General features: G+C 37.7%; 1 pseudogene; it reads right to left on the minus strand.

Moving 5' to 3' along the window:
* Positions 1 to 11,918: 11,918 nt before the first annotated feature.
* On the minus strand, positions 11,919 to 87,890 carry Ofd1-ps1 (Ofd1 centriole and centriolar satellite protein, pseudogene 1; annotated as a pseudogene).
* Between the last annotated feature and the right edge of the window lie 56,289 nt (positions 87,891 to 144,179).

The raw sequence follows: 144,179 nt of genomic DNA on the forward strand, positions 1-144,179 counted from the left end.
TTTTAGTTCATCTTTGTATTTCTAAAAGAATTCTACAAGGAAATTATCTGGTTTCAAGATTTTTATAGTTGAGAAATGTCCTATTATTGTGTCAATCACAATGTTAATAGGTGTGTTTAAATATTTATTAAATTGTGGCTTAATTTGGATATGTCACATTCATCTCTAAATTCAATCATCACTTTCTCTTAGGTTTTTCAATTTAGTGGAGATTTTTTTTAAGTGTTCACAAGATTTTCTGATATTCAAGGTATCTGTTCTAAGACTTTTTATTGGATATTTTATGCATTTAAACTTCAAATGTTATCCCCCTTCCCCGTCTCTCACACCCCCTCTCACCTCCCCCTGCTTCTATGAGGATGCTCCCATTCCTACCTGCCCACTCCCTCCTCAACGCCCTGGCATTCCCCTACATTAGGGAAAAAAGCATTCACAGGACCAAAGACTTCTCCTTCTATTGATGCTGGACAATGCCATCCCCTGCTACATATGGGGCTGGAGTCATGACTCCCTCCATGTGTACTCATTGGTTGGTGGTTTAGCCCCTGGGAGCTATGATGGGGTCTGGTTGGTTGATATTGTTGCTATTCCTATGGGGTTGCAAAACCCTTCAGCTCCTTCAGTCTTTTCTCTAAGTCCTCCATTGGTGTCCCCTTATTCAGTCCAATGGTTAGCTGCAACCATCCTCATCTGTATCAGTAGGGCTCTGGCACAGCCTCTCAGCAGACACTCATATTTAACTCATGTCAGCAAGCACTTCTTGGCATCAGCAATAGTGATTGAGTTTAGTGGCTGCATATTGGATGGATCACCAGGTGGGGCAGTCTCTAGATGGCATTTTCTTCTGTCCCTACTCCACTCTTTCTCCCTGTATTTCCTCTCATGAGTATTTTGTTCTCCCTTCTAAGAAGAAATGAAGCTTTCACATTTTGGTCTTCCTTCTTCTTGAGCTTCATATGATCTGTGAATTTTTTCTTAGGTATCCCAAGATTATGGGCTAATATCCATTTATCAGTGAGTCCACATGGTATGCACTCACATTTCTTTTTATATCATGGTGGTTTCAATAGGTTTGACTCCTATGGATTTATGTGTTTGAATATTTTCTCATAGGAAGCGGCACTATCAGGAAGTATGCCCTTGTTAAAGGAAGTGTGTCACTTGTAGACAGTCTTTGAGGTTTCCTTTGCTTAACCTCTGCCCAGTGTAGAATTCATATCTCCTCTTGACTGCCTTCAGATAAAGATGTAGAACTCTCATCTCCTTTTTCAGTAACATGTGTGCATGTACATGCTTTCTACCTTAATAATAATGAACTGACATCTGAAACAATAAGCCAGACCCAATTAAACCTTTTACTTTTTTTAAGCTTTGACTTGGACATGGTGTCTCTTCACATGAGTGAGACCATAATTAAGACATATATTCAATCTTGTTAATTAAAAAAATTGTTCCTTTTGTTTAATTGGTTATTTTTGTCAACATTGTTAATGGCTTTTTTTTTATCTCTCAGATTACTAACTCTTTTTTTTGTTAACTCTTTATAAATTTTAGTTTTATTTCATTAGTTTCTGTCCCAAATTTTATTATCTCTTCCCATCAACTGTTTGGGATTTGGTTTTGCTGTTCATTTTCCAGTTCATTTATGTAAGTAACTAATTCATTCATTTGAGTTTTCTGCTTGCTTATTTGTTTTTTCTCTTTTTGAGATAAGATAAAACACTTAGTTCTTTAAGGTTTTCACATAAGAGCTGCCATCTTTGTGTTCTAGAATTGGATATATTAGGCTTTTGCCTTCATTAATTTCTATTAATATTTATTTCCTTCTTGAATATTTTAATGAAGAAACCTATAATTAAATACTTGATTTTTTGTATTGCTTTGTGTTTTTGTCGTTATTGCTTGGTAAAAATAACACTTTTCATATTTCTATATTTAATTTTTAAGAATTTCATAATGTCTATTTTATTTACAACATTCTCACCTACAATATTACTTTACAAGGTGACCTGGTTTTCTCCCTCATAGCCTCTTAAATTCATTTCCTCTTCCTTATTTGTTATTGCTATATAAAATAATATGTGTGTCTTATTTTATATAGCAATAAGAGGTAAGGAAGAAGCAAGATTACACACACACACACACACACACACAGATAGAGTGAGAGAGAGAGAGAGAGGAGATAGAGGTGGAGGGAGAATAGAAAAAACTGATTTGTTTTCATTTGGGTAAGATGAAATCTCAAAGAATTTTAATGTGTGTTTATCTAAGTGTTAACAATGATATATACCTTTAAAGCTATTTCTTAGCTACTTGAATTTTCTCTGTTAATGATTTTGTACAAATTTGGATCATTAGGGTTTTTATTTATTTTTTAAAATTTCTTTATATATATTGGGTATTGATCCTTTATTAAGTGTTTATCTGCCAAGGAATATTCCATCATATGGACATACTTTTTACTCTGTTGATTTCTACCTTTGCTGTATAGACCATTTTATATTTGTAAGATCCCATGTTAAAGTAATTTAATGCAGCAACATGGCGGCTCTGGCAAAAGATCATATTCAAAGAATTCATAGGTCTATGTGATCTGACTGGAAAAACACACCTTTAATCCCTCTGGGGAGAATGCACGTATAACTTTAATCCATAACAAAGAATGTAAGGTTAGTTTGTAGAAAGAAGCAGCCATGTTTGAAAGAGATGTCCAAAGACAAAGTGAGCAATAAGAGAAAGATTTGACAGAATGAGTCAGAGATAGGATATGCCAACTCTCATGAGAACATATAGGATAGAGAGGCTACTTAAGAGAGCAGCGTCCCACCACCACGCGCGCGCGCACGCACACACACACACACACACACACACACACACACACACACACACACACTCACTCACACACTAGAACAGCTGAGTAGAACCAGCAGGCCAAAGCTCAGAAAGAACTACAAATGGTGAGCTTATTCAGCAATAGCTCTCCAAGATGATAATTACATCTGGCAAATGAATGTAACATTCACAATCTCATTTGTCAATTGTCGGCTTTAATTCCTGAGAAAATTAAGGCCTGTTCACAAAGTGTGCTCCCATATCTGCATCTTGTCGGATGCTGCCTATGCTTTCTTCTAGCAATTTCAGTGAACCCTGGATTACACATTGGTGCTTTTCAGCAATTTGTCAGGCTGATGGATGTGGCTATAATTTCATTCTTGTACATAAAGATAACCAGTATTCAAAAACTATTTGTTGAAGTTTTATTTTTAATGTATTTTGTCATATTTCTTTGTCATATGATATCCTTTGTCAATATGATATGGCTATTGTTACATACACTTGTGGGTTGGGTTTGTACCTTGTTCCATTGATCTAAATGGATGGTTTTGTGCCAACACCATAATCTTAACATTGCTAAACTCTATTATATATCTTTAGATATGGTACTTGGTTCAATTTTCAATTTCTACCTCTAGGTTCCTGCCTCAAATTGCTGGTCTGAATTCCTACAAAGACGGACCGTGATCTGGAATTGTAGATGAATAAACCCTTTCTTCCTCCCGGTGCTTTTGATAGAAATTTTATCCTAAAAATGGAAGAGTGAAGTAGAAAACAGTTCCTTTATAAAGTTCCATTTCTTTGCTTAGTTTAGTTTCTGTGTGGTTGTCTTATTTATGTATGTATGTATGCATGTATGTATCTATGTATGTATGTGTGTATGTACTTATTTTTCAGCCTGATTCAGTATCTGTAAGCTGATAATGAGATCTCCACTCACCAAAGACTGGCTAGGAAATTCCTGTCTTCTTGCTGCAATCTTCTTAGAATTGAAATTATAGAAATAAGTCATCAGATCCAACCTTATTTGCCATTTTCTTAGGTTTCCTTGCATTTTAGAAGTGAGTGAACTCAAGGCACACATCAACCTTGAAGAATACTTGCTTTCCACTTTTTCTTTTTTTCTGCTTTTTCCATTTTTTTTACATTTTTCTTCACTTAAAATATTTTTTATATTGGTTATTTTGTTTATTTACATTTCAAATGTAGTCATTCTTCTTGGGGAACACCACATACCCACTATTCCATAACACTTCACCTTTCTCTGTAAGAGGCTAGTTCTCCACCCACTCACACACTCACACACTCACACACTCACACATTCACACACTCCTGTCTCACTACTGTGGCACTTACAATCTCTGGGGCATCTAGCTTCCACAAGACCAAGGGCTTCCTCTCCCACTGATGCCAGATAAGACCATCCTCTGCTACATATGTAGCTGGAGGCATGGACCCAACCATGTATACTCTCTGGTTGGTGGCTTAGTCCTTAGGAGGTCTACAGGGTCCGGTTAGTTGATATGTTGTTCTTCCTATGGCATTGCAATCTCTTTCAGCTCCTTCAGTCCTCCTCCTAGTTCTTCCGTTGGGGTCTCTAGGCTCAGTCCAATGGTTGGCTGTGAGCAGGGACAAAAATTGGAGCAGGGACAGAAGGAAGAGCCGTCCAGAGACCACCCCCACTTAGGTATCCATCTCATCTTAAGACATCAAACCCAGACACTATTGTTGATGTTTAGAAGTGCTTGCTGACAGGAGCATTACGGTATGGCTGTCCACTGAGACACTCTAACAGCACCTGATCAATATAGACCCATTCTTTTGATTTGCTTGCTTGCTTTTGGACTTCTGCTAAACATATCCAGTAAGGTGCATGTCAAATTTATTGAATTTGGTAATTATAGAAATAATTCCATTAGTTTTTGCAGATCTTAGTAAGCAAGCACTGATACCAGAAAGACTGATATGAGTAATCCTTATAATTTGCAAATCAAAACTCTTCATATGTCAATATCTGCAGCCTGGATATTGTCTGCTTTCAGACTATCCTCCCATCTTTGCATATAAGCCACAGAATATGAACATTCTACTCCTAAATATTTGCCTGATAGAAAAAATAATTCCCATTTCTAGGAATTTACATTTCCTACCTCTGTTATATCAGCATTTTTCTCCCTTCCTCCTTTCATGTTCACCACTGTGCAACTAGAGCAATATTTCTAATCGTTCATTTAAAATCTGTTCATTTCCTATATAAAATTCTAACTGGGGGCTGGGGATTTAGCTCAATGGTAGAGCGCTTACCTAGGAAGCACAAGGCCTTGGGTTCGGTCCCCAGCTCCGAAAAAAAAAGAACCAAAAAAAAAAATCTAACTGATATGAACATCTTGCTATATTGCCTCTAATCATTATTTTTTAATTTTTTATTTGTTTATTCAAGTATTATTTGACTCTTTCTGTGTAATTATACAAGTGCTTGAGTGTAGGGGTGAGGGGGGCTATTTGTGTTCAAATAAGCCAGAAGACTATACCATGTGTTTTATCAATGTCCACTTTTTTAAATTGTTTTACATATTTACATTGAAAATGGTGTCCCATTCCTGCTTCCCCCTCCAAGAGTTCTTTATGTCGTATCCTCACACCTGTGCCTCTGAGAGAGTGTTTCCCTACTCATCCCACTGTCCCCCATCCCCATTCCTATCCTCAACCCCACCTCACTTACCCACTATCCCCCTCCACTTATGTTTTATAAGTAAGGTTTATAAATAAACATAGAGCTTGCATTTTCTTGCCTAGCCTAGAATCTAGAAAGCATCAGTGATTGTTTCTCCACCTTCATTGTAATTTGGATTAAAGGCATATGTGGATGCTTGCCTTGTCACAAGGATGCTGAGACCCACATTCAATGTTAAAAGTTGCAGAGCAAATGTTCTTAACCCCACTGTAATTTCCCCATGTCCTCACCTAATGTACTCCCATCTCTGCTCTCTATATTGACTCTTAGTAGCCAAGAGGTTTTATGATACATTGTGAAGCATCATTTTCTTTGCTAATTGTTTCTTTTTTATTTTTGATTTGAGAAATGTCCTTACTTATAAAGTAGCAGACCAAGTATAATGTCAGAAATATTTTTAAAATCCTTTATATATTTTAATGTATTTATCTTATATTTCCTCTACATTTACATACTACTTCTACTTAATGAAATCTTATATCATATTACATCATATTATTCTGTGTCATTTTAAAGTCAGAACTCCATAAAATTCCGGGAGACAATGACAATTTCAGTGAAGGTCCGCTACTACTGAATTATTGAATCCTACAGAATATAAAATAGGTAATTAGTGAACAGTTTGTCTTGGTATAAAACATTCAGTGTGGTTGTCACAATATGCCATGTTTCAGATATGTCTATATATATATGTATATATATGTGTGTGTGTGTGTGTGTGTGTGTGTGTGTGTGTGTGTGTGTGTGATACCTTCAAAATAATTCTAATAAATGGGATTTTGCTTCATGAGTCCTAATGGTGTCCTACTAGATAAGGAGTTACTCTCCTTCCTACACCTAATAAGTGTTTATTATGCAATTACTGTGTCCCTCCACAGAAATGGTCAGAAATGATGCTGCAGGGTGGGAAAACAAAACATGAAAAAATATTGGTGCACTTAGAACAGTCACTTATTTTATACTGTGTTGTTTGAGGATTATGTATTTAGAGGGTTCATTATTCCTCATCACACTAGTCTTCCCTATCTCCTGCTTTTCTTCCTAGAGCTTCAATTGTCCATTTTATTCTATTCAGGGAATAGCTTGCTATTTTATTATAAAGAATCTACATTATCCAGTATGTATTTGCAGAGAAGATATAACCTATATAGAGTTCAGAACTATCTATGGTTCTAGCCAATCACTGTTACATGATTTCCTAGAGTATTTCATCCCCTAAACTAACGAAGTCAACTATAGATATTTCATTTTATCCCATAGTGTCTTATGTTGAGCTTTAGGCTACAGTAAGATCTGTTTCATTTTATTTTAATATTTATTGTATTTTCCTTTTTTTCTCTTTATGGAATTTTTTGCCATGTAGTTTGTGACAAAGTTCAGATTCATCCATTTGAAAAAGAAAAGCTGTTTTTAACCTTATTTTCTACAACCATACACATTGCAGGAGATTCTTACACATACCTTAGGAGAAATAAGTGTTGTAATTAGATTAAATCATGTAAAAAATATTCCCATCTTAAATTTTAGGTTCACAATTCTGTACTAATAATATAGTTTAGTATTCAGGGCAAACTGAAAGACTAACTTTTGGCTACTACTATAGATCTCTGGTCTCTAGAGACCTTTGCAGAAAACTTTGCAGTAAGTACAGTCTATAGCCCTGGAAGACTACCATCCAGATGAAAGTCTTTTTGCAATGGATTGCATTTACATGAGGAGCATATTCTGTACTTTTCTCTAATGAGCTGCTGGAGTGATTCCTGACTGCTCAGTATGAGGACTGCTGAGCACATTTTAACATTATTAATCTAGATCTCAAATAAAATAGAGTATATTCCCTAATATAATTTTCTTACATACTCAAATATGTAAAACAAAATTTTAATTGACAAGTTCAACTAATTATAAGAAAGAAAAATAAATTTTGTGAGTGGCTTGTAGGTAACAAATGGTTCACGTGCCTACAATGTGTAAAACCTAACTTCAATCCCACCAAAACGAAAAGCAAGTCTAGCAACAGAAATAATATTTCTACAGAGATTTAAATTAATTCCTGACTTGTTTTCTTACCACTTGATTTATAATTGATTATTCTAAAATCATATTTATTTTTTTCTGCATGTGCTGTGTGTGTGTGTGTGTGTGTGTGTGTGTGTGTGTGTGTGTGTGTGTGTGTGCATATGCCTGGAGGCCAAGAAGGGACCAGTATTTCTCAAGTCTCTGCCCCAGGAACACTGATGTTACAGGCACATCTTACATGCTGAAAGTTTTACATGGGAAGTTAGAACTAAATTCAGGTTGTCATGCGTGAGCAAAAAGCACTTTCACCCATTGAGTCATCTCCCGAGTCTCTCATCAGTGTTTTAAAAGAAAAGAAAAGGAAGAGGAAGAGAAAAAGATGGAGAAGGAGAAGGAGGAGGAGAAAAAGAAGGAAGAGGAAGAAAAGGAGGATTTGTAGTCTATAATCTCATCACTAGGAAAATAGAGAAAGAGAATCACTTCAAGAATGAAGCCTTCTTAGACTACACAGCAAGTTTTCAGCGAGCCAGGACTGCATAACAAAATGCTGTCTAAACAGGTAATGAAACATACAAAACAAATAATATGCAAGAAAGATTAGAAATTAAATAATAGATGTACTATGACAAACAAGGCTTGAATTTTTATTCATTAAAGACTATGAAACACGTAATTCAATTAATAAGAGTTTTAATCTTATCACTAATTTAAAAGAAAAATGGAAATTATGAGATAAAGCAATGCCTTGCATGAAATCAGTTTCTTTTATATTCTGTGAGAATAGGTAGACGTTAACTTGGAATTTCCCAAAACAAAAATAAGAAAAACTGGGTGAGATAACAAAGTAAATATCTCTGATTTGATCATATTCATACATCAAATAATTATAATATTTAACATATCATAACCTAATAAACTGTATAACTGTCACATGTGGTAACTGTAAAATGAAAACAAAGCAAAATTTCTTTATTTTCACACACACTTTCTGAAATATCAGACATGTCAAGAACAAGTTTGTTACCATATGGTCAATACAAAAAACTTTATGCTACAGTGGTTTGCTTCTCCGTCCTACTTTAATTCAAGTGTCTATTTTCTAATGTTTTCTTTTTGGGGACATCATATCTCATCTCTAACTCACCTGCTCCCATCTTCACAAACTCGTATTTTAGTGAAAGGGGTTTCTACTCTTAATGGACTTGACCTATAAGACAACTACAGTAACTCCTGTTACATCTTAATTCCTCTAAAATACTTCCAGAAGTTAAAATCTCAATAATATATATGCAGATCATTTGGTATAGGTCATGAAGTTGAGGGCAGGCTGCTTCATGTGATCTTTGCTCACGATGATTTAGAGAGCATTTTTCTCCCGGTCTCCTTCATCACTTCTGGCTCCCAAACCATCCTGCCTTTTCTTCCACCAGATTCACTGAAATCTGAGGGCAGGGATTTGATGGAAACATCCTTCTTATGACTGACTGTTTCAAGTTCTCTCGAACTCTGTTTAATGTCTAGTTGTAGGAATCATGGCTCCAGCCACACATGTAGTAGAGGATGACATTGTCTGGCATCAATAGGAGGAGAAGCCCTTGGTTCTATGAAGGCTCATTTCCCCAGTGTGGGGGAGGGCCAGAGTGAGTGGGAGCATTCTCATAGAAGTAGGGGGAGGAGGAAGCAGATGGTAGAGGGAGCAAAGGGGATAACATTTCAAATGTAAATACATAAAATAACACCCTAGCTCAGTGGTAGAGCGCTTGCCTAGGAAGCGCAAGGCCCTGGGTTCTGTCCCAGCTCCGAAAAAAAGAATAAAATAACCCCCCTCAAAAAAAAAAAAAAAGAAATGGGAGTTTCATTGGAGACTCAATTTTGTCATGTGATGCTTTGCTAGAAACTATCTTATGAGAGGCTGTTTTGCTAAAGCAGACACATAAAAGGATGCTGAAACAGACACGTGAAGTTTTTCTGGAAGCTGCCTGGTGAAAGGGCATGTGATGTTTTGGAAAGAGTATAGGTATTACCCAACAGACAGTGGACAGTGTTCTTGCATTGGTTCCCCTTGTTTCTTTACTGATCTTTGCTTGTCATAACTTCACAGAGAGGAAAGCACCGAAGACCTTCTGATGCCATTCTGGCTGCTTCTTGCTGCTTCTGAAGACTCATGCCAATTCTCAAGTCACTGCCACTCACTTGTTTACTGTTTGGCAATGCACTGGACTTACGTGGCTGATTCATGTTTGGCTGCTGATTTATGTTTGGTATTTTGCTGATGGACTAGACTCCTGACAATGAAGCTTGGAATTGCCTCAGAAAATATTTCTAAACAGGTTCACCACCCCCATTTCCTGTAAGCCTTTCTTTTTTCTTACCTTGGTTGGGTGGATGGCTAGAAGGGAGGTTAAAGCATTAAAGAATCATCATTAAAATAGGTTTTATTATTATTAATTATTTATTTGTTTATTTACAGGCCAAATGTTGTCTGCCCCCCAGTGCCTCTCTCAAATTCTTCTTCACATCCCTTCTTCCCTTCAGAGGACGCCCCCCCCCCAGGCATATGGGACATCAAGTCTCTATAGGATTAGACTCATCCTTTCACATTGAAACCAGACAAGGTCAACCTCTGCTACATATCTGTTGAGGGCCTCAGATCAGCCAGTATATGTTCTTGGGTTGGTGATTTAGTCTCTGGGAGCCCCCAGGTGTCCAAGTTAGTTTTTGCTGTGGGGTTATGTATGAGGTTTCTATCCCATTTGTTTCTTTCCATCCTTCCCCCAACTCTACCATAGGGGTAAAAGAGTTCAGTCTAAGGCTTGGCTAAGGGTATCTGGCATCTGTCTCAGTCAACTGCTGGTGGAGCCTCTCAAAGAACAGCCATGCTAGACTACTTTCCACAAGCCAAACATAGCATCAGGGGAAGGGGAGAGGAAAAGAGAGGCAGAATTAGGTACAGTAGGGACAAGAGAGAGACCCAGACGGCCAGGAGAATAAATGGAAGTATGCAGTTGTCAGGGGCTAGAAACCTCTAGAAAGTTTCAGAGATCTGAGATAGAAGAGGCTCTCCGGATTCATTGTAGGTGACCTTAGCAGAAATGTACGACAGTGGGGAGAAAAGACCACCTCCAGTAGTTAGACAGGGTACCTATGAAGAAATGGGAATACCTGCCCATTTTCAAATTTTTGACCCACAATTGTCCCTGTCTAAAAGAAATGCAAAGGCAAAAATAAAGCAGAGCCTGAAGGAGTAGCCAAACAGTGTCAGGCCCAACTGAGGATCCATTCCATGAGCAGGCAACAAATCCTGATATTAACAAAGTTGATTTAAAAGAAATCTAACCCTACAGTAACCTTATCTGCTGTAGTAACCTGTCTGCTATACCTGGAAGCGTCTTTGCTGATAGCTGATCATGGCATTGATACAGGAGCACAGCAGAATATCATTAGAAGAAATTATATCACTACATATTTTTCTTTTTTTAATTTTATTTTTCTTGAATATTTTATGTATTTACATTTCAAATGTTATTTCCTTTCTCCTCCTCTCCCATACCCCTTCTCCCCTTCCCCTGTTTCTATGAAGATGCTCCCATAGCCACCTACCGACACCCACCTCAGTTCCCTCAATGTGCACTGTTTTAGATAAAGGGTTTATGGCCAGCTTGCTATTTGTGATTTTTATTTGAGAGCCTGCAGAGTATGTTCCTATACAAATGATGCTGCCATATAACGCTTCATGTAAGCACCTATTTCATGACTTAACTTTTACGAAATTGTGCAATGAATTGTCTTCAACAATGAGTCCTTGCTGTCAGTTTGTGGAAAGTAACATATAGTTCTGGCAAAGACTGGGTTGTTTGGGGAATTCTATGGGCCCTTCAGTCAACAACTCAATTAAATGTAAGATGATCCTCGTACAGGAAGCTTCATTGGGTGGAAGAGAGGTCAAGTTAGGCCTCCCAATTGTCCCACTATTTGGCATCTCTATTTAGATTGCTGTCACTCTGCACACGTGTTATGGCTTTCAGTTGAGTGTTTTTGTGGGTTTCCTAACTGTGCAAAGTCATGAGTTTCTGATTCTTGTGACTTCTTTTAGATTCATTTCCTTTTGATGTTTTGTCTTGCCCAAACTTAATAATTTTGTTCTATCTTATTTACTGGTTTATATGCATGTATATTTTTAATGCATGAATGAATAAATGAATGAAAACATAGCCAGTATGGTAAATTTTCACAATTGAACTGTTTACTTATAGCTTCTGGGAGATGAAAATCACTTGTCTCCAATAGAGTCACACTGAGCATATCAACAACTCCTGGGCAGGGTCTATATTCAGGAAGAGTTGACCAACATATAATGCCCTACAGGGTTGAGTCCTTCTGTTTCAAACTATTCTGACTTGTCCCATCTGAAAGATGGTTGTAACTTCTCCTTATTTCAATGATTGCTTGTCCACATTTGAAAACTCACTTTTGTCTTGTGTTTCTCTCTAATAAAAAGATCATTTTGCTCTGAAGTGCTGGAGAAAGAAGAACCAGAGAAGCTAAGCCTACATGAAAAAGGGGATAGCTGAGCTCTTGTTCTGTCAGAAAAGGGACTAGAGTAACTGGCATGTGACCCAGATGCAAAGCAAGAAAAGGGCCGGAAGAAATAATGTGGAATCTTCCCAGACCTTCCAGATACATTTCATTATCAAGACTTATGGATTTTGGATGGGGTGTTGTGAAGAAGCATGTAGAACAAGAGGTCCTGCATGGCTGTGAAACAACACTGCCAATGAATGTTTTTCTTCCTTCAGAATGTCCACAAGAGGCTGTTGACAGGCAGCTCTGTCCTCTGCAGAAAGATATCTATCTTTGGAACTAGAAGTATGCTTCTGAGAGTTTCTATTGAGTATACAGATGACTGACTCTTTGACAGCTGAGGGCTCATAGAAGGATTATGAGTAACTCTTTGATAGTAAGTTCTGAACACCTTTTCCAAGTGTTCTGCCTCTTGCTCTAGCTCTCTTACTTTGGCTTTGGTACAAGTGGATACAAACTCGAGGTCAGAGACTGGAAAACTAGCCTCTGTTGTTGTCTTTATATAAGGTGGGACCCTTGACATGAGTGTACCTGCCATAACCTTGTTCTGTTCAAGAGGCACATGGTGGCACCATCTTCCAAATCACTAAATCATTCAGAAAATTAAGGGTCAGAGACTGTTTTGGATTTCAGAACACTCCGTTCTCTAGGGCTGTTCGAGTTTGTTTTAGTTGTGAGTTTAAATAAGCAACATATATAGTTATCATTTTAGCAGAAACATCATATTCTAATATCTGGGCCTTTACCTGTGTAGAATTTTCTTTCTTTTTTAAAAATGTTTTATTGGTTATTTTATTTATTTACATTTCAAATGCTATCACCCTTCCCCTCAGAAAAGCCCCTATCATATCCCTCTCCCCTGCTTCTATGAGAGTGCCCTGTTACCCACCCACCAGTTCCTGCCTTACTGCCCTAGCATTCCCCAATGCTGGGGAACAGTCCTTCGCATTTCAATTTCACTCTACAGCTTTTTCTGCAGAGCTTGCCTGTGCAGAATTCCTTGTGTTCCAGTGCTATAGCCTATTCAATTTTTTGGAATTCTTTCTGAAAAACAAAAAGCTTGTGCGGGGGGTGGGGGTGATGACTGAGTTATGTGGTCTAAGAGATGTATGATTTCATTCCTACTCTCTTCTAGTTGGTGTTTAATTTATTTTTGTGCCTGAACCTCCACAAATTCTTCTTTCAGTACTGACTCATCCCTCATCGCTTTCACCTTTTCATTCAGAGAGTGGTTTTGTTCTGACATTTCCACAAACAGGGCTTTGACAGACTCTGGCTCCAGCTCAAATTCCTTCATAAGCTTCACGGATTTACTGAGTTTTTCCCCTTTTGAATTAATAATTGTGAGCTCTTCTTGCAAATGAATAGTTTTTTTTTCTTTCCTCTTCATTCTCTCTTCTAGAAGTGTATATGTTCTAGCTGTGTAGTCATCCTTTAGTCCAGTTGGGACTTTAGAAGTTCAGTTTTGAGTTTCTGATCATAGGTCTGTTCAATCTACCTTAGATTCTGTTCCTGTCTTTGAAGTACCTCACCCTCACTTTTATTTTTTTTCTTCTTGTACCTTCTGGGTCAATTCAAAAACTTCCAATCATTCCTTCAGCTCTGCTTCTCTACTTCTAAAAACCTATATCATTTAGTAGAAGCAATCTTTGAGCATAAATTTCTTTTATTTCAATGTCTTGGTGCTTTTTAATTTTTCCAGAGTGTTCCTTTCCTAAGAAATAAGAGTTTCATTTTTTTTTTTTTTGCTTACAAGTTCTTTCAAATTTACTCCATAACTTAGCCAGTTCCTTTTATCTAACCTTTTGTTTTTTCAGGTTTTCTAACATACTTCAGCTGTTGACACATTTCTACTTGAAGCTAATGCTGTACTTCTCTTACATTCATTTAACTTTGTCTCTAAAGATTCTAACTTGGGATGGTAAGGAAAAGGATCTGCAGTTTGATCGTCAATAAACAAAAACTTCTTGTCTGGGGATATTTTGCTAGGAAATGTTGTGCTTGTCTGAGTTTCCATATCACAGCTCTCTTTAGCTTGATGACATTCTACCAATTACTTTAAGAAACTCATAAGAAAACCAGTGATTTATAGAGATTAAATGAGGGGTTATACAAATGAATGGTAGTAGATCCTGCATAGTGAATATCTTTACTTTTGACAAACCACTTCCTGGAAAGAAAACAGAAATGCATAGCCAGATCTTTGTAAGTGATTTACCACCACTGAGTTATAAGCACCAACTAGCAGGGCATTTCCTTCTCCTGAAATGAATGAAGGTTTCACTTTCCCACTCAATACAGGATGCATCAATTCATGAATTAGTTGGTTTTGGAGTTGTGTCTTAAGGGTGTCCACTATTATTCCCTGAACTTTAAACACTTGGTAAAGTTTTTATATAGTTCATCTTGACTCAACACATCATACTTGAGGAACACGGTGGATGGTCAAACACACTTGTCACAGGTTAGCTGCCCACAATTTGTGAACATAAAAATAATTTATTGAACTGCTATAATAAAACAAAACCACATTTGATAAAATAATACAATGAATTTAAAGCTCCAAAGTAAAACTATAATTTATAAGGATAAAATACTAATACAGAACTTACATAAAGAAGTACCAAATGAAATTTTGAGTTATTTCTTAGAAGACATTGGCCACCTGTTTTCTACTTATGTTAATGTTGAACATAACCATCTACATACTAGATACTAGAAATGTTAGAGTAAACAAAGCCTACCTTGGTTTGGATTTTGTGACATGAGAGAGGCATTACTGAGAAATGTAAAAGACACAAAATGTCCTGTAGTTGCTGGTTCAAGGGTGCTGAAATGGATAAAAAGCATCCCACTGTACAAAATTATTTTCTTCATTTTTGTATTTATGACTGGCAGGAAAAGAATCATATCTATGTCTGAATCATAATCAGTATCTGAATTCAAGGCAACTTGGTTTTATTTGGAAGTAAAAATAATCCATAACACTAAGGACTATGTTGTTGTTCTTCAACTGAGGGAATTACATTCCTACATGATTACATGTCCTAATACTTTAAAAATAATCAGGCCAGCTAACTAGTATTTGTGAATAACTGGGTTAAGAGAATGTAAGCATTTATGAATGGGTACCAAAAATAAAATAAAACTGAAACATTTCAGAAATTTAAATAAAGTTGAGTAAAGTTACCATTGACTTAGGTTTCTCTACAGCTTTGTTTCCTCATTTATAGTTCTTACATAATTTTTGAGGGAAGTGGTAAATGAAGTGCCATGTAAAAAAAGTATACTTTTTCCCTAAATTATACATTTCCAGGTGAAATGTGAAGAAGAAAAATGTGGCATGGTATCTTCTAATCAAATCTAAAGGGTCTTGCCTGACTTTCACACATTGCCTTGAATTTGAGTTACATCCTATAATTAAATCCAAAGGGAATAAATTGTAATTCTCCCTGATAACCCATCTTTCGGTATTTCTGCATATATTTTGGGAATGTCTTCGTTTAATAAAGCTAATTGGTCTCTGTGGGAAATACAAAAGTGTGTTTTGAGGATGTTTTCTCAGTGTGTGAGGAGGTTTTCTGTATACTATTATTATGGGAAATAAATTCATATTATGCATATGTAAAATCATTCCTGAAATTTATGTAGTAAAATGTGTTACATGAGGCCTATTTAAAGTCTATTTTGTGGAACATATATTTTATTTTTTCAGAAAACTGACAGTCTCTCTAAGGATTTTAATTTTATACAATAATTTAAAAATAACTATCTTAATTTTAACATAATTTAAATACTCATTAGAGTAACACAAAGTGTATTTGGTAAACTAACAATATATCTAAGGATCATAATTTCATACAATGATTAAAAAATAACTATCTTAATTTTTAACTAATTTAAATATTTATTAGAATTATACAGAGTGTATTTGGTAAGTGGAAAAGCTAATTCTACATAAACAACTTTTAGAATTTATAATCATTTAGAATGTATATTCATTTCCGAAGAGTTGGTTATCAGTTCTCTGTTCTTTAATAACCTTACAGAGATAAGAAACCTCCTTTAAAAATGTAAACAGTATCATAGCATAAACATTCTATTGGATTTCTAAAAGTTAAATAATTCTAGAGGTAGTAGAGAATATACAGTGCATGTACGGTCATGTTGGAGAAATGAGAAGTATGACTTGAATGACTCTGTTATGTAGAATTTGTAATGATATTGATAGCAATAATAACATAATATTAAAAATATATTGTTTAGGACTCTGATCCACAACTGTTGTGTTTTAATTAATTGATTTTTTTTCTGTAATAGTATATAGCTATTGCAAAAAGAACTTTCTTTAAAGAAGTGTGAGTACTACACTTATTTACAGGTATAAGGGTAAATATTTAAAATGTAATTAGGGATTATGGTGGTTTAGTAAATTGGTGATTGTAGGACCTCCTCCAGGATCCATAACTTCACTAGCCCAGGGTAATTGCCTAAGTTTTCAGTACCAGATATGGTGTCTCTTTTGTTCAAAACATCTTAAATCCAATTAGAGAGAGTTTGGTTACTACCACATTACATGCGCTGTGTATTTATACAACAACTGCATCCTTAGATTTACCCTGTGGTGCACTTCAATCTCACGGTTTATAGACAACATAGTTGAATAGAACTGTTCTGCACTTCCTTTCCTTTGCATCTTTGCATGGAGCCTTCTTGTGTAAATGCTAGTCGTCAGAAGGGAGGATCAAATCAGGAGCTGGAGAAATAATTTTAGTACACTAATTGTTTATCAAATACTAAATGATACATACATACATACAATGTTATAAATGAACATTGTTGTGGCTATGTATTTAAGAACATATAAGCACATATACTACACACACATTCACACATGCATATATAACAACAATTAAACAAAATAGGCTATTAATTTGAAAACAATCAAGAGAGATGCATTCAGGCAAGGGATTGGCGAGAGAAAAGAGAAGAATGAAATGAGATGGTCATATTACAATATTGAAAACAAAATATATTTTAATAGTAAGTATATTAAATATAAGTAAGTATATTAAGTATAATAGTAAGTAATATTAAACCTTTTATTAATAATATTTTCTAAGTTTTATTGAAGGAAGAAGCCCAGACATAGATTAATGATGTAAATGTTTTATTTCAAAAGTATATTATGATATCAGGGTAAGATTCCAGCAACAAAACTCGTCAGTGGTTTCAAAATGAGTCTCAAAAGTAATTTTACACAAAATAGAAAACTATTGAGAGCCATGGAATTAAGATTGTTTTAAGAGAACAAATGAGTCAGAGAAAATAAAATAATAATAGTAATAATAATAATAATAATAACTTCAGAAAAAAGAGTCAGACAAATAACAAATACAGTAATGAGCGAATCAATGAGCCAGAAAGAACATTGGCTAAATGTGTACCATCTAAGTACCTACAGAGAACAAGGGAATTAGTCTTGCTTTTACACATCTGAGCAAGTAGATCATTTCCTGTTGTCAAAATGTGTTGTTTTATATAAAATTGCTACAATAAATTATACCATAATAATTTATTTCAAACTTAACTCCTGATGCTTGGTGTAGTGTTCAAATGCAAGAGACAGAGAGATAGAGTTACAGATATAGAGATAGAGAACATAGACATAGATATATAGCATTCAAATGATTATTAAAAGAAAATCACATTTTGGGATAAAAATATATTGATGTTCAACTAATGGAAGAATCAACAAATACTGAGTGGTTTTTAGGTCAAAGTAGTCTTAAATGATGACTATATCGATTAAACTACTTCTGTGAGCCATTCAGTCCCTCTAATTGAAACATATATCAAGGTTAATCTGAATGTTGCTCAGAAAGCATTTTTAACTTATCAAGTGCAGATGAGAGAAGCTAAACTACGTTTTAGTTAGATAGCATCTTAGTCACCAAAATTTTAACCCAGAATTGCTCTTGTCTAAAAGAAATATAAGAACACAGAGTGGAGCAGAGACTGAAGGAAAGACCATCCCGAGACCGCCCCACCTGGGGATCCATCCCATATGCAGACACCAAACCCAGACACTATTGCTCATGCCGAAGTGCTTGTTGACAGGGGCCTGATATGGATGTCTCTTCAGAGGCTCTGCCAGAGTCTTACTGATACAGCTGCAGATGCTTGCAGCCAAGAAGGACAAGGACCCCTATTGGTGAGTCAGGGGAAGGACTAAAGGAGCTGAAGGGCTTTGCAATCCATAGGAAGAACAGCAATGTCAACCAACCAGACCCCCCAGAGCTCCCAGGGACTAAACTAAAGAGTGCATATGACTCCACCTGCATATGTAGCAGAGGATGGTCTTATCAGGCATCAAAAAGAAGGTTGGTCCTTGGTCCTGTGAAGGCTTGATGCCCCAGGATAGGGGAAGGGTGTTGCGGCAGGAGTAGGTGGGTGGGTGGGGAAGCACCCTCAAAGAAACAGAAGGGGTGAGATATGGAGTTTGCAGAGGGAAAATAGGAAAAGGGGCATAACATTTGAACTGTAAATAAATAAAATAACCAATATAAAGTTCAAAAAACAAACTTTCAGGATCTCAATGAAGTTATCCGCCTAACAGTATGATAAGAGTGTTTGTCTTTGTTCATTTTTACCAGACAGACTGTAACATGAAATAAAAAAAAAAAAAAAAACCCATGCTACCACATGCTTTCACCTGCAAACGGCCTCTATCTGTCTGAATCCAGGTGGACAGTCCGAGACTGCATTCTTTTTTTTTTAACCAGGGCTCTTTCCTCCTGTCTCACTAAATTCCCATCGCTGACTGTTACCACACATGCCCCGCGCTTCCAAATTGCCAAGGTGGATGCCACACTCTGATGTACCTTTCTCTGGGACTCAGTTGAGTCACCCCATGAGGAAAAACACCACAGAATGTTAGTTTAGAATCGACAGGTAACACAATCACTGGGTGCAGAATCTAGCACCTTAATTTTACAAACTATTCTGTTTGAAATCCTCTGGTGGCAGATCCGAGGATCTACCACTCGAAACAACATCCCCTAACTTCCTACATTCTGTCTGCCCTCTTATTCTCCCTTGTCCAAAGCTGGCACTGTTCCTTTCTCCTCCCTTCTCTTTCTGATCCAGAAGTCCCGCCAGTGATTGGTCCCTTGTAATGTTTATTAATTAGGGGAAGATCCCACCACAACAGGCCAGAATAGGCTCCTCAACATTCCCCAATATATGAGTAACTAGAAAGAAGGATATTGTAACAGATTTGAGAAAATAAACACAGGATAAAGTCAGGCGACACAGATGTGTGTGCTTTTGAAGTGTAACTGAGAGCTGCCTGTCCCTGTCTTAGCTGGAGATGGGCTCTGTGGCTTTGCTAAGGGGCAATATGGACAAAGCTCTGGGTTTGTGAGCAACAGTCCCTCAGTACAGCCACAGTACTGGTGTGTTATTATAAGGATGAACAAATAGAACCGAGTCTCACTTTTCCCAGCTATTAGTGAAACAATCCTAATTTTCTGTGGATCTAAAGGCAGATTTTTATCATGCTAGGAAAATAGGATTACTCATGAAACTTTTAATTATTCTGCACTATTATTTCATTAGTTTTAACTTCTTGGAGGAGTCATAATTTAATATTTCAGACACTGTTTTACTACACTTCATTTAACATGATTATAAAATGAGATATTCAGTATCAATTTTAAGGACCTGTGTAAATTCTATACTTTATTAATTTTAAATGCCAAAAGATCATGCCCAACTAATTCAAATTGATTTTAAATATAGTTATTATTTCAAGATTGGAGAAACAGCTTAGAAATGTTATAAGTAAGCTTACTAGGTCTGGCAGAGGAAAATATTACAAGTGGTGTGCACTAGTGAGCAAAGGATTCCTTTGACGGTTGTGCAAGACAGGAGACTCATTATAACATATAAGGAGAGTCTGACTCCTCTTCTCCATAGGCTAAAACAACCTTCCCATTGGCTACTGGCAATTCCAACACTCCCTGAGGTGTTTGCTGCTGTATGACTCACCTCTTCCATCATCTTTATATCTTACAGCTGCTAGAAAATTTTGGTACACAGTTGTTGTTTTGCAAGAATGAAACTCAGACATATTAGCTTAGAGAGCTAATTATTTGCATCTGTAAAGAACATATGCCAAATAACATTATATTCAACTGTGATGGGAAATAGGCACTAGGAATTTGATAGCTAGCAAAGGCAGTTGGTGGGATACTTCAGGAATAGGAGGGAGAACAAAGGTGAGAAATTATGAAATTATATTATTATATTTTAGAGTAATTTTTGAAAGGCAAATTATACCATATATGTGACATGTATGTCATACGCGTGTACATATATATTTCTAAATGTATGAACATAACCTTCCTATTCTGTATATTACTTGAAGTTATGTATTGGAGGTCACTACTTTGTATTGGATAACCAATTGGAGGAGTTTTCCCAAAGAAAGGTTACTTAGCTTGATCTAATCATTCCATAACTGCATGTAGTTTTGTGTCTATGGTTGGACTTTATGAGCTTTCCCTCTTAAATATTTTCTTGTCAATTTCTGATTTTAGTTCTGATTTTAGTGATTGTGGTAAGACCTCCTGGGTATATCTCTTCTAACATTTTTAGGAGATGGAATCTTACAGCAAACTTCCTCTTCAACTCAGTTGTGTCATGTGATATTTTTCTGAAGCTGTCTTGGGAGAGGATGTTTTGCTGACATAAACACATGAAGGCCTATGATGATATGCCGGAATGGAAGCTTGAGAAGATGCATGATGTTTAGAAAGAATCAAATATAACCCTATAGACAGTGAGAAGAGATTTTTCATTTCTACACCTTGCAATACTTTGCTGGTCTTCACTTCATAGAGAGAAATCAACTGAAGAACTTCTCATTATATTCCAGCTGATTCTTGGTGCTTCTACTAACTCATGATTAATCAGCAGAGCATTTCAGTTTTTGCCAGATGGATCCACTGCTACTAAAATATTTGGTATTTTTTATTGGAGTAAATTGTTGATCTCCTAACAAGGAAGTTTGGAATCATCCCAAATTACTACTTCTGAACAGGTCCACAGCCTCCTTGTTCTATTAAACATCTATCTCCCCCACCTTTGATCAATGGGCTAGAAGGGATATTGAAGTATTCAAGAACACTAATTGTGGTGGTTTGAATAGGCTTGGCTTAGATAGTGGCACTATTTGAAGGTGTGTCTTTGTTGGACTTTGTGTGACTTTGTTGGAGGAAGTATATCACTGTGACTTTAAGACCTTCATCCTAGCAGCCTGGAAGTCAGTCTTCTTCAAGCAGACTTCAGGTGAAGATGAAGAACTCTTAGCTCCTCTCGTACCATGCCTGCCTGAATGCGTCCATGCTCCCAGCTTACTGGTAATGGACAGAACCTCTGAACCTGTAAGGCAGTCCCAATTAAATGTTGACCTTATAAGAGGTGCTTTGGTCATGGTGTCTGTTCAATGTAGTAAAACCCTAAGACACAAATTAAAGTAGGTTTTGAAAAAAATCTAAGCCTTCCAAACTGTCTCTCTTTATATACATTTTTATCAGTTATTGTTTTCTTAATGATATTGGGCTATTGCAAAGAGGAATTACCTTAATGAGTTGTAAGAAATATACTTATCAGTAAATATGAAGACAAATATTTAGAATGCAGTTAGGAATTATGTGGGGTTAGTAAAGTGCCAATGTAGACTCTCCTCTAACATTCATGATTTCTCTAGTCTCAGGTATTTGTGTAAGTTTCCAGTACCAGTAGTTATAAGGAAGTCAATTCAGGACAAAGATAAGAAAGTCTCCAAAGTGAATAAAATGATTAGTATCTTCCTTAGGGTCTGTGGTGGTTTGAGTATGAATGTTCCCCACAGGCTCATATATTTGCATGTTTAGTTCTCAGTTGATGGCCATTTTGGAATGACTAGAAGTGGCAGCCATGTTGAAGTATGGATAGCCTTGTTGAAGAATGTATGTCACTGAAACATTGAAGTTTCAGAAGCCCAGGCTAGTTTCAGTGTTTTCTCTCTCACTGTCAGCTCTCTGTGGATCAGCATGTAAAAGCTCTTGGCTACTCCTCTACCACCATCTCAGTATGTATGCCACCATGGTCCTTATGATGATGATAATGAATTAACCCTTTGAAACTAGAAGCAAGCCCCAATAAAATGTTTCCTCTTACAAGAGATGCCTTGCTCTTGGTGTCTCTTCAAAGCAAAATACTATTTCTGTGATGAAACGCCATAACCAAAAGTAATATGGGGAGGAAAGTTTGTCTTATGCTTAGACATCACTCTTCATCACTGAAGGAATCTAAGACAGGAATTCAAGCAGGGAAGAATATTAGAGACAAGAGATGAGGCATAGGCCATGGTCGAGTGTGATTTACTGGTTTGCTCTACAGTGTCCTGTTCAGCCAGATTTCTTATAAAACTCAGAACTACTGTGCCAGAAGTGGCCCCAACCCCAATGGACTAAGCCTCTACACTAATCATTAATTAAGAAATACTCTACGGGGTTATGTGCAATGAATCCTATGGAGACATTTTTCTCAATTGGGGTTTCTTCTTCTTAAAATACTCTAGCTCATGTCAAGTGGACAAAAGAATACCCAGAACAATTAGTAATTGGAGAATTTCTTTCCTTTTCTTTCTTTCTTTTTTATTATCTTTAATATTTTTTATAGTCCAATCATAATCCCCTTCCTGTTCTTTCCTCTGACAGTTCCTAATCCCATTCCTCATCCCTCCTCATTTCAAAAAACATCCCCACACCCCAATAAGCCTCCTCCTTCACTGGGACCTCAAGTCTCTCAAGGGTTAGGTGTATCTTCTCTCACTGAGGCCAGACCAGGAAGTCCTCTGCTGTACATGTGTCTGGACCCTTGGGCCAGCTAGTACATACTGCCTGGTTTGTAGCTCAGGGTCTGAGAGATCTCAGGGGTCTAGTTTAGATGAGCATGTTGATCTTCCTATGGGGTCACCCTCCTTCTCAACTTCTTCTAGACTTTCCTTTATTCAACCACAGAAGCCCCCAACTTCAGACCATTGAGGTATAAGTATCTGCTTCTGTCTCAGTCAGATGCTGCTTGGGCCTCTTAGAAGGCAGACATGCTAGGCATCTGTCTGCAAGCATCAGTTAATTATGTCAGACCTTAGAGCCTGCCCTTAATAATAAGTTTGATTTGGGCTGCTAACTGGACTTCCTTTCCCTCAATCTCTTCTCCATTTTTGTCCCTGAAAGAACAATTCTGGGTCAGAGTTTTTGACTGTGGGATGGTAACCCCATCCCTCCACTTGATGCCTTATCATTCTATCGAAGGTGGATTCTACACGTTCCCTCTTTTCACTGTTGGGCATACAATCTAAGGTGCCTCCCTTTGAGTCTTGAAATTCTCTTATGTTCCAGGTCTCTGTTACATTCTAGAGGATCACCTCACCTTTTAACTCCTGAGGTTATATATGTTCATTCATTCTGCAGGCCTTCACCCAATACCTGATCATGTTCTCCTCTTACCCTTTCTGTCCCTTTTCCCACCCAGGTCCCTCCTTCTCCCCTCTTGGAGTTGCTTTCTTCTCCATCCCAAGTGGGACCAAGGCATCATCATTTTGGTCCTTAAGCTTGTTAACCTTTTTGAGTTCTGTGGACTGTATTTTGAGTATTCTGGGGTTTTGTTGTTTGTTTGTTTGTTTTGTTTTGTTTGTTTGTTTTGTTTTTTTGTTTTGTTTTGTTTTTGGCTAATATCCATTAATTACTGAGTACATACCTTGCATGTCCTTTTGAGTCTGCATTACCTCACTCAGGATGATATTTTCTGGTTCTGTTCATTTGCCTGCAAAACTCATGATGACCTTGTTTTTAATAGCTTAATAGTGTTCCGTTGTGTAAATGAAGCACATTTTCTGTATCCATTTTTTTTATTGAAGGATATTTAGGGTGTTTCCAGATTGTGTTTATTATAAGTAAGTCCTCAATATCTTTCTCTATTTCTTCCCTGACAAGTAATCATTGAGTAGAGCGTTGTTCAGTTTCATTGGGTATGTGGGGTTTCGATTGCTTTCTTGTTATTAAAGTCTAGCCCTAGGGCCTGGTGATCTGATAAGGTGCATGGGATTATGTCAATCTTCTTGTACATGTTGAGGCTTGTTTTGTGACTAATTGTATGGTTAATTTTGGGAAAAGTACCATGAGGTGCTGAGAAGAAGGTATATTCTTTTGTTTTAGAGTGAAATGTTCTGTATATATCTGTTAAGTCCATTTGTTTCATATAGTTTCACTGTTTCTCTGTTTAGTTTCTGTTTCAATGACCTATTCATTGGTAAGAGTGGGGTGTTAAACTCTCCCACTATTATTGTGTGGGTTTAAATGTGTGTTTTGGACTTTAGTAAAGTTTTTTTTGTTTGTTTGTTTTTTATGAATGTGGGTGCCCTTGCATTTGAGGCATAGATACTTAGAATTTAGCCTTTCTCTTGGTGGATTTTTCCTTTGGTGAATATGAAGTGTTCTTGCCCATCTTGCTTGATAAATTTGGTTGAAAGACTATTTTATTGGATATGAGGATGACAACTCCTGCTTGTTTCTTGGGACTGTTCGCTTGGAAAACTTTTTTCCAGGTTTTATTCTGAGGTAGTGTCTGCCTTTGTTACTTTGATGTGTTTCTTGTATGCAGCAAAATGTTGGATCCTGTTTGCATATCCAGTCTGTTAGCTTATGTATTTTTATTCAGGAATTAAGTCTGCTATTATTGAGAGATACTAGCAGCAGACAATAGTTAGTTTCAGTTATTTTTTTGTTGTAGGTGACATTATGTGCATGTTATTATCTCCTTTTTGTGAGATGATTGATATCTTGTTTTATCTTCAGGTAGGTACCCTCCTTGTGTTGGATTTTTTCCTTCTAGAATCCTCTGTAGGGCTGGATTGGTAAATAGATACTATCTAAAATTGCTATTGTAATGGCGAATTTAGTTTTCTCCATCTATAGTGATTTAGAGTTCTGCAGGGTTTAGTAGTCTGGATTGGCTTTTATGATCTCTTTTGGTCTGCATGACCTCTTTCTAGAGTCTTCTGGTTCTTAGTGTCTCTGTTGAAAAGTCAGGTGCAATTCTGATAGGTCTGCCTTTATATATTAATGGGCATTTTCCCTTGCAATTTTTAATACTCTTCTTTCGTTCTACGCATTTAGTGTTTTTATTATTATGTAAAGAGAGGTTTTTCTTTTTTTGTCCAATTCTTTGATGGTCTATAGGGTTCTTGTACATTTATCGCCATCTCTTTCTTTAGGTCATAGAAGTTTTCTTCTATGATTTTATTGAAGACATCTTTGGGTCATTTGATCCAGGAAACTTTGTTCTCTTCTATTTCTATTATTCTTAGGTTTTGTCTTTTCATTGTGCCCTAACTTTCATGGATGTTTGGGTTAGGAATTTTTATGTTTTGAAAATTCTTTGACTGTTCTGTTGACATCTTCTAAGGTATATTCTACCCTAAGATTCTCTGTTCTACCTCTTGCACTCTGTTGTTGATGCTTGTATCAATAGTTCCTGACCTCTTTACTAGCTTTTCCATTTCCAGGGTTGCCTACATTTTCTTTATTGTTTCTACTTCCACTTTTAGGTCTTGTACAGCTTTGTTCAATATTTTCACCTGTTTAATTTTGTTTTCCTTAATTTCTTTGAGTGATTTATTTGTTTCCTCTTTAAGGGCTTCTGTCTGTGTATCCCTGTTTTCCTGTATTTCTTTCAGCGAGTTACTTATATCCTGCTTAAAAGGATTATATATTATCCTTATGAGATAGGATTTTAGGTCAGCATGCTGGTTTTCAGTTGTGTTGGGGTTTCCAAGGCTGACTGTGGTGGGAGAACTGGTTTCTGATGGTGTCAGAGTATAATAACTTCTATTGTTTATGGTCTTTCATATGCCTTTCTCCATCTGGTTATCTCTGGTGTTAACTGGCCTGGGTGTCTCTGTCTCAACCCTGACTCCTTGTGTCCCTGGGTTGCTGCAAGTCTCATGTGCAGTCTTTGGCCCTGGATGTAGCAGACCTCCTGGAAGGTCTTCAGGCTGTGGGTTCTGAAAAGGAGCAGATAAGCTGATGATCTGCCCAGGTAGAAGGCACAGGCCAGAAAGTTGGTGAAGTTCACTTAGGGGGTGGATATGGAGATGGGTCTACTGGGCTCTTTGGAGTTACCAGCTGCTGTTCTTTCTTTCTTTCCTTCTTTCTTTCTTTCTTTCTTTCTTTCTTTCTTTCTTTCTCCCTTCCTTCCTTCCTTTCTTTCTTTCTTTCATTTGTTCTTCCTGAAACCAAAAAAAAAAAAAAAAAAAAAAAAAAGCAAAAAAGCAGAAGAGCAAGGGGAGGGGTCGAAAAAACAACTATGCACATATACATGAAATGAATCAATAAATCATTAAAAACAAAAGGATAGAGTACAGACCTAAGAAAACAATGTATTGAGACATGTGGAAGGAAAAATAATTAGCATATTCATACTATCCAATTCAATTTGGGATATATTCAAGAAACAACAACGCAGAAATTATGTAGCCTAAGAAAGAGCTGAGGTAAAAGTTGAAGGGAATAAACAACATATTCAATTATAACACAAAGTTTTTAACTCTAGAAAAGTAATGGACATACAAATACTGAAAGAAATGGCCATAAATGAAAATCGCCATTACATATATCAGTGAAAATGTCAAAGATACAAACAAAGAAATAAAAAATAAGATTAAAAGCTGTAAAAGAAAAAAAAAAAGAAAAGGTTGGGGATTTAGCTCAGTGGTAGAGCGTTTGCCTAGCAAGCTCAAGGCCCTGGGTTCAGTCCCCAGCTCCAAAAAAGAAAAAGAAAAAAAAGAAAGATTAAAAGCTGTAAATGGTAAACATCAACATTCACACAAATGTAGAATTCTAAGAATAGCTTCAGATCTTTCAACAGCAGTCAAAAATGTCAGGAAAACATAAAACAATGTATTTCAGAAAACATGTTGCTATCAACCAAGAATGTCATTCCCAGAAAAAAATAGATAGATAAACAACAATAAATAAATTAATTGAGAAAAAAACAACACTTCAAGGAAAGCAAAAAAATATGGCAGTTCATGATAACCAATCTAGCATTGCAAAGATTTTTGAAAGAAATATTATATATAGAAAAATGAAAAATACTTGAGAACATGGCAAGGAATATGTTCCATGAGTAATGAACAAAGAAGCACAAGAAGAATGTTAATGAAAAAGAAGGGGTTGCAAGATATTTGACCACACTGTGAACCCTGATATTATGTTATTAACTGGGAAATAAAAACATGTTTTTTGTTGCGGTGATGCTCATCTCTCCAGCATACATGTTAATCCAAGAGCTTTTTGTTTATTGAAGCAGGATGAAGTAAAGTCATCATATATAAAGAGACAGGGCAAGCAGTGAATTGATAGGTAGCAAAAATAGAAAAATAAAACCATTGAGAGTAATACCAAGTCAGCAAGACTGATAGGAAGACACACAGAAAGTAAAACAAACAAACAAAAAAAATGGGGACATTGAGTTTGAGGGATTTTTAAGATAGCAAGGAGTAGAGCCTCCTTTTGGGAAGTCATCTGTGGATGACTGCTTTCTCTGGGTGCTTTCTCTGCCTCTCTGAGTTAGCAGGGTTTCACCATAGAACCTGTCTCCTGAGTTTTTATTTGTACAATTGAATAATTAAGGTTTTATTTAAAACAACAGTCGTTGCTCCACTTCATGGCTTGGCTACCCAGACAGAGAAATCATGCTAGCTGTGGACAAACTGAGAAGTCACCAGATTTGATAAACCATCTGAAAAGTCTTCAAGGAGAGAGTTAAGAATGAACCATAGTACACAAGGTGCTAGAACACTATATTGTGCTACTTTAGATGGCTTAGAAATAAAAGCAGAAAATTAAAATACAAATGATTTAACTGAGATTGAAATAATACCAATTATAATTACTATCACTCTGGTAATTCATAATTTATCCTTAATAACCATTGTGGGATTTTTGTGCCAAATACAAAAAATAGACTTTTCTAGAAAGTCTTCATTAGAAAGACTTCAAAATCTGACAGATTAATTTAGACAAGAACCTACTGCTTTATCATATGATGAAACTGAAAAGGAGCAGGCCAAGATAGTTAAAAATAAAAAATAAAAAATAAAACCTTAGTACATCCAGTTACTACACAAGACCTACCAAGAGACAATAGGTACCCCAAACTTGTTAGGAAGACTTTACAGGAACTCCTATAAGCATATTATAAGATTTGAGGCAATTAAAAGAAGCAATTATTTCAATTGGTATTCATTCACTCTATGTAAAACAGATATTAAATTCATGGGTAATTCAGAACAGAATTATTTCCCCAGACTGGGAAAAAATGGCAACAGCAATGTTGGAAGCTAGTCTTCAGTTGCAGTGACTAAAATGATGGAAAGAGAAAGATAAAGCCATAAAACAGTAAAGCAGGGATAAAGATAATAATATTTCCCATGATCATTTCCTGACTGAAAGTCAATATTCTGAGCTATGAATGTGGTGTCAGTTTGACAGTTGTACATTGTTGCTATGTTATTTAGCAGCTCCAAATGCTTGGGATGTAGTGGAAGAATCAGGAAAGAGGTCTAAATCATTTACAATCAAACAAGGCCCAAATGAAACATTCACTGATTCTTTTTCAAAGATTGACTTCCGTTGTAAAGAGAATAGTATCAGATTCGGAAGTCCACCAAATATTAATTGAATCTTTGGCTTTTGAAAATGCTAGCTCAGAATTCAAAGGGGTGATCAGACCTCTAGAGGCAAGATCAGCACCAATAAATAGATGAATGGATTAGAAATACAGCTGATATCAGATTTTACATTAATGATGCTACTCTGATACAATAAATAATTTTTATGTTTAAGAAAAATCAAAATGGCAGATGTTGTAATTGTTTTAAACAAAATCATTTGAAATGGGATTATAGGCAAGGTATCTGTAAAAACAATGTATTTTCTAGAGATAATACAAAAAAAAAAGGCCCTAGCCTTCTGGAGTATGCAGAAAGTACGGCAAAGGTTGGCATTGGACTAACGAATCCAGAGCAACAAGTGTCGACAAAATAACCCTTGTCCATATAAATACCCTAAGGGCCCTACCCACAGGCCTGGATATCAAATTTGATTAGATTTCTATCAGCATCAGAGAATCTCGTCCACAGTCTAATTAAAAGATTTAATGTCTCTTGCTAAAAACAGCAGTGCTCTGACAGTTTCAGTAAATAAGACAAAAAATTCAAGAGAAAGTGAAAGAAAAATAATAGCATGAATAACAAAAATAGTATTTTAACAAACTACTACAAAAAATCTAATAAACACTAATAAAATGTGTTTTATAATAATAAACCAAAATAAATGACATTGAAAAAGCAAGTTTACTAGACACCGGAGCAGATGTAACAATAATTTCATGAGAATGTTGGCATCCATATTGGCCTCTTCAGAAGGTAAGTAAGTATTCAGCTTCAAGGGATTGGTACTTTTAGTCATGTAAAGCAAAGTGTAAAAGGAGTCAAGTGTATAGGTCCAGAAATACAGGTAGGAATATTAAAGTCATATGTGGTTAATATTACCATGAATTTATGGTGACATAATTTGTTGCAGTAATGGAAAACATAGATTAACATCTATCAAGTCTCAGAAACAAACCATAATATAAATAATGCTTATGAGAACACTATTATCAGACTGACCAGCTTGTCCATAAGTAGATTACAACAGGTATTGGTCTTTCAACATTACCAACCACCATACCTTTCAAATGTCTAACTGACAAACCTGTGTGGGTGGAACTTTTGCCTATGACAAAAGGAGAAATTACAAGTACTAGAAAAGGTGGTACAGGAGCAGCTAAATGCTAAACACTTTGAAGAATATGCCAACCCACGGATAGCCTCTGTGTTTGTTATTTAAAAAATAAATCAAGAAAATGGTGGATGTTAACAAACTTTAGAGCAAAAAATAAGATGATTCAGCCAATGGGTTCTTTACAGAATGGAATCTCACTGCTTTCTTTATTATTTAAGTCAAGCCCCTTGATAGTAATTGATTTAAAAGATTGCCTTTTCACAATCCCTTTGCATGAGCATTATAGGGAAAGATTTCATTTTTCAGCACCTACTTATAATAATAGTTGTCCAATAAAGAGATATCTTTAGGAAGTTTTATGATGAGGAATATTAAATAATCCTAAATTCTGACAATATTTTGTCCAACAGCCATTTGTTATAATTTGTACTTTCCTCAATCTAAAATTTATCAAAATATAGTTGATATTTTACTGACTGATTCAAATGGAGATCTATAGAAAAAAATGTTTGATGAAGAGAAATTTGCCTTCTTGAAGATAACAAATTGTTCCAAAAAAATATTATCTAGGATGTAAAGTGGAACTACAGAAAGTTTGGCCACAGAGAGTCCAAATTAGAAGAGAACAATTATGAACTCTTAATGATTTTCAAAAAGTATCTGGATATATTAATTGGCTAATTCCTATAACTGGATTAACTACACAAGAGCTATGTAATTCATTTCAAAACTTATAAGGTGATTTGGCCTTAACAGTCCAAGAAAATTTTTAGCTAAAGCTGAAAAAAAATTGGCTCTGATAGAAAGAAATTATGTGGTTAAAAAGGAAATCAAAGGATACACAGATGGATGTGGGACAATAGAACAGGTAGAGTGGATCTGAGACCCCGGAAACTCAGGTACACAGCTGATACAGCAGGCATCTCCCTGCTCCCTACTAGATTCCTGATCTGGAACCCCACAATGAGGCAAGGACCAGGCGTTCCCAAACTTCTGAACTTTTAGGCATCCCAACTTTAGTCATGTAGCCCAAAGCAAACTTCTCCATGCTAATGAGTTACCTAGAGGCCCAGATGGTTTAGCCAATAAGCTCCCTTTCCTGGACATTCCTCCCAGCAAAAGGTATTTAATCTCTGGTCCGTGTGGAAAGGTGGGTACATATCCATTTTTTCCATGGTGGAAAACCAACAAACTGTTTGAAACTAATGACTATCTCTTTTATCAAAACTACCATAGAGAAACATAGAACTACCATAGAGAAACATAGAACTACCATAGAGAAACATAGAACTACCATAGAGAAACATAGAACTACCATAGAGAAACATAGAACTACCATAGAGAAACATAGAACTACCATAGAGAAACATAGAACTACCATAGAGAAACATAGAACTACCATAGAGAAACATAGAACTACCATAGAGAAACATAGAACTACCATAGAGAAACATAGAACTACCATAGAGAAACATAGAACTACCATAGAGAAACATAGAACTACCATAGAGAAACATAGAACTACCATAGAGAAACATAGAACTACCATAGAGAAACATAGAACTACCATAGAGAAACATAGAACTACCATAGAGAAACATAGAACTACCATAGAGAAACATAGAACTACCATAGAGAAACATAGAACTACCATAGAGAAACATAGAACTACCATAGAGAAACATAGAACTACCATAGAGAAACATAGAACTACCATAGAGAAACATAGAACTACCATAGAGAAACATAGAACTACCATAGAGAAACATAGAACTACCATAGAGAAACAAACATAGAACTACCATAGAGAAACATAGAACTACCATAGAGAAACATAGAACTACCATAGAGAAACATAGAACTACCATAGAGAAACATAGAACTACCATAGAGAAACATAGAACTACCATAGAGAAACATAGAACTACCATAGAGAAACATAGAACTACCATAGAGAAACATAGAAAAGGCTGTTGCATACAGAGCTGCTGCCTACGTCTCCCATAAAAAGTCTCTCTATGCTTCCAGACAATAGCCATTACCTTTGCGGATGAGCTAATCCAGAATTTCACTACCACGCCCCATCCTCAGCCCTTGGGCCCCAAACTCTGCTCCCAATTCCTTGAGACTCAGCAATGCCTAAATATCCATGAGTTTGGGAGCACACACCCAGTCGAGGACTCATTGCAGACCCATGGACCCCTGACACTTTGTTCCCAACTTCTCCAGCATCTAGAGGTCAAAAAGTTACACACACACACACACACACACACACACCACCAACAACCCAACAACAACAACAATTTAGGCCCCCCACATCTCAGACTACATCTTTTAATGCCTCAGTGCTTCTGTAAAGCTCAACACCTGATGGCAGCGGCTTGGGATCTCCATAGTCAACTCCCCATAGTCTTTGCAGCAGCCATACCCGGTGGCTATACCCAGAGGTGAGACAGAAAGCAATTCCACGGGTGGGTTGTATTTTAGTTATTTGACTTTTACTCCTTCTCCCAGAGGAATTCTTTTGCAAAGAGATGACTCTTTGGCATACAAACAGAGTAAAAATATTGAAACCAATGTAGAAAAGGTCTCTAAAGGTATTCTGAAAAGAAAAATAAGACTTCATCAACTGTCAGGAATAGAACCAGCAGAAATTGTGGTACTTTTCACTACTGCAGCTATAGTCTCATTATGGGTAGAAAATGAACATTGACAAAGAGTTTATAGTAATTTGGGGGGGGGTGAGAAATTAACAACAAATACTATAAAAGCAAGAGTCTTCCATTTATAAGAAGTACTAATTGGATTCTGTCTCATATAGGAAAGGGGACACCAATTTCTGGAGCCCCTACATTCTATATTGAAGCAAATAAATCCAGAAATGTGGGTTGTAAGTCAGGAAAAATAAGTAAAGTGGCTCAGAGTATATATGATTCAGTAAAAAACAAAAACAAAAACAAAAAATAAGAGAAGCCATTTTATTGTATTATTGGATTTTTCTGATTCTCTTAATGTGTAGAAAGAGTTGTTTTCTTTTGAAACTTCAGAACGTATTCTTGATGAATCAAAATTAATTTTGCTATTTACTCAACTTCAACAAGTAATTAGAAATAAAAATCAACCACTGTATACAACATGTATCAGATCCTATATGATTGACCAGGCCCTCTAGCACAAGGTAATGATGAAATCAATGAGCTATGAATAGAAAATGAGGATATTTTTGCTATTTTATTTTTTGTATTATATAAAATTTATATAAAGTTTTTATTGGGTATTTTTCTATTTGCATTTCAAATGTTATCTTCTTTTCCAGTTTCCTGTCCATAAACCTCCTATCCCAATTTCCCCCTTTCTTCTATGAGGGGGTTTCACCACCCAAAACCCCACCCCTTCCCTTCTCCCAACCTAATATTCCCCTACAGTGGGGGGGGGGGGTCCAGCCTTGGCAGGACCAAGGGCTTCTCCTCCCATTGGCGCCCAACAAGGCCATCTTCTGCTGCATATGCAGCTGGAGCCAGGGGTCTGTCCATATGTACTCTTTGGATGGTGGCTTAGGCCCTGGGAGATCTGGTTGGTTGGTATTATTGTTCTTATGTGGTTACAAACCCTTTCAGCTACTTCAATCCTTTCTCTAACTCCTCCATTGGATATCCCACTCTCAGTTCAATGACTGGCTCAGAGCAACCTCCCTCTGTATTTGTTATGCTCTGGCAGAGCCTCTCAGCAAACAGCTATATTGGGCTCCTGTCAGCATGCACTTCTTGGCATCAGCAATATTGTCTTGGTTTGGTGGCTGTATGTTATGGGCTGGATCTCCAGGTGGGGCTGTCTCTGGATGGCCATTCCTTCAGTCTCTGCTCCAAATTTTGTCTCCATATTTCCTCCTATGAATATTTTTGTTCCCCCATCTAAGAAAGAATGAAGCATCCACACTTTGATTGTCCTTCTTTTTGAGCTCATGTGGTCTGTGAATTGCATCTTGAGTAATTCGAGCTTTTGAGCTAATGTTCACTTATCAGTGAGTGCATACCATGTATGAGTTTTTTGTGTTTGGGTTATGTCATTCAGAATGATATTTTCTAGTTCCATCCATTTGCCGATGAATTTCATGAAGTCATTGTTTTAATAACTAATATTTAATAGCTCCATTGTATAGATGTACCACATTTTCTGTATCTGTTCCTCTGACGTTGTTCTTGTTAAGTGTTCACAAACCCCAAAAGACCACCACTGAGCCAACTCAGATGCAATTGCACTGGAGTCTTTATTCAAACTTGAGCTTATGCCATACTACCATATCTGATGCAGCAGAAAAGGAGGGTGATGCCCTGAGATAACAGCAGGACAACATTTTATAGGAAATAGCGAGCAAGTGAAGGGATTTCTAGTCTGACAAACACTTAATTGAATGACTATTGTAAGCCAACAGGTGTGTTTTCTGAAGGAAAACCATGGATAATCACAAAGGGTCAGAAAGTAGATTGATGAAGCTAAGAAGTGCATGCTGACAGGAACCGGATATAGATATCTCCTGAGAGACACAACCAGAGCATGTCAGACACAGAGGCGAATGCTAGCAGCAAGCCATTGAACTGAGAATGGGACCCCCTATTGGAAGAATTAGAGAAAGGATTGAAAGAGCTGAAACAATAGCAACCAACCAGAGCTCCCAGGAACTAAACCACTACCCTAAGACTATTCATGGACTGACCCATGGCTCCAGCTGCATGTGCAGCAGAAGATGGACTTGTTGGGCACCAAAGGAAGGAAAAGCCTTTGGTCCTGCCAAGGTTGGACCCACAGTGTAAGGGAATGTCAGGAAGAAAAGGGAGATGGGGAGGGGATCACCATTATAGAAGAAGAGGAGGGAAAGGGGATGGGGGCTTATGGACAGGGAACTGGGAGAGAGAATAACGTTTGAAATGTAAATAAAGAAATATCCATTAAAAAAAGGAAAAAAAAGAAAGTACATCTGAAACAATCAGACTAATCTTTGATTAAATGTTACTAGGAAGTTGCTGGGGAGTAACTCTGGCCAAGGACAAGCCACGGGGTCCTTCCTGGTAATTGGGTATAGCTTGGTTTCAGCTGTAGGTCAAATTCTCAAGCTCTTTTTCTTTTAAGATGGAGGCCAGTCTCAAGATGGAGTAAGTTTGGTCTCTAGAAGTCTCAGAATTTCATAAGAAACACCATGTTAATAGGAAATGTTTAGAGAAAGCTTTTTCTATCACTTGGCAATGAAACAAGGAAATTAAATGGAAATATCCTACCTGATCTTTGAATAACCAAAATTCATTGCCTGAAGAAAGTAATCCAAAAGGTACCCAAACAAATGAAATTTGAGAAATAGATGTCTTTCATTTTGCAGAGTTTGGAAAATTAATGTATGTGGACAGTACCATAGATACACAGTTGATATCCTTAAAGCAGGATTTCAACTGCTTTAAGGTTTAAAACACACAAAAAAACAAAGAAACAAACAAACAAAAAAGGTTGATTCTGTAAACACACCCTTACTGGAAGTTATGGCTAGTAATGGGTTAGGTTACCTATACAAATTAGGAGTAACAATGTTCCAGCATATGTCTTTAGTAAAATGAAACTTTATTTTTATATTACAACATAAAGCATATTACAGATATAGCAAACAATCCTACAGGACAAACAGTTATAGAAAGATCTAATCACACTTTAACTGATATGTTTAATAAACATAAAGGGATAATAAAAACCCTCGGAGATTAGATTATATAGTGCTTTATTAACATTAAAATATTTAAATGCTGTGGGAGGTGGAGGGAGAGGGGGTCCGAGCAGGGTCAAAGGAGGGGCAGGAAATAAGGGTGACAGACAGGATCAGGAACTGGAGGAGAAGTGAGAGGGGTACAAAGGTTCAGGAAATCGATCAAAAATAAGTAGCAGGGGGATAAGGAACTGGGAATAAGGACCAACTGGAGAGTCCCAAACAGCAGAAACACGAGGCGCTCAGGACCCAACGGGGATGAATTCAGCCAAAATGCACAGAGAAGAGAGAAATAGATACTGTTGATACCACCTCCAGTAGACAGGCAAGGCCCTTGTTCTAGGGATGGTGCCACACACTCATCTCAAAGTTTTTAACCCAGAAATGTTCCTGTCCAAAGGTAGAACAGGGCCAAAAACTGGAACAGAGACTTAAAGAAGAGACAACCAAGGACATGCTCCTCCATCACGTCTGCAGACACCAAACCCAACACTGTTGCTGTGGTCAACAGAGGTGTTTGCTGACAGGAACCTGGGGTGGCATTTCCTGAGGAATTCCGGCCAGCAACAGACCAATGTGAACGTGGATACTTGAAGTCAACCATCAGACTGAGCTCAGGGAACCTGGTTGGGGAGCTGGCGGAAAGACTAGAGGAAAGGAGTGGGATTGCAACCCCATTGGAAGAACAACATAGGCTGGCCTGACCACTCAGTTCTCCCAGAGTCTAGGCCACCAACCAAGAAGTGTACCTAGAGGGAACCATGGTTCCAGATACATATGTAGCACGGTTCCAGATATATATGTAACAGAGGATGACCTTGCCTAACAGCAAGGAGAAGGGAGGTCCTTCGTCCAGAAGAGGTTTGATGCCCCAGTGTAGGGGGATGCTAAAACCAATGGAACAGAAGAGTGTGGGTGAGTGGGGGAGCACTCTCATACAGGTAAAGGGGAGGGAGGAGGACAGATGTGGGAAAGGGTGTGGAGGCATTAACCGGGAAGTGAGATATCATTTGAGATTTAAACAAGTGGAATGATTAATTTAAAAAAATGGAAAAAATTTCCAGAGGAGGAGCTCCTGAGGCCCCACCCCTAGCTGAGGAGCTGATGACTTTTCTTTGAGGGGTGTGGTGGATGGTAGTTACTCAGTGACCCAGTGGGTGACCTCACACCCAGGGACATATGGGCAGCACTAGTTAAACTCAGTGCATTAAAAAAAGAGAAGAAGAAGAAGAAGAAGAAGAAGAAGAAGAAGAAGAAGAAGAAGAAGAAGAAGAAGAAGAAGAAGAAGAAGAAGAAGAAGAAGAAGAAGAAATTTAAAAGGAGAACATGAAGTGAGGAAGGCCACATGACTGGAGAATCCTGGCGGGGGTGGGGGGTTCTTGGGGAGAAAGATGGGGATGGGTGAATAGATTCAATATACATTATATAAAATGTATAAAGTTTTCAAAGAATAAATAAAAATACTTTTAAAAGTAAAAAAATTAAATTCTAATCAGAGAGGAACAACATCGGTGGAGAGACAATGGGTAGAAAAGAACTCCTGAATAAATTCATCTTATGTATTTTAAAGATGTGCTGAAAATTAAAATATGTCTTACATTAGAGAAGGAGTTTTTGTTTCCATAGGAGTAGAAAACCTGTGGATACCATCAAAATTGATAAACATTAGATCTGAACAGGAGAGTGCTCCTAAATATGTAAAGGTGGTACGTCATCAGGCACTGTAACCATTCTGTGAAAATTAACTTATACAGGATAACAAATGACTTTCCTTTGATCAGTCATGAAAAAAATAAAAACAAAAAATAATATTTTTCAAATAATAATTTACAAGGGCAAACTTGCTTTATCATGTGTATTAATTCTATGTTAGAATTTTTAATTTTATTTTTCTTGGGTATTTTATGTACTTACATTACAAATGTTATCCCCTTTCCTCCCTCCCTATCCCCTCTCCCACCTCCCCCTGCTTCTATGAGGATGCTCACACTCCTCCCTACCCACTCCAACCTCAATGTCCTGGCATCACCGTACATTGGGGAAATGAGCCTTCACAGGACTAAGTGCTTTTCCTCCTATAGATTGCCACATGGCCCACACCACCTTGGACAATAGCTTTCGAGTTTTCTTCTTAAATAAAAAGGATATTTTGTTATTTGGTTTTTAAAACACAGTTAAAAGATTTAAAATGTTTTAAGTAAAGTCAAAGTGTTGCTAAGGTTCACATGTGTTTTCTAAATCTCTAAGAGTTGGAGTGATTTGTCTAAAATACTTGATCAGGGTTCTGGTAGCCCATGCCTTTAATCAAAACAGAGACAGGCAAATTTCTGTAAGTTACTTGTTTTCTAAATTCTCAGTTACAGAGAATAAGGTGGTGATTGCATATGCCATTAATACCACCACACAGAGACAAAATCAGATACATCTCCTAATTGGTATATTTATAGAGTATTCTAAAAACCCTCTATGGGGTTATTATAAAGGCAGATAATTTCCAATGGGATCAGGAAAAAAGATCAGGTTTTGGGACCACCAGTAAACCCATCTTTATGCATGCAAACCTGACCAATAATGAACCGGATGATACCCCATTTATGGATGTCATATTTATTGGTGAATTGGCAACTGGGGACTTTTCAAAAAGCAGGAAAATGTCTTTGAACATTTGCTTATTAGCTTGCATTGTAAATGCTTTGCATATAGAAAGAATAAATATTCTCCATTTGAGAAACTAATCTAGACACTCTATGAGACATAGAGAACCTTATACTCAGTCATAGTCAACCATCTTATGGTCATAATGATCCGTGTACAATGATGGATTGGATCCATGCGAAGGCAATGTTCTTCACAGGCTTAGTCATGAAAAGGACAGTATTACAGTGGAACTGGTACCTATCTGAACTCTTTCAAGCCCAAAAAGGGTCTTGGCCTACCTGCACTGAAGAAATATCTTAGTTTCATATAATCCCCATTCCTAAACTGCTCACCCCTCCCCCAAATGAGGCACCTATTGAACTGTGGAAAACAACCGAATGGTATGGTTACCACATTGGTCTAATGCATGGTTTGGTGATGATCAATCAACCTCTGATGGAACCAAAATTAATGAAAATGGGAGCCTATAGACTGGGGGATGGAATGGCAAATACTGAGGAAGGACCCAAGAAATCAGCACAGCACGATTGCCTACCAGACAAACAACTAGGAAAGCAAAAGGAAAATCTCTATTTCTTCCAATCCATGGTATATCTGATCATTGAAATGCAAACACAAGAATATAAGCATCCAACTAAGGAATCCTGAGACCACGAGTGAAACATCTGAAAAATAAGGATGGGTTATCAAGGGAAAATGTCCCAAGATAAAAGAAATGAATCGGCCAAGTGGTATTGCCCACCTCAAGCTTATCTCTGCTGCCCTCTCCAGATATAAAGAGCACATGGTCTTCATGTGATCCCAATTCAATTACAAATTAAAGCTGGCTTTGGGGTTGGAGTATGGCTTTCTCTTTCTCAAAACCCATGCATGTTCGTTAAAGGAAAATCTAAAGTCTTTGTCTCATATCAGAGAAACAACTTGATATGAAACAGAAAAAAAAATAAAAAAATCAGTAACTATTCTATTGCTACTGTTATGGACCAAACCCCCACCAAGAAGGACTATAGCCATTTTGCTCCATGCCTTCCAGCTATTTCATATTGTGCTGTAACATGCTTGCCAGTCATTGGCACAGAGAAGTAACTTGCCTCAGAGCAAGGACGTACTGAACATATACCCTGGTGGGATTTTGTTTGTTTGTCTGGTTTGTTGTTGTTTTGTTGTTTGTTTACTTTGTTTTGTTTTTATTTGTTTTTTTTTTCTGTGTGGTCTGAATATTCTATATGAGGCTTGCTAATCTTAAGAAGTTCCACAAAGCTTTATGCAGGACCAACCCATCAAATCAAAGGTTAGTATCAACTGTTATGTCTAAAATGGAGTTAGTCAGAACTGACCACAAGGCAGCTCTTCCTGCTACACCTGTATATAAACTCGTGTTTTCTGTTTTCTTTTTTCCTTAGAAGCTGAAAGAGAAATATATTTGGTGTCATAATTCAGATAATTCTGAGCTATGTCCTTGGTATGACCAGTATCAGGCTGTGATTTCAGTAAACAATTCTTATTTAACTAAGATCGGTATTTGGGTTGTATGCATTCCTGAACCCCCAACACTATTAATCTTATTATATTTTTTGTTTCATTGACTCTTTAAGTTTATTTCTTAAGATATACAAATTATATCAAAATTTATAAGACTTTTATGTATATATAAACTTTCTGTCAAGATACTAGTAGTCATCCAGAATACTAAATAATTCTATAAATAAGCTTCATGTAGCTTCCCATATGATTTCTGGTTTGAGTTTGAAGCAGGTAACTAGGAACAAACCTTTACACATCTGAGAAACTTAAAAGACTGTAGTCTCCAAACCTCTCTGAGCTCTGTTAAACATGGCATTTAAAATCTTTAAGTTTTCTTTCACTTTAAACAGTAACCTTTGAGGTCTCCAAGAAGATGATGGGGCCTTGCAACAACAAATCTACATGTGTGGCGGTAATGCTAACCACTGGGAAAAACTTCTGTAGGCCCCTTATCTGCCAGGTTCTGTGAAAACTTTATGCAACTTTGTGTTCAGTGCTGTGTTCTACCTATACAGGATTGCCACTAAACTGATACACAAGGGCCAAAGATCAGATTTAGACTACAGTTTTCTTATGACATTCAAATTGTTGCATTCATAGGCATCTGACACACTCATTTTACAGAATGTTGGTCTCAAAAATACTTAGTACTAAAACTGCCAAATACAACCAAGCTGGACGTTGTGCAAAGCTTCAAAGAAATAGCATCGTTATTTTCAATATTTTCACTGTTTTACAGTTAAAATATTTCTTTTTATTTAGACGAAGAATGAGAAATATTGCCGGATGTTTGCTCACACTGTGAACCCTGAGACTGTGTTAGTTACTGGGGAAAAAACTTTCGAGTTGTGCTGTGTCTCAGCCCTAGCACATAAGATCAATCCAAGAGCTTCTGTTTATTGTAAACAGGATTACATGAAGTCAATCATGGGTCAAGAGGCAGAGCAAGCAACCAATTGGCAGGCAGTGAACATAGGAAGAAATACAGAGTAAGAGGAAGTCATGAGGACTGATAGACTTATAGAAAGTAAAAAAATAGGGACATTCAGTTTAAAGGGTTTTTGAGATGATGTGAAGGGCTCCATTTGAGACTTCAGCTTTGGATAAAGGTCAGATGGGTGCCTTCTCTGCCAATCTGAGCTAATACACTTCCAAGACAACATCTGGCTACTAAGTCTTCATTAGTTAAATCTAATGAAAAAGGGTGGGAATAAAGGAATCATGACTAACAGTGTAAACCAAAAGCACACAAAAATGCCTAATACTAAAAATGAATAAAGGAAAAGAAATACCAATAATACAACCAAGTGAACCATCAAATAAAAGCTAATAGAAAATAGGAAAGCACTCTCAATACTAGCCTAAATATAAGTGACTTCAACACATATTTAAAATATGAAGATTGCCAAATTAAAAAAAAATGCGTGTTTTCTCCACAAAAGTCATTTAGCAATCGAAGGGGGAAAAAAGACAGTCAAAAGGCAGAATCAGGGGCTGGGGATTTAGCTCAGTGGTAGAGGGCTTGCCTAGGAAGCACAAGGCCCTGGGTTCGGTCCCCAGCTCCGAAAAAAAGAACAAAAAAAAAAAAAAGGCAGAATCAAGTTTCCAAGCAAATATAAGATGTAAAATAAATGTAGGTATAGTGATTCTTATATCTGATAGAGTAAGCCTCAATCAAAATTCCTTAAGAAGACATAAATGTACTCATTATTTATCAAGAAGTTACTACAAATGTAAATATTTAGGCACTGAATGTTGGCCTTCAGAATTTCACAAGATAAATACTAAAATGTATCAATCATTATATAGTTCCTAATAGTAATGAGAAAGTTCAGTATCTCTTCAACTTCATGATATAATTCAAAGCTCTGGAAAAAGAATTCCGGTATCTCTGGAGAAAGTCATGTTCAATAGTGTGGACCTATACTACTAGTTCTGCCAATAAGGGGGATAGAAGTCCATCAATGTCACTGGTCAGCCTTTCTAATGAAACCAAGGAGTTCCAATTCATTGAGAGACAATGTTACATGAAATAAAACAAGCTTAAGCAAGATATAATATGAAACCTGTTATCACTCTCTGACATTCACACAAAAGTACACATACAAAAATGTACAGTCCAAAGTACACATACATACAAAATTATGCCCTGCAGACACATGAGTAAAGAAATGAAGCAAAGAAAGAAAAAAGGAAACAAGGTATTAATAAACATAAGTAGTAAAAAAAAAGCTCTACGAGTAAATATTAAGAAACTCAGAAACGATATTGAAGAAGATACTAGTGGACGAAACAACCATCCCTGCTCCTGGTTTAGCAGAATTAACATTGTGAAAAAATATTACCAAAAGTACTGCATACAGTGATAACAATTCTCATCAAATGTCTGATAGCATGCCTCATACAACTAGAAAAGAATCCTACATGTCAAATGAAAACAGAAATGCCATGGATAGTGTGATAGTTTATATATGCTTGACCCTGAGAGTGGCAATATTAGAAAGTGTGTCCCTATTGGAGTAGGTGTGACCTTATTGGAGTAGTTATGTCACTGTGGGTGTGGGATTTAAGACCCTTATCCTACCTGCCTGGAAGTCAGTATTCCTCTAGCAGCCTTCAGATGAAGATGCAGAACTTTCAGCTACTCCTGCACCATGCCTGCCTGCATGCTGCCATGCCTCCACCTTGATGATAATGGACTGAACCTCAGAATCTGTAAGCCAGCCCCAATTAAATGTTGTCCTTCAGAAGTGTTGCCTTGGTCATGGTGTCTGTTCACAGCAGTTAAACCCTAAATTAAGACAGATAGGAAAAGCAGTTCTAAGTAAATATATGTAGATGATAAATTAATAGACATAGAGACAGATAGTAGATACATACATACATACATATATACATACTACATACAGTCTATATGTATCACCATAAGTGACCTAGATTATACTACAGAACTATAATGACAAAGAGCATATAGTGCTAAAAAATGAGAGAAAGACATGTAAACAAAATGACTAAAATGGGGCCCAGCATTAACCACACATAGCTAGTGCCTCCAAATATTATATACTGAGAGAGTCTACCCAACTGCACCATCTGCACACTTTCAGACAAGTCTAGCTTAGGGGGCACAGCTTTCCTATCGTCTTTCCCTAGTGTGCCTACCTGTGCTAGCACCGTAAACTTAGACCTACCACCAAAAGTACAACTTGCCCTGTAAATTCCCCAGGCGGTAAATCCCATGTTGTACCCGTGTGTCCATGTTTACGTTTGAAGGCATAGCTCACACAACAGCTGTTCTCAAGCCTATCCCTGCTATCCTATAGTCCCAAGATTAAGTAGATGTGCAATTCATGCACTGATTTTCCCTTATAGATTTTACTAGAACCAAGTCTCCTTCCCAAACTTTATACCATCATGGCACTCTCTGGTGGATCTGCTCCTCTACATTCCTAAAGTGAGGCAGGCTAGAAACCACATCAGATGCATAACCAAGGAAAGAAGTTCACAATGTGCCCAAGTCACATTACAAAAAGGACAAACAATGTGAAAGACCAAGACGTTTTGCAATCTCCAACTAAATCACTAGTCTTATATAAATGGTCTCCAGTAAAACTTACTAAAATAAGCACCAGAATAAATAATTCAAAAGAAAGAACATAAACTTTATCAAAGAACTCAAGGAATTTATGAAATGCTTGATTAAATAACTTGATGAACCTTAAAGATGATTTCATATATTCAGAAATAAAATATTCATATTATAAATAATGAGAATAAAATATTAAAGACAACATAGAATTTGAAACCTAAAGTCAGTAAAGAGAGGAATATATGAGATAATTAAGTTGAAATAAAGATGCGTACAGCATTTTTTCCTTTTTTTCCCATTTTTATTGAATTGGGTATTTCTTATTTACATTTCCAATGTTACTCCTTTTCCCGGTTTCCTGTCCATCAGTCCCCTAACCCCTCTCCGTCCTCTTCCATATGGGTGTTTCCCTCCCCATCCACTGCCCCCCCCAACAATCACCTACACTGTGGGTCCAACCTTTGCAGGACCAAGGGCTTCCCCTTCCACTGGTGCCCCAACAAGGCTATTCACTGCTACATATGCAGTTGGAGCCCAGGGTCAGTCCATGTATAGTCTTTGGGTAGTGGCTTAGTCCCTGGAAGCTCTGGTTGATTGACATTGTTGTTCATATGGGGTCTCAAGCCCCTTCAGCTCTTTCAATCCTTTCTCTAATTCCTCCAACAGGGGTCCCATTCTCAGTTCAGTGGTTTGCTGCTAGCATTCACCTCTGTATTTGACATGTTCTGACTGTGTCTCTCAGGAGAGATCTATATCCAGTTCCTGTCAGCATGCACTTCTTAGTTTCATCCATCTTATCTAGTTTTGGTGGCTGTATATATATGAGCCCCATGTGGGGCAGGCTCTGAATGGCTGTTCCTTCAGTCTCTGCACTGCTCTGATCATATCTAAAGATCTTCTAGGTCTGTGTAATCTGGTTGGAATGCAGACACACCTGGCTGGAATCTTTTAGTATAAGCATTTAATCCTAAATAATGATTTCTAATTGAGAGGCAGACAAAATGATGCATCCAGAAAGATTTGACAGAAGAATCAAAGGTAGGATATGGCCAGCACTCAGGGGAAAAGATATTTAAAAGCAGCACAGGGAGAGTGAACTCCATTCAATTCAGGCAGTTCGGAGCCAGTGTGTACTAGTGAGAGAACAGAGCTAGCCAGAGCTAGGCTGAAAATTGGCAGTTTGGGGGGTAGGCCTACGTCTCTGTTTCCTAGAACTGGAAAAGTCCAAAACAAGTCAATCTCAGGGAAAACTGCCCTGCTCAGTAGCCAATTAGTAAGCTGCCCTATCAAGTAGACTGTGCCAACTTCACATGGACTTGTAAGAGCTGTCCTACCTCTAGCTTGAGCCAAGTAGAGTTAATCAACAAAAGTTCCAACAATCCCCAGAGCCTTAACAAATCACAAAGGCACCCATTTCCCTGGATATAGAGCCAATTATTCAAGGGGTAAAAGGTAAATTCACTCAATCCTACCCTAACAGGCTTTAAACTGAGCCTCCAAAACGTATCTGTTTTCAATACTGATATATGGTATTGCATATGCATGCAGGTTCTCTAAAGAATAAATGCTCTTTGCTGTTGGAGACTATTTTAGTCGGGAGTATCATTCTTTACAAATCATGGACCCCTATATTTAGGGGCTCATCTAGAATTTACTGAAGGCCCCTGAGACAAATAATTAAGGATTTTCCAGTTGGTAAGTCTCGGTGCCTGGCTGTTTTTCATGTGGTCTTTCTCTGTGTTTCTGTTTACGGTTTAATCTGGAGGCCAAAAGGGGCAAAGCTGATGTGTATTTTGTCGCCTGGACAAGGACTATGGAAGATGCTCCCGAGAACTTGCCAGTTCTCACCTGATTTCTGAATCTGCTGTGGAGCGCTGAGTCTTCCCTGTGCAGGAAGGGAGAGCATCTGAAATACTATTCTGGTTTTGTTTTCCTTTTCCTGAGAATGTTATTCTATGTCTGTCTGTGAATATTATGTTTATGCTTTTTATTTTCTTGTACAATTTTTTTTATTATTCCTAAGATGAGATAGACAAAGACCACTGACTCTAGTCCTGAACTATTTTGATTTCAATGACATTACGAAAGACTCAAGTCTAGTTGTTTGTCCCAGCAGATTAAGTATCTCTTACAGTAATGAATGGACAATTTGTAAATTGCGATGGCCTGAGAAGGGAACTTTTCATCTCCCTATAATCTACAAGGTGAAGGCTAAATAGAGCTATGATCAGGGCTATGAGACCAAGATGACCTGGACCCAGTGTCATATATCACCACATGCCAGTACCTAGTCAAGAAGTCCTCTATTTGGTTGAAACCATTACCCACCCCCTTCCTCTAGAGGAGGATTGGCCTCAGCTCTTTACCTTGCTTCCTTCCTCTGCCGCTGAGTATGATTTCAACCCCCCTCGTTATGTCTCTTGTTTTGCTGCTGCTGACCCTGCTCAACCAGTACAGGCAGAAGAAAGAGCAGCCCTTGACTCCTCTGACTCTCTTGACTCCACTCGGAGTCCACCTCATACTAGGGCCCGCACTGCTCAGAGGACTGACTATACTATGACCTTACCTCTCCAGTCTGTAGGAACCCTAAACAGTCCAAAAGTTCGAGTTAACAGCTTTAACTTACTTAGGCTATGAACTTGGCAGACGTGAATATAGCCTATATTTATACTGACAGCAGATATATTTTTGCCATGGCTCATGGGTCCATATATCAAGAGAGAGGATTGTTTACTGCTCAAGGAAAGACCATCAAAAATAAGAAACAATACTTGCTTTGCTGGAGGTATTATGGCTTCCTCTCAAAGTGGCCATAATTGGTTATCCTGGGCCTCAAAAAAAATCATAAATAGCTAAGGGACAGACTAGCTGATAAAGCAGCAAGGAAGGTAACTCAAATATTCACCACCAATATTCTGGTAGGCTTACCACCCCTAGTGTTCTTAGTCATCTCCTGATATACAACAGAAGACAAACAGGATCAGGTGAATTGTCAAGGGATTTATAGGAGAAATGGATGGCTACACACTAGAGAGGGCTGCATTATCTAGTGTACGGAGTTTGATAAACAACCCATGCATCAGATTGATTAAGCTTCGCAGCTGGGTCACTGAAAACTAAAGAAACTGCACTGATAAATGAGGTATAAATTCTTAACATGGGACAATTAATAGACTAGGTAATCAAATTGTCCTACTGTCAGGCAGTGAACCTCTCTGGCACCAATCAAGAAAAACTTCAGGAACCAGGATCAGAGAGCAATGGCCAGAAGACAATTGGGAAATAGATGTAAAACCAGGTATATATGGATATAAATATCTGCTAGTTTTTATAGACACCTTTTCAGAATGGGAAAAGCTACTCCATAAAGAAGGAGACTGCCAGTGTAGCGGCAAAGAAACTTTGGAAGACATTGTACACAGGTATAGTCTGCCTACCTTTCTTGGGACTCATAATGGACTAGCCTTTATCTCTCAGGTAATTAAATATCTAACACAGGTTCTGGGGACCAATTGGAAATTACATTGTATATACAGACCTGAGTTCGGGGCAGATAGAGAGGATGAATCAGATCCCAAAAGAGGTCTTCACCAAATTAAGTCTTGAAACTGGCAGTGACTGAGTAGCTCTCCTACCTTATGCCTTGTGTATAGCCAGGAATAATCATTATAGCTTGGGTCTTATACCCTTTGAGATTCTATTACGGAGAACCCCCTCCCATGCTGTCTAACCTCTGGTCTGCCATTCTGGCTAAATATGACCAGGCTAAGTTCTTAAAATCCTTGCAGGCTCTCCACAGAGTCCAGAACTAACACTAGTCCACCATATGCCAGGTTAAGAGCCCACTCCTCCTCCTAACTCCCATTGCTTTAAACAAGGTGATAAAGTCTGGGTTAAGAGACATAACCTAAATATACTGCAATATTACTGGTCTTTACAACATGATCCTGAGCACGCCAACATCATGACCAAGTTGAGTGGGATCCAAATGTGAATACACCACTCCCATGATAAGCCTACAAGCAGAAAAAGGAAGCTCTCAGATGGCTTGCCAGGAGAACTATGGAAGGTCATACCATACCCAGTCAATGTGCTCAAGTTGGAACTTCAACATTCCTAATTCTCACCACTCAATTCCTGCATCTTAGAACCATCACCGCTAGTCCCCATCATCCCCTCAGCATTAATTGGGTAACTGCTAACATTAACCAAGATACAGACATTCACCACATCTGCCACGCTGCTGCCTTGAGACTTGGTTCCCAGAGATACAATTTGACTTGGAAGATTCATCCCATTACTGGCCACATGCCGAAAGGAGAAAAATACCTCCAAGAACAATATTTTTAATGTGTGTCCAGAGCATTAGAGAGGTTGCAGAAGAGTACCTGAGTTCTACTGTGCATACTGGGGTTGTGAAAGCACAGGCTCTATGTACTGGGATCCCCTGATAAAATCTGATTTCATCAAGCTTGTTAGAAATGGAGAACCCTCATATTTCTGCTAAGCACACTCACCTTTTAAACCCCCAACTCTCAGCTTCACAGACAGAAGGAAACAGACCACAGGATGGGATACAGGTTATATTTGGGGATTGAGAGGATATACAATTAAAGCAGGCACTTAGATTAGACAGATCCCAAGAGTAATATTCTGTTGGAAATTGGAAATATTCTGTTCTCTGACAAGTTGTTAGATAGATTCCAGGGGTACCTCTTGGCCACAAAAATGTCCTGGCAAGGTTGGAGTCCCAGCCCTTGCCAATGTCAATGCCCACCACTACGCCAAGTGTAACCAGCTTCACTAGCTTCCTGCCTCAACAAAATCTCACTCTACTACCTAGATCAGGACCCCTGCAATTATTTGAAGCTTCCTTCCAGGTACTTAACTCCTCTTAGCAGGTTTAACATGTGATTGTCGGTTATGCTTAAACACCCAGCACCGCTACTATGATGGCATAGCTATCCTTGGAAACTATTTACAGACCACAGACAGTACTCAGTATAGACAGCAACAATTAGGAAGAGGTAAGCTGGCCCTACAGTCAATAACAGTACAAGGCCTTTGTATTGGGAATCAGTACCCTTAGAACATTCACACCTCTGCCATTCCATTGTTAGTTCCCTGAATAACTTACTATACAGGGGAAGCCTTTCCCACTCAATTAAACACCTGATCTCATCCGACGAAAAGAGTTGCTGTAACTGCTGCGATATTATCCGCCCTGATTGATATAGGAGCAGCTGCAGCAGCATGCAGAAGAGCTTCAGCACTAATACTACAAGATAGTAATTACTGAACCTTATACATTGCAATAAATAATGATATAAGAAGAGAAGAATTTATTAATGCTCTATGAGACTCCCTTTCCTCTTTAGCTGAAGCAGTTTTACAAAATAAAAGAGGTTTAGATTTATTATTTCCTCAACAGAATGCTCTGTTTGGACTGATCATTTATAGTAGTCAGAAAAAAATGGCTCAGCTTAGAAAAGGATTAATAATGGCAAGATATTGGAAAGAGAACAATCTTGTGGCTGGTATGAGTCCCTTTTTAACTGGTCCACTTGGTTAATCACATTTGTCTTGGCTTTGACTGGTCCACACTCACTTTCCAGTAACTAAGCTCACACTAATGGCAAGTTAAACATGAAATTGAGTCTAAAATTAAAACAAGGTTTGCAATGTTAGGCAGGACCCAAGTTAGGCAGGACCCTTCACAGACTAAACTTATTGCCTAGAGAATGGGACAAGTATTTGTCAATTGTAATTCATATGAGGTATAAATCTATAGGATTAATAAAGAGCTATATATTTTACACACACACACACACAGACGGACACTCATGCATGGTCCACAAAGAAGGCTAAGTAGTGAAAACATTGGCCATGCAAATTTGATCCCTGTATCCCATAGTGTGACAGAACTAGTTTAGAATGTTGTCCTCCAAGCTCACATGCATGCATGACACTACACTCAATTGTACATATCATCCACACAAAAAGAGAATAATAAGAATAAAGAAGTAAAGTGACCAATAAAATATCTCTTAAAATGTTCAACATTTTAATCGACTTAAATATAATTATATCTTTTTCTCCTCCTTCTCCTTTCTCTTAACCTTCATATATATATATATATATATATATATATATATATATATATTTATCCATTGTTGTTACATATATAGGTAAATAAGTCTATAAGTACAACCTATTGAGTCTGTACAGTATTGTTTCCTTGTATGTCTTCAGGGCTTACCACATGTTATTGGATAAATAATCAGAGAGCTCATTCTTCAGTAGACTATTTCTCTCTCCCTCAGCAATTTTTACCTCCTTATTGGTGTTACTTCATCTATGGAAGAGTAGGCCATTTGATTTGTCTTTTCTATAAGACAAATAGATAGTCTGAAAAGTGCCATTGGGACTGCTCAGATATTGTTTAGTTAACCATGTTGTAATTTCAAGATTATAGCTTCTCTGGCATAGCTGGAAGGCACAACCTCACAGCTGACTTTCTGGTTCTTTGGCCCTGACAATCTTTCTGACATCTCTTCAGAAATCGTCCCTAACCCTTAGATTCAGGAGTTGTGCTGTAAATGTATCAGGTGAGATGGGTAACCCATGGGTAGTTCTCTGCATTTTGACACACTGATTTCTGTAATCCTACTGTGAGCCAAAGCTTCTTTGGTGAAGGTTGAGATCTACCCCTACCTAGGTGCACAAGTATAAATATTTATATTGCAATCAGAAAATTAGAATAGTTTAGAAAAATGCAAGTAGTTTAGGCAATTTTCTGGTTTCACAGTAAATAAAGATGATTAGCTTTCTGTTCAACAAGCCTTAAATATAATTAGACATGTGGGGGTAACTTCCAAGATAAAAGTGCCACTATTTCAACACCTTAGAGATATTTCCAGCCCACCTTATTCTGTTTGTAACCTTTAAAGCTGGGCAGGACTACCAAAATTCTTCTCCCTTAAAACCTGTACAGAATCTTTGGATACTCTGAGAACTAGTATCAAACATCCATCCCTCAGGGACAAAGCTTATGGATGAGTTCTAGCTCTATCCTTTGCTATGAAAGAAATGCAAATTTAAACTACTTTCTGATTCTATCTAATGCTAGTCAGACTATACAAAAAACCACCACCAATACCCCCCAAAAATGATAGCAAACTTTGTCAAGAATAAGAAAAATGAGAAACCAAATTCATTGCTTATTAGGAATGTAAACTATTTCAGCTACTATGGAAATCAGTATGGAGCTTTTTCATCAGGAAATTGAACAGAGGTGTGCAGCAATGGGGGATAGGGAATTGGGGGTAGCCACCAAAAGGTCCCAGATGCCAGTAAAGCAACAGGCTCCCAGGACCCAACGGGGTGACATAAACTGCAATACTCAACAAAGGGGCAAGAGAAACTGTAGATACCATATCCAGAGGTTAGGCACAGCCCCAGTTGAGGGACAGAGTCACCTACCCTTCACAAAAATTTAACTCAGAATTGCTCCTGTCTAAAGGCAATGCAGAGACAAAGAGTGGAGTAGAGACAGAAGGAAAGGCCATCCAGAGACTGCCCCACCTGGGGATTCATCCCATATGCAGACACCAAACACAGACACTTGCTGATGCCAAGAAATGTTTGCTGACAGGAGCCTGATATGGATGTCTCTTGAGGGGCTCTGTTAGAGCCTTACCTATACAGATGTGGACAGTTGCAGCCAGTCACTAGACTGAGCACGGGGACCACAATGGAGGACTTGGGGGAAGGACTGAAGGAGCTGAAGGGTTTGCAACCACATAGGAAGAATTACAATATCAACCAACCAGACACCCTCAGAGCTCCCAGGGATTAAACCGTCAACCAAAGAATACACAGTGAGGAACCCATGACTCCAGATACATGTGTACCAGAGGATGGCCTTGTCTGGCATCAAAGGGAGGGGGAGCCCTAGGTCTGTGGAGGCTTGTTGCCACAGCATAGGAAAATAATAGGGTAGTGGACTGGGAGTGAGTAAGTAAGGGTGGAGCAATCTTGTGGAGGCACAGGGAAGGCATGGAATTGGGGTGTTTTTGGAAGGGAAACCAGAAAGTAGAATAACATTTGAAATGTAAATAAACAAAATAACAAATAAAAAAGAAAAAAAGTAAAATAGGACTACTAGAGGAAGTAGTACATACTCACACATGCAACCTTTGCCACATTCTACCACAAAAAAATATATATATGTATCTTGGTTTATCTATGCTCCCTTTAAAATAGAAAGAGATTAGAATCAGTCTAAATGGTTATCAAAAGAAAAATAGATAACGAAAATGTAATATATATACAAAAGGGAATTTTATTCAGACATAAAGAAAATATATTTTTAGATTTAGAAATAACAGGATGGATCTGAATATTTTTTTAAATTTTTTATTAGATATGTTTCTTTACTTACATTTCAAACGTTATTCCCCTTCCCAGTTTCCTGTCCACAAGCCCCCATTCCCTTCCCTCCCCCTTCCCCATCCGGATATTCCCCCTCTACATCCCCCTTGTGCCCCCCCCTTATTCCCCTGCACTGGGACTCCAACCTTGGCAGGACCAAGGGCTTCCCCTTTCCCTGGTGCCCCAACAAGGCTATTCTCTGCTACACATGCAGTTGGAGCCCTGGGTCAGTCCATGTATAGTCTTTTGGTAGTGATTTAGTCCCTGGGAGCTCTGGTTGGTTGGCATTGTTGTTTTTATGGGGTTGCAAGCTCCTTGACCTCTTTCAATACTTCCTTTAATTCCCCGAAAGGGGGTCCTATTCTTAGTTCGGTGGTTTGCTACTAGCATTACCTTTGTATTGGACATGCTCTGGATGTGTCTCTCAAGAGAGATCTATATCCAGTTCCTTTCTGCATGCATTTTCTGCCTTCATCAATCTTATCTAGTTTTAGTGGCTGTATATATATGGGCTCTATATATATATGGGTCAGGCTGTGAATAGCCATTCCTTGAGTCGCTACTCTAAACTTTGTTTCCATCTCCCCTCCTACCAATATTTTTCCTCCTTTTAAGAAGTAGTGGGAGCAACTGCATTTTGGTCATCCTTCTTCTTGAGCTTCCTGTGGTCTGTGGATTGCATCTTGGGTAACTCAAGCTTTTTGGCTAATATCCACTTATGAGTGCATACTAAGTGTGTTTTTCTGTGATTGAGGAACCTCAGACAGGATGATATTTTCTAGTTTATTCCATTTGCCTATGAATTTCATGAAGTCATTGTTTTTGATAACTGAGTAGCACTCCACTGTGTAGATGTACCATATTTTTTAATCCATTCCTCTGTTGAAGGGCATCTGGGTTCTTTCCAGCTTCTGGCTATAATAAATAAGGCTAATATGAACATAGTGGAGGATGTGTCTTTGTTGTATGTTGGAACATTTTTGGGAATATGCCCAAGAAACATATAGCTGGGTTCTCAGGCAGTGCAATGCCCAATTTTCTGAGGAACTTCCAGACTGATTTCAAGAATGGTTGTATTAGTTTGCAATCCCACCAACAATGGTGGAGTGTTCCTCTTTTTCCACATCCTTGCCAGCATCTGCTGTCACCTGAGATTTTTATCTTAGCCATTATGACTGGTGTGAGGTAGAATCTCAGGGTTGTTTTGATTTGCATTTCCCAGATGACTAAGGATGATGAACATTTCTTTAGGTGCTTTTTGGCTATTCGATAATCCTCAGCTGAGAATGTTTCGTTTAACTCTGTAGCCCATTTTTAATAGGGTTATTTAGCTCTCGGGAGTCTACCTTTTTGACTTCTTTGTATATTTTGGATATTAGCTCTCTATCAGATGTATGATTGGTAAAGATCCTTTCCCAATCTGTTGTTTACTGTTTTGTCCTAATGACAGTGTCTATTTTTATAACCAAGGTTATTCAATAAGAAATAAAAATAGCATATATTATTATTTTAATATATAATTCTAAAGTACATTTTTTATGAATGATAGTATATGGCTTTATGAATGTCTTTCTAGATCTTGTAACTAGGAAAAAGTCCATGAGAAAGGAAAAAGAGTACTTCAGGAAAAAGAAAAGGATTATAAAAAATATGTGACACAAAAGGACAGATACGGAACTCCTGATAATCAAAAGAGATGGACAACTCAAGAAGTTAGACCGCAGGGAAACAAATGACCCTATTAAAAAATGGGGTTCAGAGCTAAACAATTCACAGCTGAGGAATGCCGAATGGCTGAGAAACACCTAAAGAAATGTTCAACATCTTTAGTCATAAGGGAAATGCAAATCAAAACAACCCTGAGATTTCACCTCACACCAGTGAGAATGGCTAAGATCAAAAACTCAGGTGACAGCAGATGCTGGCGAGGATGTGGAGAAAGAGGAACACTCCTCCATTGTTGGTGGGATTGCAGACTGGTACAACCATTCTGGAAATCAGTCTGGAGGTTCCTCAGAAAATTGGACATTGAACTGCCTGAGGATCCAGCTATACCTCTCTTGGGCATATACCCAAAAGATGCCTCAACATATAAAAGAGACACGTGCTCCACTATGTTCATCGCAGCCTTATTTATAATAGCCAGAAAATGGAAAGAACCCAGATGCCCTTCAACAGAGGAATGGATACAGAAAATGTGGTACATCTACACAATGGAATATTACTCAGCTATCAAAAACAACGAGTTTATGAAATTCGTAGGCAAATGGTTGGAACTGGAAAATATCATCCTGAGTGAGCTAACCCAATCACAGAAAGACATACATGGTATGCACTCATTGATAAGTGGCTTTTAGCCCAAATGCTTGAATTACCCTAGATCCCTAGAACAAAGGAAACTCAAGACGGATGATCAAAATGTGAATGCTTCACTCCTTCTTTAAATGAGGAAAAAGAATACCCTTGGCAGGGAAGGGAGAGGCAAAGATTAAAACAGAGACTGAAGGAACACCCATTCAGAGCCTGCCCCACATGTGGCCCATACATATAGAGCCACCCAATTAGACAAGATGGATGAAGCAAAGAAGTGCAGACCGACAGGAGCCGGATGTAGATTGCTCCTGAGAGACACAGCCAGAATACAGCAAATACAGGGGCGAATGCCAGCAGCAAACCACTGAACTGAGAATAGGACCCCCGTTGAAGGAATCAGAGAAAGAACTGGAAGAGCTTGAAGGGGCTCGAGACCCCCATATGTACAACAATGTCAAGCAACCAGAGCTTCCAGGGACTAAGCCACTACCTAAAGACTATACATGGACTGACCCTGGACTCTGACCCCATAGGTAGCAATGAATATTCTAGTAAGATCACCAGTGGAAGGGGAAGCCCTGGGTCCTGCTAAGACTGAACCCCCAGTGAACTAGACTGTTGGGGGGAGGGCGGCAATGGGGGGAGGGTGGGGAGGGGAACACCCATAAGGAAGGGGAGGGGGAGGGGGATGTTTGCCCGGAAACCGGGAAAGGGAATAACACTTGAAATGTATATAAGAAATACTGAAGTTAATAAAAAAAAAAAAAAAAAGAATTGTCAGGCAATTCTAGCGGCAAGTGTTGAGTGGCAATTCAGCAGATGGCATGCGTGTTCTATGAGAACCACGGCGGTTCATTTTGGCTGCTATATAACTGCCTCTTTGGGATCAGCCCTCTGTTATTTTGAGGCTTAACCAACCACAGATAAAAAAAAAAAAAAAAAAAAAAAAAGAGAGAGATGGAGAAGACCAGAAGAATTGAAGTAGGGGAGAGGAACAACCAACACAAATTGTATGTTCCTTAATTGAAGGTAGGAATTCAAATCGATTAAAATATCATCATATCTGTGATTGCTTGATCTTACTATTTTGTACATTTGCCAATTTACTATAAAGTTAACCAAACTTTAAAAACTAAATTAGAGACATAAAAGAAACAAGCAGAGAAGGCTTATTTTTATTAATCATTCCATTTGTTTATATCTCAAATGATACCCCACTTCCAGGTTACCCCTCCACCCACTCCCCTTCCTACATCTGCACTCCCCTTCCCCTTTGCCTGTATGAGTGTGCCCGCCCACCCCGACCACCCTCTCCCCACCGGCTCATAAAAGCAATGCTCTGGTAGAGAAGTTGTATTATGAGAAAGAAAAGAAAAGAAAAAAAAAGAAAAGAAAAGAAAAGAAGGAGGGAAGAAAGGGGAGGGAGGAAGGAAGGCAGAAAGGGAAGGAAGAAGAGGGACCATCTATGTAAACAGAGCAACACAAGTAAGTAGCTGTTGAATGACTTAGAGAGCACAGTTTTATAGATTTCAAAGCTAAGATTCCGGATAAAATGATTTTTGAGAAACCTTCCTTATTTATTATTCATTATTTAATAACTCTTTGAGTTCTTCTTCCCTTCTTTAAGAGAGATAAAATTTGATTCCAGATGGAAAAAAATCCCTTTAAAGCAAAGCTATACTCAATTCAAAATTCTAAATGATTTCCACACTCCTTTCCTAAGCAGTGGTTTAAAAACACTCTTTTTTTTTTCTTCAAAAACAGAAAATGCATGTCATGCATTTCATGAATTTATATTTTGCTGTAGAAATCTTCTGATCCAGATCAGTTCACAGTAAACTGGTAAACAAATTGATTCAGTGCCTCATCTCTTTTATCATATACGTCTCAACAGCATCGATGTAAAGATAAAAGTAGAGTAATAGAAACCTCCTGCGATTTAAACTTGGCTGTGGTAAGCTGCCAGCTTTCATGTGCCTTAAAATATCTGTTTTGTCTTCATCAATGTGAGACTCTGTGCAGAACAATGGATGTCAGACAGAAAACAGGGAAAGGAATGGGGTGAAAATAGAAGATATAAAGAAATATTATGAATGGAGTTGAAAATTTAACTACCTTCTGATAATTTGACTTGCCTAATGTGAATGACAAACCACATAGTAATTTTTCAATTATACCTAAATATTTTAGAAGTATGTTTTTAGAAATTGGTGATTCAGTGACTATGCTTATTTGAAATTTTGTACTGTCAAATAGCTTTCCTTAGGGAAAAATGTTAATGAAATATTGATGTCTTTTGTTATAAGTGGGAAATCCAAAGAAGCTTTGACAAAATTTAGCTTTCAATAAAGAAATCTACATTTTGGGATCACTAATGGCTGCTTTTCTTCTTATTGGTATGATAAATACTCTGGAAAATGGGCTAATTAAAGGAGAAAATGGTTTGTTTTGGCTCATTGTTGAAGCATAGAGTTCATCAGAGTAGAGAAATCAAGATGGCAGGAGTTAGAAACAGCTGATCAAATCACATCCACAATTGGGATGTGGAATAATGGAATCTTTATGCTCTGCTCATTTTCTTCTTTTTATTCAGGAAGATTCCGTCACAGAACATGGTAGCACCCACAGTGAGCAGGTCTTTACATCTTAGTTAACTTAATAATGATAATCTCCCACAGCTGTTTCCAGAAGCCTATCACCTAACTGATTCTAGATCCCATAAAATTGACAATTTAGTTCAATCATCACACAATTGAGCTATTGATCTGATCTCTGCCACCACAATCATTATATGGAAATGTCTGTCAAGAGAGTTCTGAGACAGTTGGTCATAACGAATGATTAACCTAACTGACTGTCATTTTGTTTTAATGGGTTCTCATAAATTAGTTCATTGTATAATTTCTGTATATAATTTCTCACATATGGCATGAACTTTTGCACTAGATTTAGTCCTGTGTTCATAAACAGTCTTATCTTTCCATCCCTTATTCTTATTCTTGTGCCACTAGGCCTTTGAGAAGATAGCCAAACCACTCTGCACTGCTGACACATCAGTACCTCATCCCTAACTGTGTAAGTAGCATATGAAGGTCAACACTCATATCTTTAGGCATTTATCCTAAAAGATGAATTTAATTCATTAATTTGATCCACACACCTGCTCCTCTGTTCATAAAACAAACTTGGACTTTTCTTATTTAAGAGAGAGGTGGGAATTTGGGTGGTAACAAAATTCATGCCTTGAGACTGCACATAACTGTCCTGAGAAGATGAACAAAACGTAGAGAAAGAAAAGAAGTAACCATTCTATTACAACAAGCTAAGAGCTTCTTTAAAGATAAGGAAGGAACTGGATATGGTAGAATATCAGAGTTCTATGCTGACTTCCTTTTCCCATGTCATCGTGCTCAAGTGTTCACCCCTTTCTGCCCTTTTCCCATGAAAAAGGGAGTACATTCTTAGAAAGTCGGTGCTTGCTTTCCTTATCTGTTATAGCTTTCATACACTCTCCTAAGAGTAGCACATGACCACCTTATTGCCATGATAGTTCCATAGCTGTAGTCAAGAGAAGCAACATAATACAATTGCTGAGTGACACATTCTTACAACTTACCTCTGAGCTTTCCTCTTCTCTCCACATAATCCTGGATATTTAGTTGGAAATACATAATGTATTGCTGTGAGATGTTTCTAAATAAAAACATTCTTGGGCCTCACAGAACCCATTGTATGACAATCAATTCTGAGTGCATAGTCATATGGTGTCTTATGTTATGAGCAGAGTCTCTACCAGTATCATTCTAAAAGAGATTACACATGGCATGAAATACAGTAATTGGCATGAAATTGTTCTTGAATTCCAGTCTTACGTCATGACTAAAACACTGGGTCTTTCCAAAATCTCAACAAAACCTGTTTTGATCGCCAACATTTTTAAATCAATAGAGTTTTCTAGACTATATGATTTTCAGTATGGTATGTATCTGTTAAGCAGAATACTATATATACATATATATATATATTATACACTATATACACAAAATTCCACCCAATAAAAGAACTTCTATCTTGCCAATAATTCTAGTACACTAGCCACCTTTGTCTTATTCTGTTGGACCAGAATTGTGTTTCCAATATAATAATTATAAAATGCAAAACATTTTGTACCACTTTTTAAGCAATATTTCTGGGCTATATTTTCTAAGTAAAACCTATTAATGAATGGTTTTCTCTATTTCACATGAATATAAACAGTTTGTGATCCATTTTATAGGTTAGATTAAAAACACATTATTAAGCAAAGTAAAGGACAAATAACAAACCACATATTGGAGAGCATCCTGGTCTCTTCTTGAGGTGGTACCACATCTGGTATGGGACAGGAAAAGGGCCTACTACTTAGCTCGGTCTGTAGTATATATACTACTGCTGTCATTTAAAAGTTCCCTCTTTCGTTCCTTCAGGACCTGTACGGAATTGTTGAGAGATATGTTGATGTGTACTTTTCATTCATCTTATTGTTTCTTTGCTGAAATCACTATTTCTACTTTCCATGAAATTGTTCGTGATTTCTCTCCTGTTTAGCAGAGAAAAGTTCTAAGATTTCTGTGTGGTACTTGCTATCAGGTGTAATAATAATTATTACCTTATACGCTCAGGAACATATGAATGTCTATGCTTTTATTAACATTATTTAATAGCTCTCCTGATACAAGCAATATGGAGATGACTGGTGCTACAAAAAAATATTCTAGAATCTTTTCTGTTAATTAAAGGCATATATCAGAAGAATTTGGAAGCCAGTATGGCATCAGGTAACAGGTGTTTGCTGTATGCATTTTTTAACCATACTTAAAATTAGTTTTTGGCTCTTTCCACTGCCCTTTCTCTGGTTAGCTTGAGCCCTAATACAGCTAATTAATCATCCCAACAGCATTCTGAGCCTTACCTAAATTGCACCGACATCTGACTGTAACTATTGTTCTAAGGAATTCATTTCATTCCAAATCTTTTTCCTGAGATGAAGCGTCTGTTTAGTTTTCAGGAATTAAGTCATATATCATCATCATCATCATCAAGTCATGGAAGCGTCTGTCTGGTTACATATGAAAATCTAAGTGTTGTTGTATCACTTCCCCAAGATGCCTCTATCACAAGTCGCATGGTTGTTCTTTTGGTTTTTTTGTTTTGTTTTGTTTTGTTTTGTTTTTGAGGGAGGTGTTGTTTTGTTTTTGATTTTTTTCTATTACAGGTCTAACTAAACTCAGTTATAGAGTCTATTAGAGAGGTCAGGAAAAGCAAGTCAATTTCACCGGAACAGATAACATTAATAGAATTGCAAACCTTAGTGTCTCTTTCAGAACAATTGAACATAGCCAGTAAATAGTGTAAGAAGCCATCGCAACCTGGTTTCTTAGTAAATGTTTTATTCCTAAGGAGAAACAAGATGGCAAAGGTAACTCAAATAAAATAAAGCATTTGATTGGAGGCTTCAGACTTTTAAGGGTCAATCCATGACCATCAAGGTTGGAAACAGATACGCATGATGATGAAGCACTAGCTGAAACATTTACTCTGAAGGCATCAGGCAGAGATAGTGGTTCTGGCTTTTGCTACCCCCAAACCACATTCCTAGTGACACATTTCCTTCAAAGCCAAACTTCCTTTAACAAAGCCAAATTTCCTAATCTGTCCCAAACAATTCCTCTAACTAGAGACCAAGAATTGAGGAATATGAGTCTCTGGAAGCCACTGTCATTCAAATCTCCTACACCATGATAAATAGATAGATAACATTAGGTTCCACACACTTTTATTTTACAAATCAATATCTAGACAAAACTTGACTCATGGACTTACAAGTTACTCACCTCTACAAGTGATTCTTGTCAGAATTTTATATTGCCTTTGTAGTATCCTACATGATTAAAATGTGAACTTTATTTCTATTACAAATATAACTTATACCTACATCAAATGAGATTTTCTTTAAACAATATGATAATCATTTTGTCTTTTATTGTCCATCTCAACTTTCCAGTAGATGGAGCAAATCTTTTTTTCTCCTAGACCCTAAGATGTTTTAGGTAGATAACAAGAGTTGTTTCTATCATTGTTATAAATATTAGTACATTCTATTTTAAAGCTAGTTCTTATGAATGGATAAATTACCTTCTGGAGGGAGAAAGAAGTCTCATATGACTGAGAAAGTTAATGAAATGTCTCAGAATGTTCAAGAAACCTAAAAGGTTAAGGAATCTTAAAATGTTATTAGAATCATAAGGTCCTTTCCAAAGGTCATGAACACAGTTAACAACTGCTGAAGAGAGGAGACTCTTCCAGCAGACTGTGCATCCTGCAAGCTGTGTAAAGGTCTCTGAACATTCTTCTTTTGGAATTCACTCACCAACCCTGACTGAGTTTTTGGTGATACAACTGCTTTTGCGTCACTGAGACCCCTGTGTGTAATCCCTCAGTTATGTCGCTGTACACTAGTAAACCCAGTGGTTCACTACACTAGATTTGGGTGTCGTTGCTTCTTTGTTATATCATTTGTTCCCAATCTAGAGTTCTATCTTGTTCACATCTCCATATAAAATATCAACCAGTAACATCTTACCTCTGAAGTTTTTAATTGGTTTTCTGTGGGTCTGTACTATATTCTATTACTCTGAAATACTAGTATTTTGTAACCAAAATGCTTTACTGCAGTGGTGGGGTAGGAATTTAACTACTAGGAAGGTTCTTGTCTTCTGAATGAAGATAGGCTCAACCCTAAATTTTCTCCCTAAAGCATCAACTCACTCATTTGTTCTCGTTTTGTTAATATTTCTGGAACAGGCTCTGAGAATACAGTATATGTGCTGCCAAAGCAAGTACAGGCTCTGAGAATTTAATAGGCCCCCAGAATTTAGCCCAACTGATTCTATGATTGAAGTACCATTCAGGCCATAAATCTCAGTATGCAGACAACACCAGCAGCCAAAACAAAACCAAAGATTTAATCCATAAACATTCTTTGGTTAAGTTCTTACATGTACTAACTTTGCATTTTTACTTTTGTAAATATGCTTCTGATTGATTGTTCTGATTAACTGAGAGGTGTCAAGCCAAAATGTATATACGTGTGTGTGTGTGTGTGTGTGTGTGTGTGTTTAAAAGCTCACCCTGGAGAAAGTTTGAACCTACACTAGGATTCTGAATACCCAGTGTAGAAATTGACCAGCTCATGACTATTTTTGGCTTAATTGCATGTCTGCATAGTCTTATATGGTAGATAATATTCTACTAGAGAAAATGCTGATAAGATTCCTACATGTAAGGAATATTAACAATACTTAAGAAGCCCAGAAAATTTGTAAAACCCAGGGAAGCTCAGAGAAGTGCAAAACTCATGAGGACCCTTTCTGAGTTTTAAAAGCAACAAAGGTTTCTGAAGAAGAAGCTGAGAAGCATCCAATGAAACTTTCATCATCTTTAGTCATCAGGGAAATGCAAATCAAAACAACCCTGAGATTCCACCTCATCCCAGTCTGAATGCCTACAATCAGAAACTCAGGTAACAGCAGATGCTGGAGAGAATGTGGAGAAAGAGGAACATTCCTCCATTGTTGGTGGTCTTGCAAGCTGGTACAACCATTCTGGAAATCAGTCTGGAGGCTCCTCAAAAAATTAGGCATAGTACTACCTGAGGACCCAGCTATACCACTCCTGGGCATATGCCTAAAAGGTGCTCTAACATTTAACAAGGACACATGCCACACTATATTCATAGCAGCCTTATTTATAATAGCCAGGAACTGGAAAGAACCTAGATGTTCTTCAACAGAGGAATGGACACAGAAAATGCGGTACGTTTACACACAATGGAGTAGTATCCAGCTATTGAAAACAATAATTTCATGAAATTCTTAGGCAAATGGATGGAACTAGAAAACATCATCAAATCCCAAAGAACACACTTGGTATACATTCACTGATAAGTAGATATTAGCCAGAAAGCTCAAAATACCCAATATACAATTCACAGACCATATGAAGCTCAAGAAGAAGGAAAACCAAAGTGTGGATGCTTCAGTCCTTCTTAGAAGAAGGAAGAAAATATTCACTCATGGTAGGTGGAGGGTGGGAGGGACTTGGGATTGTAAGGGGAAAGGGGGAGGGAGATCAGGTATGGGAAGTGACTGGATGATATACAAAGTGTCAGAAATTTGAAAAGAGTTGTGTAGCAATTGGCAATGGGGAATTGGGGTAGCCACAAGCATATCCCAGATACCAGGAACAGAGGCTCCCAAGACCCAACCAGGATGAGATTAGCTGAAATGACCAACGAAGGGGAGGGAGATCCTGTAGATAACATAACCAGAGGTTAGGCAAGGACCCCAGTTTTGGGATGGGGCCACCCATTCATCTCCAAATTTTTAATCCAAAATGGCTCCTGTCTAAAGGAAATACAGTTGTGAAGCAGAGACAGAAGGAAAAGTCCTCCAGAGACTGCCCCACCTGGGGATCCATCCCATATATAGTCACCAAACTCAGACACTATTGCTGATGCCAAGAAGTGCTTGCTGACAGGAGCCTGTTACAGCTGTCTCCTGAGAGGCTCTGCCAGAGCCTGACAAAAACAGAGTTGCTGACAGTCAACCTTTGGACTGAGCATGAGGACCCCAATGTAGGAGTTAGAGAAAAGACTGAAGGAGCTGAAGGGGTTTGCAGCCCCATAGAAAGAACAACAATATCAACTAAGCAGATGCCCTCCAGAGCTCCCAGGGCCTAAACCACCAATCAGAAAATACAGAGGAGGGACCCATGGCTCCAGCTGCATATGTAGCAGAGGATGGCATTGTCTGGCATCAATAAGAGGCACGGACCTTGGTCCAGTGAAGGCTAGATTCCCTAGTGTAAAGGAATGCCAGCGTGGTAAGGTGGGAATGGATGGGTGGGACACGGAGGACCCTCATAGAAGCAGGGTTTGGGGGTATGGGATAAGGGATTCGAGAGGAAAAACCAGAAAAGGAAAGGGGATAACATTTGAAATGTAAGTGCATAAAATATCTAAAAAGGGAGAGAGAAAACAGTGAATAGAGCTAACTGTGACAAGCAGAGAGCTCAAAGTATACTTGTGAATCATCCCTTATATTGGGTCCATGTTTCAGTGACACACCTGCCTTTGAGCTATCCATATTTCTGTATATAGTCCTTCACTGATGGTCCTATAAATAACCCTTTTACACTAATTTGTTCACTCAGGGACACCTCAGTAGAATAATATCTTGCATCTGTTATTGTTCTCCTAATTAGGAAGAATAGGAATTTGTTCACATCTACAAGGGAAGGTCAATCAACTCCTTAAAACGTGTTATAATTTTCTAGCTAATTAAGGACAGGAACACATAATGAATGCACACAATGAATAAATGAAGAAGGAAAGACAACATTTTAAGGAAAGAAAATATGAGTGATGAGTAGGTACTTTGCACATCTCCATTTAAATGGGAACTCCTGAGCCAGTAAATAGAACACCTTTCAGATTAATGGAAGTGAATACTATGGAATGAAAAGTAGTAGGAATATTCCACTACCAAATCCCATCTTTGTCTTCCAGTGGTGCAAGATTATTTCAGAATATGCATAGCTCATGCTCCAAAGACCTCCAAAAATTTTCCAAACTGGTGGTTACTTCTTCACAGAAAGAATAGATTCAAACAGAGAGAATTCAGGTACTGACTATGTAGAAATTGTCTGCTGGCAACCTGGTGAAGCTAATATGATTCACTAACGTGATCTCTAGTAATTGTTTTTAAATTCTATTATTTAGGAAAACTATGCATCTAGATATATTGGAAACCTAGTCAAGATTTGAATTCTATGTAAAAGCCACCAGGGAAATGTCAAGCATGCACCTGAGCACATTAGGTTTGCTGGTAATTTAAGCATTGGAAAGTTGGTAAAATGAGCCAAACACGATCTGTTTCAAAAGGACATTATAAAGAATTTATGGTAAGATTGGAGCTTGAATTGTTTAGGATTAGATTTGAATTAGGTTTGAACATAAAACAGAATCAACAAGTAAATCAAATGCTCTCAGTAAAATACAAATAAAACATAAAAATGCAGAATGGGTAAATACCTTAATAAATATGTCTGGAAGGTAGAATGTTAGACATCAGCTAAAACTGTAAATTTGTTGAGTAACATCAGTCATATACACTAGAAATAGGAAAACATTTGACAGTTTGTGCTTGAAACAGTATTCAGGTATAATCTGTGTTTAAATTTGATTTGTTACTTTTTATTAATTCTTCAGGTACATGTTGTGTTTATCTGATCCTGGTGTTATTTGAAATCCTTTGTCTTTAATAGAAAGTGAAGACTTATCTTCAAATGTCAGGCCAGCTCACACTGATATCAAGAGCCAACTCACACTAAAATAGAAGATCCTGACCATCAGAGGATGCACTTCCCTTCCCTGAAATCACAAACATGGGGGGCTACAAAATACAAAATGCTAGATGCATGTCATGCCATTGAATTTCATGTTTATATGTCATTTATAAATTTCCATAATTGGTAAATTTAACCTATATACATCAAAATTGGAACCTAACATCATGTTTATGCTTACATTTTAAAATAATTTTGAGTTATGATTATTTTATTTTTAAAAACATAAGTAAATAAATCATTATATTAACTTAATATATTTAGTTGATTAATATATTACATATATTTGTATTATCTAGATTTGTTTCAAATGAACTTTTAAAGCATTAATTCACTACCGTATATACATCCATTTATTGGCTAACCAGGAATATTATTAGAAAAATACTTTATTCAGAACTTTTTGGAAATAAGACCCTCTAGATAAGTATTTCTATCAATTGAAGATAAAAGGGCACTTCAGAATTTTAATTTTATTTTAATTTTTGATTTATGTATACATAACACATTGAGCATATTCCATCCATATTCTGAAATTTTTGTGAGTAATGTTATTGGGTGTCTGCTAGGTCCCTTTGATCTCAAAAACTGTTTAGTTGTTGTAGTTATTTATGTTTTGTCTCAATGGCATCATGGACTTTGTGTTAGCGTTCTTTGACTTAGTATCTAATGGCATTTGATATATAGAAGCAAGTGCACTCATATCCATTGTACATATATTTAGCATTGTGAGGTCCTCCTGAGCACTAACTCCTATGAAGTGACTGCACTTACCTCCTCTGACAAGTACTGATTTGAAGTCAGATATGTGAGCATTGTGTCTACTTCATTACAATTTGCTAGGACTACAAATTTCTTTCTTTTCAATTAAACTGATATCTCTCTTGATGGTGAGGTGATTTCTTAAAGATGAGAGAGAGGGAGGGAGGGAGAGAGAGAGAGAGAGAGAGAGAGAGAGAGAGAGAGAGAGAGAAAGAGAGAGGAACCAATTATTTTTAATTGATGTGTCAGTTTGTGCCTTTTGATTGGAATTTGAGACCATTAAATTTCCGTTATCTTCAAAAGGTGTTGTTCTAGTTTGATTCTCTGTTGCTGGGATAAAACACTGACTAGAAAAAAACTAAGGGGACAAAAAGATTTATTTAGGTCACACATCCAGGTTGCAGTCCACAACTGAGGAAAGTCAGGGTAGAGCAAAAGTAAGAACCAAAGGAGAAGCCATGGAGAAATGCAGCTCCCCAGCTCCCTGGCTTGTGCTCAGCTAGCTTTCTTATACAGATCAGAACCACCTGCTAGGAATGGCACTGCCCACAGTCAGATGGGCCCTTGTATATCAATTAACAACCAAACTATAATCATAAAAGTGCTACAGGCAAACATGATTCAGGAAATTCTTGAAATGTTTTTTTCTTGATACCATTGTTCTTCCAAGTTGAAAATAACCAACCCGGAGGAGTACATATTGATTTAGGTCACATTATTGATTTTAAAATGTTTTTTGCTTTTCTAGCTCTCAATGGTTATCTACTGGTTGGGGAATTTATTCTTTCCTGCTGATTCATACATATGAAGTTCTTCAGGACTATGTCAAAAAGGAATATACAGAATCATGGAGAATTTGACCACATATAGGCTATTACAGCTTACTGATACTGACTTTCAACATTCCAAACTAGTTTTCTTGCCATATGTTATATCTACCCATAGACAGAAAAATTTAGTTACCATAGTGACCCACCAGTCTAAAATTTGCATTATCTATGACTGTTTTATGGCATAATTCAGAGTTCACACAAACTCACTGTTCAAAAGGCTGATTGCCTAAGAAGATTTGAAAGTAATTAAGAATCCAGTGTCTGGATTTTGGAAATGATTAAGAATCAGTTCCCAATTAACTTTTGTGTTAATTGTACTCCACTTTTCCTCCCCAGGTATCAGTGATATTCAAGAGTTGATGTCTGATAGTAACGATGTTTTCTGGTGAGGGTCTTTGCCTATGACAAGTCTATTCTGAAGTACACAGAAGGACTGTGTCCATCAGCAACCACTCCTTCTGTTCTGGACTAACCACAGCCTTTAAATGATTTTAGAACACAATTTCAAAATAGCATCTCTCGTTCTAAACTAAAGAGCTATCGGTGTAATGTCCATAGACACTATTCCAAGCTAACTTCTATAGGAAAATTATTTTCCTGTATCAATATTGTGGAGTCTGGGAAGCCAATGCTATACATTCATTCATAACTGGTTCAATATATACTATTTTTGAAAAAATAATAAAATTATTCACTGTAGCATTTAGCTGCTAAATTGACATTTGGTATTAAATAAATGAATGTGAAGAGAAACTAGAATAATACAGATATAGTATATGAATGCAGTGTGACCTTCTGGTATACCTGCCTACACTTGTCTCTAGTGCTTTGGAATTCTAGCCCAAGCTCTAAGACACCTGTTCCTACACTAAGCTTTCTTTTATAAAGGATTCTCTGATGCTGGTCATGCTTCTGTTTAGGCCTTCTGGAGTCAAGTTCTTAATCCTCTTTATGCCTCTTCATTGTCATTTGGGAGATCAGGTTATTCATGTTTGTCTGACCAGTAAGAAGTTTTTGACAATGATTCAGGCACTTTTGAGCAGGATGAAACCTTTCTACAACCATTTGTGTTTCACGCAGATTCCTAAGGTTCCAGACACTCAACCCTCACTAAAGATTAACTTGAGTCACTGGCTGGAGTTCATTGTATTGGGGCTATGAAAATTAATGGTGTGGGCTCTCAGAGGAATATGAAAAGCAGAAGCAACTTTATTAAGAATTACAAAAAGTCAGAAATTGAAAAACATCAAATAAAAATGAGAGAAAGCAATGAGAGTAGAGGGGTTTCTAAGAAAAGAAACCTCATCAAAATCCTTTTGTGTATGAATTTCTATAGGACTATGTCAAGAACTTATCAAATGATAAAGTAATCTCTGATCATTTGGCTTAATTCTATGAACTATTGTGAGACAAGCTACTGGAAGACCCACAAGCTCTCGCTCTGTCCCTCCCTTCCTCCCTCTCTCCCTCCCTCACTCGTTCTTCTCTCTCTCTCTCTCTCTCTCTCTCTCTCTCTCTCTCTCTCTCTCTCTCTCCCTCTCAGCTATTCATGTACTGCTCATATAGTTAGACATGATTCTAGCTATCATTGTAAGAGTTTCAGTTGTTCTTTTTCTTTTTCTTTTTTTTGGAAATTCAACTTGACTATATCATCTGTAACCATCCTTTCTCCACTCCATTTCTTTCTATGACCCTTTACTTCCTCACTACCACTCAAACTATTGACATAATGCATGCACATGAGTGTGCACATGAATGGACACACTGACACACACACACACACACACACATCTATGTATATAAATAAATATATACAATTATTTGAGGTATCCTCCATAAGGGGAAATTTGGACATGAGTTTGAACCAAAATCAACTGTTTATTAGCTGACTGATGACTACAGTGAATATTTGGGACTCAAGCGCCTGAGCCTCTGGGACCTGAACAATTCACAGGGAAAACATTTAAGTACAAACTCACGTCTTGTTGACACACATCAGTTAGGAAGAATTGTTAGTAAAAAGTGGAGTTATAGAAACTAAAAAGCAAGATTAGTACATTTAGAAACTTTCCTAAAACTATGGCTTCTGATGGATTAGGTGTTTGTTCTCGTTTTGGTGGGTGTTGCTGCCTATGTTCTAGTTTTCAAAGCCTGAATGGCACTTCTATCATGGTGTTAGTTCTGTTAAGGTCTAGGAGATTATTATATCCCCTAGGATTTCTATAGATATGAGTCAAATCATAGTTTCATCTGGGGCAGGGTATTATATAAAGAGAAATTTAGGATTAATAGATTAAAAGAATTTAATATCTGTTTTACATAACTAAGTAACGATTTGAGGAAGCATGGTCCCACGTGAAAGCAAGGAGCAAAAAGATTAATGGTCCAACCATAACTATAAGCATAGTGGTAACCAGGGGGACCAGGAGGAAAAAAGATTGGTACCAGTTGTTATATTCTCAATATCTCTTTTTATTATTTCTGAAAGTTATTTCTCTCTGTGGCTCAACTTTCCCTAAGTATCCCTAAGTATTTGGCAAGTGAAAGTTTCTCCCAGTGACATACAGAAACCAACAACCTTATCTCATGTGAGGAAATCCAATCCTCTTCTGTCTGAGGAAAAATTATGGCTAAGGAATCTAACCAGATTTTCATATGGAAAGCATAATTTTCTAGATGGCCCAGAAGGTCTGTCTACTTGAGCACTTGCTTTATTAAAGTTTCTATCCCCCATAATATGGACTGAAGTTCCAATTGCAGTGAATCCCACATTCCCTACTCTATCCACATCTCACTCCCACCCACAATAAACCAGGAAAATGGGAATGGGGAGACCATACAATGCATGAGGAAAGCTAAAATCTAAATTAAGTTGGACCCTGGCCTCTTTTCCATTATAGATAAATACTTTTGGTATAACACAAATGAGTATACAAAAGAGTGGTTCTCCCCAAGAGTAAACAACTAAGACGATACAAACTTGTTTAAAGTTATTTGTACAGGTAAGTAAAGGTATCTGTGGAGTCTGGAAATACACTTGACCATTCCTGGCATTAATCTGCTGTGTATGACTATAGGAATCTGTGTCAGGAGAACTAACTATCTAGGAGGCATCTTGGTTACAGTCAAACCTTTCTTTGAGAATGAACCCATTTACAACTTTTAGATTTGATTTACAGCTTTTGGTGGTTTGAATATGCTTGGCTCCTGGAAAGTGGCACTATTGGGGCTTGTAGCCTTGTTCACATAGATTTAGCATTGTTGGAGGACGTTTATCACTGTGTAAACGGGCTTTAAGGCCAGCTATGATCAGGTACTGGCCAGTGCAGAAGAAAGTCCTCTAATGACTGCCTTCAGATCAAGATGTAGAACTCTCATTTTATCCATAACCATGTCTTCCTGCACACTTCCTTGCTTCCTGACATGGTGTTAATGGACCAAACCTCTGAAACTGTTTACAGTTTCCTTTATGAGTTTCATGGTCATGGTATCTCTTTATAGCAATAAAACCCAAACTAGGACACAACTTACTATTTGATTAGTTCTATTCCCAACATAATATGGGGAGATACAATCCAGGTATAACCAGCAGGCCTGACCTATGTTGAGAATGAATAAGAAACTGATATATTATTTCTAGCATTCTGAACACTGAGATACTGGTTTCTGCTGCCTCTTAGACAAATTTCTCTGAGGATATCAAAAGAATTTCTGGAGAAATTAGAATGTTATGGCTTGTTACATTGAAGGGGGGCTTATATTTGGAGCCCTTTCTCTTCACCATCAGAAACATAGCCCATGAATAAGAAAACCAACACTTAGTAGCTTATGGAGGAAACATTTTACAGACAGCTACCTAGGAGACAGTTGTGTTTCAGTAGATAGACTGGCTCTGACCTCCTAGATTACAGTCCTTTTTTAATTTTTTGTTCCAAATACTCTGGTTTATCAGGGATTGGACCCTTGGAATACTTCCCACATGGAAACAAAATGACAACATAGGATAACCATAATGAAAGGACCTGTGTCAGTCTTATTTAGGATGGTGGAGAAACTGGTGGAAAGCCATTTGTCATTATAATTTATATCCTCCTTTACTTGGATGTGATGGGTCCACAGGGAATATCAATGAACATCATTGCTATAATGGTGGTAAAGACAAGAGATTACGGGCCTTTCCATGTTGGCTACCTGTTCCAGGTCCAGATCCATTTTACCCACCCAGGATTGTCAAGCTGGAACTTATAGGAAGGCTCAAACACTATCAAAGGTAGGATACTGACCTTATGTTCATTGATCTTGAGGGCATATTTAGTTTACGTTTCCTGAGCTTTGTGGTCCTTGGAGAAAATATAATTTCCAATCAATGTTTAAGGCTTTTGCCAAATTTAGGAAAACTTTAGCCAACATTTTCAGACTCTAGTGAGAGGAACACCACAAATCTAGGAATTAAGAATTAGAGGAGGGTTTTAGTTGTTAATCTGAACATAATGTTATTGGCATAATTGTAATATCTCAAGGAATAGCTCACCAGATTTAGTTACCTGCAGATGAGTATCCAGGTAGAGTTTGGTAACCACCTGTCTTCTGATAATGCTGGAGAATACAGGTCTCGCATCAGGCAGGAGTCAATACCCATTTGTAAACTTTTCAATATCTTCTCTTTTGCATACATTTATTTATTTATTTATTTATTTATTTATTTATTTATTTATTTATTTATTTATTATTTTGTATATACATTAGGCCCTGGGATAATTCTAGCAAAATAAACAAGAACTGAAGAGCTCTTCCTTGTTCTAGGGTCATTGTCTGTATAGGCATGTTTGTTTCCCTGCTCTCTTCGCTGTCTTTAGTTTCTGGAGATGCCTTTTGAGACCCTGGTTACATAATAGCTACCTCTCTTGACATAGATATATTCCCTTTAGTAGGGTCAGGATTAAAATTTGCTTTTGTTTCTGATTTGGTTTCTAGATTAAATGAGGACCATTCTCTCTGCACAGAGTGATCCCATATACGTGGGCTATGGCAAGTGCTTATAACTGCTGATCTGTATCATGTGGCTATGCTCTTCTTCCTGCCAAGTACCTGGTTTGACACCAGAAGCCCTGTTCTTTGAGCTGAAGTCCCTTGGCTGAGAGTTTTGGTCTACACTTTCCTACCCAGGGTGACAACAGTGGTTTCAGCATACCTGATTTCCTTTTGGACAAAACTCCTCCCAACAGTGCACAGTGGCTCTTCTACTGCTCATAGCCAAATGTCTGTTATGTCATGTCAAGTGGATGAGATTGCATCAGTCACTTTCAGGCAAGAGAGTGATCAGGAATTGTGGATTCACTACTCCTCCCCATTCCAAGGTATGCTCTGACTCACCAGTGTATCAAGATCTAGACTCTAGAAATTTTGTTGGGGCCTCCAGAAATATTGTGAGGCATCTTTCAGAAAAGACCACTCAGACACAAGTTTAAGTCCATGCAAAGTCTATACCAGCCACCCACAACTACACTGGCTATTTAGTACCTGAGCATAGGCCTGGGCTACCACATTCTGGGATGACATACCTCGGTATCACAGAAAGAGAGCTAGAAACAGAATATCCATGTATCAGTGAATACATACCAGCGTGCTATTTTGTGACTGGGTTACCTCACTCAGGATGATATTTTCCAGTTCTGTCCATTTGCCTGCAAAACTCATGATGTCCTTATTCTTAAGAGCTGAATAGGGGTTGGGGATTTAGCTCAGTGGTAGAGCACTTGCCTAGCAAGCACAAGGCCCTGGGATCGGTCCCCAGCTCCGAAAAAAAAAGAAAAGAAAAGAAAAGAAAAGAGCTGAATAGTATTCCATCGTGTAAATGAACTACATTTTCTGTATCCATTCTTCCATTGTAGGACATCTAGGTTGTTTTCAGCTTCTGGCTATCACATATAAATCTGCTATGAACATAGTGGAATATGTGTCCCTGTGGAATTGTGGAGCATCTTTTGGGTATGTGCCAAAAAGTGGTATAGCTGTGTCTTCAGGTAGATCTATTTTCTGTTTAATGTAAACCTCCAGATTAATTTCCAGAATGGTTGTACCAATTTGCAATCCCACCAGCAATGGAGGAGCATTCTTACTCCTCATCCTTACCAGCATGTGCTGTCACTTGAATTTTTTTCTTAGCCATTCTGACTGGCGTAAGGTAGAATTTCAGGGTCATTTTGGTTTGCATTTCCCAGAGGACTGAGTACATTCAAGATTCTTCTCATGTGAATTCTGCTTAGCTCTATACCCCATTTTTAATTGGGTTATTTGGTTTTTTAGAGGATAATTTCTTGATTTCCCTATGTATTTTGGATGTTTTCCCTCTATCAGATGTATGGGTTTTTTTTTTCCTCAATCTGCAGGTTGTGGATTTGTCCTGCTGACAGTGTCTTTTGCCTTTTAAACCTTTTCAGTTTATGAGGTCCCATATGTCAATTGTTGATCCTAGAACCTGAGTCATTGGTGCTCTTTTTCAGGAAATTTCCCTTTGTGCCAATGAATTTGATATTTTTTCTCACTTTCTCTTCTATTAGATTTAGTGTTTCTGGTTTCATCTTGAAGTCCTTGATCAACTTGGACTTGAGCTTTGTGCAAGGTGATAAATATGGATGTATTTTATTCTTCTACATACAGACTACCTGTTAGAACAGCACCATTTATTGAAGATGCTTTCTTTTGTCTATTGTATATATTTGGCTTCTTTGTCAGAGATGAAGTTCCTATAGGTATGGGGTTTTATTTCTGGGTCTTCGATTCTATCCCATTGATCAATCTGTCTGTCTCTGTACCAATAGCATGAGGCATTTATCACTATTGCTTTGGAGTATAGCTTGAGATCATGGAAAGAGATTCTCCCAGAAGATCTTTCATTGTTGGGACTTGTTAGCTATCGTGGATTTTTTTTTTCATATGAAGATGAGAATTGCTCTTTCCATGTCTGTGAAAATTGTGTTGGAATTTTGATGGAGATGCACTAAATCTGTAGATTGCTTTTGTTAAGGTGGCCATTTTCACCATCTGAATCCTACCAATGCTTATCCTAACTTACTATATTGGCTACTTTTCTGTTACTGTGCTAAAACACTGCAATCAAAAGCTGCTTATATTAAAGACTTTATTTGGCTCACAGTTCCATAAGGAAAGTCCATAGTGGTAGAGATATCACAGCAACTGATGCAATGGGCTAATCACAATTTCATCCACAAACAGGAAGTAGAGAAGGGAACAGGAAGTGGGACCAGATTATAAACCACCAAAGACCAACAAGAGTGACATACTCCTTTCAGAAAGGCTTCTACTTCTAAATGTTCCATAGCAACCCTAAAAAGCACCACCAATTGGACACCAGAGCCATGATACAATATTGGGTATCAACTACCTTCTGAAACATAGGTAGCAGCATTCACAACCATATAGTATTTTAATTTTGTCTACATTAAAACCAATACTAGCCAGATTTTATTTGGTATATAAATATAACCTCGGAAGAAAAAGTTGACTCTCTCCCTGATAGTTTGTTTTGAACTAAGACGGGACCTATACTTCTTAGTGACTGAGATCTGAATCAGGAACAGGAGCAAACAAGCATTTTTAAAACTCTAATATTGAAATTTACACATCACTTTTGATTTACTTTATTTTCCAGAATAACTGGCAAGACTCATTTCATATATTGTAATAGTTAAAAATAGAATTTCTAAAGCCAGTCAACACCCAAATATGGAAGTAGACTATACTTTTAAAAGGAAGGAGCTGTAGAATCTCAGTATTTTGCAAGTACTTGGTGAAAAATTGAACCCATTTTATAACTATACTATGGCTGGATTTTGTTTATCATGGTATGGCAGCATATGCATCCTACCAGGAACAAAGAAGAACCTTGGATATTTGTTGCATAGTGGATATGTTTCCACATCATTGTTGGAATTATTCCTTCTATGAAAAATAAGATACATTACTTTCCAGCATCCTTCCAGAATGTTTCTCAAAATTGGAAAGGTTCAGAAGTTAAACCGCTTATTTCATACTTTGTGTTATTTTCTAAAACAGGCTTAATTGTGCAAAACTAAAAACACAAAGCAGTTTGTGAGAAAAAAAACGAAGTTAAGAGGACGCAGTTTTAGAGCAGATAACTGTCCTTCTTTTCTTCTGAGACACACTCAAAACCTCTAGCATCTAGCTCTTGGGATCAGATCAAGCAACAGAAGGCAGATTTCTACATTTTCATCTCTGATTCATTTCCTTGCCACCTTTCAGATAAAAGATTAAAAATACATTTTTAATATTTCTTCCAGCAAGTCACTCACATTTGTATTTTTATATCTTAAAGCAATTAAAAATGCACTCTAGTTTTGTTTGGACTATTTGTTTTTAAAAATGAATCACCAGGAGTAGGTAGCAATTAATGAGCACTGAGCAGCCATACAGAACACTTGAAGAATAAACTTAAAGGCAGAATGTCACCTAATTAGTCATATCACTTTTAAAGAGTTTTCTCATGCTTCTTAAGGAACAGTCTCACTGCCGTGTCCAAGCTTCATGGAATGGTAACAAGTATGGAATTTTGCAATCTTCTGTTGCCAATAAATGTTTTTCACTTTCTCCAGAATGAGTTTTTTATTACACTCATTTTTTAATTTTTAAATTGCTTCTGAATTTTATAAATTTATATTCTCCCATTCAAATATTTAAGGTTCCATAGTGGAGTTATTAGGCTACCCATTATTGACTTAGTGTATGAATTAATAATTTTCTATCTGGTTGTTGTATACCATTTTAAATAAGAAGATTTACCTCTAATCTTTCCCCAAGACTTTCTTATAAATTTAAATACACCACTGGTATTTATATAAAAATAAATAATAAGTTTTGAAAGTTTTGGCCTATAGTAAATATATATGTTGTGACTCTTCTAAAATTTGCTTGAAATTCAAGTTCTTATTTTTCATAATTTTCACATTAATCTTTTAACAATTTTTCACCTACTGAATTTTAAAAGTCATACTTGAGGTTTACCACTAGAAATGACAGACAAAATCTAACCTTTTAATTTTTCAAATAGTTAAGAGATTCAGGTATTTTTCTCCAAATTTAATTTTAAGATAAAAATAAAATTTTTTGATGGACTTATATCTCCTTTTTCAGAATACTTACTTTCCATGCATCAGGAAGTGCTAGATTTCAATGCATAGGCCATCTCAAAAAAACTTATTTTACATTAATATTACATGTAAATGCAAAAAATAATGTTACATTCAAAACCAAAACGACTATTTTCAGAAAGTACACTCTTAAGAAGGCAAGACTGGGCAGTAGCCAAAGAGGGCTCTGAGTTTATCCACATTTTAGGAAGGCTTTATACTTCTTTTTCTAAAATCTGTAGAACTGACTTTTTTTCTTGCAGTAAAATTTCTGACCCAGTGATAGAAAGGCCCACTTGGATAAGTCTTAATTTAAAAAGAGTGATATGCCCTTGGCTTGGTTTGTCTTGATTTGTTTTGTTTACAAGAAAATCTCCAGTAAGAGAGAAATATTTTGACTTCCAGAACAGTTCACAATGTCATGGCTTCACCAATGACCAGAGACAGATCCTTCCCTTAATTTCAGTTCCTGATGTTACTGTTCATTGGTGGGATCATCTCCAATAACACCCAAACCTGATAATAGATAACTAAATATTTAACAAAAAAATGGAAGGCCAACATAGAATTACTCATAAGAAAAGAATAAAATTATTGCACTGTACGAAGGTCAAGCTACCTCAGGGACAAATTTGTCATAATGAAGGGTAACAATAATAAAAGAAAGCAAAATATAGTAATAGAATACAACTTAGTCTGGAGTTAAAAATGATTTCTTATAATAAATAGAAGCAATATTTTGATAAAATTATTACAGTTTTTATAGATAAATTAGAGTCCCTAATTATTTATGGGTATTTAAAGATCATTTTTCTTAATGCTATGTCTTTTAGACTGTATGTATTATGTGACAAATGAAAATCTATTTTCACTTTACAATGCTCAAATGGAAAGTTTGGAACAGCAGAAACAACTATTGACCTAATGTTGAGGCAGGTCAAATTCCTTACCTTTCTAAATGGCAAACCACAGACAGCATTAAGACAGTTTTGTTTGTGTTTTAATAACTAAGTTGCATTTCATAACTCCCCAGTTTCTTTTGCAATTGTTCTGACATAAGCATTTGAAAAATATGTTTGGTTTTTGTCTTAATTACTCAGTTGCATTTTATAAATCCCCAGTTTATTTTGCAATTTTTCTGACATATGCATTTGAAAACAAATAACTGAAGGTGCTCTCAAATTTCTGCAACTTTTACAATACTGATGAAAGAAACTTACAAAATTCTGTGACTTAAGTACATCAAAATAATAGGATTTTTTCCCAAATCATTTTAAGAGTCATAGAGGCTCAATTATAATCAGTAAAGCTTCATAAAATAGTACAAAACCTAGTAAAAGCAGAAAATACTAACTCCACTAATGTCATTTTTATTAATTAACCTCACTGAAGGCAGAGCTTGCCAGGCACTTACAGATCGTATCATCTAGGTTGGAGCTCCCTCATGTGGCTCGATTTAGAAAGTCATATAGTCTATGTAAACGAGTTCCAAAAGTTATGAATTCACAGTATTTTTACTATACAAATAAGGTGAGAAGAATTCACTATTCTGAGAGATGTTGAAACACATCTTCTAACATTGATTCGTTACACATGTGAAATGTAATGATTTTAAAGGTTTTTAAATTAGCAGGTCATGATCACAGACTTTACATCAGCAAAATAAGAACAAAACGTTTTTATATTGTCTTGAGAATAAAACTAGTTTTGAGGAATGTGAAAGCTAATGTAAAATATAATAGCACAGTAGCTTGCTTTTCTTTCCTGTATTAATAAGAAATGTGTGTTTCAGGGTCATAATTATCAGTTCCATCCTTTAAATATATTTATTTGTTTTGTTGGCTGGTTAGTACATGACATGAAGGTTCTTCTTTGTTGATTTAATGTAGGTGCTACTTGCTCCTGATATTGTAACCTGGATCCTTCATGGAGGTACTGTCGATAAGATCTGTGTTCTAAAACGACACTAAAATGACTCAGCTATCACACCATCATAGTTTTTGTTTCTTTTTACAACATTGGTGTGTTTAATAGGTCGTGAAGATAACCACCAATGAAAAGAAGCCAAAGGCCTGTATTCTTCACTTAATAAATAAACAAAGTCATAAAGAAAGTTGCTAGACCCCAAAGGATGTGAATCCTGTTACCACAATTACAGTTTATTGTCTCCAAATTGGGGCGTTCTATAGAGCCAGTTTTCTTCTACTCTGAATTAAATTAACTGTCTCAGAAGTAAATTAAGGTCCAAGTCTATACCACCCCAAATGACCAATTAGCCTATCTTGTAGTTCAAAATTGGTGACCAATTAGTATCTCTTGTGGTTAAAATATTATAGCCTAATACATTGGCTCTTAGCTCATAACTCTAAAATTTAATTGTTCGATAGGCATGGTCAAGAGGGGTTAGCTTTATCCCCTCTACAATTAATGTTTCTTAATACCGCTAAGAATATAAGGAAATTATACAGTTTTTGAATCTAAATGCCCATTCAGAGTAGCATAAGTGTCATTACCATCATGACACGGAGAGGCTGTAATGAATTGTAGAATACTTAGTCCTGTGGTCACAGAATAAAATAAGAACAACTCAATGACAGCCAGCCCTATGGTATTGGTTTTGAAGTTGTAATGCCCCCACTATACCCCTGAATGCTCTCTCAAGAAGAAATTAGAGGATGAGACTTGCAACTGAGTTTCCAGCTACTGATTTATTTGAGATCAAGCTGTTAGTGCTATACATATAATTCCATATCATATAAAACAGTGGTTCCTTACACTGTGATTCTCCTGAGAGACTCCAAGTTGCAGACGTGAAGTTGTTTGTTTGGCACTACTTTTGAATATTTTTTGGTTGGAATATTTTGATTGTTTTTATTTTTATTTTTGTCTCTACAGTTTTCCCTTGATGTACGAATAAGGTTGAAATTATTGACAAGAAGTAAGGATATCTTTCCTACTGGAACTGACTTACAGCTGAGCAAGGGTGACTGTAGGGAGAGGTTTTCATTGCCAATCTGCTATCATGAAAGGATAAAGAAAGGAGCAGCATTTTGAAGAAGGATGAGACAGTCACTGTAAGAGTTTGGAGATTAGGCTGTGGCTTCATTTGATGGTCAGTAGGTGTTCCTTGTCACATACAAGGTATCAGTATAGATTTTAATAGTTGACATGCTCAAGATGATATCATTTAGAATTTTATAGCCTGTAATCTATAAAATACAAATTAGAGGATAAGGTTAAATAAGGATCCAAGACACTGAGGACATTTTTAAATGGCCTATAGAAGCTGAATTTAAACCCATAGCCGACTTTTATAAAGAAGAGGGCTACACTCATTTTTTATAGATCTTTAAGCATTTTCTGCCTAATTTGATCCTCCATGGATTACCCTATACTTCTGGTGGAGTATTAACCCAGATACAACACGTTTCATGAAATAGGTACCTTGTGTCTCCCACTTCTGTAATAAGATCTAGGTCCTGCCGCTTTTGTAAGACGTCTTTTAATGTGTTGAAGCTTTGTTAGTTGGCCTCTACAGCAAATACCATGGATATTTCGAGTAGATTGTAGGAAGAGATGGTTGTTTCTGATATTGATATTTATAGCTAAGATTCATTGGCTGAAAAGTCTTCTAAAATCATATTGCAGCATGTAGCTGTTTGTGGCTACTACTCCAAAACTGGAAATGCCTGGCATTCCTGGAACTTTGCTTTGGTTATGTTTAAAACAAGTTTGAGAACACAGCATTGATTGTGGAAAGCATTAGAAAACAATGCATTAGTCAGGGTTTTTTAGGAGAACAGAAAAAGAATAAATGTAAAGAGAGAGAGAAAGATTTATTGGAATAGTTTGCAGGCTGTGGTCTAGATAATGGCAGCATATGAATGCTGGTCCCTGAATCCATTAGATATTCAATACATGAGGCTAGGTATTTCATCTTTTTTCTCAGTTTATGCTGGAATCCTGAAGAAGTAAACTCTAATTTCAGTGAAGGTATGGACCTGATATGAGGAACAAGAGTAAGCAGGAAAACAGAGTACTCTTCTGAACTTCTTTCTTTCATGTCTTTTGTATAGGCTGCCAGCAGAAGGTGTGGTCCAGATTACCGGTTGATCTTTCTACCTCAAATGATCTGGATTAATGTTTTATTTTGCCACTCCAAAGATCCAGATTTGAAGTGTATCTTCCCACTTCAAATGATTTAATTAAGAAAAATATTCTTTGCAGTGTTCACAGTCATTTGGGTTTTATGTAATTCCATATACAGTCAAGGATCACGTGATAAAGAATTTGAGGAAAGAAAGCACAAATATACAAATACATTCTTCACAAAATAGAATAAATATGATAAATAAAATATGATTATAGTCCTCATTTCTACAACTGGTAATGCAGCTTTAGGTGATGTTTATAACTACCTTAAAGTATTACCAATGTATCTCATCCACGCTCAACAAAGGCTTCAACAAGTCTTACTCTTTTCCTGGAACAGTGACCTTCATTCATAAAAGATCTGGGTCCTTTATCATCTAGCTTAGACTAGACTATTGTTCTTTCTAAGTGATTTTAATCACAGGGCATGGTATCACCAAGTTATGGCCTGAAACATACTTTGATGTACTCCAGAAAAACATAATCTTTCTAACTTCCCTTGTGAATAATCAATCCATTTTCCCTTTGGTAATCTGAATCAATCACTTCTCTGACACTGTTGTTCCATTTTTATCATGCTGTAGTAAGAGCATCAGAAGACCAAAGTGGACAAAAGGAATTCTTAACTTCCTGTTCAACAGAATTTCTGCTGTGCCTTGTGACAAGAGAACCCCATCACAACCATATCTGAACCAACATTTCTAGGTCAGAAGAGCTGAAAGGTTATAGAAACAGGAAGCAAAATTTTCAGTTGGTCACTCAGAGTGATACTGAGTAGAACTATTCCCTACCCACCCTTTGATTCTTGGACTGGATCCATGGATCCTGAATATTAGAGAAAACATACTCTATATTTAATAATGATTGAAAAAGCATTTGCTGCCTCCTAGAGAACCCTATCACTGGCAGGTCACCTTGAGGAATAGTGCCATATCTGAGCCTCAGTTGTATTCTCTGATATAGACAGATCTGACACTCAAGATCAGCTATAGCAATATAGGCCAGGTCAGTCTTGGAAAGTGGCGTCCATATTGCCCAGTCCATAAATAACCTCCATACTTGCCATCATGGCCAGGTTCTACATGATTATTGAATTCCTCTTCAGCCTAAGTCACCTTTAGGTGAGCAAAGGACTCAAATATCTTAAATTACTAGACACACTTGGAGAGATATATCCACACACTTCTTCCCCAGATGTTTTTCTCACCAATTTTCCAATCCTGACCATCCAGCCAATTGATTGGTTACAGCCAATCAGTGAATAATCATACATCTGTCCATTTCTTCTTCTAAACAAAATGTATGACCATGTGTACTGTCCAAAGTTCTGCTCACTGTGAAGATTCCCCTTTACTTGTGTCCTTCAGGACAGCTAAAGGTGTCCACTTCTGGGTGGTACCTGCATAACATGCAGAATCATCGGTAAATCAGACTTTCTTCTCCTCTTCCTCAATCAACCAATAATACCACATACCTGAAGTAAATACAGACACATGCTTGGCAATAGACAAAATTGTTACAAGAGTAAAAATATTAGGTATTCAAGCAAATTTTTCTTGTAACTTGCTTGTGCATTCTGGACCCGCTCAAGTACAATCACGTGTAGTCTACTTCCATTTGATAATAGATTACTGTGGTTCATGTTCATTTTTAATTATAATTATATTAATTTATTACTAATGCAAATAGAATAAAAATATAAACTGCAACATTTACATAATTTTATAAGAATTAGCTGATAACAACTTCCTATGTCAGGCTCCATCCCTCTGAAATTCTTTTTTGTTTGATAGTATAGCATATTTTTTTCTTTTCCTCTCTCACATCCTCTTCCCCCCTCCCACTGCTCTTATGAGAATGCTCCCATTCCTACTCATTCACATCAACCTCAACATTCTGGTATTACCCTATATTGCAGAAATGAGCCTTCACAGGACCAAGGGCTTTTCCTCTTATTGATACTGAACAATGCCATCCTCTGCTATATATGTGGCTGGAGTCATGGGTCTCTCCATGTGTACTAATTGGTTGGTGGTTCAATCCCTAGGAGCTTTGGTGGGGTCAGGTTGACTGACATTGTTGTTCTTCCTATGGTGTTGCAAACCACTTCAGTTCCTTCAGTTTTTTTCTCTAATTCTTCCATTGGGATCCTCTTGTTCAGTCCAATTGTTAGCTGTAACCATCCTCATCTGTATCAGTAGGGCTCTGGTAGAGTCTCTCAGGAGACACTCATGTCAGGCTCCTGTCAACCAGCACTTCTTGGCATCAGAAATAGCGACTGGGTTTAGTGGCTTCATATGGGATGAATCCCTAGGTGAGGAAGTCTCTGGATGACCTTTTCTTCAATCCCCACCCGACATATTGTCCCTGTGTTTCCTCCTATGAGTATTTTGTTCTTATAGGAGGACTGAAGCATCTACATTTTAGTCTTCCTTCTTCTTGGGCTTCATTTAATATGTGAATTTTCTCTGAGGTATTCCAAGCTTTCACGATGATATCCACTTATCAGTGAGTGATATTATTTGTGTTCTTTTGTGACTGGGTTACCTCATTCAGGATGATATTTTCTAGTTGCATCCATTTGCCTAAAAATTTCATGTAGTCATTGCTTTTATTAACTGAGTAACACTCCACTGTGTGCATAAACCACATTTTCTGTATTCATTCCTCTGTTGAAGGGCATCTGTTTTTTTTCCAGCTTCTGGCTATTACAAATAAGGCTTCTATAAACATAATAGAGTATGTGTTCTTGTTATATGTTGGGGCATCTTTTAGGTATATGCCCAAGAAAGGTATAGTTTGGTCCTCAGGTAGTAGTATGTCGAATTTTTTGAGGAACCTCCAGACTGATTTCCAAGTGATTGTATCAGTTTCCAATCCCACCAACAATGGACGAGTGTTCCTCTTTCTCTACATCCTCAGCAGCATCTTCTGTCACCTGAGTTTTTTATCTTAGCCATTCTGACTGATGTGAGGTGGAATCTCAGGGTTGTTTTGATTTGCATTCGCCTGATGACTAAGGATGTTGAACATTTCTTTAGGTGCTTCTCAATATTCCTCAGTTAAAAATTCTTTGTTTAGCTCTGTTCCTTATTTTTTAATATGACTATTCGATTCTCTGGCTTCTATCTTCTTGAGCTCTTTGTATATATAAGATATTAACTGTATATCAGATATAGGATTGATAAATACCTTTTCCCAATCTGTTGGTTGCCATTCTTTCCTACTGACATTGTCCTTTGCCTTACAGAAGCTTTGCAATTTTATGAGGTGCCATTTATTGATTCTAGATCTTGGAGCATAAGCCAGGAAATTCTGTCCAGGAAAATTTCCCCTGTGCCGAAGTGTTCAAGGCTCTTCCCCACTTTCTCTTCTATTAGTTTAGTATATCTGGTTTTATGTAGAGGTCTTTGATTCACTTGAACTTGAGCTTTGTAAAAGGAGATAAGAATTGGTCAATTTGTATTCTTCTACATGCAGAACTCCAGTGCAACCAGAACCATTTGAGAAAATGCTGTCTTTTTCTTATTAGATGGTTTGAACTCCTTTGTCAAAGATTAAGGGACCATGGGTGCATGGGTTCATTTCTGATTCTTCAGTTCTATTCCATTGACCTACCTGCCTGTCTCTGTACCCATATTATGCAGTTGTTTGTTTGTTTGTTTGTTTGTTTTTGTTTTGTTTTTTATCGGGATTGCGCTATAATACAGCTGGAGGTCATTGATAGTGATTCCACCAGAAATTCTTTCAGTGTTGAGAATAGTTTTAGCTATCCTAGGTTTTTACTTTTCCAAATGAATTTGCGAATTGCTCTTTCTAACTCTATAAACAATTGAGTTGGAATTTTGATGGGGATTGCATTAGATCTGTGGCATGCATTCAGCAAGATGACCATTTTTACTATATTAATCCTGCTAATCCATGAGCATGGGAGATATTTTCACCTTCAGAGATCATATTCAATTTCTTTCTTCAGAGGCTTGAAGTTCTTGTCATACAGATCTTTCACTTGCTTTGTTAGAGTCACACCAAAGTATTTTATATTATTTGTGGCTATTGTAAAGGGTATCATTTCCACAATTTCTTTCTCATCCTGCTTATCCTTTGAGTAGAGAAAAGCTACTGGTTTGTTGAGTTAATTTTATATCTAGCCACTTTGCTGAAGTTGTTTATATGGTTTAGGTGTTTTGGAGTCACTTAAGTTACTATTATATCATCTGCAAATAGTGATATTTTGAGTTCTTCATTTCCTATCTGTATTCCCCCACACATACTTTTTTGGTGTCTAATTGCTCTGTACTATATTGACTTCAAGTACTAGATTTTAGTGGGATTGCTTCAAGTTTCTCTCCATTTGATGTTAGCTACTTGTTTGCTGTATATTGCTTTTACTATGTTTAGGAATGGACCTTGAATTCCTGATCTTACCAAGACTTTTATCATGAAGGGGTGTTGAATTTTGTCAAATGCTTTCTTGGCATCTAAAGAATGAACATGTGTTTTTTTTTCCTTTGAGTTTGTTTATATAGTGGATTATCTTGATGGATTTCCCTATATTGAACCATCCTTGCATTGGTGGGATGAAGCCTACTTGATCATGTTAAATGATCATTTTGATGTGTTCTTGGAACTGGTTTGCAAGAATTTTATTGAGTATTTTTGCATCGGTATTCATGAGGGAAATTAGTCTAAAGTTCTCTTTCTTTGTAGGGTTTTTGTGTGGTTTAGGTATAAGTATAATTTCAGTTTCAAAGAAGGAATTGGGTAGTATTCCTTTTGTTTCAATTTTGTGGTATACTTTGAAGAGTATTGGTATTAGGTCTTCTTTGAAGGTCTGAGAGAATTCTGCACTAAACCCGTCTGGTCCTGGGCTTTTTTGGTTGGGAGACTTTCAATTACTGCTTCTATATTTTTTAGGGGGGAGTGTGTTCCTGGCACACCAGCTCTCTGCAGGCAGCTTTGTTTCTGAGGGCTGTGGTACAGCCCCAGCTCTGGACACAGATGCAGATCAGAAGGGTCTAGTTTCAGACCTCCCTGTGCCTCCTGAGACCTGTGGACTCCTGGCAGGTCTCTCTTTGGAGATTCAGTAGATTAAAAGTGCAGTCTGATTTGGAATGTGGGCTCACATGTTCACTTTTGCATTTAGTGGGTTCGCAGGAAAAAAAAAGAACTTATTGAAGGAGTAATGTCTCTGCAAGTGTCACAGACCTCAAGTAAATGAATTGGATAAGAAAAGAATAAAACTTGGTTTAGCTTGACTTATTTAGCCATAACTGTTTTGATCTTCTAGAGTCTGAAACAAGGTCATTTATCTGAGCCATATTTAAGTATAACATAACTTTGGAAAAGAATATTTTAAATACAATTAACTGAGTTCCAGGTGTATAACAAAGCTTAAGACATATTTACATTGAAACTCTTTACAAAATACACATGCCCTCTTCCATAAAGCGTTACTGTTGATTCAGAACCATCACATCTAGGAAAAAATGACTGAGGTAAACATAATGCCTGTGGGAGAGAGGATTGGGATAATGTTGAAGAAATTTAAAATATTGAAAATACAAATAACCTCCCTCAAAAGGATTATTAGACATAGAATCAGTTTTGTAAAATCAGCAAGACACCATACCAGATAAAATAAGCTGGTCAAACAGAGGCTGTTTTATATCATCAACCTCATCTTCCCATGTGCTTAGTAAAAATGAACTATGAGATTGTCTTTGTATGTATAGCTAGCTGGTGATGAGGGTGGCAATCTTACCAAGTTATATTAAAAGTCACAGGATGCACTTGAAATTATCTAGTGAAGGCGGAGGGTTACTGAACTAATAGGCCTCAGTTAGGATTGTATTTGAGACAAGTCAGATACTGAGAAAGACATGTACATTTTTGTGCACAAAATTTCCTCCTAAGTCTTTTTACATGTTTTTCCTATGGGAGGAGATAGGATTTTTAACTGCTTTCTGACTTTTCTGTGAATTTTCCAAGTATATGTGTGTTAGAATGTACTTGGATAAGGAGGAGAAGAACTGCAGTGGAGGAGAAAGGAAGGTGGATATCCAAGAGGAAGGGAGGCCAGAGAAAAGAAAAAGAGCAGAATCATTAAAATGTTCAGTGGCTAATGGTAAAGAAGCAGAGGCTTGTACTAGCACACACGATGGGTCATGAAGGATATCCTATGATTCTGAGTTAAGAGGAAAAGAAGAGTGTAAAAGAGTCTGATAAGGCATATACACCATACAGCACACATGAGGGCCTAGCAATAGAGCTATGAAAGGCTTGGACATAATGGGTCTTAGAGTCCTTCCATTTTCTAAATTAAGGAAAAGGAGGTTCGAGTGCAAAAAAGAATGCATTGTGTCATGGAATTTTTAACATGTGGAAAGAAGTTCAATAAATGTTAGAGAAGTACACTTTTACCAAGTCAATAACAAAAAGAATACAAAAATAATGAGAATGTGGATAATTTTCAAGACAGAAAGATCATATCGGGTAAAGTAATGCATCATAGTGTGATATCTGCTGTAACATACTGCCCTGGCCTGCGGGGGTTCAGCAGGAACCTGAGGAGGGGGCTAAAGGATGGGGGACAGGAGATGCAAAGGAGAACGAGTCGTAATCTGATCAAGCTCTCAAACTTTATTCCAGGGCAGTGACTTATAAAGACAAGCAAGCAGGAAAGCCACACAGGGCCCAAGGCCAATTCATCACTGTCACCAAGCTCCCATTGTTCTTTCGGTTTCTGTGACCATAAACCTCAAGTTGCAGGTGTACTGGTAAGAACAGAAAACTGGCTAGGTTTCCCAGGAACAGAGGGTGTATAAGTGGGCCTGAAGCTTTCCTGAGAACATTCCTGAAGCAGAGGATGTATAAATGGGCTTGGCTACTGGCATCTTCTCCCATTTTAACTCCTTTTATGAGGCCAGTAAGCAGCCAGGGGTGGTTGCCTTATGAGGCTAGATGGGCATTAACCATAGGGGGAAGCATTGACCTGATTCTCCCAGTACTTTGTGCAGTATCGGTGTCTCTTTGAGGAGGAGAGGAATTTTTGTCTTGGTGATCTTGACACTAAATCTTATCTGTGAAATCTGACCAAGTGAGAGATTAAACACCAATGCAATCTATGCAATCAAGCTTACTTCTCAGGGGACTCAGAGATGGACAGTAGGGTCCTCCCCTTGCAATATTTACTCTTGTACCTCTTGCAGGTACCCATGCCAATAGAGGCAAGCACAAATCTGAGTTTTATGCAGCTTCTAAATGAGGTAGATCATCATAGAGCTTGGTCAGGTCTCTGTCGGCCGAATCAAGTCTCTGATAATGAATTGTAGATGCTTGGGTGCCAGGGAGTCAAGCTGCTGTCTAAAAAAACTCCTAAATTCATTAAAGAGCAAAGGTCCCAAAATGGATGGGAGGAGGGTGGTGAGCCAGGGAGAGGAGAAAAACCAGCCCCTAAACCAGCCCTCTTCTTGTTCTCTCTGTTTCTTTCTTAGTTCTAAGCCTTCTCTAACCTTAGCCATACTATCTCTGACTACCCCGGTATAGTTGATGTAGAAGCAACATTCTTCTTTAAGGGCCACACAGAGTCTCCCTTGCTGGAGAAAGAGCAAATCGAGTCCTCTTCAGTTCTGGAGAACCAGTTCAGACAAGGAGACGAGGGACTTTTCTAGGTTGGTAATGCCAATTTCTATTCCCTAATGTCCTTTCAATGGCTTTCCGAAGGTCAGAATAATGTCTGTTGGAGAGAACCAGAGAGGTTATGCCTGTCCCAGCACCCACAGAGCCTAGGCCGAGGAGGACAGACAGGTTAACTGCTGTTATGACCTCTCGTTTTGTTCGAAGTAGAGTATGATCAGTAACAGGATCCCACATCTGGGCAAATTCATTGGCTGTATAATAAGTCAAGTAGGGAATTAGTTGTACAAGTACACAAAAGGCAGTAGCATTATTTATCAATTAGAAGTATAAATGCAGGGTGTAAGGCATTGGTCACTCAGGGTTTCAATTATGGATAAAGTGAATGGGGCCACCAGGCCATAGAGTGTCCCCACTGTTTTTAATTCTTTTATGTGTTTAAACCCGAAGCAGCGATATTGTTTGTATTTAACCTCTTCATTTTCTCCATCTGAATCTCCCGAAACCTCATTTTCATTATCCAAGTCTTCATCAGCCATGTGGGGTTTTTCCTCCATTATTGGAAGCATTGTCCTCTCCGGCCGTTCCTTGGGGGATCCAGGAGGTTATTTTGATCCATGTGACTGGGAACGCTTGAAGGGCTTTAGGAGATTTTTTTTTCTTTGTTTCAGTTTTAGGATTTTTCTTTGTCTTAATTTTAAGAAGTGTGGGCTGGGGATGCGGGAGCTACCATGTCAGCTCAAGGTCCAAGACCCGCAATTCCTTCAGTAGGTTAAGGTGTTCCCTTTTCTTTAGGAGTAACTCTTTAAGGGAGGCTACTTCCCAGCAAAGTTTTGTTTTAGCATTTTCAGTGGTGTTGGCAATATCTGAGTCAAAATCAAAAATGGGAGCACAAAATGGAGGAGCAATGGCGTATGGGGATGGCCCAAAGTGTGCAGCATGTAAGGGTGGCCAATCAGGATTATGATATTTTGCAGCCTCTTCTGCTAGGGATGATGAATCCCTCGAGGAGAGGGCCTCATCGGGTTCGCTGAAGACTCAGTCAAGGAGGGATAAATATTAGGAGCATAAACCTTCCCTGATGCCTGCTCACACTCAGCGGCTGGCCCAGGATTGGGGAAGGGGGTTCACCATGGCTTTGGAGACAGAATCACAGACTGAAGGAGCCTGAGAATGGCACTGGAGGACCTTTACTCCCTCCTTAAGTACCTCTTGTAAACCCTAAGTACTTCATTAGTCAAGTTCCAGTAAAAAAAGGCTTGAACAGGAACCCTTTCTGGGCCAAACGTCCTACAAAAGTCTTTCAGACAGTCTCCCACTCTGGTCCATCTTTTTTCATCGATAGTTCCCTCTTGGGGAAACCAAGGACAAACATCTTCAAGGAATATAAAGAATTCGACAAAATCATTTTTCTTAACGCAAGTTACTCTCGCCTTGAGGGACTCCTTAAGACCCTTTAAAAACAAGTCATGTTTGCTCAATGCCTGTGGCATGATTGCATTGCTCAATCAGACCCACAGTGGGCGGCTGAGGCAATAACAATGCAGATCTCTCGAATCTTCAGGGAAGCGTCGATCCTATGAGAGGGGGACACTCATGGATGAGCAACGTTCAGTTGGACCCCCATAACCAGGTCTCATGTCTGGGCTCCAGTTGCCCCGGTCTGCGGGAGTTCAGTGAGAACCTGAGGAGGGGGCAAAAGAATGGGGGACAGGAGATATGAGGAAGGAGAGCAAGTCCTAGTCTGATCAAGCTCTCAAACTTTATTTCAGGGCAGTGGCTTATAAATACAAGCAATCTGGAAAGCCACACAGGGCCCTAGACCAATTTATCACCCTCGCCACCATCCCATTGTTCTTTCCGTTCCTGCAATCCTAAACTGTAAATTGCAGGTGTACTGATACAAGGAAATTACTGGCTAGGTTTCCCAGACACAGAGGCTGTGCAAGTGGGCCTGAAACATTCCTGAGAACATTCCTGAAACAGAGGGTGTAAAAGTGGGCTTGGCTCCCCGCATACAGCCACGAATTTATTCGTGAGGAGGGAATCTATTGCAACAAAGGAAGGCATAGATTACCATTCCTCCAACTTTAGAGACCAATGTTTCTGATGACTGTATTAAAAAGTTTACCAAGTTTACCATAAACAGGACACAGCAGAGGCTGACCCTCCAAGTCTATATGGCAGAGACACTGCAGACATGGCTGATTAATAATCCTCTCCTGAAAGAACAATAGCCTAGGAGAAAAGAGGAACTTCAAGCACTAGAGCAACTAGTCCAGAGCAGCTGAAGACTCAGCATAGAGAAGACTCCACCAGCCCTTGAAATTTCCAGTATTACAAATCTGGCAAATAACGGATGCTGACAGATCTGAGAGCAATTAACAAAATCATCTATCCAATTTTTTTTTACAGCCTGGCATCCCATTACCTTCCTTATTATTTAAGGAATGGTTTATTATAGTGATTAATTTAAAAGGTTGCTTTTTCACAATTTCTTTACAAGAACAAGATAGGTCTGTTCTCTCAATACATCCTTATAGTAATATTTGTCCAGTAAAAATGTATCACTGGAGAGTGTTGCCAAAAGGAATGTTGAATAGTCCTACCTTCTGCCAATATTTTGTACATCAACCATTAAAAATAATTCATAAACATAAACATAAAATTTATTACTGCTGAGATTGCCTCATTATGGCCAGAAAATGAACACTGGCAAAGAGTTTGCAGTATTTTTTTTTTGAAAAATTAACAACAAATACTCTAAGAGCCAATGACTGTATTTTATAAAAAGATTATAGATCTAAAGATTATAAGTAATTCTCCCTCTTATAGTGAAAGTGACTCCCATTCCTAGAGCCCTTACATTTTATGCTGATACAAGTAAATCAGAAAAGGCAAGATATAAGTAAGAAAAAAAACCAAGTACAATAACTTATACTCTAAGATTCAATTAAAAAATCAGAATTATATGCAATTCTATGGCACTATTATATCTTTCAGAACCTCTTAATACAGTAACTGACACTCAATATGTAGAATTATCTTGCATATAGAAACTGCTAAATTTATTCAGGATGATTTAGAATTAACTTCACTATTCAACTACAAAGCAATTAAAAAGAGAAATCATCTATTTTATGTAAAACATATCAGATTCTATACAGGTCTATCAGGTCCTGTAGCACAAGGTAATGAAAAATTGATCAACTACTAATAGAAAGTGTACTAGAAGCCTCAGATTTTTATAAGAAATACTACGTTAGCAGCAAATATTTAAAATGAGATTTTTCTCTATAACTGGACAAAAGAAAATGTTCTACTTGCTTTTTATATAACCAAACTCCATTAACCACACAGAGTAACTCAAAAGGTAACCAAAGAAATAAAAATTGGCAAATGGGTATGTTTCAATTTCCAGAGTTTGTAAAATTAAAGTATATATACACCCTACCATAGATACATATTCAGGATTGCAGTGGGCAACTGCACTTTAAGTCCTGAAAAGAAGGATTTAGTAATTACACATTTATTACATGTTATGGCAATATCAGAATATCTGAACAAATTAAGACTGACAATGTTCTAGCATATGTATGTAACAAATTGAAGCAATTTTTTTACATATTATAATATAGAGAATGCAACAGATATAACACACAATCCTACAGGACAAGCAGTTGTTGAAAGATCTAATTGTTCTTGAAAAGAGATTGTTATCTATCGAACAAAAACGGGTAACAAAGACCCCCTAGAGGTAGATTACATAATTCTTTACTGACTTTAAATATTTTAAATACTAACAAAAATAAAAAAACTGCTGTAGGACATTGGATTATGGAATACACTGTAGAACAAAATAGCCTGTTTATAATTAAGGATATCCTGACTTCAGAATGGAAGTCAGGAATTGTGTAATGCTGGCAGAAAGGTTATCTATATCTTTCCACAGTAAAAGAAAGCAATGTATTTCTTAGATCCTGTTAAAAATCAGATATGACCAGAGAAGACTCCCTGAAGTTCTTGGTTGCAGATAGGAAGAAAAAAACAAGAAGACAAAACAGGACAGATAATATGGTTTGCTGACCACTCCATAAGGGAATACCTCTGAGACTGACTGAGAAATAACAGTCTCCAGCCAGAACCTCAGGTATCTATAGCTAATATATCATTGGCTACAAAATCCTCACAACTTATCATGTCATCCTTTCAATGTGCATAAATAAGAAATTGTATTACAGTTCAGTTATACAATCCAAACTAACTTATAAAGAAAGACGTTTTTCACCTGCTCTATACTTTTTCTTTCCTATCTAACGTTTATGGTAAAGCAGAGAGAAGGAATGGAAAGAAAGATGGGGGTATAGGAATAATAGTAATAAAGGGTAGATTATTGAATCAACTTTTAAACTAGAAAGCATTAACAAGCTGAAACTATTTCTTTGGAGTAGTCTTTTTTATATTGATAAAAAATTGAGGTCATACTTTTCTACAACTTTCAATGTTTTCAACTTCGATTTGAAGCATTGTACCTATATAACTCTTTAAAATGTAATTTGAATTTCTACTCCTTTTCAAAGTTGTGGTTATACACTGTTAAGGATTAGTAAAAATTGCAACTTAATAGTTAATCAAACTCACAGTCATGTTAGATAGTAGTGTGGGTAGTTACAGTAAGTTGTTTTCAGAATTAATCAGCTAGTGAAGTGCTATCTGCACAAACAATCATTGACAATTCCGATATACCAGATAGATGCATGGTCTTCCAAAACTCCAGAGAGCCACAAAACATGGCATTTAACGATGATTTATTAAGTTAATCCTTCTTTAACAATGATATATTTCTGCTCTTGGCAGTATCCCCATTCCACTTCAAAGAACATAATGAGCATCAAACAACTTCCATAGGGAACAAAATTTTAAGTAAAATATTTTACTTACTTGGTAAAAGGGACAAAAGGAAACACATGCATGAAATAATACATACAAATAAATTGCTATATTTAATATATGGTACATTATTTAAGTGGAATATGATGTCAACAGAAAATAACATTTGAAAGATACATTATAGACACTTTGTAACATTGTGTTAAATAGTCAAGTTTTAAAAACTTAATTACATCATTACCTAGCTATATGTCATGGGTTACATGTTAGAAAGTTGAAATTTGTGCAGAAGGAAAGGTGGAAAACACAAAAACAGCTAACAACTATGTAATATTAGGCATCATAAAATTCCAAGATACATTATTTTTAAACCTATCCTATGACCTTCTCAGCTATTAAAAACAATTACTTCATGAAATTTATAGGCAAATGGATGGAACTAGAAAATATCCTGAGTGAGGTAACCCAATTACACATAAACACACACACACACACACACACACACACACACACACACACACACACACACAAGCTTGGATTGCCCAATGATACAATCCACAGATCACATGTAACTCAAGAAGATGAACAACCAAAATGCAGATGCTTTAATTCTTCTTAAAAGGGGGAAAATATTAATAGGAAGAAATATGGAGACAAAGTTTGGAGCAGAGACTGAAGGAAAGGCCATCCAGAGACTGTCCCACCTAGGAATTCAGCCCATACACATACAGACACCAAACCCAGACGCTATTGATTATGCCAAGAAGTGTATGCTGACAGGAGCCTGCTATAAATGTCTCCTGAGAGGCTCTGCCAGAGCATGACAAATACAGAAGCAGATGCTCACAGCCAATCAAAGAACCGAGAAAAGGGTCCTGATTGGAAGAGTTAGAGAAAGTATTGAAGGAGCTGAAGGGGTTTGCAACCCCATAAGAACAACAATACCAACCAACCAGAGCTCCCAGGAACTAAACCACCATCCAAAGAGTACACATCCACAGACCCCTGGCTCCAGCTGCATATGTAGCAGAAGATGGCCTTGTTGGACACCAATTATAGAAGTCCTTGGTACTGTCAAGGCTCAATCCCCCAGTATAAGGGAATGGCAAGGTGGGGAGACAGAAAAAAGTGGGTGAATGGATGGGGGAACGCCCTCATAGAAGAAGGGGGAGGAGGGATAGGATGGGAGCTTATGGATGGGAAACTGGAAAAGTGGATAAGATTTGAAACGTAAATAAAAAATATCCAATTTAAAAGAAAGATAACTGTCCTGTGACAAATATTTTGGATCACACAATTAAATCACTAGGACAACTGAGGCAGAAAAATATTGTTAGTGCCAGGCCAGCTGTGTCACATAGTAAAATAGTTTCTCTTAGATGTTGAGGTTGAAGTATGAGGGAAAACAGAACCAGCAACAATATCCATTTAGATTGTAGGATTCATTAGATTCTTATTAGTTTATTTAAGATTATAGTATTTTGTGCCTGACTCCTTATACTTGACACTGTATTGGTGACATTACCCTTTGAAGGCTGCTGAAAGAGTGTATCCTCTTGTCTGCCACTGGAGAAGCTTTGGAGCTAAAACTAATGGTGCCATAGACATTTCTTAAAGCTTTGTTACATATTTGTATGACATCCTATTGGGCATAAACATAGGAGTATAATTGTGAGTCACAATTGTACAGGGCATAGTGTGTAACTTTATATAATGTTAGAGCACTTGTGAAATATCTTAATTTACAAACTCATCAGTTTACCAGTACTCATTCAGTAAGTTTTCCCTGATAGTTGTTTATTTGTCTCTTAATTCATGCCATTTTAAGATGTATCCTAGCGATCATTAGTATTTATGTCTCTATCACATACCCTTTTTTATTTAGTTAGCTATTTGTTTATTTATTTGTTCATTTTTTAAGCTATTCATGTTACATCCTGGTCACTACCCCCTCCCACAATTCTTTCCGGGTCCTCTTCCCCTTCAACTCTGAGAGGCTGGGGTCTCTCCTGGATGCCCCTCAACTGTGGCACTTCAAGTCTCTGTGAGGCTATATGCATCCTTTGACTCTTAAGAATATGGTTAGATATGGCTCATCTGACTTTTAGGAATTTGAATTCCTTCTTGTGGGGAGAACCTGTTTAATTAATAGCACTCTAGTAATAAATTGAGTTGAGGGTATGAAACATTGAGCCCTGTTTGAACGATTTTAAGTGATAACACATAAATGAGTTTAATCTCTCTCTACAGGAGAAGAGGTTAGGAACAAAAACTTAGTTTTCATAAGAATGAATACCATGGAAATCACATAGAAGGAGCCCGTTAGAAAACATTGATGGGCTTAATGTTCAATGAATTATGTCTTGTCTGAGAGGAAACTGGTGTGTTTTTAGCTATTCCTAAAGTCTTGACAATGTTTTAAGAATCGATGCTTGTAGAATTATTTCTCAATGACTATATTTATCAGGTAAAATTTAATTTCTTCCTCCAAATGTCTTTCTCTCAAATCTAGTTGGTCTGAGTTTTTTGGCTGCTGTGAATCTAATCCTTCCCAAAAGATAGTCTCTTTTTGTCAGGTGCCTTATATTTACCACTTTCCAGATCTCTGTCAAAGGCTCTGTGACCTCCAAAGTCCCTGGAGTTCAAAGCTTCTATGAACTGCAGAATAACTTTCTCCAGTTAGATAGATAATCCCTTTCAACATGGATTTTGTGGACTTATCCTGTCTTGCAATCATTTTCCTTGCTGATTCTGTGGAGTAAATGTTTTACAAAATTACTTTTGCTTTAGGCAGTACATTCTGTAAAATCTTCTGCCAAAAGATAAATGGCACAATATTCTAATATGCATGTCTCTTTGGGAGTATGACCCTATCTATCTCACAATTATTATGAGGGAATAGATTATATCAAACACCTAAAATCCAATGATGCTTACATTTAGACTCTAGTATACCTTCCTTCACTTTTGATGTAGCCAGAGGAATTGTTGTGATGTATAATTTTTTCTCTTTGACATTTTTTCATATATACTTAAGATAAAGGAGAGCATGTACACTTAATAAGGACGAAAATGAACAAATAAATTGCTGTTCGGTTGGGTGAGAGGAAAATGTATGTAAGTTACTTTTTATTTTTAATATCTTATGCTATGATAATAGTCAAAACTATATTTCTGATTTTAATTTTAATGAAATATTTTACTTCAATAATTTAGAGTTCAAGATAAAATATCTAGATGGCCCACAACTCAGCTTGGGGCAAAGCTTGCTTTCCAGGTCCCCTTTCAGACCCAGAGACAGCTTGCCCCCAAGAAGATCCATTATAACCAGGCTCACAGGCTCACAGGACATAAAGGATCTAATCAGAGACAGCAAGGCAAGCTAACACTGGAGATAATCAAATGGCAAGAGGCAAGCATAAGAACATAAGCAACAGAAACCAATGCCACTTGACTTCTCAGAACCCAGCACTTACACCACAGCAAACACTTAATATCCTAACACACCTGAAAAGGAAGATTTCAACCTAAAATCCTATTTCATGAAGATAATAGAAGACATTATTAAGGGCATAAATAACTCCCTTAAAGAAACACAGAAAACACTTCTACCCGTTAAGGGAGAAGTCCTTAAACAGAAATACACATATCGCTTAAAGAAATAAGGGAAAATACAATCAAGTAAGTAAAGGAATGGAACAATATGATCTACAACCTAAAAGTGGAAATTAAAACAATAAAGAAATCACAAATGGAGGCAACGTGGGAGATGAAAAACCTTGAAAAGAGATCAGAAATGACAGATGTAAGCATCACCCACAGAATCCAAGAAGTAGAAAAGAGATTCTCAGACATATAAGATACCATAGGAAAATAAATGAATAAATAAGGAAACAAACAAAAATACATAAAAAAGAAGATACCAGGGAAGATACTAACACAACAGTTAAAGAAAATACTAAGTACCAAAAGCTTCTAACCCAAAATATCCAGGAAATGAAAATGAAAAGATCAAACCTAAGAATAGTAGGAATAGAAGAGATAGAAGAATCCGAATGCAAAAGGGCAGAAAACATCTTTAACAAAATCACAGAAAGCAACGTCCCTAACCTAAGGAAAGAGATTGCCATAAACATACAAACAGCAAATAGAAAAGAAATTCCTCCCACCACATAATAATATGCACAGGACAAAGAAGGAATATTAAAAGCAGTAAGGAAAAAGGTCAAGTAATATATACCTATCAGAATTAGACCAGACTTTCTCAACAGAGACTCTAAAAACCAAAAGATCTTGGGCAGATGTCATACAGACCCTTCGGGAAAAAAATTGCCAGCCAGGCTATTATACCCAGCACAAATCACACTAACCATATATAGAGAAATGAAGATATTCTATTAAAAAACAAATTTGAACAATATCTTTTCATTAATCCACCCTGCAGAGGATAATTGAAAGAAAACTCAAGCACAAAGAGGGAAACTACACCCGGGAAAAATGAAGAAATTAATCATCTCACAATAAACCCAAAAGAAGAGAACAAACTTATCAACACTAACAACAGAAAATAACAGAAACAGGCAATCATTGATCTTTAATATCTCCCAACATTAATAGACTCAATTTCCTAATAAAAAGTCATAGGCTAACAGACTTGATACATAAATAGGGTCTAGCATTTTGTTACATACAGGAAACACATCACTGAATAAGGCAGATAATACTTGAGACTTAAGGTCTGGAAAAAAATCCAAGCAACTGTTCCCAAGAAACAAGCTGGAGTAGTCAGTTTAATATCCAATAAAATAGACTTTCAGCCAAAAGTTATCAAATGATATAGGGAATGACACTTCATACTCAACAAAGGAAAAATCCAACAAAATCAATTCTCAGTTCTTAACATCTATACCCCAAATGGAAGGGATCACATTTGTAAAAGAAATACTACTAAAGTTCAAAGAAAGATTGAAGCTCACACAATAATAGTGGGAGATTTCAATACCCCAGTTTCACAAATGGACAGATCATGGAAACAAAAAATAAATAGAGACACAGTGAAAGTAACAAAACTTATGAACCAAATGGATTTCATTTATATCTACAGAACATTTCACCCTAAAACAAAAGAATATACCCTCTTCTCAGCATGTATGGTACCTTCTCCAAAATTGACCATATAATTGGATACAAAAATAGCCTCAACAAATATAAGATGATTGAAATAATTCCATACATTCTGTCAGATCATCATAGACTAAAGCTGGTCATCAACAACAGAAAGTCCACATACTCACAGAAATTTAATCACTGTCTACTCAATGATAAACTGACAGGGAAGGAATAGAGAAAGAAATTAAAGACTTTCTAGAATTTGATGAAAATGAAGGTATAGCATATCCAAACTTTTGGCACACAATGAAAGCTTGCTAAGAGGAAAATCCAGAGCACTGAGGGCTTTCATAAAGAAACTAGAGAGGTCCTATACTAGCAAAATAGCAGGACATCTGAAAGTTCTACAACAAAAAAAAGAAGCTAACACACCCAAGAGGAGTAGACAGCAAGAGATAGTGAAACTCAGCTGAAAACAATCAATTAAAATAATGAGAACAGTACAATGAATCAACAAAACTAAGAGCTGATTTTGTGAGAAAATCTACAAGATAGATAAACTTTTTTCCAAACTAACTAAAGGGCACAGATACATTATCTAAATTAACAAAATCAGAAGTGAAAAGGGAGACATAACAAAAAAACTGAGAAATTTTTAAAAAATCATCAGATCCTACAACAAAAGCTGATATTCAACAACACTGGAAATTCTAGATGAAATGAATGATTTTCTAGACAGATACCAGGTATCAGAGTTAAATCAGGACGAGGTAAGCTACCTAAAAATTCCAATAAACTCTAAGGAAATAGAAACAGTCATTAAAAGTCTTCCAACCAACAAAAGCCCAGGTACACATGGTTTTAATGCAGATTTCTATCAGACCTTCTAAGGTGACCCATTACCAATACTTCTCAAACTATTCCACAAAATAGAAACCGGAATATTAACTAATTCATTCTAAGAGGCCATAGTCATGCCTATACCTAAGCTAGAAAAGAACTCAGCAATGAAAGAATGTTAGACAAATTTCACTTATGAATATAGATGAAAAAATACTCAAAATTTTTTTCAAATGAAATCCAAGAACATATCAAAATAATCATTCAACACAATCAAGTAGATGTCATCCTATGGATGCATAGATGTTTCAGTATATGGAAACCCATCAATGTAATCCACTATATAAAGAAACTAAAAGAAAAAAACCACATGATCATCTTATTAGATGCTGAAAAGACATTTTTCAAAATACAACACCCCTTCATGCTAAAAGTTTTGGAAAGTTCAGGAATTCAAGGAATGTACCTAAACATAACAAAAGCAACATAGAGCAAAGAAGCAGCAAGCATCAAATTAAATGGAGAGAAATTTGATGCAATCAATCCCGCTAACATCAAGGACAAATAAGGCTGAGCATTCTCTTCCTATTTATTCAGTCTAGTACTCAAAATTTTAGTTAGAACAATTATACAAAAATAGGAGGTCAAAGGGATAGAAATCAGAAAGGAAGTAGTCAAGGTATAACTATTTGTAGATGATATGATCGTATACATAAGCAACCCCAAAAATTCTACTACAGAATTCCTATACCTGATAAACAACTTTAGCAATGTGGCTGAATATAAAATTAACTCAAACTAATCAGTAGCCTTCCTCTACACAAAGAATAAATTGGCTGAGAAAGAAATTACGGAAGTAATCATCACAAATAATAGAAAATGTCTTGGCATAACTCTAACCAAGCAAGTGGAAGATCTGTATGTCAAGAGTTTCAAGTCTTTGAAAAAAAGAAATTGAACAAGACCTCAGAAGATGGAAACAGCTCCCATGCTTGTGAATCAGTAAAATTAACATAGTAAAAGTGCTCATATTACCAAAAGCAGTTTACAGATTCATTGCAACCCCCATAAAATTTGTAACTCAATTCTTCACAAAAATAGAGCAATTCTCAACTTTATCTTGGTTAATAAAAAACACAGGGTAGTGAAAATAACTCTCAACAAAAATAAAAAAAACAAAAGAACAAAACAAACAATCGAACGAACAGCAACACCAAAAACCAAAAAAAAACAAACAAACATCAAGGGAATCACCTCCTTGACCTCATGCTGTACTACCTAACAACGATGATAAGTGTGTGTGTGTGTGTGTGTGTGTGTGTGTGTGTGTGTGTGTGTGTGTGTGCTTGGTATGGGTACAGAGACAGACAGGTAGATCAATGGAATAGAACTGAAGAACCAGAAATAAACCAACACACTGATGATTACTTGATCTTTGACAAAGAAGTCCAAAATATCCAGTGGGAGAAAAAAGACAGCATTTGTAACAAATGGTGCTGGTATAACTGGCAGTATGCATGTAGAATAATTGAAATTGATCCATTTTTATCTCCTCGTACAAAGCTCAAGTACAACTGTATCAAGGACCTCCTCATAAAATCAGATATGCTGCATCTAATAGAATAGAAGTTGGGGGAAAGCCTGAACACATACACAGGGGGAAACTTCCTGACAGAACTCCAATGACCGAGACTCTAAAATTAAGAAATGCCAAATAGGATTTCATGAAACTGAAAGAGTCTGTAAGGCAAAAGATACTGTAAATAGGACAAACAGCAACCTACAGATTAGGAAAAAAAATCTTTACCAATCCTACATACAAGAAAGGGTTAAAATCCAAAAACCACAAAGAACTCAAAAGTTACACTCCAGAAAGCCAAATAACTCAATTAAAAAAATGGGGTACAGAGATAAAAAAAAGAATTCTCAACTGAATAGTCTCAAATTTCTGAGAGCACCTAAAGAAATGCTCAACATTATCAGTCACCAGGGAAATGCAAATCAAAATGACCCTGAGATTCTACTTTACACCAATCAGAATGTCTAAGATCAAAAACTCAGGTCAGAACAGATGTGGAGAAAGAACACTTCTTCATTGCTGGTGGGATTGGAAGCTGGTAAAACCAATTTGGAAATTTATCTGGTGGTTTGTCAGTAAACTGGACATTGTGCTACCTGAGGACCCAGCTATACCACTCCTGGGCATATACCCGATAAATGCTCCAATATACAACAAGGACTCATGCTCCACTGTGTTTATAACAGCTGGAAACAACCCAGATTTCCCTCAATGGAAGAATGGATACAGAAATGTAGTACATTTACACAGTGAAATACTACACAGGTATTAACAATGATGAAATAACAAATTTTATAGGCAAATGGGTGGAACTATAAAATATCATCCTAAAGAAGTTAACCCAGACCCAAAAGGATATACATAGTATGTACTCACTGATAAGTGGATATTAGCCCAAAAGCTCAGAATACCCACGATACGACTCACAGGTCACATGAAGCGTACCAAGAAGGAAATCCGAAGTGTGGATTCTTCAACCTCACTTAGAAGGGAGAACAAAATAATTGTGGGAGGCAGACGGAAGGAGGAACTTGGGTGAAAGAGAAGAGGGCAAGGGAAATGTGGGGGGCAAGTATGGGAAGAGACAGGAGAGAATCTGGGCCAGAAAAAATGAATAGAAATAGGTGCAATAGGGGGAGTGTAGAACTTGGGGGACCACTAGAAATTCCCAGATTCCAGGGATGCAAGAGGTTCCCAGGACCCAATGGGTATGATATTCACCCAAATACCCAACAGCAGGGAGATAGTACCAGAAATGACCATGTCCAGTAGATAGACATGTGCCCCACCACCCCCAGTGGAGGGATAGTGCCACCCACCCATCTAAAATTTTTAACTCAGAATTGTCCCTGTGTAAAAGAAATGCAGGGACAAAGGTGGAGCAGAGACTGAAGGAAAGGCAATCCAGAGACTGCTCCGCCATCAGATCCATTTCATCAGCAGACACCAAACCCTGACACTAGTGTTCATGCAAAGATGTGCTTGCAGACAGGAGCATGGTAGGGCTGGCCTCTGAGAGCCTCTACCAACACCTGGCAGTGGACTGAGCCTGGTGTCCCCAGTCAGTGTTAGGGAAAAGTGGAAGGAGCTGAAGGGGATTGCAACACCATAGGGAGAACAACAGTATCAATTAACCAGACCCCTCAGAGCTCCCAAGGACTAAACCACCATCAAAGGGTACGCATGGGTCAGTCCATGGCTCCTGCTATATATGTAGCAGAATTCCTCATCTGGCTTCAGTGGGAGGGGAGGTGCTTGGTCCTGTGGAGGCTTGATGCCCAGAGATGGAGGATGCTAGAGGAACAAGGCAGGAGTGGATGGATGGGGGGGGGGGGGGAGCACTCTTTCAGAGGCAAAGGGGAGGGGATGTGGGGTAGGGTATTCGTGGAGGATAGAGCAGGAAGGGGGATCACATTCAAAATGTCAACAAATAAAATGATTAATAAATAAGAAATGTTTTTAGAAAGATATAAAATGTGAGGCACACCTGAGAGCAAATGCCTGCCACCTATTCAGGAGGCCGAAGAAGGAGACTCACAAGTTAGAATCAAGCCTGACCTATGACCTGGGGCCCCGTCTCAAAGTACATGCACACATGTATCTATAGGAGACTCAGAATTAATTTTCAGAAAAGAGTCCTCAGAATTAATTCAGTTATTTACTACTAGAATGATCTTCAACCAACAGTAGTTCTATGACTACATAATATTCTGCTGAAATCAACTAATTCCTATTATCTAATTTAATTATATTAAATTTTAATTCTGTCATCTAATTCTTAATTTTGTTACCACTTTTCATAGTTGAATTTTTACTTGCCAACACCCTCCCCACCCAAAAAAAGAGAAAACCAAAAGTGACACAGGGCTCCAATGGGTATCTTAGTACAGATATCATACAGCTAGACTCTCTCACGTTTCCTGAGTATAAAATTCACACCTATTGATATCCCAGCCAGGCTCTGTGGCACATGCCTGCAATCTCAGCACTGGTCAGAGAGAATCAGGAGGATCAGAATTCAAGGCCATTCTCAACTACATAGCAAATTGTAAGCCATACAGACCTTTATGAGACTCTTTTTCAACATGAGAATCAGTATGCTTGCACTTAACATATTCTGGCTAATCTGCTGCCACAAGATTGAAAAAAAAAACATTATACCTGGTGATTTCTTCTAGTAGTTTCTGGATTGTAAAGTGGGAACACTTTGTGCAAAAAATGGGATTTAGATCACATAGGAGACAAAATTCTGCTCTGCCTATGAGGATATTTTCAGAGAGACTTCATTGTGCTAAAAGAACCTAATTCTTACTAACTTTTCCATTTTTTCATATTTACAATTTATGTATAAGCCAAAATGTCCAAAACATAATTTTTGTACTTAATTCTATTTACTTGAATTGTATATGTGATATCACCTTGTGCCACTCTATGCAGTTTGACTTAATTTCCACTGAAGTAAGACATCCTCTTTTATTTTAATTGTGCCATTTCTGATTCTTTTCAGCTACGACAGAAAATTGCCTTAGATATCTCTTAATGTTCTGTAGTTGTGACACCATACCATGTCACTACCCTATGGGCTGGGCTCTGGGACTTAATGAAAAGAAGGAAGCACCTTAATAACCAACGTACATTTTCTGCTTTTAACTGCTGCTACAATGAGAACTGGTTCACATTCCACCTGCCCTAAGTGGGGCTGTTCTGGTTACATGGTGTACATTCTCCACCTTCACAGGCCTTATCCACAGGCTACACATGGTTTCATGAAAGACAGCTAGAAGGAAAGAGCAACATTCGTAACACAAACCCTGAAGCAATCCCATGAGTTGAGCTATTGCAACTCATTCACTAAAGGACCATTATTAATCTTGCAATAGGACCACCTAACAGAAAAACAGACATCCTATGAAGAATACCATGAAAGTCAAGACTGGAGCCAGTTAGTAGGCTCGACTGAACTCGTACTCTGTTACTCAAGCTCGCTCTCCCTCTACAATTGTTTAGTGGGTAACATCAAGCCAACAAGCTACCCTGTCCTCATATGTTCCCAATCCTTTGCTCTTTTCCATATTTTTTTCTTTCACCCTGTTTTCCAAAGTTTTATTGCCCTTTGACAAGACTTCTCAGAGAATATTATAACAGGCCCCCAGCCCTTAAATAATTTGTGCTATGAGAAAAATACCATTCATGCCTTGGAACCTAGCACATAAGCTTCAAATTGTGGCAAAAGAATAATATCTAACTTATTTAGGGAAAGTCTCTGAATGCATTAACCTTGTTTTTTGTCTTCTGTATTCCTGCTTCTGGTTTTGTTGTTGTTGTTGTTGTTGTTGTTGTTGTTGTTTTTTGCTAGTTGAGGTTTGTCAGCTAAGCATGTAGTCTTTATCTTACAAGCTTATCCTGGTAAAGATTTGGGCCTGCAGTTGATTCAAAATACCCAGAGTCCTCACAGGCAGGCTAATAGAAATTTTTTATTGCTCTGAACCTGTGTCTGAATCATCTTCTGCAGTAGATACCTCACAAGAACATGGATTGTCTTTATTTGTGACCTAGGATGGTTTTAGGTTATTTGTTCACACAGACAGAACTATCAGTGCTCCTTCACTTCCTAAGGTGATTAGTATTTATGGGAAGATTATTTACAAAACATTTATTATGGCCATGGTAGCTGCTTTTCTAGACTCACACACAGACAGATAGGATAGATAGATAGATAGATAGATAGATAGATACATACATACATACATACATACATACATACATACATACATACATACATACATAGACAGACAGACAGATAGAAATAGATTAGATAAAAATAGAGATATACATCAGGGATATAGTAGGAATGATTCTGGTGTCATAAACACTTATATAGGAGAGCAGACTCCAAACCGGCATCAGTAGGATATTCTAAACACTTCACTCAAAGTGTGAATCAAAGAATTCTAATACAAAAATAAAAGAAACATGAAAAAATCAAAGCAACATGACTTTTACAAATTCCTATTCCCACATTAGTGCTCTCAGAAGAAGACTGAATTTGATAAAATCCCACATAAACATGTCTTCCGTTTCATACCCATTGTTGAACATTGGAAAATTCCAAATATGATCACACAGACAACTGTTCTATGTTAAGCTCAGTGGGTCAAGAAATGAAACAGACCCTGGCCAGGGAAGCAACTTCAGATCTTCTTTTCTCCCTCTTCTCTTTCAAACCCAATCCTCCAGTTTCACCCCCACTCTATAGGAGAATACCTACTGCTGTGCCCCCCCATTCCCTAGCCATCTGGGGATCTACCATATGGTAGTGGAGTAATCTGCCTTCCTCTTTCTTGTGGGCTCTCTTATCCCACTCCACACCATTACCATTTACTTAGAAACACAGTCTACCTAGAATCCCCAGTGGTCATAACTATCAGGATCCAGCAGAACTCATTATCTGGTAACACACAGTCACCACACTGCTTAAGAACAAAGAAGAAAGGGGTTGGGGATTTAGCTCAGTGGTAGAGCGCTTGCCTAGGAAGCGCAAGGCCCTGGGTTCGGTCCCCAGCTCCGAAAAAAAAAGAAGAACAAAGAAGAAAAGTGAAACCAAAGAACAATTTATCCAACCAACAAAGGCAAGTCTAGATACTAATACCTATAATTACAATTATCACAAAACCAGAAGCCTAACTCTAGTGTAAAAAAAAATCGATAATAGACAGAACAATTTGACTCCACTAGATCTTAGCCATCCTACCATAATAGGCCTTGAGAATCGCAATATACCTCAAGCACAAGGAAAAAAAACTTAAATAGCCTTTGTGAATATAAGATGTCTTTAAGCAGGAAATTGATAACTCCCTAAAAATTATCTATGAAAACACAAACAGTAGAAATAAATGATTATAATAGTTCAAGACCTTGAAGTAGAAATAAACTCAGTAAAGAAAGCCCAGACTGTTGGAAATCTGAAAATAAAAAACGTAGAAACTCAAATGGAAACTACAGAGCCAACAGTACATAATACATGGAAGAGATGACCTCAGGCATTGAAGACACAACAGAAGATATGGGTACCTCAGTAAAAGAAAATTTTAAATATAAACATATCCTGCCACAAAATATCCTGAAAATATGGCACACCATGAAAACAACAAATCCAGGAATAATAGAAGTAGAAAAAGAAGATGAAATGCAGAAAATATTTTTTTCTGTTATCCTCTTTTTTTTTAAAATTGGGTATTTCTTATTTACATTTCGAATGTTATTCCCTTTTCCCGGATTCCTGTCCGTAAGCCCCCTAACTCCTCCGATCCCATTCTACAAAGTTATTCCCCTCCCCATCCACCACCTCTTACTGACCCCACCCAACAATAGCCTACATGGGGTGGGGGGCGGGAATCCAACCTTGGCAGAACCAAGCGCTTCTTCTTCCATTGGTGCCCATCAAGGCCATCCTTTGCTACCTATGCAGTTGGAGCCCAGGGTCAGTCCATGTATAGTCTTTGGGTAATGGTTTAGTTCCTGGAAGCTCTGGTTGTTTGGCATTGTTGTTCATATGGGGTCTCAAGCCCCTTCAGCTCTTTCAATCCATTTCTCTAATTCCTCCAACTGGGGTCTCACTCTCAGTACAGTGGTTTGCTGCTAGCACTTACCTCTGTATTTGTCATGTTCTGGCTGTGTCTCTCAGGAGAGATCTATAACTGGTTCCTGTCAGCATGCACTTCTTAACTTCATCCACCTTATCTAGTTTTGGTGTCTGTCTGTATATGGGTCACATGTGGAACAGGCTCTGAATGGCTATTCCTTCAGTCTCTGCTCTAAACTTTGTATCCATATCCCCTCCTGTGGAAATTTTTGTTCCCCTTTTAAAGAAGGAGTGAAGCATCCACATTGTAGTCTATCTTCTTAAGTTTCATGTGGTCCATGGATTGCATCTTGGGTAATTTGAGCTTTTGGACTCATATCCACTTATCAGTGAGTGCATACCATGTGTGTTTTTCAGTGATTGGGTTACCTTACTCAAGATGATATTTTCTAGCTCATTCCATTTGCCTATGAATTTCATGAAGTCATTGTTTTTGATAGCTAAGTAGTACTCCATTGTGCAGATGTACCACATTATTTGAATTCATTCATCTCTTGAAGGGCATCTGTGTTATTTCCACATTCTGGCTATTATGAATAAGGCTGCTATGAACACAGTGGTGCATGTGTCTTTGTCGTATGTTGGAGCATCTTTTGGGTATATACCCAAGAGACGGATAGCTGGGTCCTCAGGTAGTGGAATGTCCAATTTTCTGAGGAACCTCTAGACTGACTTTCAGAATGCTTGTACCAATTTGCAGTGCCACCAACAACAGAGAAGTGTTCCTCTTTCTCCATATCCTCGCCAGCACCTGCTGCCACCTGAATTTTTTATCTTAGCCATTCTCACTGGTGTGAGGTGGAATCTCAGGATTGTTTTGATTTGCATTTCCCTGAAGACTAAGTATGTTGAACATTTCTTTAGGTGCTTCTCAGCCATTCCATACTCCTCAGCTGTAAAATCCTTGTTTAGATTTATACCCCATTCTTAGTAGGATTATTTGGCTCTCTGGAGTCTAACTTCTTGAGTTTTTTGTATATTTTGGATATTAGCCCTATATCAGATGGAAGATTGGTAAAGAGCTTTTCTCAATCTGTTGGTTGCTGGTTTGTCCTAATAACAGTGTCCTTACAGAAGCTTTGCATTTTTATGAGATCCCATCTGTCAATTCTTGATCTTAGAGCATAAGCCATTGGTGTTCTATTCAGGAAATGTTCCCCAGTGCAAATGTGTTCTAGATTCTTCCCGACTTTTTCTTCTATTAGTTTGAGCGCATCTGGTTTGATGTGGACGTTCTTGATCCACTTGGACTTAAGCTTTGTACAGGATAAAAATGGATCGCTCTGCAATCTTCTACATGCTGATCTCCAGCTGAACCAGCACCATTTGCTGAAAATGCTATCTTTATTCCATTGGATCATTTTGGCTCCTTTGTGAAAAATCAAGTGACCATAGGTGTGTGGGTTCATTTCTGGGTCTTCAATTCTATTCCACTGATCTATCTCCCTGTCTATGAACCAATACCTTACAGTTTTTATCACTATTGCTCTGTAATAGTGCTTGAAGTCGGGGACGATGGTTCCCACCAGAAGTTCTTTTATTGTTGACAATATTTTTAGCTATCTTGAGTTTTTTGTTATTCCAAATGAATTTGCAAATTGCTCTTTCTATTTTTATGAAGAATTGAGTTGGAATTTTGATGGGGATGGCATTGAATCTGTAGATTGCTTTTGGCAAAATGGCCATTTTTACTATATTAATCTTGCCAATCCATGAGCATTGGAGGTCTTTCTATCTTCTGAGATCTTCAATTTCTTTCTTCAAAGACTTGAAGTTTTTGTCATATGGATCTTTCACTTGCTTGGTTAAAGTCACACTGAGGGATTTTATGTTGTTTGGGACTATTATGAAGGGTGTAATTTCCCTACTTTCTTTCTCAGTCCATTTATTCTTTGTGTAGGGAAGGCTACTGATTTGTTTGAGTTAATTTTATACCCAGGCACTTTGCTGAAGTTCTTTATCAGGCTTAGTATTTCTCTGGTAGAACTTTTGGGGTCACTTCAGTATACTACCATATCATCTGCAAGTAGTGATATTTTTACTTTTTCCTTTCCAATTTGTAGCCCTTTGACCTCCTTTCATTGTCTGCTTGCTCTGGCTAGAACTTCAAGAACTATATTGAATAATTAGGGAAACAGTGGGCACCCTTGTCTAGTTCCTGATTTTAGTGGGATTGCTTCAAGTTTCTCCCCATTTAGTTTGATGTTAGCTACTGGTTTGCTTTTTATGGCTTTTACTATATTTAGGTATGAGCCTTGAATTCCTGTTCTTTCCAGAACTTTTATCATGAAGGGGTGTTGAATTTTGTCAAATGCTTTCTCACTATCTTTGAGTTTGTTTATACAGTGGATTACATTGTTGGATTTCCATATATTGAATCAACTCTGCATTCCTGGGATGAAAGCTACTTGATCACGATGGATGATTAGTTAGATGTGTTTGGATTTGGTTTGCAAGAAATTTATTGAATATTTTTGCGTCAATATTCATAAGGCAAATTGCTCTGAAGTTCTCTTTCTTTGTTGGGTCTTTGTATGGTTTAGGTATAACAGTAAATATGGCTACATAGAAGGAATTTGGTAGTGCTCCGTCTGTTTCTAATTTGTGGAATAGTTTGTACAGTATTGGTATGAGGTCTTCTATGAAGGTCGGATAGAATTCTACACTAAACCCATATGGTCCTGGGCTCTTTTTGTTTGGGAGACTGTTAATAACTGCTTCTATTTCTTTAGGAGTTATGGGGTTTTTTAGATGGTTTATCTGTTCTTGATTTAACATTTGGAGCTGGTATTTGTCTAGAATATTTTCCACTTTCTCTAGATTTCCCAGTTTTGTTGGATATCAGCTTTTCTAGTAAGGTCTGATGATTTTTTTTAATTTCCTCCGATTCTGTTGTTATGACTGCCTTTTCATTTCTGATTTTGTTAATTTGAACAAACTCTCTGTGTCCTCTGGTTAGTCTGGCTACAGGTTTATCTAGCTTGTTGATTTTCTCAAAGACCCAGCTCTTGCTTTTGTTGATTCTTTGCAGTCCTTTTTGTTTCTCCTTGATTAATTTCAGCCCTGAGTTTTATTATTTCCTCCCTTCCACTCCTCTTGGGTGTAGTTGCTTCTTTTTGTTCTAGAGCTTTTAGGTCTGCTCTCAAGCTGCTGATATATGATCTCTCCTGTTTCTTTTTACAGGCTCTCAGAGCTATGAGTTTTCCTCTTAACACAGCTTTCATCCTATCCCATAAGTTTGGGTAAGTTTTGCCTTCATTTTCCTTAAATTCTAAGAAGTCTTTAATTTCTTTATTTATTTATTCCTTCACCAATTATCATTGAGTAGAGCATTGTCCATCTTCCATGTCTGTGTGGGCGTTCTTTGTTATTGTTGTTATTGAAGACCAGCCTTAGTCCATGGTGATCTGCTTGGATGCGTGGGATTATTTTTATCTTCTTTTATCTATTGAGGCCTGTTTTGTGACCAATTATATGGTCAATTTTGGAGAAGGTACCATGAGGTGCTAAGAAGAAGGTATATCCTTTTGTTTTGGGATGGAATGTTCTATAAATATCTGTTATGTTCATTTGGTTCATAACTTCTGTTAGTTTCTCTATGTGTCTGTTTAATTTCTATTTCCATGATCTATCCATTGATGAGGGTGGGTCGTTAAAATTCCCTACTATTATTTTGTAAGGTGCAATATGTGCTTTGAGCTTTAGTAAGGTTTCTTTTATGGATGTAAGAGATCTTGTATTTGGAAACTAGATATTTAGGACTGAAAGTTCATCTTGACAGATTTTTCCTTTGATGAATATGAAGTGTCCTTCTTTATCTTTTTTGATGAATTTTGGTTGAAAATCAATTTTATTTGATATTAGTATGGATATTCTAGCTTGCTTCTTCAGACTATTTGCCTGGAAAATGGTTTTCCAACCTTTTATTCTGAACCAGTTTCTTTCGTTATCTCTGAGGTGTTTCCTGTAGGCAGCAAAATGCTGGGTCCTCTTTACGTATCCAGTCTGTTAGTCTATGTCTTTTTATTGGGGAATTGAGTCTATTGATATTGAGTGATATTACAGAATTGTGATTGCTGTTTCCTGTTATTTTAGTATTTAGAGGTGCTATTATATTTGTGTGTCTCTCTTCTTTGGGTTTTGTTGCAAGGAGATTACGTTCTTGCTTGTTCTAGGGTGTAGTTTTCCTCCTTGTATTGGACTTTTCTATCTATTATCCTGTGTAGGGCTGAATTTCTATAATGATATTGTGTAAATTTGGTTTTGTCATGGGATATCTTGGTTTCTCCCTCATATGTTAATTGAGAGTTTTGCTCTATATAGTAGCCTGAGCTGGCATTTGTGTTCTCTTAGGACCTGTATGACATCTGTCCAGGATCTTCTGGCTTTCAAAGTCTCTGGTGAGAAGTCTGGTGTAATTCTGATAGGTCTGCCTTCATATGTTGCTTGACCTTTTTCCCTTACTGCTTTTAATATTCTTTCTTTGTTTTGTGCATTTGGTGTTTTGACTACTAAGTGATGGGAGGATTTTCTTTCCTGGTCCAATCTATTTGGAGTTCTGTAGGCTTCTTGTATGTTTATGGGCATCTCTTTCTTTAGGTTAGGGAAGTTTTCTTCAACGATTTTGTTGAAGATATTTACTGGCTCTTTAAATTGGGAGTCTTCACTCTCTTCTACACCTGTTATCCTTTGGTTTTATGTTCTCATTGTGTCCTCGATTTCCTGGATGTTTTAGTCTAGGAGCTTTTTCCATTTTACACTATCTTTGACAGTTGTGTCAGTGTTTTCTATGGAATCTTTTGCCCCTGAGATTCTCTCTTCTATCTCTTGTATTTTGTTGGTGATGCTTGCATCTATGACTCCTGATCTCTTCCCTAGGTTTTCTATCTCCAGGGTTATCTCCCTTTGTGCTTTCTTTATTGTTTCTATTTCCACTTTTAACTGTTGGATGGTTTTATTCAATTCCTTTTCCTGTTTGGTCATATTTTCCTGCAATTCTTTAAGAGATTTTTGTGTTTCCTCTTTATGGGTTTCTACTTGTTTACTCTTGTTGTCCTTTATTCCCTTAAGGAACTTATTTATGACCGTCTTAGAGTCCTCTATCACCATCATAAAATGTGATTTTAAATCTAAATTTTGTTTTCTGGTGTGTTTGAAGATCCAATGTTTGCTTTGGTGGGAGAACTGGACTCTGATGATGCCAAGTAGTCACGTTTTCTGTTGTTTGGGTTCCGGTGCTTGCCTCTTGCCATCAGGTTGTCTCTGGTGTTAGCTTGTCTTGCTGTTTCTGACAGTGGCTTGACCCTCCTGTAGGCCTGTTTGTTAGCAATCCTGTTGACCCGTGTTCCTGTTTTCCTTCAGCCAGTTCTGGGAACAGAGTATTCTGCTCTCAGGCATGTAATCGCTCATGGTGGCTGATATTCAGATTTGGGAAAGAGCAGGAACTGGAAGGTTCCTGCCCCTGACTGCTCCTACATCCCTGTGTGCAGCAAGCACTGATGGTAATCAGAGTTTTCCTCTTGGGTCGGAAATGTGGGCAGAGCATAGTCTCCTGTGGTTTAAAGGGAGTGTCCACACTTCTGCGAGTCCAGCTCTTTTCTTCCTGGGATTTGGGTGCAGGGAGCTATTTGACTGTTGCAGTTCAGTTCTGGGTGCAGACCTGGACTGTGGATTTCTGCAGCTGACTGCTCCTATATTCCTGTGTCCAGAGGCACTATGCTGTTTCCTCTTGGGCCAGGGATGTGGGCAAAGGTGGGCAAAAGTGGCAGTCTCTTCTGTGGTCTCAGGATTGTCAACACTTCTGGGTGTTCAGCTCTCTTTCTCATGGGATTTGGGAGGAGGGAGCTGTGGGATGGGATCAGATTGGTTCTGGGCACAGTCAAAAACCGGAAGTGCCCTGTCCCAGAGGACTTCTACCTTTGTGTGTCCTGAGTCCATCAGGAATGTCAGTTGGAGAAGAAAAGTTGGTCTTACCTCTGCTCTCAGGTGTATAGGTGCTCCTGGCAGCTGGCTTTCAGCTCTTGGTGAGCCAGAAAATATTTTCAACAAAATTATAGAAGAAAATTCCCCTCACCTAAAGAAGGAGATACTTATCAATATAGAAGAACCATACAGAACACCAAATAGATCTAGACAAGAAATTTCCCTTGACACATAATAATCAAAACACAAAATATCCAGAGCAAAGAAAGAATATTAATAGATGCAAAGGGAAAATATCAAGTAACGTGTAAAGGTAGGCCTATAATAATAAAATAACACCTGACTTCTGAATTAAGTCCTTAAAAGGCAGAAGATTATGATCAGTTCTTCTACATACAGTAAGAGATCACAGATACCAGTCCAAGCTACAATACCCAGCAAAATTTTCAATAAGAATGGATGGAGCAAATAAGATATTCCATTATAAAACCATATTTATGCAGTAATTTCAAATCAGCCTTTAGGAAACTCTAGAAAGCAAACTCCAACCTAAATGAAATTAACCAGACCCAAAACATAAAAGGAATAAATCCCACACCAGCAAATTAAAAGGTGGGAAACACACACACACACACACACACACACACACACACACACACATAAACACAAACACACACAAACACACCAGCAAAATAACAACAACCAACAAATAGCAGTTATTGATATTCTTCAATATTAATGTTATCAATTTCACAAAGAAAAGACACAGAGCAATAGAATGAATGTGAAAATAGTATTCAGCATTCTTCTGAATCCAAGAAATGTACCTTAACATCAAGTAAAGCTCATGGCCAGATAAAAGAATAGAAACGGATATTCCAAACAAATAGACCTAAGAATCATATCTGATAAAATATGCATTGAAGCAAAAGGAATAAAAAAAGATAATGAAGGACACTACATACTTTTCAAAGTAAACTTCTTCCAAGAAGACATAGCAATTCTTTTTTTTAACATTTCATTTCTTACCCTCTGTGTACCAAACACAAGAGCACCCAAGTTCATAAAGGAAAGTATTACAGGTTAAATCACATATTGATCCTCACACACTGTTAGCAGGAAACTTCAATACTTGACTCTGGCCAATAGAGAAGATATCCAGACAAAATTAAACAGAAAAGTACTGGAAATAATGGGTGTTATGAAAAAAAAGTACCAGTTGGGCAGTCAGGGTCCTGTAGTGAGAACTAGGAGCCAAAGGATTAATAGTATAGTCTTAGCTGTGTGTTAACCAAAGGGACTGGGAGGACAAAATTAGTACCCATTGTAAGATTCTTGGTGTCTCCTTGTTCTTCTCTAATGTTATTTCTGACCACAACTAAGCTTTCTCTAATCATCCTTAATTGGTTGCATAAAAGCAATAAGTTTTTCCCAGTGCCATGAACAGAGTCCGTATCCTTTCATAAAAAGGAGATACTCCCCTCTTGGGTTCTGAAGAACTACCTTAACTAAAGAATTTTACTGGACTTTCAGACACACAGCAGAGTTTTCCCAATGTCCCAGGTCAATATCTACTTAAACAATGCATTTTTAAAAGTTTTTATTCCCTATAATGAAGGCTGACATTCTCACCTCAGTAAAACCCATTATACCTGTCTCCATCAATAGAGGAATAAGAATGGGGGTAGCTTGCTTGGCAACGGCAGGCTCAGAATCTAGATTTAGGTGGACTCTCTACTCTTTTTTATTACTGATAAACATATGTGTTATAAAACACAAGAGAACATAAAGGAGTGGACTATCCTCCAGTGTGAACAACTTAGGAAATCCATACTTGGTTAAGCTGTTAATGCAAGCAAGCCATCTAGTAAGAGATGGCATTGTTCATAGCTGTAGGTAATTCATGGTGGTTTTCCTTTTAGAAGTATAATGGGATCAAGAGGAGTTGGTTTTGCAACTTCCCTGAGCACAATTTTGTTGTCTTGGAGTCTAGAAGCTCATGGTGGGGAGCAATAGTACTGGATATATTGGATCCTTTTTTGTGCTGATAAACCCATAAACCAAGGGGTATACTTCTCCCTATAAGCAATCAATCCATTCCTCTATAGTCTCTGGATGTAATATTTTACAGACATCTTACTGAAAGATGGGTCTTATTAGATTGGCTATGAACTCCCCAGTTTCTATCATTTTTAAGTTTATGTAGATCCTTGGCATTTCCTATGGTGAAACTAAGGACAAAACAGGACAACAATAATTGCAGGGCCTATATCAGGATTATCTTTAGGAGGTTGGAGAATCAGGTGATAAACCAATTGTTCATTATTTCTGTAATCGCCTTTGGGTGAGTGTGGTAGGTGTATGGAGTGATACCATGTATCACCAGTGTTGTATGGGTGGTAAGGACCACACTGTATTGGCCTTTTCACATTAGCCCCAGGCACTGGGTCAGCATCTGCTTAACTCAAATAAGGTCACATAAGGGTCCTGTGGGCAGGTTCAGACATGGGCAAGGGCACAGCCTGTTAAACAATCTGATGAATAGTCCTCTTTGTCTCTTGCAGGTTTCATAAGTAAAGACTTAAGGAGAGAATAATTTTTGCCTTATGAAATCTTGATATGCAATTTACCTGGCACTTAGGAGGACAAAAGTTAGAAGGTTGGTTCATTATTTTTTTTCTGGCCTCAAAGACATGCATAACATTTGTTTTTGTTGTTGTTTTGTTCTCACACCTCCATCCTGAGCTTTGTGTTCTATAGGTACAATGTGTCTGATTTAGGAAAACTTTGACCATGAGGACTGAACAATTTTCAGACCCCAAGGAGACGGGTGAGGAGTAACCAAAGTAACTCTTGAGGTGTGTGTGTGTGTGTGTGTGTGTGTGTGTGTGTGTATTTGCGCATGCGCGCGCGCATACTTATTGAAGCTGTCTCCATTCTGGTGGAATAGATCTCCTCTCTGAAAACTAACAAATACCGAACCTTGGGTTTGATCCCTGTAAAGATCATGCTTCATTGTTTTTTAGTGGTGCTTCCTCCAGTATGGATTCCATTTGGAGTTTCTTCTTTTCACTTTGTGTTTTATTTGTGCACACATGGCGCATCTGAACCCAAGGTCTTTGATGGATATAATATCCAAGCCTGAGTAACAGCAGTTTTAGTTGCTCCAGGAGGTTGATCAGGTTGAATTTGGCAACTACCAGGCTTCCAATAGCAGCAAGCAATACAGGTCTCTATTCCAGCAAGTACCACTCCATAATTGCCTCCTACTTTGCATCAGGTAAGTGTGTGTGTGTGTGTGTGTGTGTGTGTGTGTGTGTGTGTGTCCCTGTTCATTTTGATTTTCTGTGTATAGAATGGGTGCTGAAGCAATTCCAGTTAAAAACAGGTAAAAAGATCTGGAGATGCCCCTCTGGTTCTAGGACTGCCTTCTTGTTAGCCTTGTCTGCTCTCCTGTTAAGTTAGGCCTTTTGGGAGTTCCCATTTGATTCTCTTATAGTGGTCAATAAACTTCACTCTCAGCAGCCATATGGCCCCTAGAAAGGCCAAGGATTTTGTTGTATTTTGTTTCAGCTGAGGTGAGGAGACCCTTCTCTCTGGAAAGTACTCAATGGACAAATGCAAATTAACCATTCTTATCATCAAATAATCACACACAGGGAAGGTTTTGTTCTTTACACAGCGAGATACCCAGGTTAACACCAAGAGTGCATCCCTTTGTGCTGAAGCTCCTTGGCCATGAGACTGGGCTTGTATCATCTTGTCTGAAATACATAAATTCATCTTAAAACTGTCCCATCAGTATGTGATGCTTCTTCAGCTTCTCATAGCAGGAAATCTCTTAAGTCAGGTTCCTTAGATTGAATCTCATCAATTATTTTCAGGTGAAGCTTGGATCAGGAAGTATAGAACGATGCCAGAGCCTAACAGTCCACAGTCACAGGGAAGAGAGGAGCTGAGGCTGCACCAGCCACAGCAACAAAGGCAGCAACTGTCAGGGCCTGAGTCATGCCTGAAATGGGAGGTGAAGCTATTTGAGTCCATATTTTATCATGACAGTGAGCTCTTCTGCAAGTGTCTTAGTTATTGTAAAACTTTATAGCAATTTTTAACAGTTGGGGCCTATTTATATTTTCAAAATTCTTTGACTTTTAAAGTATTTTTTTTAGTGTCTGAGGCTTACTATACAACTAGAGTAATATTGGTTGATTTCTGTTTTTCTGGTCCATCTGGATCTATGAAGGTAAACCTTGATGAGCTTCACAGAGATGTTTCAGAAAGTGATTCCGGTGGCTCTTGTATTACCTCATCACCCTAGAGAGGTTATTGAGGATTTTGAGCAGCCTCCTTCAATACTCTTTAAAATGGGACCTAGTGAAAATTTTCTAGAGTCTTCTTGACTTAGTGTTGTTATTCTGGTCAGCTTGAACAGAAGGGAAAATCCATTCTATCCAGACTACATGGTCCAACCAAAATCCTCTCTCTCAAGCCCAGAGTGTTGCTATATCTTCCTCTTCTTGTTGTTCTTGTTCTTGTTCTTCTTCTTTTTCTTGTTCTTCTTGTTCTTCTTGTTCTTCTTGTTCTTGTTCTTGTTCTTGTTCTTCTTGTTCTTCTTCTTGTTCTTCTTGTTCTTCTTGTTCTTCTTGTTCTTGTTCTTCTTCTTCTTCTTCTTCTTCTTCTTCTTCTTCTTCTTCTTCTTCTTCTTCTTCTTCTTGCTCTTCTTGTTCTTCTTGTTCTTGTTCTTCTTCTCCTCCTCCTCCTCCTCCTCCTCCTCCTCCTCCTCCTCCTCCTCCTCCTCCTCCTCCTCCTCCTCCTTCTTCTTCTTCTTCTTCTTCTTCTTCTTCTTCTTCTTCTTCTTCTTCTTCTTCTTCTTCTTCTATTTCTTCTTCTTCTTCTCCTTCAGAGAATGGTACATTGTAATTTATTTAATTACATAGACCATTGGTGGTGGAAAGGGAAGTATAAACTATGAAAGAGGAAGGAGTGGTGCTTCCTCTTCTTCCCCAGACAGAGCTGGGAAATTATTTACCCCTTCCCTGGTTACAACCAATGCCTGGAAGCTAGGAAGCTCACAGCTTAGAAAACTATTTTCTCCTCTATGTGTACTTTGCTTTTAAGCATGAAGATGACAAGAAGCTAGACTGCAGGGTACTCCAGAAGAGAGGTTAGACATTCTTTGTCTCTACGCAAGGAGCTAGACTGGACTATAAGTGACAAAATAGTGATAGCCAGGAGTGGGAGGGAGACTGGCAATTTCCACTGGCAGGGCTACAAGAATGGGCAGAGGCTTTCATTTTCTCTGGGCTACCTAGTTGAGCTAAAAAGATTCATGTTCCCAATAAGAGGCCATAGTTCTTAAGCTGGTGGTATGGAGAGTAGATACACAAGAGAAAGCCACTGGTCAATTTAAAAAAAACTTGTTCTGGTGGCTGAGGTCTCCAGTTACTGTGTTACAAACCTACTGTAGCTACCTGGGAATACTGTCTCAGTATGATTCACTGCTATCCCAGCAGCAGCCTCCATAGCCATTCACCATTGTAAGAGATGTATGCTACACATGCTGGCCTTGTGTCACTCATGAACCTGTAGGAAGTAGGCATTATCAGCCACAGTTACCCTTGTGGTTTACTGCTTCTCCCATTCTTAAGCTGTTTGTTCAACAAACGAGACTGAGAGAAACACACAGAGAAGCACACAGTAAAGATACCCATGGGTGATCATTGTCTATTTTCTCTGACCTATACAGATCATTGTTTATAAGATCTGGGTACTGAAGACATGAAAGAATGCGGCTGACTACAGTCTAATGCTGTAGACAACCTTACTTCTGTATCAGTGTAGATTTTACATGAATTTAACAAAGAGAGCAATGACCCAAGGAAGTTTGTTTGAGTTCAGAAAAACATGTAAATAAATGCCAGTAAGTACATAGTAAATATTGATAGCGAAAGTCCCATACTTTCTCAGGAGAGACCAATTGAAACACAATTACCTAGCATCGACTATAGATTATATCTGGGATAGCACCAAAGCAAGACAGAAGGCCATGTCCAGATACACAGTACACTGACTATATATATAGTCATATATATATATATATATATATATATATATATAAACATGTATAAATTGAGTGTAAATATTTGTCATGGGAGTCATGAGATGACATTCAAGAATAACAGAGGGAACAAAATATATTGAGGTTAAAAAAAGCACTATGCCTTTTTCATGGAACCTCTTAAAAAGAACTACAAGGCACTGTTCACCATGCATTGGGCTTTTATCTGTGTTCTTTCAGACCATCATTCATTCATATAACTGAACAGACAAGAAGAGTTCACTGATCTCTCACACAGCTCCCAGAAACTAAATTAGTGGCAAAGGATAGCCTCTTTTTTTTTTTTTTTGGTTCTTTTTTTTTTTCCAGAGCTGGGGACCGAACCCAGGGCCTTGTGCTTCCTAGGCAAGCGCTCTACCACTGAGCTAAATCCCCAACCCCGATAGCCTCTTTTTTGAGTCCTAAACAGAAGGCAACTTAACAAGACTTATCTACAGGTAACTTTTGATTATGGGGTTAAAGTGTCAGGTATCACTAAGGCATAAAGCTGCAATTGATCAGAGGGACTCCTGAGACCCTGGAACATCTCATGTTGTACACTCCTAAGGCACTCCTTGACTACGATTTCTTACTCCAAGGTGCACCAAGGTCTACACTCTGAGGATCTTTCCTGGATGCCCAGAAATGATAAAGTATATCAACCAGAGAATTCTCATAAAAGTTCAAGCCAATTGAAAGAATTTATTAGTTGAATGACAACTACACTGGGTATTTGGGAACTAAATATAGATCTGAGTCCTTCTCAGAGTGAGCTTTTAAAGAAAAAAATCATTCTTTGCCAACTCATTTCAGTTAGTTAAGAACAATTATCCAAAAAGCAAGATTAGTACATTTAGAGACTTTACCAAAAAAGATGAAGATTATTATTGTTTTGACTGGTATTGCTGCTTATATCCTAGTTTCCAAGGATTAACCAGCATGGCAAAAGTTGTGCTAAGATCTGAGGGCCTATTAAGGTATGAGGGCCTATTGCAGTAGCTTAGTACAAAATTAACTCATAAACATCATTAGACTTCCTATATTAAATGATAAATGAACTAAAATAGAAACCATGGAGCCCAGGGTCAGTACACGTATAGTCTTTGGGTAGTGGCTTAGTCCCTGGAAGCTCTGGTTGCTTGACATTGTTGTTCATATGGGGTCTCGAGTCCCTTCAAGCTCTTCCAGTCCTTTCTCTGATTCCTTCAACTGGGGTCCCGTTCTCAGTTCAGTGGTTTGCTACTGGTATTTGCCTATATATTTGCCATATTCTGGCTGTCTCTCAGGAGCGATCTACATCCGGTTCCTGTCAGCCTACACTTCTTTGCTTCATCCATCTTATCTAGTTTGTGGCTGTATATGTATGGGCCACATGTGGGGCAGGCTCTGAATGGGCGTTCCTTCGGCCTCTGTTGTAAACTTTCCCTCCCTGTCCCCTCCTAAGGGTATTCTTGGTCCCCTTTTAAAGAAGGAGTGAAGCATCCGCATTTTGGTCATCCTTCTTGAGTTTCATGTGTTCTATGCCTCTAGGGTAATTTGAACATTTGGGCTTATATCCACTTATCAATGAGTGCATACCATGTGTGTTTTTCTGTGATTGGGTTACCTCACTCAAGATGATATTTTCCAGTTCCAACTGCATAGGTAGCAATGAATAGCCTAGTAACAGCAGCAGTGGAAGGGGAAGCCATTGATCCTGCCAAGGCTGGACCCCCAGTGAATGGGACTCTTGTGGGGAGGGTAATGTGGGGAGGATGTGGAGGAAAACACCCATACAGAAGGGGAGGGGGAAAGGCTAGGGGGATGTTGGCCTCGAAACCAGGAAAGGGAATAACATTTGAAATGTAAATAAGAAATACCTAATTTAATAAAAATAGGGGAAAAAAGATTTAATCAAAATCCCAGTGGTCTTTAAGGGACTGATATCTAAAAAGCTCCCTGGGAATGCATAATCTCCAAAGGTGTCACGCGCCTAATGTCCCGCCAGTAAGAACGACGCGCGGCAACAGGATTCTTCTGCGAAGAAGCCTTTACTGTGTTACAGCTCTTCTTAGTGTTACAGCTCTCTTAGTGTTACAGCTCTCTTGAACAGGGACCCCGAGCAGCAAAATCGCTCGGCTTATATAGACAACAGTATGCTAATTATCTCTCAGGGATTGGTGGGGCTTGGATCACCCCACTACTTGTCCTCCAGGGATTGGCGGAGAATGAATCACCTCATTAGCATATTAACGGTCAACTAACACCTGGTGCATAAACCGCACATGTGCAGTACCGCTGTTCACCACTAGAGGGAGCCCTAGCAAGGGGACAAGCCTGCACATGCGCAGTAAGTCGTTTATATCCAGACAAGGCTGGATGTCGGCGCCATCTTTGTTTCGCCGCGCCGCTCTCTACACAAAGGCAAAGGTCTTATCTCAGTGATAAAAAAAAAAAAGCAGAGTTAGAAACCATGTAAAGGGAGGGAGATGGGATAGGGGGCTTATGTCCAGGAAACCAGGAATGGGAATAACATTTGAAAAGTAAATTAAAAAATATCCAATAAAAGAAAAAAAAGAAAGAAACCATGGAAACACCACATTTTTCAAGTGCCTAAAATAATATGATGTATCTTGAGATAACTTTAACCAAGCAAGTGATAGGACTGTGTGATAAAAAAAAAAACTTTAAAACATTGAAGAAAGAAATTGAAAAAGATATTAGAAGATGAAAATATCTCCCATGCTCATGGAATTATATGATTTAATAAAGTAAAAATGGCCATCTTACCAAAAGTAATCTTCAAGTTCAATATAATCTCCATCAAAATTTCATCAATATTATTCACAAATTTTAGAAGGACAATTTCAAGCTTTATATGGAAACACACACATATAAACACACACACACACAGTCACACATATACATATATATGTGTGCACATATGTGTTGCATAGCTAAAACAATCATGAAATGTAAAAGAATTACTGGATTAACCATTCCTGATCTTAAATTGTATGACACAGATATATAATTAAAAGGGCAAGGAATTGGCACAAAAACATTGATCAATTAAATTAAATTAAGGACAAGACCAAAATTTCATACACCTAAGGATAAGTGATTTTTTTGAACCCAGAAATACACTAAAAACTTAAAAACTAGCTCTGACGAAAGTCGATGATGACAGTATAAGAATAAAAATAGACCCAAACTTATGCCTCAACAAAAAACTCAACTCCACATAGGATCAAAGACCTCAATGTAACTTCATAGAAGAGAAGGTAGAGAATAACTTTCATCTCCTTGGCACATGAATAGAATTTTTGAACCAGAAACTGTTAGCACAAACACTGAGATCAACGATAAATGAATGGGATCCCATGAAACGGAAAATCTTCTGCATGACAAAGGATATCATCATTTGGATACAGCTGCAGTCTTCGTGACAGGAAAATAGGTTTTTAACAATTACACATCTGTAATTGGTTAATATCTGAAATATACATAGAACTCAAAATATTGAATAACAAGAAAACAAATAAACCTATAAAAATGAACTACATATAAAAATAAATTTTAAAATACAAAACCACATATTTTTCAAAAATCCAGGAAGGCTTGAAACAATATGTATTTACATTCTGAATGATGAAAACACTCAAACCATACTACTATAACTCATAAAGCTATCATCATAATTGAAGAAAAATAAATAATTTTCTTGATTAAAAACATTCTAAAGGAATTCATAAATACTGAAGAGAATGATACATTTGTGATGCTTCAGGAAACAATATACCACACTAGAAGAGTTGTTAAGCACACAAGAAATCGCTAACCATAAAATAATACAAAATTTAAAAATGAGCAAATAAACACCATACTCTTTTTTTTTATTTTTTTTTTATTTTTTATTTTATTAACTTGAGTATTTCTTATATACATTTCGAGTGTTATTCCCTTTCCCGGTTTCCGGGCAAACATCCCCCTCCCCCCTCCCCTTCCTTATGGGTGTTCCCTTCCCAACCCTCCCCCCATTGCCGCCCTCCCCCCATAGACTAGTTCACTGGGGGTTCAGTCTTAGCAGGACCCAGGGCTTCCCCTTCCACTGGTGCTCTTACTAGGATATTCATTGCTACCTATTGGGTCAGAGTCCAGGGTCAGTCCATGTATAGTCTTTAGGTAGTGGCTTAGTCCCTGGAAGCTCTGGTGCTTGGCATTGTTGTACTTTTGGGGTCTCGAGCCCCTTCAAGCTCTTCCAGTTCTTTCTCTGATTCCTTCAATAGGGGACCTATTCTCAGTTCAGTGGTTTGCTGCTGGCATTCGCCTCTATATTTGCTGTATTCTGGCTGTGTCTCTCAGGAGCGATCTACATCCGGCTCCTGTCGGTCTGCACTTCTTTGCTTCATCCATCTTGTCTAATTGGGTGGGTGTATATGTATGGGCCACATGTGGGGCAGGCTCTGAATGGGTGTTCCTTCAGTCTCTGTTTTAATCTTTGCCTCTCCCTTCCCTGCCAAGGGTATTCTTTTTCCTCATTTAAAGAAGGAGTGAAGCATTCACATTTTCATCATCCGTCTTGAGTTTCGTTTGTTCTAGGGATCTAGGGTAATTCAAGCCTTTGGGCTAATAGCCACTTATCAATGAGTGCATACCATGTATGTCTTTCTGTGAGTGGGTTAGCTCACTCAGGATGATATTTTCCAGTTCCAACCATTTGCCTACGAATTTCATAAACTCGTTGTTTTTGATAGCTGAGTAATATTCCATTGTGTAGATGTACCACATTTTCTGTATCCATTCCTCTGTTGAAGGGCATCTGGGTTCTTTCCATTTTCTGGCTATTATAAATAAGGCTGCGATGAACATAGTGGAGCACGTGTCTCTTTTATATGTTGAGGCATCTTTTGGGTATATGCCCAAGAGAGGTATAGCTGGATCCTCAGGCAGTTCAATGTACAATTTTCTGAGGAACCTCCAGACTGATTTCCAGAATGGTTTTACCAGTCTGCAATCCCACCAACAATGGAGGAGTGTTCCTCTTTCTCCACATCCTCGCCAGCATCTGCTGTCACCTGAGTTTTTGATCTTAGCCATTCTCACTGGTGTGAGGTGAAATCTCAGGGTTGTTTTGATTTGCATTTCCCTTATGACTAAAGATGTTGAACATTTCTTTAGGTGTTTCTCAGCCATTCGGCATTCCTCAGCTGTGAATTCTTTGTTTAGCTCTGAACCCCATTTTTTAATAGGGTTATTTGTTTCCCTGCGGTCTAACTTCTTGAGTTCTTTGTATATTTTGGATATAAGGCCTCTACCTGTTGTAGGATTGGTAAAGATCTTTTCCCAATCTGTTGGTTGCCGTTTTGTCCTAACCACAGTGTCCTTTGCCTTACAGAAGCTTTGCAGTTTTATGAGATCCCATTTGTCGATTCTTGATCTTAGAGCATAAGCCATTGGTGTTTTGTTCAGGAAATTTTTTCCAGTGCCCATGTGTTCCAGATGCTTCCCTAGTTTTTCTTCTATTAGTTTGAGTGTGTCTGGTTTGATGTGGAGGTCCTTGATCCACTTGGACTTAAGCTTTGTACAGGGTGATAGGCATGGATCGATCTGCATTCTTCTACATGTTGCCCTCCAGTTGAACCAGCACCATTTGCTGAAAATGCTATCTTTTTTCCATTGGATGGTTTTGGCTCCTTTGTCAAAAATCAAGTGACCATAGGTGTGTGGGTTCATTTCTGGGTCTTCAATTCTATTCCATTGGTCTATCTGTCTGTCTCTGTACCAATACCATGCAGTTTTTATCACTATTGCTCTGTAATACTGCTTGAGTTCAGGGATAGTGATTCCCCCTGAAGTCCTTTTATTGTTGAGGATAGCTTTAGCTATCCTGGGTTTTTTGTTATTCCAGATGAATTTGCAAATTGTTCTGTCTAACTCTTTGAAGAATTGGATTGGTATTTTGATGGGGATTGCATTGAATCTGTAGATTGCTTTTGGTAAAATGGCCATTTTTACTATATTAATCCTGCCAATCCATGAGCATGGGAGATCTTTCCATCTTCTGAGGTCTTCTTCAATTTCTTTCCTCAGTGTCTTGAAGTTCTTATTGTACAGATCTTTTACTTGCTTGGTTAAAGTCACACCGAGGTACTTTATATTATTTGGGTCTATTATGAAGGGTGTCGTTTCCCTAATTTCTTTCTCAGCTTGTTTCTCTTTTGTATAGAGGAAGGCAACTGATTTATTTGAGTTAATTTTGTACCCAGCCACTTTGCTGAAGTTGTTTATCAGCTTTAGTAGTTCTCTGGTGGGACTTTTAGGATCACTTAAATATACTATCATGTCATCTGCAAATAGTGATATTTTTTTTCTTTTCTTTTTTTTTTTTTTTTTTATCTGAGCTGGGGACCGAACCCAGGGCCTTGCGCTTGCTAGGCAAGCGCTCTACCACTGAGCTAAATCCCCAACCCCAAATAGTGATATTTTGACCTCTTCTTTTCCAATCTGTATCCCTTTGATCTCCTTTTGTTGTCTGATTGCTCTGGCTAGAACTTCAAGAACTATATTGAATAAGTAGGGAGAGAGTGGGCAGCCTTGTGTAGTCCCTGATTTTAGTTGGATTGCTTCAAGTTTCTCTCCATTTAGTTTAATGTTAGCAACTGGTTTGCTGTATATGGCTTTTACTATGTTTAGGTATGGGCCTTGAATTCCTATTCTTTCCAGGACTTTTATCATGAAGGGGTGTTGAATTTTGTCAAATGCTTTCTCAGCATCTAATGAAATGATCATGTGGTTCTGTTCTTTCAGTTTGTTTATATAATGGATCACGTTGATGGTTTTCCGTATATTAAACCATCCCTGCATGCCTGGGATGAAGCCTACTTGATCATGGTGGATGATTGTTTTGATGTGCTCTTGAATTCGGTTTGCCAGAATTTTATTGAGTATTTTTGCGTCGATATTCATAAGGGAAATTGGTCTGAAGTTCTCTTTCTTTGTTGTGTCTTTGTGTGGTTTAGGTATAAGAGTAATTGTGGCTTCGTAGAAGGAATTCGGTAGGGCTCCATCTGTTTCAATTTTGTGGAATAGTTTGGATAATATTGGTATGAGGTCTTCTATGAAGGTTTGATAGAATTCTGCACTAAACCCGTCTGGACCTGGGCTCTTTTTGGTTGGGAGACCTTTAATGACTGCTTCTATTTCCTTAGGAGTTATGGGGTTGTTTAACTGGTTTATCTGTTCCTGATTTAACTTCGATACCTGGTATCTGTCTAGGAAATTGTCCATTTCCTGAAGATTTTCAAGTTTTGTTGAATATAGGTTTTTATAGTAAGATCTGATGATTTTTTGAATTTCCTCCGAATCTGTAGTTATGTCTCCCTTTTCATTTCTGATTTTGTTAATTTGGACACACTCTCTGTGTCCTCTCGTTAGTCTGGCTAAGGGTTTATCTATCTTGTTGATTTTCTCAAAGAACCAACTTTTGGTTCTGTTGATTCTTTCTATGGTCCTTTTTGTTTCTACTTGGTTGATTTCAGCTCTGAGTTTGATTATTTCCTGCCTTCTACTCCTCCTGGGTGTATTTGCTTCTTTTTGTTCTAGAGCTTTTAGGTGTGCTGTCAAGCTGCTGACATATGCTCTTTCCTGTTTCTTTCTGCAGGCACTCAGCGCTATGAGTTTTCCTCTTAGCACAGCTTTCATTGTGTCCCATAAGTTTGAGTATGTTGTATCTTCATTTTCATTAAATTCTAAAAAGTTTTTAATTTCTTTCTTTATTTCTTCCTTGACCAGGTTATCATTGAGTAGAGCATTGTTCAATTTCCACGTATATGTGGGCATTCTTCCCTTATTGTTATTGAAGACCAGTTTTAGGCCGTGGTGGTCTGATAGCACGCATGGGATTATTTCTATCTTTCTGTACCTGTTGAGGCCCGTTTTTTGACCAATTATATGGTCAATTTTGGAGAAAGTACCATGAGGAGCTGAGAAGAAGGTATATCCTTTTGCTTTAGGATAGAATGTTCTATAAATATCCGTTAAGTCCATTTGGCTCATGACTTCTCTTAGTCTGTCTACATCACTGTTTAATTTCTGTTTCCATGATCTGTCCATTGATGAGAGTGGGGTGTTGAAATCTCCCACTATTATTGTGTGAGGTGCAATGTGTGTTTTGAGCTTTAGTAAGGTTTCTTTTACGTATGTAGGTGCCCTTGTATTTGGGGCATAGATATTTAGGATTGAGAGTTCATCTTGGTTGATTTTTCCTTTGATGAATATGAAGTGTCCTTCCTTATCTTTTTTGATGACTTTTAGTTGGAAATTGATTTTATTTGATATTAGAATGGCTACTCCAGCTTGCTTCTTCTGACCATTTGCTTGGAAAGTTGTTTTCCAGCCTTTCACTCTGAGGTAGTGTCTGTCTTTGTCTCTGAGGTGTGTTTCCTGTAGGCAGCAGAAAGCAGGGTCCTCGTTGCGTATCCAGTTTGTTAATCTATGTCTTTTTATTGGGGAGTTGAGGCCATTGATATTGAGAGATATTAAGGAATAGTGATTATTGCTTCCCGTTATATTCATATTTGGATGTGAGGTTATGTTTGTGTGCTTTCATTCTCTTTGTTTTGTTGCCAAGACGATTAGTTTCTTGCTTCTTCTAGGGTATAGCTTGCCTCCTTATGTTGGGCTTTACCATTTATTATCCTTTGTAGTGCTGGATTTGTGGAAAGATATTGTGTAAATTTGGTTTTGTCATGGAATATCTTGGTTTCTCCATCAATGTTAATTGAGAGTTTTGCTGGATACAGTAACCTGGGCTGGCATTTGTGTTCTCTTAGGGTCTGTATAACATCAGTCCAGGATCTTCTGGCCTTCATAGTTTCTGGCGAGAAGTCTGGTGTGATTCTGATAGGTCTCCCTTTATATGTTACTTGACCTTTTTCCCTTACTGCTTTTAATATTCTTTCTTTATTTTGTGCGTTTGGTGTTTTGACAATTATGTGACGGGAGGTGTTTCTTTTCTGGTCCAATCTATTTGGAGTTCTGTAGGCTTCCTGTATGTCTATGGGTATCTCTTTTTTTAGGTTAGGGAAGTTTTCTTCTATGATTTTGTTGAAGATATTTACTGGTCCTTTGAGCTGGGAGTCTTCACTCTCTTCTATACCTATTATCCTTAGGTTTGATCTTCTCATTGAGTCCTGGATTTCCTGTATGTTTTGGACCAGTAGCTTTTTCCGCTTTACATTATCTTTGACAGTTGAGTCAATGATTTCTATGGAATCTTCTGCTCCTGAGATTCTCTCTTCCATCTCTTGTATTCTGTTGGTGAAGCTTGTATCTACAGCTCCTTGTCTCTTCTTTTGGTTTTCTATATCCAGGGTTGTTTCCATGTGTTCTTTCTTGATTGCTTCTATTTCCATTTTTAATTCCTTCAACTGTTTGATTGTGTTTTCCTGGAATTCTTTCAGGGATTTTTGCGATTCCTCTCTGTAGGCTTTTACTTGTTTATTAATGTTTTCCTGTGCTTCCCTAAGTGTGTTCATGTCTTTCTTGAAGTCCTCCAGCATCATGATCAAATATGATTTTGAAACTAGATCTTGCTTTTCTGGTGTGTTTGGATATTCCATGTTTGTTTTGGTGGGAGAATTGGGCTCCGATGATGGCATGTAGTCTTGGTTTCTGTTGCTTGGGTTCCTGCGCTTGCCTCTCGCCATCAGATTATCTCTAGTGTTACTTTGTTCTGCTATTTCTGACAGTGGCTAGACTGTCCTATAAGCCTGTGTGTCAGGAGTGCTGTAGACCTGTTTTCCTCTCTTTCAGTCAGTTATGGGGACAGAGTGTTCTGCTTTCGGGTGTGTAGTTTTTCCTCTCTACAGGTCTTCAGCTGTTCCTGTGGGCCTGTGTCTTGAGTTCACCAGGCAGCTTTCTTGCAGCAGAAAATTTGGTCTTACCTGTGGTCCTGAGGCTCAGGTTTGCTCGTGGGGTGCTGCCCAGGGGCTCTCTGCAGCGGCAGCAACCAGGAAGACCTGTGCCGCCCCTTCCGGGAGCTTCAGTGTACCAGGGTTCCAGATGGTCTTTGGCTTTTTCCTCTGGCGTCCGAGATGTGTGTGCAGGGAGCAGTCTCTTCTGGTTTCCCAGGCTTGTCTGCCTCTCTGAAGGTTTAGCTCTCCCTCCCACGGGATTTGGGTGCAGAGAACTGTTTATCCGGTCTGTTTCTTTCAGGTTCCGGCGGTGTCTCTGGCAGGGGTCCTGCCGCTCCTGGGCCCTCCCCCACGGGAGCCCAGAGGCCTTATACAGTTTCCTCTTGGGCCAGGGATGTGGGCAGGGGTGAGCAGTGTTGGTGGTCTCTTCTGCTCTGCAGCCTCAGGAGTGCCCACCTGACCAGGCGGTTGGGTCTCTCTCTCACCGGGTCTGGGAGCAGAGAGCTGCTGCGGGCCGGGATCCGCGGGTGTGGGACTTCCGGTAAACACAGAACGTGCCCGGTCCTAGAGAAATTCTGCTTCCGTGTGTCCCAAGCTCACCAGGCAGCTTTCTTGCAGCAGAAAATTTGGTCTTACCTGTGGTCCCGAGGCTCAGGTTCGCTCGTGGGGTGCTGCCCAGGGGCTCTCTGCAGCGGCAGCAACCAGGAAGACCTGTGCCGCCCCTTCCGGGAGCTTCAGTGCACCAGGGTTCCAGATGGTCTTTGGCTTTTTCCTCTGGCGTCCGAGATGTGTGTGCAGGGAGCAGTCTCTTCTGGTTTCCCAGGCTTGTCTGCCTCTCTGAAGGTTTAGCTCTCCCTCCCACGGGATTTGGGTGCAGAGAACTGTTTATCCGGTCTGTTTCCTTCAGGGTCCGGCGGTGTCTCTGGCAGGGGTCCTGCTGCTCCTGGGCCCTCCCCCACGGGAGCCCAGAGGCCTTATACAGTTTCCTCTTGGGCCAGGGATGTGGGCAGGGGTGAGCAGTGTTGGTGGTCTCTTCTGCTCTGCAGCCTCAGGAGTGCCCACCTGACCAGGCGGTTGGGTCTCTCTCTCACCGGGTCTGGGAGCAGAGAGCTGCTGCGGGCCGGGATCCGCGGGTGTGGGACTTCCGGTAAACACAGAACGTGCCCGGTGCTAGAGAAATTCTGCTTCCGTGTATCCCAAGCTCACCAGGCAGCCAACACCATACTCTTAATTATGACTTTGAATATTAATGATAGTAGTTCTTTCAACCCAAAGACACAAACTATCAGCTTAGATTGAAAGGCAAAGTCTATTTGCTGTCTCCAAGAAATCTGCCTCGCTGTCATAAATAGGTGGGATCATAGGGCCAAAGAAAGAGGGAAAAGATAGTTGTAACAAGGAAATAAAATCTGTTTTGCTCTTCTAATATGTTGCAAAAATAGTTTTGAAATCAAACGAATTATAAAAGTTACATCATATAAAAGATGGACACTTCATACTGATTACAGAAAAAACTATCAATAAAATGACAATTTTAAATGTAAATATAATAAACACAGGTGCATCATATTTCATAAAATAAACATACTTCTTGATTTAAAGCAACAATAAACCACATCATAGTAGCAGTGGATGACTTCAACACTACAATTTCACCAAAAGGCAGGTCATCCTGACATCTTGACACAAACTGAACAGAATCATCTGAGATAAATGACATCATATTTTAAATAGATCTAACAAACATCTGTAGAATATTCCATTCAATGAACAAGAACATTCCTTACCCTGAATCATTGAACAAATAAATAACAAAGTAGAAATAAATGAAAAGAAATGCAACAAATCAAAGAAAATAAGATGTGCTTCTTTTAAGATATTTTTTTAAAAAATTCAGCAAACTTTTTGGTAAACTAACGAAAACCAAAAGATAGAAAAGCACATTAATATAATTGGAGATAAAATGACAATAGACATTACAACACATACTAAAGAAATCTAGAAAGTCATTAAGACATAAATCAATGTTTATATTTCACTGCATTGAAAATTTAGAAGAAATGAGTCAATTCATGGATACAGGTGACCCACAAATTAAACTAAAATGAGATAAACAATTTAAACAGAATGAAACAAAAAAATGATGACATTGAAATAAATGTATAAAATGTCCCAAATAAAGCTGAGTTTACTGTTCCTCAATTCAAAATTGCCAGGACATGGAATCACCCTAGATATCTATTAACTAATGAATAGACGGTAAATGCACATTATAAATTTTATTCAGCTATAAAGAAAAAAATAAAATAATGAAACTCCTATGTGAATGGATAAAACTAGAAATCGTCATGGATTGGATGAGATTGGAGGTCGTTGGTCATAGGTGGGTAAATCAAAACTATTTTTGATGATAAATCCACAACTAGGATTGGAGACAGTAGGCATGAATCTATGCAGAGAGCTGAAACTGTGGAACAAAGGGTTATAGAATGGAAACTTTAGGACATCTAAAAGCACTGTCTGCCAGTTGAGCTCTTAGAGACACTGAATACAATTAACGCTAGTAACAGAGAACCAACGGCACAAACAACTCAGCTGTAAGTCAAAACCCACACAACTGATGAAACCCAAAGTTTGTAGCTGCTACTGTCAAGAAAACTGAACTAGAAAAGAGCAAAAGAATGTTAAGCTAGTTGAAGGGAGTGTTATCTTTAAAAACAAAGTAGGTGGTGTCAATGGACTGACCCTGGACTCTGACCTCATAGGTAGCAATGAATATCCTAGTAAGAGCACCAGTGGAAGGGGAAGCCCTGGGTCCTGCTAAGACTGAACCCCCAGTGAACTAGATTGTTGGGGGGAGGGCGGCAATGGGGGAGGATGGGAAGGGGAACACCCATAAAGAAGGGGAGGGGGAGGGATTAGGGGGATGTTTGCCCGGAAACCGGGAAAGGGAATAACACTCGAAATGTAAATAAGAAATACTCAAGTTAATAAAGATGGAAAAAAAAGTGCAAAAAAAAAAAAAAAAGAAGTATGGTGGCACAAACCTTAATCCTAACAATGGGGAGAAGAACAGGAGGATCTCTCTGAGTTTGGGATTTGCCTGGTCTACACAATGAGTTTCAGGACAACCAGAGTAATTCTCTCTCTCTCTCTCTCTCTCTCTCTCTCTCTCTCTCTCTCTCTCTCTCTCTCTCTCTGCCTTTGTCTGCCTCTCTCTGTCTCTCTGTTTCTCTCTAACACACAAAAACTAATTATATGTATTTAAGTAAAAGAAATAATATATAAATAATCTGATCCCTGAATGTTCCCGTGTCATCAACCAGCACACCCACTATGAAAAGCAGAGCACGCAGAGCATGCTAGCAAATCACCACAGATTACGAAAGTGGAACAACACCATGTCTGTTACCTGACCTGGATGGTTGAACTGCCACTGCCGTCTTTTCTTTCCCCATTAGACTCCATTCACTGAGAAAGAATAAAATTATCTATTATCATTTCGTCTGAATCCAGTGTTATACTTCATCTTTTACCCTTTCTCAAAACATAAATCAAAGTAGTTGATTTATTTGATATTTGGTCAAACCTGATCATTAGCTGAAACTGTTATTTGGAGCCAAAGAACAAGAATTATCTGGTATACTAATATTTGCAAGAAGTGTATCCTTAGAGTATTGAGAATTAAACCATGAAAAAAATCAGCACCATGATATATTAGTAAAAAGATCAAAAATACATTGTCATATTTGCCATATATGCCTAATATTTGCCATAAAAGCCCTTCTCAAAGAGTAGGGCATATTTTGCCCTTTGTTTTTCAGTGAGAAATAAACTGCCTGCAGATTCCCTTCATAGTCAAGTTGGAGTACATGTACATTTTACATTTGGACAACTTTCTCTAGTCTATGCAAGTGATGATATTAACTATTATAGTTTTGAGTGGGATTAGAACACAAAGTACTGTCTAATAAGTCCAGGTCAATTAGATCTGTGAGACTCACTTGCCTTCATCTACATGTATTCATAATGGGAAAAGATATCTAAAGGCACAGAAGAGTGTCTCCTGAGATTATAAGATATTCTTATGCCAGTTTCAGCATTAAAAATACCTCCATATTAAGTTATTAGTCAAGACAGATCATGTGATCCTGGAGCCTTAAATGGCCATGAGAGGAAAAACTGTCACTCATGAAATTGTATCTTGTATTTCAAATAAATGATCCTGTTCCCTGGCTATACTCAGTCAAGTGCAAGCACAAAGTGATGTATTGAAATTGGGTATAAGTCCAGGCAAAATTGCACATAATAACTCACAATTTCATACCTCTGTGCTATACAACGTCGTCTCTTTGCTTCTCTTTGAGATTTACCTGTTGCTGTGTGAGTTGAGAATATTTCTTAGGATCAGTAGAAAACCTTGAATGTTCTGAGTTGGTTCATATATAACTTAACTTAATATTCACTCCAGGGCAAAAGAAAATTACTACTGCTTCAGATCAATCTGTACTGGTCTAAAGACAGGGTTACATCACTATACCAATTAACTTATTTCATATAAAAAGAAAAATGATTTTAGGTATGAATATAAACAGACCTGTAGGCAGGAAAATAACGATCATTATCTTCTCAGATACTGACAAATAGAAAAAAAATCATTAGGATTTATATTGATATACTAATAAAAAAAGAAGAAAAGAAAAGCTAAACACCATAAATAAACACATTGGTTAGACTTACAGGACCACAGGGCTCTTGAAAATACCACTGTCTGGTTTTACAAAGGAATAAGAACATGAATGAGAATTACAGTGAAGGCTCTGGCAATATATCTAGCACTTAGGATAGATACACTGGCTTCTGAAATGTTGAAGGACTCAAAACCACAATTTGCCATAGCACAGCCCCCTCCCTTTTCTCCTTAATAACTCACTTCTGTCAACAAAACACCTATTTGCTTGCTTGATACTACTGCTGCTGCTCCTGCTGCTTGCTGCCTGCCTTTCAGACCAAGGCAGAACTTCACTTGCCCCTCCAGGGCAATAAATCCTCTTAGTGCCAAGAATTTGGTGTCTGGGTATATCCTATACCTAATCCAAGGAGTCACAGCCTCTCTTACAAATCATGCCTCCATGATTATTCCTAATTTATATTAGGTATGCAAAGATATGTATAAAAACATATGAATATACAAAGTATATATATGCATGTTATAATATATATATAGTTTGTGAATGTATATATGTGCATACAGACATATATTACAAACATAAAAAGCAAAGATTTACATGCTAGGTATACACATCTAGCACAAATGTCTGCAGTATCTATATCTTTTGATTGGATTGTTTGATTTTTTGTTTGTACTAGTTAAGTGCTATCAAAGAATTTCTCAAAGACTTTATACAACAAATAATTGCCACTGCCTCCAAGAACAAGAGAGTATGTCCTCCATCCTTTCTAGAACGTGACATAAGCCTTCCTTTTCCCTGTTCTGGTGTGTGTGTGTGTGTGTGTGTGTGTGTGTGTGTGTGTGTGTGTGTGTGTGTCATGCTCCTCTCTACTGGGCATCGAATGTGCTATTATTCCCATAGTTTAGGTTGCTTTTATTACTGATTTCGGGAAAATTTTTACATATGCTAAACATGTGGCTTCAGTCAGTTGCATGTATTGTGCTCAGTTATCTTTCTAGTCTATGGTCCGTTTTGCATGATTTCATTAGCTATTTATTTTTAAGGAGTTGTGTAACTGTTATTTCCCTGATAGACACTGCCCTGAAGCCCTGCTTGAGGATTCTTTTGGCAAGAAAGTTTTATATCTTTTCAGGGATACAATTTAATTTTAATTTTTTCTCATATACATTAGAAATTCAAGTATTAAGCACACATACATTTGATTCTCGGTTTAGTATAAGGGAAGGTGGCTATAATTCACATTTTTTCCATATGCGTTCTCAATGTACCCTGAGTATCTAGACAAAATATCTATCACGACACTACAACATCAACCTTGTCACAGATCAAGCTCCATAACCTTCAGCCCCTTTCCATCCTCTGTCTTGTTCCATTGGTCCGTGGCTGTTGCTTGTACCTGTATCAAGTCTTCTAAGCTACTGCAGTTTATGCCTTAATACTTGGCATTATAAGCCCTGAACTACAGCATACATTAACTAAAGCAAAATGTTAAACAGATGGAGTTGAACTAAAAGACATACCTCATTTAATTTTGAACTTTCAGAGACTTAACAGCAAATTAGCATTGAGGTAAAAATTCTAATCAAAAATCAAAATGACATTCTTTGGTAATATGGATAAAAGGTAAACTACTGAATGTTTTTCTCTACACAGCTTGATTAGAGTGCTAACTGAAATAAGTATAATGGGGGTTGATTTTTACCTCTTTAGTTGGATTAGTAAATTTATGAATTACCCAAAGGGCAGGAGTGACAAGGGCGATGGCAGTGATCATACCACTGTGGTAAAACTCAGTCCAGGGAACAATGTTTCTCAGTATTTCACTTATTCTTGAAGCTTTTATCCTGGAGCTTTGACCTAAAGAACGCCTCAGGGGAAGTAAGACAAACCTGGAGGCCAAGGATAAGGGACTTCTTATTACAGGCTTATTTACATAGAACCATACTTTAAAGATAGTATTTCAGTCTGCCAAATAGAAGAAAAAAGAGAGAGATAGAGCGAAATAAAGCTAATTCAAAAATGAGGGTATGTAGATATTCATCTCTGCTTTAGGGTCAAGAAACACACACACACACACACACACACACACACATACACCTGAAAAAAATCACAATTATGTAACTAAGTAGATTAACTACTACATTATGTGATACATTATATGATCAAAATGCTTGCTTCCTAAGAAAATCTTAGGAAATGCTTCTGTGTTAAATCTTTAATTTAAAGGAATTCTTTTTAGTTTGGAGAGATAGTCTGCTATTTTAACTTGAATATCCATGATACCTTCTTCTTCTTTTTCAAAATATTACGTGTGTGTGTGTGTGTGTGTGTGTGTGTGTGTGTGTGAGAAGAGGGCATCAGATTTCATTACACATGAGGTGAGCCACCATGTGGTTGCTGAGAAATGAACTCAGGACCTCTGGAAGAGCAGTCAGTGCCCTTAACCGCTGAGCCATCTGTCTAGCTCCCTCCATGGTACCTTCTGATACTATCTGTCTTGTATGTAAGTAAAACCAACCAAGTTACACACACACACACACACACACACACACACACACACACACACACACCATGCATGTACACACACAGCTACAAACAGGTGTCCATATATAGAGAGAGACAAACAATGTAAAAGAGGGAGAAAAAGAGAGAACGAAAGATTTAAATTTTGTGTGCACAAATGAGCTATTTTTATTATTTGTTTTTCCAGTATTGACTTACAATCATTCTTTACACTATAAATATAAATTTCTTGGTACATATCTATATTTCAAATCTTTCTAATCATATTGAATCAATACCTTACATTTTAAAATGAAATTCATTTCCTTGGTGATACCTTTCAAATATAAAAGTCTATTAATATAAATGGGTTCTGATTTATCAACTTATGAATGTGTGGGCTTTTTTTATTTTTATTTGTCCCCAACAAAAACAATTCTCACCTACTTCAAAATCATTAAAATTTTCTCCTATACCTCCTATGAATATTTATTATTTCACTAGGGGTTATGCTACCTGCTGTTGTATAAAAGTTTTCTCTGAGATTGAAGCACCCCTTCCAGCAGGGAAGCTCGTTCAACAGTTCAAATTAGCTTCTGAAGTCCCTGAAAGTGACCACATGCACTAGGTATGTCCCTGGCAACATGATCAGTAGAAGAGAAATCCCCTTAGGTGATGAAACTGAGCTGCAAAGAAGACTCTAAGAGGAGACCAACTGTGTGGGAGGAGGCACAAACAGCTGAGCCGCCTGGAAGAAGTTTACACCAAATACGACACCTAGAAAGGACGCTGTCCAACCCATTAACTCTGTTCCTGCAGGGCATGGAGTGTGCTCCAGCTTTTTAGCTCTGTGGGCTGTTACCCATGCTGTGGTGGGCCTTGGAGATCCATCGACCTTCAGGTCATTTCTACTCCTGTAATTCCTCAACCATATTCCTGTATGTAATCCCAATAAACCTCATTGGTTCACCAAGTTGGACTTGGTAGCATCCCTAATTTGGTCTGCCGGGTATTTCCTAACCTTTTTTTTTTAACATTCAATATTGTTTCTATTCAATAATATTAATTTTCTACTTTTTATTGGATTTTTTAGTTTACATTTCTAATGTTCCCTATCCCGGTTTCCCCTCCAGAAACCTCCTACCCCATTTCCCTTCCCCTTCTTCCATGAGGGTGTTCCCCCTCCTCAACCACCCACCCCTTCCTGCCTCCCAAACCTGGCATTCCTCTACAGTGGGGGCCCAGCCTTGGCAGGACCAAGGGCTTCTCCTCCCATTGGTGCCCAACAAGGCCATCCTCTGCTACATATGCAGCTGGAGCCATGGGTCTGTCCATGTCTAGTCTTTGTGTAGTGTTTCAGTCCCTGGGAACTCTGATTTGTTAGTGTTGTTCTTATGGGATTGCAAGCCCCTTCAGCTCCTTCAGTCCTTTCTCTAACTCCTCCAATGGGGACCCCGTTCTCAATTCAAAGGTTCACTGCTAGCATCCACCTCTGTATTTACCAAGCTCTGGCAGAGCCTCTCAGGAGGCAGCTATAACAGGCTCCTGTCAGCAGGCACTTACTGTCTTCAGCAATATTGTCTAGGTTCGGTGGCTGTATGTATAAGGGCTGGATCTTCAGGTAGGGAAGGTTCTGAATGGCCATTCCTTCAGTCTCTGATCCAAACTTTGTCTCCACATCTCCTCCTATGAAAATTTTTGTTCCTCCTTTTAAGAAGGACTGAAGCATCCACACTTTGGACATCCTTCTAGTCCAGCTTCATGTGGACTATGGATTATATCTTGGGTAATTCAAGCTTTTGGGCTAATATCCACTCTCCAGTGAGTGCATACCTTGTGTGTTTTGTTTTGTTTTGTTTTTTGTTTTGTGTGATTATGTTACCTCACTCAGGATGATATTTTCTAGTTCCATCCATTTGTCTATCAATTTCATGAAGTCAATGTTTTTGATAGCTGAGTAGAACTCCATTCTGTAGATGTACCACATTTTCTGTATCCATTCCTCTGTAGAAAAACATCTGGGTTCTTTCCAGCTTCTGGCTATTATAAATAAGGCTGCTAAGGACATAGTGGAGCATGTGTCCTTGTTATATGTTGGAGCATCATTTGGTTATATGCCCAGGAGTGGTATATCTGGGTCCTCAGGTGTTACTATGTTCAATTTTCTGAGGAACCTCCAGACTGATTTCCAGAGTTGTCAGACCAGTTTACAATCCCACCAACAATAGAGGAGTGTTCTCATTTTGCACATTCTCGCCAGCATCTGTGGTCACCCCAGTTTTTGATCTTAGCCATTCTGACTGAAGTGAGGTGGAATCTCAGGGTTGTTTTGATTTGCATTTCCCTGATGACTGAGGATGTTGAACATTTCTTTAGGTACTTCTCAGCCATTCGATATTCCTTAGCTGAAAATTATCTCAAGTCCGTAAAAATGTGTTGTTTCCCCAGGAAAAGTTTTGTCATACAATACAAGCCTCAAGTGGTCAAAAGGGCATAGAAAGAATGATGGTTACAAGATTGAATACTGCCTGGGCAATGTAATTAAAATAATTAAAATAAAAGAACAAAAAAGAAAAAAAATATAGAGACTGATTTCTTCCCAGCAGATCAAAGACTGTAGCATGTGCAAATTTCCTTCATTCAACCCTCAGCACAGAAAAGCATAAAAGACAAAGAGAAGGAAGGTTGAGGTGTTGGGAAGGAGAAAAGCCCCTTGAAAATAACTCTGTGGGTTTTTTTGCCAGTTAAATGCCTGTCAGGTCAGATAAATTTGAGTATATTTATCTATATTATTAAATATTTCCCTTCCTTACCAATATGTAAAGTTGTTCTAAATCTGTTTTCATGAACATGCCATTTGAGTTAATTACTTCATAGTAAATGCAGCTCTTAAAGAACTGCTAAACCTTGGGAAATGCTTTCAATAATTGACTTAGTTTTCATAAGCAAAACTTGTGTTATTAAATCTAAATTAAATGCACATTTGAGACACTTAAAGTTAACACTTTTAGCATACCAAGCATTTTAATAGTTTAATGGCAACAACTCATGGAATTAATGCCAAAAATAACTCAAACAGTGCATTGTTTACTTATTTTTCCACATGTGAAAAGTCTGTGGAATTTTTTAGACTGCTTATACAAAATGTAATGAGTGTCTCCTTGTTTACTGCCATACTCTAACTTAAAATATGTTTCCTAAGCTATAAGTTCCCAATTTCTTTGACTTATATGAAATGAGATTTTAAAAAGGCTCACTTTAAAAATACTGCAAGTTAAAATCAGCCAAAAGCACAAAGCAGAAGTGGATGAACTTTGAATAATTTGGAATTACAATTTATTGATGTTATGGTCCAAATAGAAAAGGTCCCCAAAAGCACTGTGCTTTGTAGCCAGCTAAGAGTATTTTGGACAGTGACTGCATCATAAAGGCTGTGGACTTGTGAAATAATCCACTAAGAAGTGAAGAATTTGAAGGTCTTTTGGGAGACAGTAAAAATTAAGGAGGTATGAGCTAGAGGAAGAGAGGAAGTTTCTAGGTCTACTCTTTAGAGACTATATTTTGACACATTAGTACCTACCTCTAACTTTCACTTCCCAACTTCCATGGAGTGAATAGCTTTGCTACAGCTGCCCTTTCTGCCATAATGTTTTGTCTTTCCACAGGCATGCCATGGAAAGATACCTCTAAAACCATGAGCCAAGATTAATATTTATTCTTTTTAATTTGTTTATTTCATATCTCTTGCCTCATGAGCAGAAAGTTTCACAGTTAGTAAGTTTAAATCACATTTTGTTTCTTCTGATTGCTATACATTCTAGCCAATTGGGAGGAAGAATATGCAGATTAAATCTCTCAAAATAAAGAATTATGCATTGCATTATTGCATTGATGTGCAAATATGAAGCATTCTTTTTTTGGATATTTTGTTACAAAAAATAATTTCAATGATGGAAGGATGGCTGGCAGATAATAGGCCACAATTTTCTAAGTATAATTCCCTCTGATCAATCTTGATTTCTACTAAAAATAAAACATCCTAGACTGTACCTCATTTTCAAGAACATTATAATCTCTAGCGTATTACCAAGAAAATGTCCATCTTACTAAAGAGAAGAAGAATGAAGGGATTTTTACAGTTGTGCATCTACATCCACAAACACCTCCTACATTTTTGGTATTTCCATATTCTCAAAATTTTTCCTAAGACTTCTACCTCTGTCCCCACTAGACTTCTAATGAATCATTTCTGCTCCTCTTAATAGTCAGTCCCAGTTACTTGGTATTTGTTAATTATGGCAACTGTCTCCCACTATGTTACTACTAAATATTTATTTCCAGTACTCAGAAAATACAAGAGTGTGACAGAGATGTTTCAGAATTATAGAAAAAGATTTTTCTGTAATTTATATATGTAGTAAATATATGTACTTTTGAATATATATTCAGGTGTAGTTATATACACCTAGAGATATAAACTTGCTACATCGACTAAAATGGATTTTAGATATTTCTGTCAATTATGGACAAAATTTTCTTTTCGTTTAAAAATATTAAGTTCCCTTTTAATATGGAAATGTGTGGGTCTCTGATTCTCGTGTCTTCTTAATTTTCTGTTATCTTGTCTTGTATAACTTCAATATGATAATTTTTGCTTTATCTCATATTTTATTTTGTTATGTTGTCTTGTTATCTCTTAGAAGTCTGTTCTTTCTAACGAGAGGCAGAAAGGGAGTAGATCTGGATGCAAGAATAGGAGTAGAGGAACTACGAGGAGTAGACAGAGGAGACACTATTCATATTACATCACATGAGAATATTATCTATGTTTTATGCTTGGGGAAAGTAGTATACCTCCTTATAAAAATATTCAGTTCCAATTTGACAACTAGTTAATAATTCTTGGTTGTCTGTGAATTTTATCTTTCAAACATGAAATACTCAGCTTATAGCTATACTAAATATGTTTCAGTTGGAGTTCTAGCTGTTGTTCCTTTTTGAGAATGCCCCAGCTGTTGGACCCACATATATGATGGGAATAGATTCAAATCTTTTTCCAGGTGGGAACTTTTCAAACTTATAGAAATTGTTTATTATTTTAACTTTATAACTCTGGCAGTTTTATACCATGTAGCACTTTCACTTAATTCTCTTTTTCTCCTAGTTTTTCTTCACCCATATCATGTCATCCCATTGTCTCCTAGGAAAAGTGAACTTTCTCAGTGCATTTTGTTTGCGTATATGAAAATATCACCCCATAACTCACTGATATGTGTTTATAATTCATGTTAATGATAATAGTAAAGACAAATTAGAAAAAGAAAATATTTGACAACTCTATTCATAAGTCAGAAATTGGAAACTGCTTAGAGGTCCATTAGTAGAAAAATGAATAAGGAAAGTGTGGCACATTCACACAATGGATTGTTACTTAGCTCTTCTTTTAAAAAAAAAGTCCATGAAATTCACATATAAATGGATGGAGCTAGAAAATCATTTTATGTGAGGTAATACAGACTCAAACTGACAAATGTAGTATGTGTTCGATTACATAAGGAGGTTAATATTTAAGTCTTCAAAAACCTGTCCACAGAACACAGAGATTAGATACAGAGCAACACACAGGTTTGGTATAGAATAAGTGACTAGAGATGGGAGAAGGATCATTCTTGAGGAAGGGGAAATAGAATATAGTCATGAATAGGTGGAGACTAGAATAGGAGGATTAAATCAGAGAAGAAGAGTGAAGAGTAAAGTAAGCAAGGGAACAGAAGAAGAGAATCTAAAACTAAGGGCCATTTGAGGGCTCATATGGAAACCTATCAGAAGAAGTGTGTTAAAATAAATACACATATGAAAGAAATCTGGTATGAACTCACTGAGAAGTGGATATGATATTAACACAAAAGCTCAAATCACCCAAGGTACAATACACCACACGAAGCTCAAGAAAAAGGACAACCAAAGTGTGGATGCTTCAATACTTCTTAAAAGGGAGAACAAAAATATCCATAGGAGGGGATATGGAGGCAGAGTTTGGAGCAGTGACTGAAGAAGACTGCCCCACATGTTCCCCTTATGTATACAGTCACCATGACTAGATAAGATTGATGAAGCTAAGAAGGGCATGCTGACAGGAAGCGATATAGATGTGTCCTGAGAGACACAGCCACAGCATGTCAAATACAGAGGCGAATGCTAGCAGCAAACCTTTGAACTGAGAAAGGGACCCTCGTTGAAGGAATTAGAGAAAGGATTGAAAGAGCTGAAGGGGCTTGCAACCCCATAAGAACAACAATGCCAACCAACTGGAGCTCCTAGGGACTAAACCACTACCCAAGACTATACATGGCCTGAAACATGTCTCAACTGCATATGTAGCAGAGGAAAAACTTGTAGGGCACCAATGGAAGGAGAAGCCCTTGGTCCTGTCAAGGTTGGACTCCAATGTAGGGGAATGTCTGGGGGGGTGCAGAAAGGGGGTGAATGGGGAGGGGAACACCCTTATGGAGGAAGGGGAGGGGTATGGGATAGGGGGCTTAAGTCTGGGAAACCAGGAAAGGGAATAACATTTGAAATGTAAATAAGAAAGGAAGGAAGTTAGGAAGGAAGGAAGAAAGAAAGAAAGAAAGAAAGAAAGAAAGAAAGAAAGAAAGAAAGAGAGAAAGAAAGAAAGAAAGAAAGAAAAAAGTATGAATGGAATCCACAGATACCAGGGAGACAAAACCCCAACCAGATATCTCTTGGGACCAAATAAAACCTCTGAAGTCAGAAATGGGTTAGATCTACTTGCATTTTGGACAAAGGGGACCCATAGGAATTCCCAAATAACCCAGGGTATTGCCAGGGCAATTGGTTCATCCTCACAAACTGATGGTAAGGTGCTGTTGCTGAAGGGAAAACATGCATAAATCCTTATGAACAGAAAAAGCCCTAGAACCTACTGGAAGTTACACTGCATACAACCACAGGACAAAGATAATCACTGCCAAGCTACAAACTCTTCAGTGTACACTGGAGATCTGCCTGCATGAAACACTAGTGCAATAGTAATGAAAATGTTGTAGTGTACTAACATAAGGTCTATTCTCTAAGTTAGAATCCACTCCTGTACTGCAAAGGTAGCCACAATCTTGAGGTCAGCTCACCCATGGAACTAAGGGAAAACCTAGTACTGTTGTTTTCCTAAGGGAAAGTAGCAATAAAATTACTCCTAATAAAATTCTGCTATACCTGTAGATCAGTATCTTGCTCAACCACCATCAGAAAAATTACCCCTTGCTTCTTTTAAATCCCTCCACTCAGGGATCAGAGAACAGCGGAAAAGGAGGTGGGGAGATCTAGAGGACATGAAAGACACTCAGGAAATAAGACATTCTGAACACCACAGGACCTATGCACATACAAACTTATAGAGACTAGAGTAGCATGAATGGGGCCTGCACAGGTATAAACTAGATGTGGTCCCAGTCTTGAGAAAGGTCATGGACATAGCCCTCATTCCTAACCCAGAAACTATCTCCAGTTGCTAAACACTTACAAAGGAATAATTTAGCTTTGTCCAGTGATACTCACGGGGTATACAGAACACTCGTAAGTGCAGGACCCATGTCCAGTAGTAGATTGCCAACAGGAAGCTAACACAATGGTGGTTTTGGAGTATTTTGTCTCATGATGCTTTTCCTCGGCCTTTTTATTTTTTCTACCTTAAAGGTATATTTATTATCATTAATGTATTATGTTTTCTGATTATCTGTTTTTATTGTATCTCTTTGTGTTGATCATGTGTTTCATGTGCTTCTTCTTTTCCATATGCTTTTTCTGTTTGTTTATTTTGTCCTATTCTGATTTGTTTTCTTTTAGTTGCCTGTCTATTTTCTAATAGAAAGAAAGGTGTGAATTTAACTGGATAAAAAGATGGGAAGAACGTGGGAGGAGACTAAGAAAGAATAAACAATGAACTTCCTCCCTCATTTGTGATGGCTAAACGTTTTGCTTATTAATCTTGGAAAGTAAGTACAGATCAAAACAATCACTGACAGATCCCTCATTTCCTTAAATGTAGAAGTAGTAATTCTGCCTAGAGTTATATGTCCAGGTAATGTAACTGTGACAGTAGCATGTTGATGAAGTGACACAATGTGATGTTAATATGCAGGATTATTTCTAATTATATATTTGAATATAATATTTGTGTTTTTTCAAATGTTTCAAATTTTCTCAGTCTAAATTCTGTAAATTCAAGTGAAGTTAAAATGGATGTTTCTGAACTCACTGTGTGGTCCTGCAGAGACTAAGAAAACTGACATAAGTGTTCATCTCTGAATCATCTCTCACCCCCTGAAGATTTATCAGGATGAATTTCCAGGACCCACTCACTCTCCTGGAGTTGCTGGGGTGGGTCTGATGAAGAAAGAGGGTTTGGTCATCTTGGCTCTAAAGCACTTATTCATACTGGTTGTTCTACTCCTGTTCAAAGATTCCTTCACTGCTAGGTGAGCTAATATTCTGAAGGCAGTGGTACAGGCCCGGCTTTACTTTCCATGAAGTAAAGACCTGGGAAGCTGCCCCTGGAACAGGCCTGGGCAGATTTGCCCCAGGAGGTGAAAACAGCACGTGTTGATTTCCATATGTCAGCACTTATAGAATGTGTAGTTTGGAACAACTTCTGGTGCTTAGCACAGACTATTAATGAGGATTAAGCAATTACGGTAAGCTAGCCAGGGTTGAGAGTGAACCAAGACTTGAAGAAAACGATAGACTTGTACCTCAAGGAAATAACCTTGTGTGGCCTCCTCTACTATCTCATTAAATGAGTGGATCAGAGTAAAGAGTTGAGACATATGTAAATCTGCTTACTGATCCTTCCCAGCTACAGAGATAATCTTGATAATATTAAATGTGCCCTCTATTTCTAGGAACCGAATGGATGTTCCAATAGCAATCCATCATCCTTCCTCAACTTTGTCCTTCACCTGGGCTCCTTGAGTCCTGTACACTAGCTTTGCCCCCGACACTCATTCCTACAAGTGGCTCTGTCTCCTGGACATAACTGGAGGCAACAGGAATCAACATCTTTCTAATTGTACCAAGGAAAGTCACTTTTCCAGAGTAAAATTAACTGTACTTAGAGTTACTGATATCCCACGTCATTGATTGTGTAGAGAAGCGAAAA

The sequence above is a fragment of the Rattus norvegicus genome, chromosome 3 (assembly GCF_036323735.1).
Source record: "Rattus norvegicus strain BN/NHsdMcwi chromosome 3, GRCr8, whole genome shotgun sequence".
Lineage (NCBI taxonomy): Eukaryota > Metazoa > Chordata > Mammalia > Rodentia > Muridae > Rattus > Rattus norvegicus.